This window comes from Chiloscyllium punctatum, chromosome 49, assembly GCF_047496795.1.
Source record: "Chiloscyllium punctatum isolate Juve2018m chromosome 49, sChiPun1.3, whole genome shotgun sequence".
NCBI lineage: Eukaryota > Metazoa > Chordata > Chondrichthyes > Orectolobiformes > Hemiscylliidae > Chiloscyllium > Chiloscyllium punctatum.
This window is the reverse complement of record NC_092787.1, coordinates 58,466,459-58,610,637: the sequence shown is the minus strand read 5'-3', so window position 1 is coordinate 58,610,637 and position 144,179 is coordinate 58,466,459. Positions and strand designations below refer to the sequence as shown.

Sequence of the window (144,179 nt, the reverse complement as noted above, 5' to 3'; positions counted from 1 at the left end):
CACCTGAGCCAAATTCCACTTCACCTGGAGGGTAAGGTGGACCAGGTTGGCAGGGACACCTAGTACAAAACTCTGGATGGGGGTGTGAGGAATGTACCCAGTGCCCCCCTTATCCTGATGGCCACCTTTGTTTGGGGCTGCATCAAGCTGTACAGCAAGTGTACTGAGATTTGATCTGTCCCTGGTGTAGTGAAGGATGGGACTGACCTTGTTGCCATGGAACGCTCCAAGTAATTGGACCATTCTGTATCATCTGTGCTTCATGGAGAAATTTGCAAAGAGAAACATTTTTGGACCACAAGTCAATCAGGAAGTGGTCAGCACTGTGGGAAAAGGAGAGGGTGTATCCTATTGGGTGGTTCACTGAGCAGACTGTCATAGTCATTTGGCAGAATGCCTCTTCACCAGAACTTTCTGACAAGCACTAGGACACCATTTGGCTGGTGGGAGAAGGGCTGTGTCTGGGAGATCCTTCACGTACACCCAGTCAGTCTGCACCACCCCACACTGCCCTCGTAAGCAGCTTCCCAAGGTTAGATACTGTCAGACATCTCCTGCTGGACTGTGCCTTTGCAAAGCCAGTCTGGAGAAAGATGCAATAGTTTTTGTCAAGATTCATCCCAAGCAGCTCCATGACACAGGATTCTGTGCTCTAAGGTCTGTTCCCTGGGAACCACACCAAGACAAACATTGACTGCGCCAGGAGGATCATGAACTTGGTGAAAGATGCTCTTTGGGGGTTTGCCTGAATCTTCCAGTCTTCTAGTTGAAGGAGTTGACTCTGACTGAGTGTTGCAGACTGGCACATTCCAAGGTCCAGGACTACGTGCTGAGGGACGCACTGAAGCTTGGGGCAGCTGCTTCCAAGTTGCAGTGGGTAAAGACCACTGTCTGAGGTCTTTCTGTCAAAGCATAACGTGGGCTTGTTCAGTTATTGGACCCTCCTTGTGCATGTAAATCTAATCTCATCTCAGTCAGAAATGTCTTGGGTTTGTTTGCTAGATACAATCAAACTCCAATGTGTGTTTTGTTTCTTAATATGCTGCTGAACAGAACCAAACTGTTCAGGTGATTATGCATGCATATAAACTTATTTAATGGCATTTTAAAAAAATCTCAGCATCACAGATTCAGGCAATTCCATTATCCTCAATGTGTAGCAAGGAATAGCTGCAGGCATTAGATACTGTGAAGGCAATGGCCCCTGACAATATTTTCACAATAGTACTGAAGGTGTGTGCTCAAGAACTTGCCAAGTTGTTCCAAGTACAGCTATAACATTAGCGTCTAGCCAACGCCGTGAAGGATACATGATGTGGACAAAAAGCAGGACAAATCCAACCCAGCTAATTACTAGCCTCCATCAGTGATGAACAATAAAATCTGCCATAGTGGCATTTGAATCCGAATTTCCTAATCATTATCTGGAGTGCTGGATTCCTAACTCAGTGATTAGTGTGCCTTGTCTTTAAAAGAATTAACCTTGAAGGACTCCATGTGTTCTGTGTAGACAGTGCTGTTAGGCCTCTGTGGGTCCGCAAGCTGTACACTCACAAAATGTCTGCTGTAATGTCTGCTTCATAACTTGTAACATGTTTTACTGTTTTATATAAACTACCCATGGAATTACTACCATCTAGAAGGACAAGGGCAGCAAACACACATGAATACGACCACTTGCTGGTTCCCCTCTAAACCGTTCACCATCTTGACTTGGAGCCTTCTTTCAATCTCACTGGGTCAAAATCCTGAAACTTCCTGCTAATGCCTTTCTAGGTCTACCTGAGGCAAATGGACTGCTATGGTTCAAGGAGACAACTCACTACTACCTTCGCAAGGGGCAACAATACTGTTTAGGGACCAAACTAAATGAAAAAACAGATAAATCATAAATCAGGAGAGTGGTATGAGAATGAGTGGTATGGAAAAATGATAGAAAAATGGATTAAGTAACAGGTTGTGGTCCAAAAAAGTTACCAACAATATGCAAGAGATCAGAAGAGTGGGACTAATTAGATTGCACTTGAAAAACCCAGCACATACTCAACGGGCCAAATGGCCGACTTCAATGCTGAGAATCTCCCTTGCTCTTGCTGCTGGCATCCTTGTCCTCTTCTCCCTCGACTGCCAAGTCACAAATACCCAACCAGTATATGACTTACCTGCGAATGGGTTGCTCTGTGATCCTGAGATTCATAACCTGTCCTTTACAGCCTCCTGAGTAGTACTGCTGAGTTTGACAGCCACCAGTCTCTGGCTGGATGCACACTGTCATTTTATCAGCAGGCGAGACCCTCAACAAGGTTCTGCCACTGATTCTGTAAATAAGCTCATTTCTGTGTCTCTGCTATTATCTGGTTGGGTTGCAAGAGCATTTTCAACTTAATTTGATGAGATATTTAATGTCTCTTTAAAAGCACTGTGTTAAAGTTGTTAGAAATGGGGAAAAGTGTTGTTTTTCCAGATATAGAAAAAGCACACAGAAAAGGGGTACAGCAAGAGAACTATTAACTCTGCAGGTATTTCGGGGAGAGTATCTCTACTTTTCAGTGTATAATTGTGGTTAATTAAATACTAACTTTGGTGTGTAATTATTATAGCAAATAAGTTATTTTTAAAAATTATGTTTTCAGCAAAAAGCTGAGATAACCGAAATGCTTGGACTATACAAAATGATACAAGTTAATGAAATGTCTGAGGATGGAATGTACCAGCAGAATTGATACAAAATGTTAAACCAGATCTAGATGTACTGTCAACAAAATAATGTTTGTGTCAGCACTTACAGGAAGGAAGGTTGTCAACCTGGGGAAGGGGGCAATGGGCGTGAAGCATAGATGGGCAGAGAAAAAATACTGAGAGAGATTGGGTAATGCAGGAGTCGGGAGAGGTGAACTCACGCAGCTCAAAAGTATAACTGTGTAGTAGTTTGAATAATCATCCCTTCAATTGCTCTCTGCAATTGGGGTCCTTTCTTGCAAGATCATAGAATAAATTGTCTTGTTTCCAGCTTTGATGGTCTCGTCTAAATTTGATTGAATTTTGTTTCTAACAGATTTGGGGGCTTGTCCGGGATCCCAAGCTCCGGTCGCTTGGCAATTGTTGGGAAAACGGAGAAGGTGCACCTCGCTGATTTCAGCGGTCTTTAGTTTCCCTCTTTGCCGCAGCGGCTCAGGCGAGCAAGATCCGGACTGAGAGACCCTGGAAACAGGACAGGTTGAGATGCGGCGGGTTCGGTCGGGTAACTCCTGTGCACAAGACCCGGGTAAGATAAAGGTCTTGAATAAGTATTATCCTGGCAACCGGGGTAGGCAATAGTATTTGCTGCCATCACCGCAGGGCGGAGCGCGCTGACACGCAGCGGGTTTGGTTGGGTAACTCTTTTATACACAAAACATGGGTAAGATATATATCTCTGGGCGACCGGGGCAAGCAACGGTTGTTGCTTCCACCATTGCCATGGGACAGGGCACGCTGACACGCGGCGGCTTGGTCAGATCAACTCTTGTGTATACAAGACCCGGGTATCCGGGCAGCCAGGATAGGTAGTGATAGTTGTCTAGGGCAAGCAATGGGGTGGTTGCTGCCAGGTATTGCCGCGGGACTGGGCACATTCGACCAGGTAACTCTTGTGCACAGACCAAGGAATGAAAATAGACCTTTAAGTATTGCCTTGGTGGTCGGGCACGTACGAGAAGTACGGGGAATTGGTAACACATAAATTAAGGTACTTAATTGGCTAAATTAATCTGATGAGTGAGGTGTCTACCTGATTCGACCACCCAGCCTTAGACCGGTTGTTAAGAGGGGAAATCCCCCACGTGAAGGTCAGGACCCTGAAGTGGGTGTGGAAGGAGAGGACACCGGATCTCAGTAAGATTAATTAAATTACATAAAGAAACGGCCGAGTATTAGTTGTTTAAGTGTCGAAGGAGACATGAGAGGGACGTCTGAGGACCACACCCCAATGGACAGTCCTTTAGGAAAAATGTTAAGAGATTGGAAGTACAATCCTCAGACGCAAGGAAATGATTAAAAAAAAGATAAAATGTCAATTGAAAACAGCCTTGCAGTCAGGAGGAATCAGATTATGCTTCGTGTCAGAAGGGCTAGTAGCTGAAGGGCTACAGGGGGTACACTTCGTAACTAATTTATAGCCAGACATCCAGAAAAATATTCAAAACCTAGAGGAGTCGTTGCAGGAAGCTCAAAGTGTCTGTGTGCATGTGTGTGTGAGAGAGAAAAGAGCTGTACAGCTAGTAGAAAGTTTAACCCTTTGTGATTCAGTCTGAATGCACATTTGTTTGTTGGTGATTGAATGTTCCCTGGAGCTTGAGATCTGGGACTGTTTTGAATCTGATTTCTATTATGGAAATTTTAACATGATTTCTTTTAAGGTTAAGGATTTTGCAAGATTATGAAATAAAATGTTAACTCTCTTTTTACAGGTCATGACTACCTTACTATTAGTTTCTAACTAATCTCTTTTATCCTTATATAAAAGTGATTTGTGGAGGACAGTTGAAGTCTCAGTTCAACATTAGATTGTAATAAATCAAAAAAAAAGAAAATCCTGTGGTTAAAATCAGTTACCTTGGATTTGGCCATTATTTATGCATTAGAATTTTTTGTTAATGACCTATAGCATTGTAAATTGAGCAATGACTGGTCAGGACTACTTAAGAAAACTAATTTTGGATCAAGGGACTAAAACCGGGTAATTATAGTGAATTTCAAAGTTGGATGTATGTATTTTATATTTTAAATATTAAATACTGAATAAATGAATTTCTAATATATAAATTTTTCTTTATGTACAAGTAAGATTCCTAAATGTATATTTAGGAACAGGCTTTAAAGTTAGACAAGCATAAATTGATAAATTATATTTGAGATTACAGGGAACAAGAAATATTGCAATATTTCTTTAAAAATCAAAAAACTAAAAAGAGAAGGAAACCGGAATGGTAGCAGGCAGCATGTTGAAAATAAAGGGAGGAGATGTTAAGGGGTCTGGTGGACAGGAACAAGGATCAAAGTGAAATCCCCACAGGCGGGATGTTATTACTGTGGAAAGACAGGTCACTTTAAGAGAGAGTGTCCTGATCCAAAAAAGGAAGTAAAGGCAGTGCTGTTTATGAACCTTGATGAAAAATAGGGGTGTCAGGAGTTCCTGCCCACAGGGACCCACCAGGAACCCTTGATAAATTTAAAGGTGGGACCTTACAAAGAGGACGTAGTTTTCCTAGTCGATACGGGGGCAGCAAGGTCATCCTTAAAGTTTAAGCCAAAGGGAGTGGGAACGAAAAGGTTAATTGGATTATGGCGACAGTTTCTGCAAAGGGTGCTATGGAATCTGTTGAGGTTCTTAAAAATGATTGTGCTCGAGCAAAAACAATTACAGAAACAGAGTGACAAGTTGCAAGTGACTGGTAAACAAACAGAACTGCGCGATTACAGTTTTTAAAATGTTTTAGTCACTTGTTGCGTTTCCACCCTGAATTATATAATATATATAATTAATAATTAATATTTATAATAAATCAATTGTGTTAGCCTGAATCAATATTAATTGGCAGGATTCCTTCACACATTCTCAGTGACCTGTCATATTGATTCATGGTTAATTTAAAACATGAACTGCATTAATTCATTGTTAATTAAAGAATGGAAAGCTACATTACTGGCCAGAGTGTGTGCAGGCAGTGGTAGCAACAGCCTTATTGGTGGAAGAGAGTCAGAAACTTACTTTTGGGGGAGCCTTAATAGTCAGCACCCCACATCAGGTACGGACCATACTAAATCAGAAAGCAGGACAGTGGCTCACAGACTCTCGGATCTTGAAATATGAGACAATCTTAATAGAACAGGATGACCTTGTGTTAGTCACAGACAGTTGCTTGAGTCCAGCTGCATTTCTGTGGCGGAGAGAGGGGGGTGGCCCTTGGCAATCCAGAACATGACTGCCTTGATATGACTGAATATCAGACTAAAGTGCAAATGAACTTAAGAGATGTACTGTTGCATGCGGGAGCTCGGTTGTTTATCGACGGGTCCTCCCGGATGATTGAGGGTAAAAGGCATAATGGATATACTGTAGTAGATGGGATAGAGGGAAGCATTATCGAGGCTGAAAGACTGCCTAACGGCTGGTCAGCCCAAGCTTATGAACTCTAGGCCCTAGAAAGACCTCTCAGAACCTTAGAAAACAAAAAGGAACAATATGTAGAGTCTCCAAATATGCATTTGGAGTGCACATTCCTTCGAAAAAAAGAATTTGGCAAGAAAGAGGACTGATAAATAGCAGAGGAAAAGAATGAACACATGAGGAATTGATAAAATAAGTGCTGGAATCCCTATTACTCCCCAGAGAAATAGCGATGGTTCATATAAATGGACATCAGAAGGGGAATGAACTGGAAGTAAGAGGAAATAGACTGGTCGATAAGGTAGCTAAGGAAATGACCCTGAATCCACAAGTAGCAGTGATATATTCCCAAATACCTACAATTTCAGATCTTCAGGGTGCCCCGTTGTTTACTGCAAAGGGGGAAAAGGGACTAAAAGAGTTAGGAGCTGCAAAGACAGCAGATGGAGCAGCCTTATAGTAGTTAGTACCCCCCCCCATCAGGTCAGAACTGTGTTAAACCAAAAGGCAGGGAGATGGTTGACGAGGCCATCCTGATGGAAGAAGATGACCTGGTGTTAGCAACAGACACCTGTCTAAACCCAGTTACCTTCTTATGGAAGGGAGAACCCTCGGCAAATGAGAATTAGAACATGACTGTTAAGATATCATAGAGTATCAAACCAAAATTACAGGACCTGAGAGATCTACCTCTACATGATGGGAATAGATTGTTTATAGATAGATCATCGAGAGTAGTGGAAGGAAAAAGACACAATGGATATGCAGTAGTGGACGGTAACAAAAACCAAACAGTGGAGGCAGACCGGCTGCCAAACACATGGTCAGCCCAGACCTGTGAATTGTATGCATTAAATCAAGCTTTAAAACACTTAGAGAATCGGGATGGGACAATTTACACTGATTCTAAGTATGTATAAAATAAGAAGGGAAGGGCTCAAAGAAGGAAGGAACCCAGGAGTGAGACTCTTCCAAAGTATAAAGGTGGATTACACCCAACTACCCTCAGTGGGAAAACAGAAGTACCTGTTGGTCTTAGTAGACCACTTAACCGGGTGGGTGGAAGCTTTCCCAATGTCATTAACCACTTCAAAAGGAGTGGTGAAAACCCTCCTTGAACATATCATCCCACGATATGGAATAGTGGAAAGTATAGATTCAGACCAAGGTAGCCATTTTACTTCCAAGATTCTACAAGAAGTAATGGCAAGAATTCCACACCCCCTTGGCACTCACCCTCCTCTGGGCGGGTGGAACGAATGAATCAAATCTTAAAGAAGCAATTATCTGAGCTAGTCCTAGAGACTTGATTACCATGGACAAAATGTTTACCTATCGCATTGCTACGCATTAGGACTGTTCCTAGACATGATATAGGCCTCTCTCCTTATAAGATGATGTTTGGATTACCTTTCCTGGGTCGAAGAGGGGAATTACCAACTGTAGAGTTCAATGAAAAGTTTTTAAAAGAATTATATTGTGGTACTCGGCTCTTCTTTGTCTGTCCTTAGGAAGAAAGGTCTGTTGACCCAGATACCTCCACTTGAGTTTGACAACCGGGTGATTGGATTAGTGGTGCTGGAAGAGCACAGCAGTTCAGGCAGTATCCAACGAGCAGCGAAATCGACGTTTCGGGCAAAAGCCCTTCATCCGGGTGATTGGGTCCTGATCAAGACCTGGAAAGATACCAAACTCCACCCGAGCTGGGAGGGACCATTCCTAACCTTCCTGACTACTGAGACAGCTATCCGGGCTGCTGAGAAAGGGTGGAGTCATCACACTCGCGTCAAAGGTCCTGTGAACGCCCCATTGGCGAAGTGGCACGCTCATCCTACAGACAACCCTCTGAAAGTTAAGCTGAGAAAGAGGGAATGAACTAAGATAAAAGACTCTTTTAATGTTTGATGATATATATTGTATTGATTGTAAGGGTTGCATGGATCCACCTCTCCCTGGTGCCTAAAAGATTAAGATAGAGTTATAGGCAGGGTTCAGAGATGGGTGGGTACTGGTATAGTATTATGACGTTAGTAGTACTAACTGTTCGAGGAAGCGGGAAAAATCACTTCACGACACTATGCCAAAATTATGCCAAACAAGAGGGTCTTGCCAACTGTTGGGTCTGTGCAGAGGTCCTACACCATGGCGAATCTGGGATCCCCATCTCGGTAATACCGCTCACCAAAAGAGAAATATACGATGTACAACAATTTGACTCGGGCTTAAATTATACAAAGTGGGAATCTGAAAGGAGCAAATATAACTTTGCAGGATGGTTCCCAAGGCCAGCCCTGAAAACCCAGGGTGTTATCGATAGTCTTAGAATTTCCCCACCCAAAGGAGCAGTGAATACCACCTGTTTCTATAATCGGAATGACGCCGCACCTTTCCAATTAGGAAAATAATCTTGCATCCATACCAACCAAGCCACTGCCATGAACACTCCCCAAGTATTGAATGGGACATATTGAGTATGTGGTCTGAAGGCCTATCCATTTATTCCTGAGGAAAAATACATTCGTGTGACCGAATGTGTGGAAATAAATGCATGTACTGAAACTGATGAAGCATTGCCTTAAAACAAGCAAGGCTAGAGTGGTTGCTGTTATCTTGCTTATATAGTCCCTCACCTCCGAATAGAAAAACATGAGCCAAACCTAAGAAAGGAGGGGGGGGTGGATAAGACGTAAAACCCGAGAGGTCCCTGAAGGAGACCGTCTGCTGTGGACACTACTCCCAAACTACAGCACTGCAAGGGCAGGGGTGGAAATACAGAAACTGGCGGCTGCCCTTGAAAATGTAATTAATGATACTACCGGAGCAATGGGAGAAACTCAATCCCAAATATCGGCCATAACAACCGAAATGATAGGAACAAGACTAACAGCTTTACAGAATCGAATGGCTTTAGACCATCTCTTGGCCGAAAAAGGGGGAACTTGTGCGCTGATTGGTAAGGAATGCTGCACCTTCATCCCAGACACCTCTTCCATAGTGGAAGATAAGGCAGAAATAGTAAAGAAAAAGATAAGCAATATAAGAGAAATTGCGGATGAACTCCGAAAAGATGAAAGATGGGGATGGGATGACTGGAGACTGACCGGTTGGGGAAAATGGTTAGCTAATTTAGGCAAACATGTATTACTAATAATTGTAGGTTTACTGATAGGATTCAATGTGTTAAAATGGATAATGACTAAGCTGGTAATGTCTTTGGGAGGACAACAGTATAAGCGCAAGAAAGAGAGAGTAGCAGATTACTCCTGGAGTTTGAAAAAGACAGACTTAGAAGGACAGAAATGGCAAGATTGTGAACCTCTGCACTGTAGAGTTAAAAGAGGGCAGAAAATAAAATTGCAAAAACAACAAATGGGAAAAGAAACGAAATGGGGGAGTTATTAGAAATGGGGAAAAGTGTTGTTTTTGCAGATATAGAAAAAGCATACAGAAAAGGGGTACAGCAAGAGAACAATTAACTCTGCAGGTATTTCGGGAAGAGTATCTCTACTTTTCAGTGCATAGTTGTGGTTAATTAAATACTAACTTTGGTGTGTAATTATTATAGCAAATAAGTTCTTTTTAAAAATTATGTTTTCAGCAAAAAGCTGAAATAACCGAAATGCTTGGGCTATACAAAATGATACAAGTTAATGAAATGTCTGAGGATGGAATGTACCAGCAGAATTGATACAAAATGTTAAACCAGATCTAGATGTACTGTCAACAAAATAATGTGCATCAGCACTTACAGGAAGGAAGGTTGTCAACCTGGGGAAGGGGGCAATGGGCGTGAAGCATAGATGGGCAGAGACAAAATACTAAGAGAGATTGGGTAATGCAGGAGTCGGGAGAGGTGACCTCACGCAGCTCAAAAGTACAACTGTGTAGTAGTTTGAATAATCATCCCTTCAATTGCTCTCTGCAATTGGGGTCCTTTCTTGCAAGATCATAGAATAAATTGTCTTGTTTCCAGCTTTGGTGGTCTCGTCTAAATTTTATTGAATTTTGTTTCTAACAAAGCCCTCCGAATATAATATGGATCACTGTTATTGAAGCAGGATTGCCACCATGACTTCTGATTGTACTGGCATCTGCATTTATGCGTATTTTGTGAATTTGCCAAAGTGAATCTCAGAGTAGGGTTATGATAACCTGCAGTAAAACTAATCAGTCACAGAGGGGTGCTGTGATATCAAATGCTGAAGCTGTACTAATTTCTAATAAGGGTTATTAATCTGAAATTGTAGCCATTCTGGGAAAGCATTAGTTAGCCTTAGCGAGTTTTGAGAAGATTTGTATCTCAGGCTGAGGTTCTGGATGTAGGTTTGCTCACTCAGCTGGAAGGTTATTATTAATTAGCCATTGTTAAAATATATGTGTATCAAGTTCATTGTAGAAGTCCTTAACGTGTTTCATTTAACTATAATATCAAACTATACACTTCATGCTTCCATATTTAATTCTATTCCCTGGGTAATCGTTCATCGATAGCATGTTTTCAGGGTGTGTCATATAAATCCAGCCGCAAAGATCCAAATATACAGTTTTGATTCGAATCTTTGGAATCCACTATTATCTTCTGATCCTGTGACATCATCACTAAAGTTCTGCTTCTTAATTCAGACAATGCAAATCTTGTGAACATTATTTTGTGGCTGTTTTGATCAGTTGCTTGCTAATATCTTTGTATCCACACAAAGCTTCTGATATGCATTTTAAATTATGTTGATCAAGCCTTGACCGAATTAGAGTAATTTATTGGCTGTGTGTCTGGGGTCAACATGTCAAAGGCAACCAAGAATGATCATGGTTTGATTCTGATTTACACTACCTGGCTCAAGTATTAAACAGAAAAAGGATGCAGCATAAAAGTTTCATTCAAATATATGTAGCATGAACAAGGAATTTGAAAACCACAACCCTACAGTGAATTTGAACTGAGAAGGATAGATTTAAGACAAGTTTTAACACGATGTGTTGTTGTGCCTGTTTTGTTTCACTGGAATATAACTCCATTGGATAAAAAAAGCCTAAAAGAAACAAATGGTCATGCACACTATCAGGGTGTTCAAACCTGTTTCATGACTAGTTATTAACATTTGAGGGATCATTACTGTTGTAATTGAGCAGCTACAAATGTACACAGAGAGCAATGAGATGATGATGAATCTATTTTGCTCATGTTATTGGAAAGATAAGCATTAGCCAGACACCCCAGAAGGAAAAAGCGGCAAAACTTGAAAATGATGGTTCTCATTTAAAACAGCATCCTGTATTAAGGAAAATAAACAGTTCTCTCAACAGTTCCATCATTTCCAAGTTTGACTGATTTTTTCCTCCAGTTACATGGCCATGAAATTTTTGTTGCCCACCTGAATAGGTTTTCCTTTGCAAAGGCTGCACTGAATCGGTTTGTATCATTGTGTCTTTCATAGAATCATACAGCACGGGACCAGACTATTTGGTCCAACAAGTCCATGCCGAGCTAAATTAGCCCCACCTGCCAGCTGCAGGCTCATATCCCTCCAAACCATTCCTATTTGTGTACTTACCTAAGTGTCTTTTAAATATTGTAGCTGTGCCCACATCCAACACTTCCACAGGACAATTGTTCCACATGCGAACCACCTTCTGTGTAAAAAAAAGTAATATCTCATGTCTTTTTAAATCTCTCTCCTCTCACCTTAAAAATGTACCCCCTAGTCTTGAAATTCTTCATCCTGGGGAAAGGACACCTACCATTGACCTGATCGATCCCCCTCATGATTTTATAAACTCCTATAAGGTGGATTCTGGGTAATCCAAGATAGAGGATGGGAAAAATTTCTGGCTGCTCCTTTTTTGAGGTATTTTAGGTGTTGGAGATGATTTCCTCGAATTCCAGGAGAAGCAATTACTGTTTTATATGCTGTTGCATTGTTTTGGAACTTTGGAGGGAAAAAAAGTCAAAACAACAGCCCTATTAAAAGGGAGAGGAACAGACAAAGAAAGCACATGGGAGGTCAGTGCAGGAGACAGAGAGAGAGAGAGAGAAAGAAACCCACATTGCTAATTGAGAGAGCATTGAACCTGCACAGTTACTGCCTTTGCGGTTTAATTCATGTATCGCTGGACATTGAAGTGCATCTGGGAAAATTAACAAACAGTGAAATTCACAACTGAACTTGGAGGAATCTTTTTGGGAGAGGTAACTGCACAGAAACAGATAAGTGGATATTTTAAGCGTGGCCTTACAGTAAGTCTGCAGAAGTGAGTAGAGTGGGTTCTTTCCTGATTATATGTTTTATTGTCTTGATTAAACTTAAAACTATAAGTCATAAGTATTAATTTAACCTGGAGCAGTGTTTTGTAGAGGAATAAGACAGGGCTATTTTTTGGGTCTGTAGATTGAAAGAAGCAAAAATGGCCTTTAGTAGAGTGATATGCTCTTCTTGTCGAATGTGGGAGTTTAGGGAAAGTTTACATGTTACTGAGGATTATAACTGCAATAAATGCTGTTAGTTGTGAATCCTATCAGATCGAATGGATTGGTTGGAGAGACAGTTAGAGGCAATGAGGAATTTACAAGAGCAAGAGGATATGATGGATGGCAGTTATAGGAAGTGGGTGGGGGGGAAGTTGCAGACACAGTCACATAGATGGTTTAACTCCAGGACAGGTAAGAGAGGTAGGCAGTTAGTGCAGGAGCCTTCTGTGGCTATCCCCATTTCAAACAAGTATGCTATTTTGGAAAACATAGGGGGTGATGGATTCTCAGGGGAACATAGCATGAACAGCCAGCACATTGTTATTGTGACTGGCTCGAATGCAATGAAGGGTATGTTGGGTTCCAAGAGATTGATTCTGTTAAGGGACTCTCTGGTCTGAGGTACAGACAGACGTTTCTGTGGCCAGCAGCGCAAAATCAGAAATGGTGTGTTGTCTCCCTGATGCCAGGATTAAGGATGGTCTTAGAGAGGGTACAGAAAGTTTTCAAGTGGGAGAAGGGCCAGCAGGAGGTCATTGTACACATTGGAACCAACAACATGGGAAGGGAAAAGGATGAGATTCTGAAGGGAGATTACAGAGAGTTAGGCAGGAACTTAAAAAGGAGATCCTCAAGAGTAGTTATATCTGGATTACTCCTGGTTCTATGAGCTAGTGAGGGCAGGAATTGGAGGACACAGCAAATGAATGCATGGCTGAGGAGCTGGTGTATGGGAGAATGATTTACATTTTGAATCATTGAAAGCTCTTTTAGGGTAAAAGAGACCTGCACAAGAAGGGTGGATTGCACCTAAATTGGAAGGGGACTAATGTACTGGCAGGGAGATTTGCTAGAGGTGCTCGGGAGGATATAAACTAGTAGGTGGAAATGGTGGGGGGACAGGGAAGGTGATTAGACCCAGGGAGATAGTGAGGAAAGAGATCAATCTGAGACTGGTAGAGTTGAGAACAGAACTGAGTCAAACAATCAGGGCAAAGCAGAGAACAAGGTAGGACTGATAAATTAAACTGCATTTATTTCAATGCAAGAGGCCTAACAGGGAAGGCAGATGAACTCAGGACATGGTTAAAAACATGGGACTGGGATATCATAGCAATTACAGAAACATGGCTCAGGGATGGGCAGGACTGGCAGCTTAATGTTCCAGGATAAATATGCTAGAGGAAGGACAGAAGGGAGGCAAGAGAGGAGGGGGAGTGGCATTTTTGATAAGGGATAGCATTACAGCTGTGCTGAGGGAGGATATTCCCAGAAATACATCCAGGGAAGTTATTTGGGTGGAACTGAGAAATAAGAAAGGGATGATCACCTTATTGGGATTATATTATAGACCCCCTAATGGTCAGAGGGAAATTGAGAAACAAATTTGTAAGAATATTAAGGTGGTTATAGTAGGGGATCTTAACTTTCCAAACATAGACTGGGACTGCCATAGTGTTAAGGGTTTAGATGAAGAGGAATTTGTTAAGTGTGTACAAGACAATTTTCTGATTGAGTTTCTGAGCTAGAGGGAGAGGCTGTTTTCCCTGGAGCGTCGAAGGCTGAGGGTATGGATAGGATAAATAGACAAAATCTTTTCCCTGAGATCTGGGAGTCCAGAACTGGAGGGCATAGGTTTAGGGTGAGAGGGAAAAGATATAAAAGAGACCAAAGGGGCAACTTTTTCATGCAGGGGGTGGTACGTGTATGGAATGAGCTGCCAGAGGATGTGATGGAGGCTGGTACAATTGCAACATTTAAGAGGCATTTGGATGGGTATATGAATAGGAAGGGTTTGGAGGGATATGGGCCAGGTGCTGGCAGGTGGGACTAGATTGGGTTGGGATATCTGGTCAGCGTGGACAGGTTGGACCGAAGGGTCTGTTTCCATGCTGCACATCTCTATGACTCTATGACTCTATGTGGATATACCTACTAGAGAAGGTGCAGAACTTTACTTACTCTTGGGAAATAAGGTGGGGCAGGTGACTGAGGTGTCAGTGAGGCAGCATTTTGGGCAGTGACTATAATTCCATTAGTATTAAAATAGTGATGGAAAAGGATAGACCAGATCTAAAAGTTGAAGTTATAAATTGGAGAAAGGTTAATTTTGACGATATTAGGCAAAAACTTTCAAACGCTGAATGGAAGCAGGTAAAGGGACAGCTGGAAAATGGGAAACTTTCAGAAATGGGATAACGAGAGGCCAGAGAGAGTATATTCCTGTTTGGGGAAAGGAAAAGGCTGGGTGGGTGCAAGGAATGCTGGATGACTAAAGAAATTGAGGGTTTGGTTAAGATAATGATGGAAGCATATGTCAGGTAGAGACAGGATAGATCGAGTGAATCCTTAGAAGAGTATAAAGGCAGTAGGAGTATACTTGAGAGGGAAATCAGGAGGGAAGAAAGGGGACATGAGATAGCTTTGGCAAATAGTTAAGGAGAATCTAAAGGGTTTTCACAAATACATTAAGGACGAAAGGGTAACTAGGGACAGAATAGGGCCCCTCAAAGATCAGCAAGGCGGCTTTTGTGCGGAGCCGCAGGAGATGGGGGAGATACTAAGTGAGTGTTTAGCATCAGTATTTACTGTGGAAAAGGACATGGAAGATATAGGATGTAGGGAAATAGATGGTGCAATCATGAAAAATGTCCATATTAGAGGAGGAAGTGCTGGATGTCTTGAAATGCATAAAAGTGGATAAAATCTCCAGGACCTGATCAGGTGTACCCGAGAACTCTGTGGGAAGCTAGAGAAGTGATTGCTGGGCTACTTACTGAGATATTTGTATCATCAATAGTCACAGGTGTGGTGCCGGAAGACTGGAGGTTGGCTAATGTGGTATCATTGTTTAAGAAAGGTGGTAAAGACAAGCCAGGAACTATAGACCAGTGAGCCTAATGTTGGTGGTAGGCAAGTTGTTGGAGGGAATCCTTAGGGACAGGATGTACATGTATTTGGAAAGGCAAGGACTGGTTCAGGATAGTCAACATGGCTTTGTGCATGGGAAATCATGTCTCACAAACTTGATTGAGTTTTTTAAAGAAGTAACAAAGAGGATTGATGAAGGCAGAATGGTGGACGTGATCTATATGGACTTCAGTAAGATATTCAACATGGTTCCCCATGGGAGATTGGTGAGCAAGGTTAGATCTCATGGAATACAGGGAGAACTAGCCATTTGGATACAGAACTGGCTCAAAGGTAGAAGACAGAGGGTGATGGTGGAGGGTTGTTTTTCAGACTGTGACCAGTGGAGTGCCACAAGGATCGGTGCTGGGTCCACTACTTTTCATCATTTATATAAATGATTTGGATGTGACCATAAGAGGTATAGCTAATAAGTTTGCAGATAACACCAAAATTGGAGGTGTAGTGGACAGCGAAGAAGGTTACCTCAGATTACAACAGAATCTTAATCGGATGGGCCAATAGGCTGAGAAGTGGCAAATGGAGTTTCATTTAGATAAATGTGAGATGCTGCATTTTGGGAAAGCAAATCTTAGCAGGACTTCTACACTTATTGATAAGGTCCTATGGAGTGTTGCTGGACAAAGAAACCTTGGAGTGCAGGTTCATAGCTCCTTGAAAGTAGAGTCACAGGTAGATAGGATAGTGAAGAAGGCATTTGGTATACTTTATTTATTTGCCAGAATATTGAGTACAGGAGTTGGGTGGTCATGTTGCGGCTGTACAGGACATTGGTTTGGCCACTTTTGGAATATTACATGCAATTCTGGTCTTCTTCTTATCAGAAGGACGTTGTGAAACTTGAAAGGGTTCAGAAAAGATTTACAGGGATGTTGCCAGGGTCAGAGGATTTGAGTTATAGGGAGAGGTTGAGTAGGCTAGGGCTGTTTTCCCTGGAGCATCGGAGGCTGAGGGGTTACCTTATAGAGGTTTATAAAATCATGAGGGGCATGGATAGGATAAATAGACAAAGTATTTTCCCTGGAGTGGGGGAGTCCAGAACTAGAGGGTATAGGTTAAGGGTGAGAGCTGAGGGACAACATTTACACGCAGAAGATGGTATGTGTATGGAATGAGCTGCCAGAGGACGTGGTGGAGGCTGGTACAATTGCAACAGCTAAAAGGCACCTGGATAGGTATATGAATAGGAAGGGTTTGGAGGGATAGGGGCCAGGGACTAAATTGGGTTGGGATAAATGGTTGGCATGGACAAGTTGTACCAAAGGGTCTTTTTTGATACTGTACACCTCTATGACATTATGACTCTATGACCTCTTTCTCCAAATTCATTATAAGAGTCCAAAGGGGTGTGGATAACTATTTTGTCCATCTTCCTTCTTCCCCATTGTGACATCCAATTATTCCTTAAAAGATTTCTATTCTGTTTGAAAGAAGTATTTTCTTTGAATTGATCACTCTTGTTATGAAGAACAATTTCAAGTTACCAAATCTAAAAAGATATATTGCTTGTTTCAAGGCTGCAGTGAATTCGGTAGCTGAGTGGCCCTGGTGAAACCAAGTCAAGTGTCAGGAGTAGGTTATTGCTGAACAAGTGCCACTGATAGCACAGTTGATGTCCCTATCCATGGTACGTGTATGGAATGGGCTGCCAGAGGAAGTGGTGGAGGCTAGTATAATTCAACATTTAAAAGGCATCTGCATGGGTGAATGATTAGGAAGGATTTGGAGAGATATGGGCCAGGTGCTGGCAGGTGAGACTAGATTGGGATGGGATATCTGGTCGGCATGGACGAATTGGACCGAAGGATTTGTTTCTGTGCTGTACATCTCTATGATTCTATGACTCTATATGTCCCAAATTCTACAACTACAGACAATTCAAGGTCTTGCTTTAACTTAACCTTTGACAATCTTATATAGCTCCCAGTCATTATCACGGCTGAAGAACTCAGCTTTCTCCAGTCTTTCCGCATACTGCACAGCCCAGATGCAGGTGGTCAGCCCTGTGGCTCTTTTCTGCACTGCCCCAAGTGCTTTATGTCTTTTTTTTAATTTATTTTAAGAACAGCTTGTGATTATGAACAATAGGCACAGTACCTCTAGTTTCTAAGTTTGCTCAGTGACACACATGATTTCATGCAAAATATAAAATGTAGTTGTTGATAAGTTAATGAAGTAAGAATTTCTTGAGTCTAATCTACGGTTTGGATGTCACATCTCAGAGTATCAGAACTGTCTTGGATAATGGAGCAAGTTAGTAGTTTCCAGAAACTGCAACACTAAGGGCAGCCCAAGTTAATTGCATAACAGCGATACAATAGACAATAGGTACAGGAGGAGGCCATTCTGCCCTTCAAGCCAGCACCACCATTCATTATGATCATGGCTGATCATCCTCAATCAGTATCCTGTTCCTGCCTTATCCCCATAACCCTAGATTCCACTATCCTTAAGAGTTCTATCCAACTCTTTCTTGAAAGTATCCAGAGACTTGGCCTCCACAGCCTTCTGGGGCAGAGTATTCCATACACCCACCACTCTCTGGGTGAATGCTAGCAATGAAGAGTGAGAGAACCTTGGCTGATTTTCATCATGGGTACACTGAAACTGGCTGTGACAATATTATTACCTCTGTTAACATACTTCATAAACCTGCTGTTATACCTGGAACTTTCCTGGTTGATGGTGTTGTCAAAAGTAATGGACCTGAAAGAGTTAATGTTGAAGCTGTCCTCAATGTGATTGTATGTATTTGCCTGGAGAAAAAGCTATCTAACATCAAAGTCCTCATGGAGACAAATATGTTAACTCTGCCTCCTGACCACCTTTGCAACTAGAGCTAACTAGTCAATGCAACTTGTGTCTCTTGCTATTAGGCTATAGAGTAGATCATGCTGCGTTAAACAAGTGACTCTTGCTGTTCAGAACACGACAGTGGCTATTCTCTACTACCGCTAATCAGAAGGTGCTTAGACTCAGTGTAGAAAGCTGGATTGCAGCAAGTTTGTTAGGAAAGAGGGGCTCTTGTGGTGCAATGGTAGTGTCTCTACCTCTGAGCCAGAAGGGCTCGGCTCACGTCCAACTTGCTCTAGAAATGTGTCATATTTCTGAACAGGTTAATTAAAAATATCTAATATTTCGATAGCAGGATTGGGGGCAGCCCTCAACCAGTGGTTGGTACTCCAATAGGTGATGGACGATGCTCAAATGTTCATTTACTAAACTAATTGAGCTACTGTAGGCCAGATTTATAATGTTCAAATATAAAAGATTATCTGAAGGCAGATTATCAGAAAATTTAAGACTCGGGTCGATGCGCACTTAAGCGTCTGATCTCAATTGGAGTATACTCACCACTGGAAAATTATATTCATTCAGTTATGCGAGATCCTAACAGATTAAACAGTTAAAAGGTAACCAGGAAGGAACTGAAGAATGGAATTAAGAGAGCTGGAAGTGGGTATGAAAAAGCTTTCGTATGTAGGATTAAGGAAAACCCTAAGGTGTTCTTCATTTATGTAAGGAACATGAGGATGGCCAGAGTGAGGACAGGGCCAATCAGGGATAGTGGAGGGAACTTTCTTCGGGAGTCGGAGGAAGTAAGGGAGGTCCTTACTAAACACTTTGCTTCAGTCTTCACTACTGAGAGGGACCTTGATGTTTCTGAGGACAATGTGAAACAGACTGATATGCTAGAACAGGAAGGAGGATGTGCTGAAAATTTTGAAAAACTTAAGGATAGTTAAATCCCCTGGGTCAGATAGGATATAGAGTCATAGAGTCATAGAGAAGTACAGCATGGAAACAGAACGTTTGGTCCAACTCGTCCATGCTGACCAGATATCCCAACCCAATCTAGTCCCACCTGCCAGCACCCAGCCCATATCCCTCCAAACCCTTCCTATTCATATACCCATTCAAATGCCTTTTAAATGTCGTAATTGTACCAGCCTCCACCACTTCCTCTGGCAGCTCATTCCATACACGTACCACCCTCTGCGTGAAAAAGTTGCCCCTTAGGTCTCTTTTATATCTTTCCCTTCTCACTCTAAAACTATGCCCTCTTGTTCTGGACTCCCAACCCCAGGGAAAAGACTTTGTCTATTTATTCCACCCATGCCCTTCATAATTTTATAAACCTCTATAAGGTCACCCCTCAGCCTCCGCGCTCCAGGGAAAAAAAGCCCCAGCCTGTTCAGCCTCTCCCAATAGCTCAAATCCTCCGACCCTGGCAACATCGTGAGAGTAGAGATTGCTGCACTTTTGGCAGTGATGTTTGCATCCCCACTGTCCACTGGATTGGAGGGTGGCAAATGTTATTTCCTTGTTCAAGAAAGGGAATATGGACAATCTTGGGAATTACAGACCAGTCAGTCTTATGTCTGTGGTGTGCAAAGTATTGGAGAGGATTCTGAGAGACAGGATTTATGATTACTTAGGAAATCATAGTTTGATGGGAGATAGTCAACAGGGCTTTGTGAGGGGCAGGTCATGCCTCACATACTTACTGAATTCTTTGAGGATGTAACAAAACACGTTGATGAAGGTAGAGTAGTGGATGTGGTCTTCATGGATTTTAGCAAGGCATTAGTTAAAGCTCCCCATGGTAGGCTCATTCAGAAAATAAGGAGGCATGGGAAATAGGGAAATCTGTCTGTTTGGATACAGAATTGGCTCGCCCATAGAAGGTGATGATAGATGGAAAGAATTGAGCCTGGAGCTCGGTGACCAGTGGCGTTCCACAGGGATCAGTTCTGGGACCTCTGCTTTTTGTGATTTTTATAAATGACTTGGATGAGGAAGTGGAAGGGTGGTTAGTAAGTTTGTTGATGACATGAGGTTGGTGTTGTTGTGGATAGCATGGAGGGTTGTTGTAGGTTGCAACGAGACATTGACAGGACGTAGAATTGAGCTGAGAATTGGCAGGTGGAGCTCAACCTGGAAAAGTGTGCAGTTGTTCACTTTGGAAGGTCGAATATGAATACAGAATACAGGGTTAAAGACAGAATTCTTGGTAATGTGGAGGAACAGAGGGATCTTGGGGTCCATCCATAGATCCCTTAAAGTTCCACCCAAGTTGATAGTGTTGTTAAGAAGACGTATGGTGTGTTGGCTTTCATTAGTAGGGGGATTTAATTTAAGAGCTACAAGGTTATACTGTAGCTCTTTTGAGCCCTGGTTAGATCACTCTTGGAATAATGTGTTCAGTTCTGCTCGCCTCATTATGGGAAAGATGTGGAAGCTTTAGAGAGGGTGCAGAGGAGACTTACCGGGATGCTGTCTGAATTGGAGGGCATGGCTTATGAAGAAAGGTTGAGGGAGCTAAGGCTTTTCTCATTGAAGTGAAGAAGGTTGAGTGGTGACTTGATAGAGGTCTACAAGATGATGAGGCATAGATCGAGTGGATAGCCAGAGATGTTTTCCCATGGCGGAAATGTCTATCATGAGGAGGCATAATTTTAAGGTGATGGGAGGAAGGTTTAGGGGACATGTCAGAAGTAGGTTCTTTACTCAGAGAGTGGTGGGTGCATGGAATGCACTGCCAGCAGTGGTAGCAGAGTCAGATACATTAGGGACATTTAAGCGACTCTTGAATAGGCACAGGGAAGATAGTATAATGAAGGATATGTAGGTTAGTCTGATCTTAAGAGTCGGATAAAAGGCCGGCACAACAATGAGGGCTGAAAAGTCTGTACTGTGCTATACTGTTCTATGTTCTATGTTGTATGAATGTCACAAATTAGGTTAATCTGTCCATTCCTGTGTTGTGCAATCTGGTTTTAAATCCAATCTATCCCAAACAAAACTGAAAATTGCTGACAATGTGGCTGTGGTGACATAGTTAATTCCTGTGGCTAAAACAAACAGTAGGAAACATAGTGCAGCTTGAAGAACAAAAGTGAATATACTTTGCATATGCAAATTTACTTAATAACGCTGGCCTCAATAGTAACCAAGGAAGCCAATTGTACACAATGATCAAATAGTTGTGCACACGCTGCTTTTCATCCTACTGTTTTACTGACCAATGTGCACGAAGTTTGAAGTAACAGCAGACTTGCATTTTTCCAAGTGAGTTTTGAGATCACAAGCCCAATGATTTCCATTGGTAATTTTTTCCTTACAAACCAAAACTCCATTTCACCATGTGTGGATTCCCACCAGAAACACTGACCTGGTCAAAATTATTTTAATTCATTCTTTGACTTTGTTAGATATTCAGAAAAGCTTGTCATGTAGGAAAAGTGGCTTGGATATGTTGATGTTACAGAGGATATGGAAGAGTTAACATTTTTAGTGGAGCCCTTTCAGAAGGTCTGGTTTGGTCTTGCACATTATAAAGTTCTCTGAACATGTAAATTATACTTCATTCCCATACGATGTACATTATTCTTCATAAAAAGTCGTCTCTATTCTTTATTTTCTATTTGAGATTTTATAATGGAATTTTAGAATTGACAAAATGATTTAGGTGATCACATCAAAAGTTTAATCCAAAAATAAACTGCCTCTTAAAATACATTCAGTCAGAATTGTCAGAAATGATCATTCCCACATGCTAAATTACCTTTCTACAGAAATGATTAAAGTAAACAAATGTGTTTCTGTTCACCTTTAACTTCCTGTTTAGCTCTGGCATGTTCTGCATTACCAAAGTATTAATTAAATACACTATTATAGCAATAAAGACTCTGTTGCCCAATGCTCAAACATCCAGAATTCTCATGCAATGGCATTTAAAAAGGTGCCTCCCTTCAGCACGCAGTAGCTCTCCCATGATACAATAGGCAGAAATTCAAAAGGGGAAATTGGAATGTTAATCTCCCAAAAGAAGTTATAATGTTACCAAGGCACAGTGACTGACTTATCGTGATGGAAGTAAGATTCCTCACTTTGGGAACTGATTGTTTGATTGCCACCCTCTCTCTCCTTGTGATCAAAACTTAATGAGCAGTCTTGGCCGTTTGTTTATTTAACTTGGCACATTCATCTTGTGGTAGAGCCTATTGAGTTCTCCCAGCCTTCACCAGTATTTCTCATGCAGCTGGAAGATTCAGTGAACCGGCAACTCACTGACATTCTCCCCTCCCTTCCCCCCTTCATTTGCTCTATGTGCCAGATATTCTTTTTCTTAATTTATTCATTCATTTTGTGGGATGAGGGGATCCCTGTCTGGGCTAGCATTTATTGCCCATTCCTCGTTGCCCTCCAGAAAGTGGTGGTGAGCTGTCTCCTTGAACCGCTGCAGTTCACTTGCTGTAGGTAGACCCAAAAAGCCATTAGGGATGGATGCCACAATTTTGACCCAGCGACAGGGAAGGATCTGCAATATAATTCCAAGTCAGAATGATGAGTGACTTGGATGGAAACTTGAAGTGGGTGAATCTGCTGCCCTAGTCCTTCTAGATGGAAGTGGTTGTGGGTTTGGAAGGTTCTGTCTGAGGATCTTGGTGAACTTGCGCAGTGCTTCTTGTGGATAATACACACTGCTGCTACTGTGCATTGTGGTGGAGTGGTGTGAATGCTTGTGGATGCGGTATCAATCAAGCAGGTTGCTTTGTCCTGGATGGTGTCAACATTCCTGAGTGATGTTGGGGTTGCACCCATCCAGGCAAGTGAGGAGTATTCCATCACACTCCTGACTTATGTCTAGTAGATGATGGACAGGCTTTGGGGAGACATGAGAAGTATTCCAATCTTCTGACCTGCTCTTGAAGCCACTGCATTTATGTGATGAGTTCAGTTGAATTTCTGATCAATGATAACTCCCACGATGTTGATAGTGAGGGATTCAGTGATAGTAACACCATTGGATATCAAGGGGTGATGGTTAAATGGTCTCTTGTTGGTGATGGTTATAGCCTGGCATTTGTATACTGTAGTGTGAATGTTACTTGCTGCTTGTCAGCCCAAGCCTGGATATTGTCCAGATCTTATAGCATTTGGACACAAGCTGTTTCAGTGTCTAAGGATAATGGAGAGATTACTGGATGTGGGTTTGCTCGCTGAGCTGGAAGGTTCATTTCCAGACGTTTTGTTACTCTAAGAGGTAACATCTTCAGTGGGTCTCAGGTGAAGCAATGCTGAAAATTCCTGCTTTCTATTTATATGTTTGGGTATCTTTGGGTTAGCCTGTCCCTTTTAACGAACTGATGGACATACACAACAAGTTTCCTCTGATCCTCGGTGCTTCGCAAGGTCTTACTGTTCATCATGTGTTCCCTTGCCTTGTCTTAACCTGGATTAGTGGTGCTGGAAGAGCACAGCAGTTCAGGCTGCTCGTTGGATGCTGCCTGAACTGCTGTGCTCTTCCAGCACCACTAATCCAGTATTTGGTTTTCAGCATCTGCAGTCATTGTTTTTACCTTGTCTTAACCTGCCCAAGTGCATCTGCTCACACCTATCTGGATTGAATTCCTTTCACCACTGATCAGCCCATCTCTGTCCTCTTGTCATTTAACATTATTGTTCTCCCTATTTGCCACTTCATTACCCAGCCTGGGATATATTTCATCTGACCCTGGAGATTTGTTTATTTTTAAGCCTAACAGAACACTCAGAACCTCCTATCTATATATGCTAACTTCTTTAAGTATATTACAGACCTTCTCCCTAATTTCTATACCCACATTTCCCCTCTCACTAATGACCACCAGCATAACCTATTCATTTAGAACCCGATACACAAATCACCTCTGTGGCCCTTAATGGACCATATGCTTTCCTTAGTTATCCTTTTATCCTTAATGTACTTAAAAAATAACTTTAAATTTTCCTTTATTTTACCTGCCATTATTCTTTCATGCCTACTTTTTGATGTCCAAATTTCCTTTTTAAGTTTCCCCTTGCACATTCTCATTCCACTGGTTTCCCTCCTGGACAGTGAACATAACTGAATGCTGATGGCAAATCTCTGGGATCAAGGTAGTTTATCACACTGACCTAACCTAGACCAGTTCAGGTACAAAGTTATGTTTTGTTTTATGCATTCAATGGGCCATCATCGATTACAGAGTGCACTGGGCCTGGTTGGTCCTTGGGATTGCGACATAATATCCCCCACTTGTCCGGATAAATTCAACTTTAACAATACTCAAGAGGCTTCTCATCATCACGTCAAAGCAGGCAGTTTGATTGATACCATATACACAAGTATCTACTCTCTCCTCTATTGATGCAGAATAGCAGCATTGTGTACGATCTACACGATGCCTTGCAGAAATTCACCGAAGCCCTTAGACAACATCTTCCCAATCAATGACCATTATCAGCTAGAAGGACAAGGCAGTAGATGCGTGGAAACACCGTCCCCTACAAGTTTTTGTCCCAGCTGCACACTATCCAGATTTGGAAACATTTCATCATTTCTTCAGTGTCACTGGGTCTACCTGCAGCAAACAGACTGCAGCAGTTCAAGAAGGCAGCTCACCACCACGTTCTCAAGGTGATAGGTAAATAAATGCTGATCCAGTCAGCAATACCTACATCCCATGAAAGAATAGAAAATAAACCAAAGGCTGAGTGGAATTTTGATAGGTATGTTCAAAATCATAAGGAATCTGTATGGAAGCTCTTCCCCTTCATGGAAGGATCAATTCTCAGAGGGCCTCAATTTAAGGAGTACAACAAAGGAAGCCGTGGCAACATGAGGAGGTGTTTTGCAGAAAGCAGTTAAGATCTGGAATTAGCTGCTGGCAGCCTGGTGGAGATGGTGGCATTTAAGGAAGGACTGGATCAAATTTGGGAAGAAAAAATTTGTTACAAAGGGCAGGGTGTGGCATTAAGTGAGCTACTCATACAGAGAGATCAAACAGGCAAGAAAACTCCTTCTGTGCTGTAACCTTTCTGATTCTCATCGATGATTCTATGATTCCCACTTGCTTGGTTACAAGTGTTCTGCCTTAAGGTCATCTACCTGTTCACTAGCTGCAAAGGCAAATGAAAATATTTCCATTTGGCAGGAGTAATTGAATCACAGCTGTTAGGTGCAGAATTCTTAAATCAAACTGTGGAGGCTAAAATAACATTCGCTTGAAATTGTTCAACGAAGGGTATATTACATTTAAAACAGCTTCCTTTTTCTCTAAGCAGTTTAAAGCATTCACTGTCCTGGTTTCAAGCATACAAACTTGCTTTCTTCCTCTCCTAACCACTGGGGAATTGTAGCTCAGACTGTGAACCATTGCTCAGTGGGTAACACTCTTGCTTCCAGCTCCACTCCATAGGCATTAGTCTGTAGGTTAGGTTAGCAGATTACTGAGATAGTGCTGCAACAGTTAGAGTCATCAGCTGTTGGATGAATTATTAAACAGTGGCTCTGTGTGTTCTTTCAGATGAATGTTCCAAATTGCTCAGCATTACTTGAAAGAGATAAACATTTGGTCATATCCTGGCTAATATGTATTGCTTAACCGACATCGTTAAAATCATCCTGTCATTATTACGTTGGTGCTTATGGGCTGTCGAAGTGCATAATTGGACAGCTGTGTTTTCTATTTTACAACAGTAGTAGATTTCAAAACATATTCGGTTGTAAAATGCTTTGCGATATCACAAGGGTGGTAACCACCCCACAAAATAAATGCAACTTCTTTCTTTCACTGCAGTACAGGTCTTAAGCTGTACTTTAATTCAAGCAGTTATATTCATGCTATAATAATATTATTGCAGACCATAAGATCAGAGCCAATCACAAGCTTACTAATTGTCTAATATGCATTTCCTCTATATTCAATGTACACTTGAGCAAGGCTTACCAGCAAACAGCAAAATAAAATCTGAAGATCTGAAATAAAATCAAAGTGATAGAGAATCTCAACAGCATAGTGGAGAGAGAGTTTTGTATCCAAAATGATTTTTAAACGGAATGAACAATGAATAAAGTTCTGAAGAAGTGTCATATTGAATTGGAAATATGAACTGTCTTTCTATCTATACAGATCCTGCCAAACCTATAGGTTTCCCCAGCATGTTCTGTTGCTCATTAATAGAAAGAAGTGTATTTTCTTAATGCTGACTCTTACTTCTCTAACCCAGCCTAGCAATGTTGCTGCAATGTTAGCAGACAATTTACTGATTTATTTTAGATCAGATAATCTAGTGCAGACTAGGAATCAAATTGGGATATTCCACTCTGTAAGATATGATACAATCACTGATATAACCACAAGGGAATCTGAACTACAAGGACTTTTTCTTAATTTTACAGATGCAAAACACCAAGAACAACAGAAATACAGAAAATTATCTGTTGTGAAAATGACAATCTTTATAATAAACATCACAAAGAAAAGAACAAAAGATAAAGTTCATCCAAATTTTACTCCTACTACGTCATATTAGAAATTAAGTAAAGCAACTCAGAGTATGTGTACTTGTTTGTTTTGATATTAAAAAAAAACAGTAATACTATTCAAAGAAATCAGTCAACCTTCCTGATATTCTGACAGCATTATAACAGAGTGTCTAGTCATTTGACAGTTTGTTTGGAGGATTTTGCCCCGTGTATATTCGCTATTAAGTATTCCTACATAACAACAGTGATCACAGGTCAAAAGTAATTTATTTCTTATGATGGGATGGGGATATTCTGAGACAATGACAAAGTGCAGTATTAAAGCAAAATTTTTATTTCTTGAATGGCGATTATATTATGTGATGAAGGAGCAGAATAAAGAAATGCTGTTAATGTCTTGATGAGGCAAAAAACAAGATTCAGTAACTGATATATAATCGTAAATCATAATTGTTTGTCCAAACATTATGTTTTAATGTATCTCCATTAGACATAAATCAAGTTAGTTATCTCCAGACCAAAGCAGTTTGTTGTTATACATGCATCTCAGTTCAGGTTATCCAGGTCAAAAGATGACTTCTGATTAGCCCTGTTTTGCAACCAGGTGTACAAGATAGGCAGGAAAATCCATCTGGCTGATCCCATACAGCTTGTGATTTTGATTCAGACATTCCCTACTCAGCCAGGAAATAATAAATCAAATCCAAAAGAGGCAATTCTGTCCTCTATCTATCCTATTCCTCGGTGTTCCTAAAAAAACAGTGTAACAGTGAGCAATGAGTAAGGCCTGAGTACACACAGCTCCAGATCTTCAGCTAAAACGATCCCCGCCTTCCTCACCCCTAGAATTAGCACTGAACCACCTGAGAGGACGAGAGGGGAACGCTACCATCGATCATGTAAAATACGTTGAGCTTAGAAACCTGCAAAAGTCCCCATGAAAATGGGGCAGCTTATACACTAAGTATAAGATGTGAAGCATGTCTGAAACTGGTGGTTGCTATTTTGAAACATAAAGGAAAAAATAATTTCAGGAGCATGTTAAATGAATTAAATGCACAAAGATACCCTTAACCATGATGAAAGAGTTTTAAAAACAATTAAATTCCTTGCCTTCAGCATCTGACACAAAGAGTTCACTGAATTCATTCTGGCTATGGCATCATTGGAAGGATCCCACTCTGGATCAGCTTTTTCTTTATTCATTCATGGGATGAGGGCATCACTGGCTAGGCCAACATTTATTGCCCAGAGGGCAGTTAGGAGTCAACCAAATGCCTCTAGGTCTGGAGTCACATGTAGATCAGACCAGGTAAGGATGGTAGTTTCCTTTCCTGACGGATATTAGTGAAGTAGATTGTTTTTTCCAACAATTGACAATGGATTCATGGTCATCATTAGACCCTTAATTCCAGATTTTTGTGGAATTCAAATTCTACCATCTGCCATGGCAGGATTTGAATGTGGGTCTCCAGAACATTACCTGGGTCTCTGGATTAACAATCCAGCAATAATACCACTAGGTCATTGCCTTCTCTTTAAAAATCATTTGTCAAGCACAACACATCTTCTCCATCTGAATTGGATATTCAGCATTTTTGATTGTTTCAATGACACTTCGCCCATTAATAGAATCCCACAATTTGATAAAGAAAATAGTTGAATCTCCGGCTGTACTAATTCACTGTCACTCTGAAATTTTTGCTGAACTCGGGATTTGTACATAAGAAATGCATTTTTGGTAAGAATGTAACCATTCCAATGAATTGAGGACTTTATCTGATGCATACTTTTCAAGTTCAGTGTTTGAATGCTTTCTTAATGATGCATTTGGTCTTGTTTTTTTTTAAACTAACATCAAAATCATCAACTGGGACTGTCATAATGTTAAAGGTTTAGATGGAGAAGAATTTCTTAAGTGTATACAAGACAATTTTCTGATTAAGTATGTGGATGTACCGATTAGAGAAGGTACAAAACTTGACCTACTCTTGGGAAATAAGGCAGGGCAGGTGACTGAGGTGTCAGTGGGGGAGCACTTTGGGGCCAGCGACCATAATTCTATTCATTTTAAAATAGTGATGGAAAAGGATAGACCAGATCTAAAAGTTGAAGTCCTAAATTGGAGAAAGGCCAATTTTGATGGTATTAGGCAAGAACTTTCAAAAGCTGATTGGAGGCAGATGTTTGTAGGTAAAGGGACAGCTGGAAAATGGGAAGCCTTCAGAAATGAGATAACAAGAATCCAGAGGAAGTATATTCCTGTCAGGGAGAAAGGGAAGGTTGGTAGGTATAGGGAATGCTGGATGACTAAAGAAATTGAGGGTTTGGTTAAGAAAAAGAAGGAAGCATATGTCAGGTATAGACAGGATAGATCGAGTGAATCCTTAGAAGAGTATAAAGAAAATAGGAGTATACTTAAAAGAGAAATCAGGAGGGCAAAAAGGGGACATGAGATAGCTTTAGCAAATAGAGATGAGGAGAATCCAAACAGTTTTTACAAATATATTAAGGACAAAAGGGTAACTAGAGAGAGACTAGGGCCCCTCAAAGATCAGCAAGGAGGCCTTTATGTGGAGCCACAAAAAATGGGGGAGATACTAAATGAATATTTAGCATCAGTATTTACTGTGGAAAAGGATATGGTAGATACAGACTGTAGGGAAATAGATGGTGACATCTTGCAAAATGTCCAGATTACAGAGGGAGGAAGTGCTGGATGTCTTGAAACGGTTAAAGGTGGATAAATCCCCAGGACCTGATCAGGTGTACCGAGAAATCTGTGGGAAGCTAGAGAAATGATTGCTGGGCCTCTTGCTGAGATATTTGCATCATCGACCGTCACAGGTGAGGTGCCGGAAGACTGGAGGTTGGTAAACGTGGTGCCACTGTTTAAGAAGGGCGGTAAAGACAAGTCAGGGAACTATAGACCGGTGAGCCTGACCTCAATGGTGGGCAAGCTGTTCGAGGGAATCCTGAGGGACAGGATGCACATGTATTTGGAAAAGCAAGGACTGATTCAGGATAGTTAACATGGCTTTGTGCGTGGGAAATCATGTCTCACGAAGTTGATTGAGATTTTTGAAGAAGTAACAAAGAGGATTGATGAGGGCAGAGCAGTAGATGTGATCTATATGGACTTCAGTAAGGCATTCAACAAGGTTCCCCGTGGGAGACTGATTAACAAGGTTAGATCTCATGGAATACAGGGAGAACTCGTCATTTGGATACAGAACTGGCTCAAAAGTAGAATTCAGAGGGTGGAGGTGGAGGGTTGATTTTCAGACTGGAGGCCTGTGACCAGTGGAGTGCCACAAGGATCGGTACTGGGCCTTCTACTTTTCGTCATTTACATAAATAATTTGGATGCGAGCATAAGAGGTACAGTTAGTAAGTTTGCAGATGACACCAAAATTGGAGGTGTGGTGGACAGCGAAGAGGGTTAACTCAGATTACAACAGGATCTTGACCAGATGGGCCAATGGGCTGAGAAGTGGCAGATGGAGTTTCATTCAGATAAATGCGAGGTGCTGCGTTTTGGGAAAGCAAATCTTAGCAGGACTTATACACTTAATGGTAAGGTCCTAGGGAGTGTTGCTGAACAAAGAGACCTTGGAGTGCAGGTTCATAGCTCCTTGAAAGTGGAGTCGCAGGTAGATAGGATAGTGAAGAAGGCGTTTGGTATGCTTTCCTTTATTGGTCAAGAGTATTGAGTACAGGAGTTGGGAGGTCATGTTGCGGCTGTACAGGACATTGGTTAGGCCACTGTTGGAATATTGTGTGCAATTCTGGTCTCCTTCCTATCGGAAAGATGATGTGAAACTTGAAAGAGTTGAGAAAAGATTTACAAGGATTTGGCCAGGGTTGTAGGATCTGAGCTACAGGGAGAGGCTGAACAGGCTGGGGCTGTTTTCCCTGGAGCATCAGAGGCTGAGGGGTGACCATATAGAGGTTTATAAAATTGAGGGGCATGGAAAGAATAAATAGACAAAGTCTTTTCCCTGGGGTCGGGGAGTCCAGAACTAGAGGGTGAGAGGGGAAAGATATAAAAGAGACCTAAGGGGCAACTTTTTCACGCAGAGGGTGGTACGTGTATGGAATGAGCTGCCAGAGGATGTGATGGAGGATGGTACAATTGCAGCATTTAAGAGGCATTTGGATGGGTATATGAATAGGAAGGGTTTGGAGGGATATGGGCCGGGTGCTGGCAGGTGGGACTAGATTGGGTTGGGATATCTGGTCAGCATGATCGGGGTGGACTGAATGGTCTGTTTCCATGCTGTACATCTCTATGACTCAATGACTCTAAATTCCCTCATTGCTGTTAAGGTCAGATAACAAAGGTTATGACTTGCAGCTTGAAACTAACTACATACCAGATTTGTTATTGCTAGATGACTAATTTCTGTTCATCACTCGACATGTCGCAAGAGCAGATTATTTGAAATCTCCTTGTGGGTGTGTGTCAACATTATCTTCTCAACAGAGTCCTATTGACCGCACAATCCCATACCTGAAGAAGTAGAAGCCAAGTGAAATATTGAGGGATGAAAATTTGAGGCTGACCACTAATGCATTTGTATATCTTACATTTTAATGTATAATGCTGGCATTTCACAGCTGAATAGGTATGTCAACCTATAAAATGATTATATGCAAAAGTATGATTTTTGGGCATCAAAATAATGGGGTCTTCTTATAGGCTGTGTGACATGTTGCCATGATCTACAGTACGTCCAAATGACATATTATCATTCACTTGGACATATATTGCCATTCTACCACTATTACCTGCTTGAGATCCTGGGACAGCCTACCTAAGCATTGTTGGGGCACGTCTACCGTATAAACTACAGTGGTTCAATAAGAAAGGCCACTGCCACCTTCTCAAGGGTAAAAGGGACTGTAATTTGAGAGGTTAGTCTTACCTCATATCAACTGTAGCTCCCAGCTAGCCTTGATCCCTTGAAATTTGCCTACTGATGCAACAGTTCCATGGCAGACACCATCTCCCTAGCCCTACACTTATTCCTGGAACATCTGGATAATAAGGATATTTACATCAGGTTTCTACTTATTGACTACAGCTCCACCTTCAACACTATAATCCCAACCAAACTAATCTCCAAGCTCTGAGACCTAGGTCTCTGCTCTGCCCTCAGTGAAGGGATTCTCAACCTCCTGACCCACAGATCACAATCACACCTCCTCCACCACAATCTTTAACACTGGTGCCCCACAAGGTTGTGTACTCAGTACTTTACTATACTTCCTGTACTTTCATGACTCTGTGACCAAATTTTGTCTGAACTCCATCTACAAGTTTGCTGATGACAGCACAGTTATAGGCTGGGGATCAAACAATGGTGATACAGAATACAGGAAACAGATGGAGTGATTGGTGGCTTAATGTAAAGATAACAATCTCTCTCTCTATGCCAGCAAAGCTAAAGAGCTGATTATTGACTTCACAAAGTAAGGAGGAGAGCACGCCCCTATCTACTTCAATGGAGTTGAGTTAGAGATGGTCGAGAGCACCATGGGGGTGGCATGGTGGCTCAGTGGTTAGCACTGCTGCCTCACAGCACCAGGGTCCCAGGACCGATGCAAGCCTTAGGTGACCGTGTGTGTGTGTGTGTGTGTGTGTGCGCGCATTCTCCTCGTTTGGTTTCCTCCCACAATCCAAAGACATGCAGGCGAGGTGAATTGGTCATGCTAAATTGCCCATAGTGTTCAGGGGTGTGTAAGCCAGGCGCATTAGTTAGGGGAAACATAGGGTAATAGGTGTAGGGGAATGGGTCTGGGTGAGATACTCTTCGGGGGTCAATGTGGACTTGTTGGACCAAAAGGCCTGTTTCCACACTGTAGGGATTCTAATTCATCAGTTCCTAGGTGTGATCACCAACAATCTTCCTGGACCACCCATATTGATGCGATGGTCAAGAAGGCACAACAACACCTCTCCTTCCTCAGGAGGCTGAGGAAATTCAGCATGTCCAGAAGAACTCTCACCAATGTCTATAGATGCACCATAGAAAACATTCTATCTGGATGCATCATGGCTTGGTATGGCAACTATTCTGCCCAGAACCATAAAAAACTACAGAGTTGTGAACACAGCCCAGTCCATCACACAAGCCAACTGTCCATCCATTGACTTCATCTATATTTCTTGCTGCCTTGGAAAGGCAGCCAACATCAAAGACCCCTCTCACCCTGGTTTATAATCTCTTCCAACCTCTATCGGGCAGAAGATACAAAAGGTTAAATTTACGTACCAATAGGTTCAAGAACAGCTTCTTCTCTGCTGTTATTAGACTTCTGAATGGGCCTCTCAAATTTCAAATAATGTTCATCTTGCTTTTTTGTACACCTTCTGTGCAGCTCTAACTTTGTATTCCTTGCTCCGTTCTATCATCCTTTGATCTTTGTATGGTATGATCTGTCTGTGCTGCAAGCAAAACTAAACTTATCATGCACTTCATTACATGTGACAATAATAAATCAAATCAAATCAAATCAAATCTCAAATCTATAAATATTGACTGACAAGGGAAGTAAAGCATTAAAGGTGGTGAATAATAGTGGATTTGAAAGTCTTTAAAAGCCAGCAGAGGATAACCAAAAAGTAATAATTATGGACAAGATGAAGTATGAGATGAAGCTATTTAGTAATATAAAAGTAGATTGCAAGAGTTTTTGTAGATATCTAAATGGTAAAAGAGAGGCAAGAGTGGATGTTGGACTGCTGGAAAATGAGGCTGGAGAAGTAGTAATGGGGCAACAAAGAAATGGCGGAGGAACTGAATAGGTGATTTTGATCAGTTTTCACAGTGGAAGACACCAGCAGCATACCAAAACTTCAAAAGACTCAGAGACAGAGGTGAGTGTAGTGGCCATCAATAAGGAGAAGGTACTGATGAAGCTGAAAAGTCAAAAGGTGAATAAATCACTCAGACCAGATGGACTACAACCTTGTTTCTGAAGGAGAGATGATTGTAGAGGCATTACTGATTTTTCTAGAGTCACCACAGGTATTTGCATTGGAATCAGTGGCTGTTGCATCAGTGGAGGTGATGTCAGTGAGGTCAGCCCAGCGATGGAAGATGGTACCTGAGAATCGATAACTTGGTCATTGGTTGGGTCTGGCGCTGGTGGCAGTGAAGTGATGACAGAAGGTGGAAGGGTATCAGTGCAACATCAGTGAGCTCAGCCCAATGAATAGAGACACGACACTGATGTTGGTTGGTCTGGCACAGGCAGCAGTGAGGAGAAAGAGAATTGACCCAGTGGTGAAAGATGGCTCCTGAGGATTGATGACTTCAACATTGGTTGGGTCTAGTGTAGGCAGCAGCGAGGCACAGGAGGATGGATGGCGGCACAGGCATCATTGATTGTGAGCTGGCTCAGGACTGATGGACTCTCTTTCAGCTATATAGAGTCATAGAGATGTACATCATGTAAAAACACCCATCAGTCCAACTTATCCATGCCGAACAGATATCTCAAATTACTCCCATTTGCCAGCACTTGGCCCATATTCCTCGAAACCCTTCCTATTCATATGCCCATCCAGATGCCTTTTAAATATTGTAATTGTACCAGCCTCCATCACTTCCTCCGGCAACTAATTCCATACATGCACTACCCTCTACATGAAAAAGTTACCCTGTAGGTCCCTTTTAAATTTTTCCCCTCTCACCCTAAACCTATGTCCTCTAGTTATGGACTCCCCCACCCCAAGGAAAAGACCTTGTCTATTTATCGCATCCATGCCCCTCATGATTTTATAAACTTCTATAAGGTCACCCCTCAGCCTCCGACACTCCTAGGGAAAACAGCCTCAGCCTATTCAGCCTCTCCCCATAACTCAAATTCTCCAACGCTGGCAACATTATACGTTTTTTTATTTTCCCTTATTCTTAAGTTATTCAACATGGCACCGAATCGTGGCAACAAATGAAAGCTTTTCACAGTGTTTTATTGTATTCTTGCTGTAAAATGCATGTGACAATATAAGTCATTCAATAAACTGGTTATCAACAGCGCTGATCGTTCAGGAATCTTTGGAGTGTCAGGGAGAATCCTAGAGGACTGGAAAATGGCCAATGTTTAACAAAGGAGGGAGGCAGAAGACAGGAAACTATGGACCTATTAGCCTGATCTCCATCATTGGTAAGATTTTAGAATCCATTATTAAGGGTGATTATGGAGTACCTGGAAGTGCATGGTAAAATAGGGCTGAGTAAGTGTGGCCTTGTCAAGGTGAGGTCACGCCTGACAAATCTATTAGAATTCTTTGAGGAAATAACGAGCAAGTTAGACAGAGGAGATCCAGTGGATGTGATCTATTTGGATTTCCAGAAGGCCTTTGGCAAGGTGCTGGACAGGAGGCTGTGAAATAAGATAAGAGCCCATGGTATATGGGCAAGGTATTGGCATTGATAGAGGATTGGCTGACTGGCAGAAGGCAGAGAGCAGGATGGCAAATGGTGACTCGTCGAGTTCCGTACAGATCAGTATTGGGACCACAACAATATTGACGATCTGGATGAAGGAACTGGTGGCATTGTTGCTAGGTTTGCAGATGACACAAAGATAGGTGGAGGGGCAGGTAGTTTTGAAGAAGTGGAGAGGCTGCAGAAGGACTTGGACAGGCTGGGAGAGCGGGCAAGCAAGTGGGAGGTGGAATACAATGTGGGAAAGTGTGAAGTTATGCACTTTGATAAGAAGAATAGATGCCTTGACTATATTCTAAATGGAGAAAAGGCTTTGGAAATCTGAAGCACAAAGGGACTTGGGGGTCCTGGTTTAGGATTCTCTTAAGGTTAACATGCTGGCCCAGTTGGCAGTTAGGAAGGCAAATGTAATGTTCAAGAGGGCTGGAATACTACAGTAGAGACGTACTGCTGAGTCTGTATAAGGCTGTATGAGGTTGTTAAGGCTCTGGTTATTTGGAATATTGTGAGTAGTTTGGGCCCCATATCTAAGGAAGGATGGGCTAGCATTGTAAGAGGTCCAGAGGAGGTTCGCAAGAAAGATCTTGGGAATGAAGCATTTGTCATATTAGCATTAGGTCTGTACTTAATGGATTTTAGAAGATGAGAAAGGATCTCATTGAAACATAGTGAACACTGAAAGACCTGGATAGAATGGACATGGAGAAGATGTTTCCACAAGTAGGATAGACTAGTCCCTGAAGACACTGTCTCAGAGTGAAGAGGAGACCCTTTAAAACTAAGATTAAGAGGAATTTCTTCCTGCAGTGGATAGTCAATCTGTGGAACTCATTGTCACGGGGTATGTGGAGGCAAAGTCTTCGAGTTTTATTTAAGACAGAGATTGATCGGTTCTTGATGAGTAAGGGGATCAAGGGTTACGGGGAAAAGGCAGGAGAATGGGGTTGAGAAACATATCAGCCATGATTGAGTGGTGGAGCAAACTCAATAGGCCAAAGGCCTTATTCTACTCTTACATTTTATGGTCTATATTCCCAGAAAGAGTAATAATAATAAAGGTTCAAGTCCAGGCTTTCAGTGTTTGTACACTTTCAGCGTCATGATCATGCCCAGCAGGCAGCCATGTATTTGGCGAATGTGCTGACCCCCAACATGTACCCTTTGCTCCATGGTCCTCCCATTCCCCCTCAACGCTCTCATTGGCTGGGAACATGTTGTGTAAATCAAAGGAAAATCTAAGCGTAATTGCACCAATGCCACAATGGTATGAACAGATTTGTGGTGGATGTGACTGTCAACATATTTCTATATTTACAATCAAGAGACTCCAGAACTCTGACAATTTACAGCCTCAATCTCATTAACCTGATCAAAATCAAACTACATTAGCCCTTCACTGATAAAAGGAAGATGCTGGAGTTGCTCATAGATGACATTTACATTGCACTGATCAAGGATGTTCTCCAAGCTTATATTTAAGACAAATCCTAGCTGTTCTTTTCCAATAGACAGAATGACATATATATTAGAGTCATAAAGTCAGACAGCACAGAAACAGACCCTTCAGTCCAACTTTTGAGTTTGTTTTCTTGCTAAACTAAATGAATTTGTAGCACTCATGAAGCTCCAGACTGGTAAATTCATTTTTTATCTATGCATCTGTTGTTAGGCATCATACACTGCAGTCACATTTGGAGCCCTCTCCAAACGTGTTGCTCTGCCTCAATTTGAGAAATAGAAAATTGTATGGCAACTTCATGGATAAAAGTGACATTGTACAATATTCCAGTGGTGAGATAACATGATGAAAGGATCCAACATGTAAATGGAGAAGTTTGAACCATCCATGGTTCAATACAAGTCAAGTGGACAGCTTCTGGTCTCTTTATAACCACAAAAATGCATTATAATGAACAGCAACAACAGACAGTTGAGTTTAATGCCTTCTAAGGGTTGCAATGATTTTGTAAAATCTGCAAGCATCAAGCCTTGCAGTACACTCCTAGATAATACCTGAGTTCTGAAGGAGGATCACTGGACCTGAAACACTAACCCTGCTTTCTCTCAACTAATGCTGCCAGACTTACTAAGCTGTCCTAGCAATTTCTGATTTTGTTCCTAGCCAATATATGTTTTCTATAGAATTTAGAAATTAATATTTATTATTTTGTGAGGTTGTCTGCAATTATAGCATTAAATATTTAATCGCGTGGATTATATGTCATCAGGTATCAATAGCATGCAATGCAGCAACATTTTGAGTCAGTTCTTGGCAGCTGCTATTGTCACACAATGTATGTAATTAAAAGTTCACAGTTAAGTATTATAACACAGTAGAAGATAACAGGTACCAAGGAATAGCACCTCACTAGTCTAATTTTAAGGTACAGACAAACTGTGAACTGCTCTTGTATCAACCTCATGTTTTCAGAAATCATTTGAACTGATTTATTCAATAATTTTCCCTGTCAGAGTCATTAAATTTTTGTGTATATTCCCTCTTCATACAATAATTATACTTTCGAGGAACTTAACTAGATGAAAAGTGCTCTGGTGTGTCCCAAGATTATGAAAAGTATTTAATTTAAAATTAGTATTTTCTCACTCTCCCATTTACTTTAGTTACTCAAACCCACAGATGTTCCATTCTGGTGAACCAGCATTCATGACTGTCAATTAAAAATGCTAACAAAATTCAACATGTTTAGCATCATTTGTGAAGAGAGAAACAGAATTAATGTTTATTGTCCAACTTGACTTTTCTTCAGAATGTAGTTTCCCTTTCCATAGATGCTACTGGATCTACTGAGTTTCTCCAGCACTTATTTCAGACCTCTAGCATCCACAGTGGTTTGCTTTTATCCAAACTGTCAACACTAGGCAAGAAATCAAACATGTCACATCCTTTTTATGTATTACCATTCCAAACAAAAGGAAAAAAATCAGTCCTGTGTCTTTGTAGCACAGGAATTGATTACAATATGGTCAATGATTCAAACAGTGCTGAGCTACTGTCTGTCAAAAGTAATTTCAAAAATAAATAAAGGACAAACTCCTCAAAAGGTGCCCAACCCTCCTGTTACCTTAGTTAATAAGCCCCACAGAACCAAACATATCTGTATTTAAAGGGTGAGACCATTGCAAAGGAACCAAGTGGTAACTAACTGGAACTCGGAGTCATGTTTGCAAATGACCAGATATTTTACAAAACAGCTATCTAATTTGTGCTTGGTGCTCCAATGAAAAGGCAGCCACATTGTGAATAGCGAATAGACTAAATTGAAATAAAATAAATCGCTCTGTCAACTTGGTGGGATGATGTAGTCTATCCTAAGATTCCTGCAATTTTTAAACACCAGTGGAGGGACTGGTGTTTAAAAATTGCCGGAATCTTAGGATAGATTACAACATCCCACTAAGGTGACAGAGCGATTTATTTTATTTCAATTACTTTGTGTCAGTCCTCAGGGTGGAAGACATGAACAATATCCCAAAAGTAGAAGAGAATGAGGGGGCAGAGTGAATATGATGGCCATCACCAAGGAGAAGGTGCTAGAAAAACTGAATGGCCTGAACGTGGATAAATCACCTGGACCAAAGGTGGACTATACCCCACAGTTCTAAGCAGATAGCTTAATCAATAGTGGAGGCATTAGTGGTGAACTTTCAGGAATCACTTGAACCAGGGAGGCTCCCAGAGGATGGGAATATTGCTAATATTACACCCCTGTTTAAACAGGGAGTAAGGCAAAAGGCAGAAAATTACAGACCAATTAGTCTAACCTCAGTTTTGAGTAAGTTCCTAAAATCCATTGTGAAGGATGAGATTTCTGAATACTTGGAAGTGTATAGTAAAATAGGGCAAAGTCAGCATGGTTTCATCAAGGGGAGGTCATGCCTGATGAATCTTCTAGAATTCATTGAGGAAGTAAGGAGCAGGTTGGACCAAGGAGAGCCAATAGATGTTATCTACCTGGACTTCAAGAAGGTCTTTGACAAGGTGCTGCTGAGTAAGATAAGGACCCATGGTGATAGAGGCAAGATGGAGAGAAGCTTGGCTGTCCGGCAGAAAGCAGACAGTGGAGATAAAAGTGTCCTTCTCAGGATGGCTGCCGGTGACAAGTGGCATTGCACACGGCTCAGTGTTGGGATCACAACTTTTCACTTTATAAATTAACAATGTAGATGAAGAAACAGAGAGCATTCTGGCTAAGTTTGCAGATGATACAAAGATAGGTAGAGGGACAGATAGCATTGAGGTGACAGGGAGGTTGCAGAAGGACTTGGATAGGTTAGGTGACTAAGCAAAAAAGTGGCAGATGGAGTACAACGTGGGAATGTGTGAGGTCATACACTTTGGTAAGAAGAATAGAGGCATGGACTGTTTTCTTAATGGGGAGAAAATTCTGAAGTCTGAAGTGCAAAGAGACTTGGGAGTTCTATTCCAGGATTCTCTCAAGGTAAACTTGCAGGTTGAGTCAGTAGTTAGGAAGGCAAATGTAATGATGCCATTTATTTTGCAAGGACTTGAATATAAAAACAGGGATGTACTTCTGAGGATTGATAAGGCTCTGGTCAGACTACATTTGGAGTACTGTACACAGTTTTGCGCCCCATATCTCAGAAAGGATGCATTGGCCTTGGATCATGTTCAGAGGAGGTTCATGAGAATGGTCCCAGGAAGGAAAAGCTTAACATATGAGGATTCTGGATTAGTGGTGCTGGAAGAGCACAGCAGTTCAGGCAGCATCCAAGGAGCTTCGAAATCGACGTTTCGGGCAAAAGCCCTTCATCAGGCTTTTGTCCGAAACATCGATTTCGAAGCTCCTTGGATGCTGCCTGAACTGCTGTGCTCTTCCAGCACCACTAATCCAGAATCTGGTTTCCAGCATCTGCAGTCATTGTTTTTACCTTCTTAAACTGTGAGGACTCAGGGTTTATATTTGATGGAATTTAGAAAGTTGAGGGGGGGGAATATAATTGATACATACAAAATACTGAATGCCCTGGACAGAGTAGATGTTGGGAAGATGTTCCCGTTGGTAGGAGAGACTAGGACCCGAGGGCATAGCCTTAGATTAAAGGGAATACCTTTGAAAACGGAGATAAGGAGAAACGTCTTCAGCCAGAGAGTGATGAATCTATGAAATTAATTGCCACCATAGGCTGTGGAGGCCAGGTCATTGAGTACATTTAAGACTGAGATAGATGGGTTCTTGAGTATCAAGGGGATCAAAGGTTACAGGGAGAAAGCGGGAGAATGGGGTTGAGAAACTTATCAGCCATGATTGAATGGTGAAACAGACTCAGTGGGCTGATGGCCTAATTTCTGCTTCTATGTCATCTGATCTTATGTTCTCTCTCTTTTGTAAACCCTCTGGCACTTGCTACTAGCACGGAAATGGCCTGTTGGTTCCTGCAGTCGTACACAGCCTCACCTGAGCCTACAGTTGTCAAACTGAACATTATACTTACTGATCAAACCTAGTGATTTCGTCACAGAGAAACTGGTTAATACCACAAGAGTAAGTAGCCTAGTTGTAAGGATCTTTAGTGGTGCAATGATAATATCCCTAGCTTAGAGCCTGGGTTCCAGTCCCACTTACTCCAGAGGTATGCAGTGACTTCTTTGAACAGGTTCATTTATATAAAAAAAACGACAATCTAAAACTTTAACCTACGTTTCGACTCCATTTGCCCGCATTGTTTTTCATAAAAAAAAGTTGTAGCTACACCCTGTACACGTTGTCCTAACCCCCAGCTCATTACAATCAATCACCTGTTGATCCAATTCGAATAAAACCCCACCTCCGCCACACGTCACCCAATGATTTTCACTCGACAATTGGGAGGGACGAATATTGAACTGAGACAAAAGTTCTGCACTGCTGAGTTAGTTGAAGTGGTTGTTTTTCTTGTGATCAATTTTGCCTTCTAAGGCGAGATAGGTAAGTGATGAATATCCTTGATTTTTATGAGAGCGTGTATGTCTGTAAATGACCATCACTCTGCTGCTTATGTTCTTCAGAAGTCGAGATGTCAGTGGCTGTAAGTTCCAACTTGAACAAGACAGTGAGGGAGCAGTACCTGAAACTACCTCAGGAGGGGAAGGTACAGGTTACCTACGTATGGATCGATGGCACTGGAGAAGGTCTTCGTTGTAAAACCAAAACCCTGGACTCGGAACCTGGAACCATTGAAGGTCTGGTTCCAATTTATAATTACCACCTTCATAAACTTTGTTTTTCTAATAACAGTTTAACTCTGCTGATTTGTTTGGCTTCTCCCCACTTCCCCCCCCCCCCCCCCCAAAAAAAAAATTGCAGATGTTCCCGAGTGGAATTTTGATGGATCCAGTACATATCAGGCGGAAGGTTCTAACAGCGACATGTTTCTGATTCCGGTCCGCATCTTTCGGGATCCCTTCATCCTGGATCCGAACAAACTGGTGCTTTGTGAGGTTCTGAAATACAATCGGACACCGGCAGGTGAGTTCGTGAAACCGTGTGCAGATAAAATGTAAATTCTGCAGATGCTGGCAATCCGAAATTTACAAAAGGACGCAAAATGCTGGTGAAACTCAACAGGTACGTTCGTCTCTCCATAAATGCTACCGGACCTGCTGAGTTTCTTCAACACTTTTTTTGTTTTAATAGAAACCTGTACTCCAGTTTGATTAAATCCTGTTTGAAACCTTCCTTTTTAATATCCTGAAAACTTCAAAGTACTTTTGTGTTAATTGCTTTTTAAAGTTGTTTTTTTTTGTCATGCTGTTTGCAGGACTCTTGCCGATTAATGCATGTGCTGTGCTCTCTGCAGTTCAGTGTATGGTATTATTACTTTGTTTTTTGGAAAGCTGACTTCCAAATATGTATGTTGTAGAGACCAACTTGAGGCACACCTGTAATGAAGTGATGGAGAATGTGAAGGACACTCATCCCTGGTTTGGTTTGGAGCAAGAGTATACTCTATTGGGAATCAATGGGCATCCTTATGGCTGGCCTCAAAATGGATTTCCGGGACCACAAGGTAAAGCCGGAGAGTGAATTTGTATTTAAAGGCCATTTCCAAATTTTTGTAACTGCCTTAAAGCTGTCCAAAAGTAAAGAGCTCATAACAGATGAGGTTAAATTTGTTGCAGATACTATAGCAAAAATGTAGACAGTCAATATAAGATTGGGTGAACAAAAACAAATCGCTGGATAAGCTCAGCAGGTCTGGCAGCATCTGTGGAGAGAGATCCAAGTTAGTGTTTTGGGTCCAGTGACCCCCTCCATTCAAGGTGGTGAATTTGGTGCCAATCAAGTAGAGTATATTGCTCTAACATGGGTGATATCAAGCTTCATAGGTGTAGGAATCCCATCAAGTAAGTGAAGAGTAATTCATTGCATTGCTGGCTCTATTTCATGGATAGGGAGACTGGAAGGAAGTTATTTGCTGCAGGGTTCCTAGCTGATTTTGATTGTTAAACTGTCTTCCCACAATGTCCCCCATGGTAGTTGAGTTTTCCATAATGGTAAGCCATTGAACTAAAAGTGGTGGTAGTTCCATTACCTTGTTGGAATTTGAATTTGCTTTATTATCACGTCTTCAAGTAAACACAGTGAAAACTTTTATAGGTTGCCACGTACGGCACCATCTTAGCTGTTGGACATCTAGTACCGATTAAGTACAAATTCTTGGGCGGGATGGCGTTGAAAACAAAATGTTAAATCCATTTCAGAACAACAGTCCTCTCAACCCAGCACCCAGCCTCTAGTCTGTGCCAGGTTTAGACTTCAGATCACTCCAGGCTTCCCCTCAGTTGGGAGATTGCTCTCTAATCATTTTGAGGCCTGAAGTGCATGCTAGGAGAAGGCTGAGCCAAGAGATTGCCACACCAGGTCTAGGCAGAGGCCAAGAGTCAGAGTCCATGCTGAGTTCACGATCTTGAGAAGAAAGGTGGTGGGGGCGTGGGGGGTATTTTTAAAAAAACAGATGGAGTGGTTGACCCCTGGTTTAAGAGTCCTATTCTGACATTATCTTGTATTGGCTGGAGGTGCTTATGACACTGCACAACCATCAATGTCACTTACCAATAACCTGTCTAGGTCTTGTTTTGTATTTACTGCTGCTATGTCTTTTGGAACTCCTCAAACTGCAATGTCCCCACAGACCTTTATAATGGAAGGAGGACATTGCATCTGCAGATAAAGAACTCTGGCTCAGTGTTGAGCTTTGGACTCTGCAATATATTGAGTGAGATGGGTACCTGGGTGTTGTTTTAGTTCATTCTTGATGTGGTCCATGTTGAGGGTATGACTTCAAGTGAGACAGGTATGGGGATCCAGAAGAGAACTGGAGGCACCCTCATCCTTGTCCAACAGAATGTAGAGTCACAGGGCAGCATAGTGGCTGAGTGGGCAGCACTGCTGCCTCACAGCACCAGGGACTCTGGTTCAATTCCAGCCTCAGGTGACTGTCTGTGTAGAGTTTGCGCACACATTCTCCCCATGTCTGTGTGGGTTTCCTCCGTGTGATGCAGTTTCCTCCCACAATCCAAAGATGTGCAGTTAGCTAGATTGATCATGTTAAATTGTCCATTGTGTCCAGGGATATTTAGGTTAGGTGGATTAGCCATGGGAAATGCATGGTTACAGGGAATAGGATAGGGTGCAAGTCTGGGTGGGACATTCTTTCAAGTTGGTGTGGACTTGTTGGGCCAAATGGCCTGTTTCCACTCTTTACGGGATTCTGATTCGTACAACATGGAAGCAGACCCTTCAGTTCAACTTGTCCATGCCAATCAGATATCCCAATTTGAGCTGTCCCATTTACCAGCATTTGGTGCATGTCATGCTTAATCCTTCCCATTCACATACCCATCCAAATGCCTTTTTTGAACATTATAGTTGTACCAGCTACCATTATTCCTCGGGTAGCTTATTCTTTGTACCCACCACCCTCTGTAAAAAGATTACTCCTCGATTCTTTTCTTTTTTAAAATCTTTCCCCTCAAATCTATGCCCTCTAATTTTGACTCCTTACCTGAGGAAAAAGATTTTGGCTATTCAGCCCATCCATGCCCATAGATGATTTCAAGACTGTATAAGATCATTCAGTCTCTCCTACTCCAAAGGAAATAGCCCTAGCCTATTCAGTTTCTCCTATAGCTCAAACCCTCCAATTCCAGCATTGTCCTTGTAAATCTCTTTTGTATCCTCAAGTTTAACAATATCATCCTCTTGTAGAAGGGTGAGCATGATTGTACGTGTCTTTCTAAAAGCAGCCTCAGTGTCCTGTACAACTGATATGATGTTCCAACTCCACACGTAATGTTTGACTAATGAAAGTAAACGTGCCAAATGCTGTTTTCACAACCTGTAACTCCACTTTCAAGGACCTTTGCACCTGCACCTTTGGGTCTATTTTTGTTTGAAACACTCCCCAGGACCCGACATGAAGCATGTAAGTTCTGCTCTGATTTGCATTGTTAAAATGCAGCACCTCATTCATCTAAATTTAAATTCCATCTGCCACTCATTGGCCCTTCTGATCACGGTCCCATTTCACACTGACATGATCTTCTTCACTGTCCACTAGACCATCTATTTCTTGTCACTGTGAACAAGAATTTGGGGTGGGTGGGGTGGAGAGTGTTCAGCTTGTGGGAAGTAAAAAGATTTAATAAGAGATCTTGATTGGGAAGCTACTATTGGTTACTATTCTCTGAAGTTACAAGTTGAGTACTCGATGGCTTCCTCCAAGTCTGGAAAGAGTGGTTGAGATAGGAGTCTGTTAACATCCTGACCTGTGTCGGTATAACCAACATGGTAATGACCAAGATTGTGTAGAAGGAGTACATGCTTTTTTAAAAAAAACGTTATGTAGGAAGTCCCTGGGTTAAAAACTATTCCATTCTTAAGTCTGTTCGTAAGTCAAAACAGTTGCATACGGTTCATATCTAGCATCAATTAGTCAAAAGTTTGTCTTAGGTAAAATATAAAGCTGAAAAATGTGTTGCTGGAAAAGCACAGCAGGTCAGGCAGTATCCAAGGAGCAGGCGAATCAATGTTTTGGGCATTAGCCCTTCTTCAGGAATGAGGAAGGTGTGCCAAGCAGGCTAAGATAAAAGGTAGGGAGGAAGGATATGTGGAACAGTCCATATTCTGCAGCTACACTGGCACCTCCCCCCACCTTTCCTCCGCTACATCGATGACTGACTGTATCAGCGCTACCTCGTGCTCCCATGAGGTTGAACAGTTCATCCACTTTACTAACACCTTCTATCCCGACCTCAAATTTACCTGGACTGTCTCAGACTCCTACCTCCCCTTCCCCTCCCTCCCATTTCTATCTCGGGTGACCGACTCAACACAGACATTGACTATAAACCAACCAACGCCCACAGCTACCTAGATTACACCTCCTCCCATCCTGCCCCCTGTAAAAACACCATCCCATATTCCCAATTCCTTCGCCTCCGCCGCATCTGCTCCCAGGAGGACCAATTCCAATACCGAACAACCCAGATGGCCTCCTCCTTCAAAGACCGCAACTTCCCCTCAGACGTGGTTGACGATGCTCTCCACTGCATCTCCTCCACTTCCCGCTCCTCCGCCCTTGAACCCCACCCCTCCAATCGCCACCAGGACAGAACCCCACTGGTCCTCACCTACCATCCCACCAACCTCCAGATACATTGTATCGTCCTTCGTCATTTCCGCCACCTCCAAACATACCCCACCACCAGGGATATATTTCCCTCCCCTCACCTATCAGTATTCCGGAAAGACCACTCCCTCCATGACTCCCTCGTCAGGTCCACACCCCCACCAACTCAACCTCCACTCCCGGCACCTTCCCCTGCAACCGCAAGAAATGCAAAACTTGTGCCAACACCTCCCCCCTCACTTCCCTCCAAGGCCCCAAGGGATCCTTCCATATCCATCACAAATTCACCTGCACCTCCACACACATCATTTACTGCATCAGCTGCACCCGATGTGGCCTTTTCTATATTGGGGAGACAGGCCGTCTACTTGCGGAACGTTTCAGAGAACACCTCTGGGACACCCACACCAACCAACCCAACTTCCCTGTGGCAGAACACTTTAACTCCCCCTTCCCACTCCACCAAGGACATGTCCTTTGCCGCCTCCATTGCCAGACTATGGCAACACAACGCCTGGAGGAAGAGTGCCTCATCTTGTGCCTAGGAACCCTCCAACCACAAGGGATGAATGCAGATTTCTCCAGCTTCCTCATTTCCCCTCCCCCCACCTTATCTCAGTCCCAACCCTCTGACTCAGCACCGCCTTCTTGACCTGCAATCTTCTTCCTGACCTCTCCGCCCCCACCCCCTCTCCGGCCTATCACCCTCACCTTAACCTCCTTCCACCTATCGCATTCCCAACGCCCCTCCCTACCTTTTATCTTAGCCTGCTTGGCACACCTTCCTCATTCCTGAAGAAGGGCTTATGCCCGAAACGTCGATTCTCCTGCTCCTTGGATGCTGCCTGACCTGCTGCGCTTTTCCAGCAACACATTTTCAGCTGTAAAGAGACCAGGCTGGTTGAGTACTGGACCGTTTTTATTTTTTTTAAAAAAAGCAGTGAGAAAAGGAGTTAAGGTAGCTTCCTTACTTTAATGAAGAGGACTTGCTATAGTAGGAGGAAATTGGCTTGAAGATCCGAAGACTTGGAACTGGTTTGGAGAGGAGCGAGCTAATTGTCACAAAGTAGTTTTGAATGCCTCCCAACAGTAAGTAATCTGTCAGAATATAGTTTCAAAAATGACTTGTACAAAATGTACTGTCACAATGTTTGGAAACATTTAAATTTTGTCACATTAGACACATCAAGTTGGCAAAAGTAGCCTTTATAAAGGTTCGTGGCACAGTGATATTTCCAGGATCCATTCGCTGGAAACAGGTGGGACACCTGAGCTATTTTGAGATCTGTAGTGGAAAAACAAGGTGAATAAATCTTGTAGGAGAAAGGTCATTTTGGAAAAGATTGATCACTTACTTTGCAGGATTTTACATTTTTATGTATAGACTTTTTTGAATAGCGAAAAGTGAGGACTGCAGATGCTGGAGTTTAGAGTTAAGATTAGTGGTGCAGGAAAAGCATAGCAGGTCAGGTAGCATCCAGGTGCAGGAGGAAAAAATGGCATTTCGGTCAAAAGCCCTTCGTCAGGAATGGCTCCTTCCTGATGAAGGGCTTTTGCCCGAAACGTCTTTTTTTTTCCTGCTTCTTAGATGCTGCCTGACCTGCTATGCTTTTCCAGCACCACTCTAATCTTGACTTTTTTTTGAATGTCCTGCCTTTTGTAGATGACTCCACCAACCCACCTGTCAAATTTGTCACATTAATCCCACCTATCCTACTGCCATTTGTAACTCTGGTCTTTTTGTATTTGTTAAATTCCTGCAACAACAGTATAATATTTTCATCTTTTGTCTAATTTTCTAGACCTTTGTTACTTTGACTCATTCTCTGGATGTAGAAGTGGGTCAATGATGTATTCAGTTGCCTGGGAGTTTGGAGGCAAAATGACTAATAACTGGCAAATTATTTCTGATAAAGGGGAAACAAGAATTAAAATTAAATGAGATAGGAAATCTCAAAATTGTGCTGTAGTTTCTGTAAACTTGCATTGCTGCATCCTAATCAACTTATCTATAATAGGACCGTACTATTGTGGAGTTGGAGCAGATAAAGTCAATGGTAGAGATATAGTGGAAGCCCACTATAAAGCATGCCTCTATGCTGGAGTGAAGATATCAGGCACCAACGCTGAAGTCATGCCATCACAGGTATCAAGTGTGGGAGAGGTTGCACATATGCCTAACTCTCTTTTCACTGGAAATTTTATTAAATCATGAACTTGTCTATCTCTTCCAGTGGGAATATCAAGTGGGGCCATGTGAAGGGATTGAAATGGGAGATCACTTGTGGATTTCCAGATACATTCTTCATCGCATTTGTGAAGACTTTGGGGTTGTGGCTACATTTGATCCAAAGCCAATGACTGGAAACTGGAATGGAGCTGGATGCCATGCTAACTTTAGCACAGAGGCTATGCGAAAGAAAGGAGGCCTTCAGTAAGACTATTTTAGATTATTTGTAACAGTGCTGAAAAATTTGAGAAACTAGTATTGTGGGTTCAATAATTTTAAACTGCATGACATAAAATATCCTGTCAGGAAAATGTAAGGTAATGTATTTCTTTGAAGTAGGTTAATACACTGAAAAAGCACAAAAGTTCCACCTCTGTCCTCCTTTTTCCCCTTGAAGTGCTTTTCAGTGGTTTTTTTATAATGGAACTTTAATTCCCAACTGCAAAACAAAATTATTCCAATACAGAACAAATTGTCTTGACATAGTTCCTTTTCTCCCATCAGATGTGGATTTACAAACATGCATGTAAATTGGCATCATTGGTTCAATGGCCCTTGTTTTAAAAATAAATTGACGAGACCACAATGGTTGATATAGAGTTTCAATATCTGCTGAAACTAACACTACCTCAGAACTAACCTGGAAGTCAAAGATAAACCTCAATGTTATCTTCACTATCTCCCTATCTGTTTGTTTAAATCTCTTCCCCTTTCCTCCAAACCCTTGGAGATATCTCTACTCACAATATGACTCCATTTCACATTTAGTTTTGTTTTGTTTGTGGGAATTTTGATTCTGAAACCATTAAAAACTTCAAAGGTAATTACAGAGCCATGCAGACAATAGTGGCTTAATGGTCTGGAAACTCCCTCTTAAAGGGAAAACCATAGGAGAAGCAGTGATATTTAATCATTCTTCCAATTACACTTTAAGAATAATGCACCATCTCTTGACCAGAAGTCAAGGATAGTATTTTACTGGCTAGGGAGCAAAGCTAAGTGGTAGGCCAGAAGAATGGGGAAACTTCAGAAATAGTAAAGGATAAAGCAATGAAGAGAGTGAAAATAATTGTGATTAAAACTAGAGAAATGCAAAAATAGACTGGGGGAGAAACTTCCAAAAGTATGAGAAGGAAAATGGTGATAATGTACTCCTTCAGGCTGAGATTGGAGAAGCAAGATAAAGATTCAGAACAAATTCTACTTGCTGTAGAAGACACCCCATGACCCAGACATTTCCACCCCCCTCAGTTCTAAGAATTATAGAAAAGGTAGGGAGGACCAAAAAAGTGAACTTTAATTTTATTGTCAACTGAGAAAATTGTACTAAAAACTAATAGAACAAAAAGCTGATGAGCTGCCTGGAATTGAAAGGTTCCATCTAGGATCCTCAGGAGGTGGTTGCAATGACTGTACATTGGTTGTATGCTTCCACAATTCCTTGCCTATTTTTGTAAACATCCCAACAGATGGGAAAACTGTAAATCTAATGCCCCCATTCAAAAAGGGAGATGGAGACATGACCACTGGGCCTAACATCTGTCATTGAGAGGCTGCTAAGATTCTTCCCCCCCCCCCACCAAAGGAAGTAATACCAGGATCTTTTTAGAAGATTGCAGTAAATCTGACAGTCAACATACTTATGTGAAAAGATAGTATTTAATAAATGTATTAAAATTCTTGAGGGATTTAGCATGGAGGGTAGATAAAGGGGAACCAATAAATGTATTTTTGAAAGGTCTTTTTAAGGAGATGTACTTTATCTAAGATGAAGTTTTGTTTGTGGGGTAGGGGTTTGTGGTGGGTAGAGAATTAGCATGACTTGAGTGTCAAACCATCTGGAAGAATGGACAAATTTAGTGTGCAAACTATAACTAGGGGGATCAGTGCTGGCCTCTACTTTTAATTCAAATTATTCATATGCATCTTAAAGTAATGAATCCTGTTGCAGCCAAGGTTATTGATCATAGGTTGCTTCCTTACTTACCTTTCTATGAGCAGTTTTCAAATTCTGAAAGGGGATGATTGGTTAAGTGAGTAGGCAAAAATTCTGATAACTGTATATTGGTGGGAAAACATTAGGTTCTCATCTTTTTTTTGGAAAGAAGCATTGCAGGCAGGGTATTGTTTAACTGGAGAATGCTGCAGTGCATGTTAGATCTGGGTGTCCTTGTACATTGGTGTGCAGGTTCAAGTAACTAAAAATACAAATTGAATGTTGGCCTTTTTGTAAGGAGACTGGGCTATAAAACTGCAAATCTTGCCACTGTTGTGTTGGGCACTTGTGGGATAATAGTAATGTCTCTAATTCAGGGTCAGCAGGTTTAGGTTCAAGTTCCATCTGTTCTGGTCATGTCATAAAATATCCAAACATTAATTAGAAAACTCAAGGGCATAGGTGAGACCACACTTTTGATCTTGAATTCTGTGTTTATTTTTCTAAAGTCATGAAAAATGTATAGAACAGGTCACTAGTCTGATTCCAAAGAAGCTTGTCATGTAAGAAAAGTTTTATTAGCTTGGGTCTATCTGTTCACATTTAGAATGAGAGATTATTTTAGTGAATCATGGGGGCTTGTCAAATCCTGGGATTATTTCCTTTCCTGTGCAGAAATCTAGACATAGGTGACCCATTCCTTTTAAGGATGGCATTGCCCAATTAAGCAAGCAATAAGGAGGAATACATTTTCCAGGATCATTTTAGTCCTTTGCACTGAAGGGAATTCCATGAAGATAAAGTCATGTTGGTTGAGGATATTGAGTTAGAGGACCAGCTAGAACTGAAGTGAATACCACAATCTTAGCCAAAGCTTAATGGGCTGAATGTCCTACACCCACTCATGTATGGAATGTGCACACCTTTTTTTAAAAAAGGGAGCCTATGTTGAAATAGTCAAAGACGAGCATGACTAAACAGCCTCATGTTAATTGTGTGCACAAAATATTTGCTGTAGGCATATTGAAGAAGCAATTGAAAAGCTGAGTAAGAGGCATGCATACCACATCCATGTGTATGATCCAAAAGGAGGACTGGATAATTCCAGGAGGCTAACTGGACAACATGAAACCTCCAATATCCATGACTTCTCTGCTGGAGTTGCGAACCGTGGAGCAAGCATTCGAATTCCTCGCCAAGTTGGACAAGATCGTTGTGGTTACTTTGAGGACAGAAGACCAGCTGCAAACTGTGACCCTTATGCTGTTACTGAAGCCCTTGTCAGGACTTGTGTCCTAAATGAAAATTAGCTGCCATGTTGTACTGAGATTTGGCACGAGAGCACCAGAATCTTCTGTGGTTGTAGTATTTTATCTTAACCAAAATGGTTCTTTTAACCACTGGAATGGTGATGGTCACTATTTCTATTTGAAAACTAAATTTTCTAAATTTTTACTTGTATGTATAGCACACTAAATATTCTTGGTTAATTCTTCAATGGACATAGTCTCAAAACCTGAATATCCAAATGAGAAATTTGGTGAGCTGGAATCTCATGCAACTAATTAAATCAGATTCACTTAAATTTTTAAAATTGAATTACATCCGACAAAAGTTTAAATATCTTCTGCTCAATTTAGTTTCAGTATGAATTATATGGAGGGGTCATTGTTATAACTTGTGTTGAAGCTGTTAAGTTGCAAATGACTGACTGACTGTAGTTTAAGTGGAATAATTTTTTTGTCCTGACATTGTCATTGTCTCTGTCTCTGTGTCTCTGTCTTTGTACATGAAATAACACCCAGAGCCTAGTATCTCTTCACCAATTCACCCTTTTTATTTATATAGGCATAAGCCTTGACACTAACCTAGTTAGCTAAGAGTCAGCTCCTAGGGTAAGCAGAATCCCTGACACTCCTGTTTTATATCTGGGTCAGTTTAACCTGGTCTCTTTAGAATTATCTCTCTCCTACTTAGGCTGGGGATATAGGGCTGTTCTTTTTCCTGTGGCTTCTCCTGGGATGTTTTCACATTGTCTGGTTCCCCTAAGTCTGCCTTGGATACTGGCAGCAGGTCCTGGACTCTAGCCTGCCTCTTACAAGCTGCACTAGGTGTAAGAAATTCATCATCCAGTTGTTGTGGTAGTGTAGCGGATACAACATTGGCCATGTCCATCTTTTCCTCTGAGGTTCCTACCATATTAGGATGGGGGCCTAGGCCTGTTTTGAGGTTGTAGTTTTCATGTCCATGTGCTTGTTCAAGATTGGTTCTCCTAAATGAACTTTGTATGTCAGCTAACCTGACCTCATGTAGACCATGCCCCCTTACCCATACAGAGCCCTTCCTGTGGTTTTGACATCAAACTTAGGCACCTGAAATAAACTACTGCTCCCATGTGAAGGAGTCTTATGGCTAGCATTGGCATTCCATGAGGCCATTTCATTTGTCTTCCAATGTCCTACAAGACAAGTAAATTTTCTTTTTTTTGGTCTACAGGGCAAGCCTTACAAGGCAGGGTATAAGTAACAATGTTATAAAGGCCAGACACTGTCTCCACTAGCTCAGAGCTGGCTTCTAGAGTGAGCAGAACCCCTAACAGCCCTACTGCAACCAGCAGTCGTGCAGAGATTGACCCCAATCGCCCATAGCTGTCTGTGCATATATAGTGACACTAAAAAGATCATGTGGTTAGTGCAAATTAACAAGTAAAGCCTAATTCAGGGCAATGCTTATGTCTAAAGGTGGGGAGGTGGGGGGTGGTTGGAAAAGCAGGTGCGGACTGAATGAAATTAAGTTTTAGAAGGGGAAAGAAAGATCTGTATCACCTGTGCTGCCTACCTCTTCCCTAGCGAGAGTAGTGGTGGACACAACCTTTCTGAAGTCACTTGGGCTCCAGTGTCCCCACAGAAGAGGGGCAGTCAGTCAGCAGAGATGACTCCCTCTATGGCCTGTTTATAGCCAGCCTGACCAGGCCCCATGAGGAGATCATCTGACTTACCTGTAACCCCTCTGCACCAAGTGCCCAAAGAGCAGGAGTGCAACCAAAAGCAGAACAGAAGAATTTTCAACTGATCATTAAGAGGCAGTGTAAACACCCACACCTAATATATATATATATGGTCAATGGACTCCACAAAGCTTCAAAATAAGCAGTTGGGCTGGGATTCTGTGAACCACTGCAATCTGCAGTTGTAAGGGACTGCTGTGTGCAACACTTTCCACCTCTTCCCAGAGGGAAGAGTCCTGCATAGGGAGTCCTCCACTGGGGATCCCTTTCACTCGGCAGTAAATGAGCATACCAAGACATGTCCGGGCCGTGGATGAAAGAGTGGAGGCGGATGGTATCCAGTAGTATTGTATACAGAGCCTATTATTGTGCCTCGCTGAAAAACATACAACACATATTCCAAAGCAGTTTAAGCTGTGGGGCACAGGCTTGTCACAACTACCTGCTGAAGGAGCGGTGCTCCGAAAGCTAGTGTGCTTCCAATTAAGCCCGTTGGACTATAACCTAGTGTTGTGTGATTTGTGACCCTGTAACTCATAAGCTTCACTTGCCGCATTTTCTAATGACAAAGCCAGTTGTAGTCCTTGTTTGAAGTCCAGTTGGGCTTCAGCTGGTAGACACTTCTGCATGGTCACATCATTAATCCTACTTACCAAATGGTCTCTCAGCATCTCACTCAGGGTTAAACCAAACCACATTCCTCTGCCAGTCATCTTAACCACATCAAAAATCCTGATAGATTCCCTGGTTCTGGAATTGCCAAGTAAAACAGATGGTAACTCAGAATTAGAGGAGGCTTGGGGGTTGTAATATTCCTTAACTGAATCCATCAACTCTTGAAAGGTTTTCATACTTGGTGCCTCCAGAAATGTAAGGCTCCTAATAACCAAAAGAAGCTGCAGGTCCATACACTGTCAGGAGAATTACTCATTGCTTGTTGTCTGCCCCAATGTCATTTGCCCGGAAAATGTAACACATTATTTCCACATACTGGACCCAGTCTTCGATGGCAGGGTCAAATGAGCCAAACTTGCCAAATAACAGAATGATGCCAGAAATGCTTACCCCAACTCAAAGATGACTATTGCGAGCAAATTTCTTCAGGGATGTGTTTTCCTCTCATTGCAACTGAAATAACTCCACGAAGGCTGGTATCCAGTCACTAAGTTACCCTTTATTTCCACATTACACTGACCCAGCTAGCTCAGAGCTGGCTCCTAGAGTGACTAGAACCCTTGACATTGCTGTTTATATCTATCAGCCAGGGTTCCCTGATTGGAGCAGATTAACAGCCCCAATCAGGGAACTCATATTCTATGATATCCACCTGGCTGACCTCGTTCCAATCACTTCAGTTTGGAATAAAGATCTTTTGAGCAGGAGTACTTTTCCCAAATCACTTGGTTTGTTTTATCACATCGCTATGCTCTTAACCACTTCCCTCAGCTTTTGTACTGAACTTGTCATGAGAAATCTGTTGCCACAGTGCCCCCTGCAGGGACACTGAGACCTGTATGAACATGATTTAGCAATGTGTGCAATCTCCTTAACCAATTAGTTTTTATGAAAATGTGCAGCATTAAAATTAAGAAAATGTTATAATATACAATTTGGGACTGAATTCATATTCTAATTTACAAATCTAGAGAGAATGAGATTGAGGGAAAGTGATTTTTTTAAAAATATCTTAAAAAATTCAATCTTTCAATGTAGCTCTCTTTGTAAAGAAACTTTTAAATCCAGTAATTTTGCTTCAATTAAGACTTACCATGATATTTAAAAAGCCAATTCCATTAGGATGCTAATTTTTTTCCCTAGCTGTTTTATTGGATATCACTTAGGACAAACACGTCATATCGCCCAATAACTAGCAATTGTTAATACTGTTCTCCAGGAAGCCCAGGTTCAAGTATCACCCACTCCAGAGATATCATAACATCCCTGGACATAACATAGCTGGTCTGCTTGCTTTATCCACTGCTGGGAAGTTCCACATTCTTGCTTTTATTTTCTAAGAGGTTGCTGTTGGATTTCTTGGTGACAGGATTTTGTACTGATTGGCCTCTACTTAAATTCTGCTCCATCTCTTGCACAGACAACATCCCAGCTTTAATAAAGCCACATGGATCAGTAGTAGTCAGTATCTCATGACAGTAAGGTAAATGAGATGCTGCATGACATCTTTTAATGTGGCAGCAAATTCTGGAAGTGCCAAGTAAAACAGATGGCAACTTAGAATTAGAGACGGCTTGGAGGTCATAATATTCCTTAACTGAATCCATCAACTCTTGAAAGGTTTTTATACTTAGTGCCTCCAGAAATGTAAGGCTCCTAATAACCAAAAAAGCTGCAGGTCCACACCCTCTCAGGAGAATTACACATTGCTTGTTGTCTGCCCCAGTGTCATTTGCCCAGAAAATATAACACATTCTTTCCACATACTGGGCCTAGTCTTTGATGGCAGGATTAAATGAGTCAAACTTGCCAAATAATGGTATGATGCCAGAAATGCTTACCCCAACACAATGACGACTATTGCGAGCGAATCATCACTATGCCAATGTGAACTGAGGAAATTGATGGAGAGATCTGTGGAAGCAGCTTGTCTACTGTGCCTTACTCAGCCTTCACCCCACCCCATCTTTTTTAGCAAAACAGCACTCCGTGAAGGAAATTAGGAGGGTGAGGCCTTCAAACCAAAAGGACTTCAATATTTTAGAGAGGGCAATAGTGAATGATAGTGCATTCACTCTCAACCATGCACATAGCTGTGTGTCATACAACTGTGCATCTGAATGTTTTCAATTGCAAAGGAGTGATAGATGAAAGGTACTTCGGAAACCGTAGAATTAGGCAGCAAGAATAATTATCAAAGGTTTACCATAAGTTATGTTGCTGGAAAAGCAGATTAACATCAAGGTAGGTGGTATGCAGTACCATCTTCTTTTTCTCTCATGTGTCCATCTAAAATGCCACCCATCAAAAGATAATTAACCTCAGACAGGAGATGGCAGTTGTTTGAGGGACATGGCAGAAGTATCCAACATTTCCATGCACTCCAGTGGGTTTTAGCACCACGATAGGTTGGATTCACAGCACCAGTGTGTTGGAGGAGAAGTCTGAGGCAGGAGTGGTCCTATCCCAGAGAATCCAGCTGTGCACCACGCAGGCAACTTTAAACCTAGGTGCCAGGCCAGACTGCCTGAGAATTAGCATTGATTGTATTTGTCAGGGTAGGAGTTGTAGATGGGTAAAGATCTTTTGCAGTGAAGGAGGAGGAATTCCATGTTCAGGGAATGTCAGCACATAGGGTCCCTTGGTGCTACACATGTGAATTGCAGGCTTTTACTCCCACTTCCCTGAGTCTGTCTGGATGTTAATAACCCAAGGAGGTTTTAATAATGGGATAAAACCGATGTTCTTTAATAAGGTACATTATAATAAAATGCAAAATCCTATCCCTGAAATGCTTACAATCACAAGTGTATATGTACTTGTCTGAAGATGAAAGCAGAATGGATGATCTGTCTGCTCTGTTCCAACCTCCAGCCGCTGCTCAGAAGATCCGTTTGGAGCAAGCTAACTATGCTGTGAGTCACGCTTTCTCTATACTGTTTCGTACAAAGAAGGCTGTGTACAAACCTCCACATTATCTAGTCTGCAGCAAATGGTCAGTTTGACCACTGGCAACAACCCTGGCTAGTTTGGTTAATTGCTTTTTAAGACTTGCTTGTGGAAAGAGGCTTCTTTCTTGATTTTATTAAATTTCAGGTCAACTTGTTTAGACTGTTCATATATGCTATTTCTTTGGAGCTTTTGTGACATTTAATAAACCGTATGATACCTACATAGCACAATTCTATAGCAATCACAAATTCAGCTGATAAACATTCATGTTATCATATCTGATTCAATGTGCCTGTTTTTAAACTGAACTTCAGCCAGATACTTTGTGCCAGTTTGGTTATCACTGCTGACTTTACCATGCTTGATTTAAACACACATTCTTTCAGCAAAATACAATCACATTGAAACCCATGTCTTTCCTAGTCATTAGGTCATTATCAGGCTTCATATTTTATTTTCCTTCCTCATTTTATTTCAACCCAGCAAATTTTAGCTTAATATCTACAGCAGTCAGCTAGAAACTGTGTCCAAAGGCATTGTGAAACTGAGGCAAATGCAGTCACCCTCTGTGCCTGTGCTGCAGTCTCTGTGATGAAGGAGATAAAGTGCCTGACCCTGACAGAAAGGTACCGGATGCAGCTGTGCTCTGTGGACAGTAAGATGCCACAGAAGATGTACAACTTTGGAGACAGCTGGTTGTAAGAAATTGAAGCCCATGGTTGCCTTCAAGGCCACTGGGAGTACAATGCTCTTGGTCTTTCCTTGGCCCGAGATCTTCTCACAAAATGGTGCAAAGCTCAAGCACGACCTGTCCAGCCAGACAAATCTTCCACTGATATTGCTTCTTGGTTACATAAAGGGACATTGTCCTGTTCCAGCTTGTTAGGTAGGTAGTGCCTCAGTATTATGCATGTCCTTCTCATAAGCACTGGACATTGTAATGTCTCTCTGCCTTAGAGCACTGAACATGGTGAGCTAGGCCTTTCAGGCAGCTGTCACTCTACCTGTGTCTCTATATCACCGACGGGAGGAGGCTGCTCCCATTCTGGTTTTCAGATTTTCCATGTTCTTTCCTTAATACTCAGGAAGCTCACCTCAAAGGCATGGGCCCCTGGTGTTCAGGTATACTGGGTATGACCTGCTACTCACACAACTTGCTCGCAGGTTGTTGGGCTGAGGGAACATCTTGCACTTCCACAATGGTCAGCTGTGAAAAAGCTGCAGAAGGACATTAAGGGACATTGCTGCACTTCACTCACAATCTCCTGCCATCCTAACGAATTTCTTCATAACTTGATGTGGGAAAACCTTTGCTAACCCACGATAGGCCCACAAAAGCAAAACTGGCCAAACTGTACCAAAACACTGAGAATTCCCAAGCAGCACGCAGACAGGGGAAAACACTTTAAGCTCCCACTAACAATGACAGAGCACCACAGATATCTCAAAGCAGGTCAGACAGAGAGGCACCAGCAAGGACATGCTCCCAGAACAGGACAAAGGAAGCCCCTCACCACTTCAGAGGAGACATTAACACCTACCTGTGAAGAAGATTGGAACCATCAATACTGTCAGGATGTTGCACTGTGGGAAGGAACAGGACATTCATCCGATATTTGTTTTTCACTTAGCATCCTTGCAACTAGATTACTCTATTTCCAGAATTAAAAATCACACAACACCAGGTTATAGTACAAAGTTAAAAGTACAAAATGATTTTTAACTTTGTACACCCCAGTCCAACACGGGCATCTCCAAATCCATTTCCAGATACATTGTAGTTTCCCATTTCTTAATCAGTGTCATTGTGCAGCATTATTATAAAACTGGTCTGATCCTCAGCTCTGGGAAGAGAAAGTCTGATCTACCTATACTGACTGTCAGTTCTGTGTTAGCTAGTCTATTTCTCCTCCAGTGATATCGTTTGCAATAAACTTGTCAATTTCATTTCGAGCTGTGTTTTGTGATCTCTAAACCATTGGGCAAATTTCTCCGACACTCAACAAAAGAAAGCCACATTCATTCGGTTTGTTCAATTGCAGGTTTTAGGAAATGTGATTTTCCTCCTACACTGGCAAACCCAACAAAAGCAGAGACAGATGTATGTTTCAAACAGGAAGCATTCATGACTGGTGGAATCAGTATACAAAAATGATATAGGTTCTGCATTTGGCATTTCACAACTTAAAACATGCATCCATAGCCAGATGGAAATGAAAATGTATCTGCTTGATTTCAATCCCACCGATATAAGCAAAGTCAAGTGGAGGTCATGCACTTCCACAAGGATGAGGGGAGGTGGCAGCAAAGGATATTGAACCAAAAGTTATTTTCGAATAGGACTCTATCACTTGTCTGCCTTCTTGTGAGATTCCATTGCTCACTCTAAGAAAAGTTGGGAAAGAGTGGTGTATAACACCATCTGTGCTGTGAATGAAGATGTTGACTGAGAGATCATATGCACTATCAAAGGCCAAAGGTGAAGGTGAAAGAGCAGTTGCTGAAATGAGCACAGACCTCACGGCAAGCATTAACAAGCTTTGGCATAATGAGTTATTCGGAAGCAGAAAGCACTTATTATAATCAAATTTCTAAGCTGTAGTGTATTTGTTTATCATAGAATCCCTATAGTGTGGAAGCAGGTCATTTGGCCCATTGAGTCCACACTGCCCCTCCAAAGAGCTTCCCATCCAGACCCATACCCTATTGTTGTAACCCTGCATTTTCCATGGCTAATCCACCTAGCCTGCATATCCCTGGTCACTATGGACAATTTTAGTATGACCAATCCACCTAACCTGCTCATCTTTGGACTGTGGGAGGAAACCGGCACCCAGATGAAAGCCATACAGACAGGGGGAGAATGTGCAAACTCCACAAAGTTGCCGGAGGGTGGAATGAACTTGGGTTCCTGGTACTGTGAGGGAACAGTGCTAATCACTGAGCCACCATGTTACCTCTTGCCAACCGACAGTACTAAGAGATCATAGTCTCAATATTTATGGGAAGGGAGTGAAGTAGAGATGAGGGGGAATTCCAGACAGCCTGAATACATGGATGCTGTACCAACATTACTGACGTGATCTTATTATAATTTTCTCTTTCATTTCCTGCTGAGAAGCTGGCCAGAATGGCATGCTCTCCTGTTATGTTTTTTTTAGATTAGATTACTTACAGTGTGGAAACAGGCCCTTCGGCCCAACAAGTCCACACCGCCCCGCCGAAGCGCAACCCACCCATACCCCTACATTTACCCCTTACCTAACACTACGGGCAATTTAGATTGGCCAATTCACCTGATCTGCACCTCTTTGGACTGTGGGAGGAAACCGGAGCACCCGGAGGAAACCCACGCAGACACGGGGAGAACGTGCAAACTCCACACAGTCAGTCGCCTGAGGTGGGAATTGAACGCTGGCGCTGTGAGGCAGCAGTGCTAACCACTGTGTGACAATGACGCCAATGGGGACATTTCCCAGAAATTGAAAGAGATTTTAACTCACGGGAGATGTCAGAGGTAGGTTCTTTATGCAGAGTGGTGGGAGCATGGAATGCACTGCCAGCAGTGGTAGTAGAGTCAGAGACATTAGAGACATTTAAACGACTGGATGGACAAGCACATAGATGGAGGTAATTTGAGGGATGTGTAGGTTAGGTTGATCTTAGATTAAGATAAATGCTTGGCACAACATTGTGGGCCGAAGGGCCTGTACTGTTCTATGTTCTATTAGATCTTGGTGAGGGCAGTTAGAAAGTCTTACAGTTTGCATAACACCATCCATGACGTTAGGATTCCCCAAAATATTTTACAGCCAATAAAGCACTTCTTAAATAAAAAAGACTGAATCTTGGCATAGTTCAAGTAGCATTGAGGTTTTTGGAGAGCACGTTACCACAAGGCTTAGCAAAGTCTCTCATTATAACTCACTCTGTTGATTATATAGCCTGCCCCTTTGGTGTCTCTCACATCCAGTTTCCATCCCATCTTACAACACCGCGCTCTCACGACAACTTGCCAGTCACTGTATAGCTCAGATTTCACCAATATCCCTTGCACCCGCACCATCTTTCAAAGCCTGTTGTGCACCCAGGCAAGCACGGTCAGTCTGAAAATTGGTGCTGCCCTTTGCTGGCAGGAACTTAGAGGTCGTGCTGGACTTAGTGGTGTCACCATGGGACTTCCTGCTACCCCAGGGGCAGGAACAGAGGCCACAAGACCAGAATCTGCTAGCCTGCTCTCTGATTGCCACCCAGGTTGAAACAGTCTCCAATGTCTGGGTGAATATACAGCACCGCAGGAAGGTCACTGTTTTTCTCCACTTTTCCACCACCTATTCATGATGCCTCACACTCTCTCTACCTCTGCTACTGTACCACATCTCACCAAGACCCATGCTCTAATACTCTCACCATTGCCTGCAACATCTTCCCCACTCACTCTCATCCACTTGTGATGATGCTGCTCTTTTAACAAGGTTATGTGGTCCTTTGGGTTTTTTTTCAGAGTGGCTGTAAAGACCCAGGTTCTGAGAGGTCTAGGTTTGAAGGGTTTTACCAATTTGATCATAGTTAACAGATACTGCCTTGGAAAAAGGCTGTCAATTTTTTTTTAAACTTGACAATGAAAGGGGAGTGGCCGGTTCTCCCAGCTCAGCTTTTCTCTGGTTTGGTTTGGTTTTAGCAGGCAGTCAGTTGTGAAGTTGCTGGACCCAAAGAAGCAGATCCATGTTCATCCTCCCTCTCTCTGAAATCTCTCCTGTAAGACCCTGTGTTTGATTTTACCTTTTTTGCCAAGGGATGTTTGTGGAGATTGTTGCAAGTATTTGGAACAGTATAATTAAGTTGGGATAATCCATTGTATTTTGGGATAGGTTAAGTTATTCTATATTCAGGTCCCTTTGTTTGTTTCATTCAGTAATCTTGCAAATAAATTCAGTTTTGTTTAAAACTAAGTCGTTGGGTCAGCTGCATCACTCCTGGGATATCTGCGTTACACCTGCTTAAACAAATAAGCAAAGTTAGGGTCTGGGCCATTTTCTTGAAATGTTTTGAGGGGGTCTGGCCTGGCCCATAACACACCCCAACTCTACATGCTGTCTTCTTACTTGCTTGGGGCACCTCTTCACCAGCATGAATAGTAATAGCTGTCCTACCCACTTTCATCTCCTGGTAATTCTTGGTTTGTGACTTTTGCTACTTGCGGCATTTTCAGAGGTTTCCCTGAAAAAGATGGGGCATTAATGTATTTCAGTCATTTATTTGTAACAGGCCTGTAGTTTCTTAGATGAACTTATGATGTAGCTGGAGTGTAGATCTTGTAAGAGGAAACAGTTCATGGTAGGCTGCAAGGTTTTCTGCAGTGGAGTTATCAGGAGATCGCCTCTCAGGTGAATTTGAAGTTGGAACCGGTTGGGGGAATATTTCTATTCCCACTCTCAAGATACAGCACCTTGGCAGTGTGATTGTTTTTGCAGCTGGGACAATGGCTTGTAAATAGTTTCTGATTGCAGCAGGTGATCTGTTACAGGTCTAAAATCCTTTTTGCAAAATTGGTGGTATGTTAGGCTGATACACATCCTGTGTCACAAATTTGCACTCTCTCTAGCTTAAGATTACTAAAGTCATTGTGTTCGGAATGAGGAATAATTGAGTCAATTTGATTTTCATTGAAATTTTCATTTCTTGATCATCCCTTCATTATCTCTTATGTTTCTAACAGCTTTCTGTGACAACTTGGCTTTCCCATTTCTTACTACAGTGACTGCACTTCAAACTAGACTGCAATGCCAGTATTTTGCTTTAAAACATCAAATAGCTGTGGAAAATGTCATGCAAGGTAACGGTTCTGAAAAGGCTAATATTGGAACCTGTTAAACTTTACCCAATCTCGTGATGTCATAAGGGTTTGGGTGGGGAAACGATCTTGTAAGGTGAAATCTATATCCACTGGTCTCCCAAAGTCTTAGTAACAATGCCTAACTTATTAATCATGATTTGGAGATGCCGGTGTTGGACTGGGGTGTACAAAGTTAAAAATCACACAACACCAGGTTATAGTCTAACAGGTTTAATTGGAAGCAGACTAGCTTTCGGAGCGACGCTCCTTCATCAGTTGACAATCACCTGATGAAGGAGCATCGCTCCGAAAGCTAGTGTGCTTCCAATTAAACCAGTTGGACTATAACCTGGTGTTGTGTGATTTTTAACTAACTTATTAATGGAACTTGTATCTGATAAGTATAATGCAGTAAGAGATATCTCGTTTAAGACAAGAAATGTTTCTCATTAAAAATCACTGGTGATTTTCCGTTACCACTAAAGCAATCAGGCCCTTAGATCTAGTCAAGGAAAAAAGATAGTATCAGGAAAAGACCCCAGTTACTAGCTGGTAGTGGTTAGCATTGCAACTCTTGCAAGGTAAAGGGTTATATAAATGCAACTTTTCCTGTTCCTTTAAAGTCCAACCATTCACATCTTTATGAATTCACTTATTTGCACAAAACATTATGTATAGTGTTTCCCCGTTGCAAGTCCATGTTCACTTATTCATATTTTTCAGAAAAAAACAAAAGAAAATGTCAAAAGTGAAAATACACCCAAAAAGAGTTTTAAAACTTAAAATGCAGTAAGTGTTCCTAACCTACTGTACTCTTTTTTCTGGACGAGAAGGTGTACACTGCATGTGCATCATTTACCACGGTACTCACTAAAGTGTTTGCACATTGGTGTTCATTATCATTATAGTTTTAAAAGATTCTTACAGTGTAGGAGATAGCCCTATAAGGATAAATGTGACAAATTTACTTTTTATTTTATGGAGCAATGTTTTCAGTAGGACATCTCTGTACTTATTAAAACATTGCTTTTATTGTCTATTATCTTCTACTGCACACCCTTATGTATCAAGTTTTTGAATGGTTGGAACCTATCCAATTGACTCTCTTTATAAAATATGTTTCTATTTGTAGATTCACCTTTTGAGATGTACTTGTCCAAATGTCATCCCTGTGAATGGGGGCGGGGGGCACGCGGTGGGAGGTGGTATTGGATGTAGAAGTGGTGGATTGGTACTTTAATAATTTTGAGGATAATGCTTATTTTTATGATAAATCTATTTACAGCTATACTGATGGAATTGCACCAATAGACATTTCTTAATATACTAGGCAATGTTTTCTAAGGGTTTATTTCAAAACAATTATTAAAGCATACAATACCCAATGAGGTAGGCCTTGTCTCTGTTAGACTACAATAAAAGTCTATTAGCTGCTGAGCAAATGCAGCATGGGATTAATTGGAGATATCAAGAAAGTCTGTCAGTCTTAGGTTGTAGATCACTAACTGACTTCACTTATGATCTGTTTTAATGCTGTCAATGTATCTGAAATAAAGTGTGATAGCTGCAATGTGACAAAAATGTTTCAAATTGAAGACTTTTGTATCTCTTTGTACTCTTATTTATATCTGTGAGATTTTGTTTGTAGCACAGTTGCCTCCAGGGTAAAAGATTGTAGGGTTTGACTTAATGATCCAAACAGGTTTATCAGCTTAGTAAAAATCACATGCTATATTGGGGAAGTTTTTTTTAAGACAACTTCATTTATACTCAAATAAGTAGCTTTTGAGTATTGTAATCATTGATACGCTAATGCTATCTTGCATTGTATGCACCTGAATTTAAGAATTTAATCATACAGCAAGATGCCAAGTTTTGTGCCATTATTGTGGTATATTTAACCGTTCAATTTAAAATGTGTTAATTTTTAAAAATATCATTGAAACTTCTTCTGATTTAAATCCTTTTTATTTACTCTCAGTATTTCTGTTTGCCACACTGTAAGTTCCTATATAACTTTATTTCTAAAACTTGTGCTGCATGTGTTTAACTATGGGGAACTGTATACTGATAATATTACTCATCAGTTCCTTGTTGGAAGGTTGTTATTGACGTTATGGTACCTATTTAGTGTTGCTTTTTGGTCTTTAGTTGTAATCCTGCTGAGTTGCATTTTGTTTGTAAATTAAGTGGAAGTTAATAATTCAGTGAATTAAATGGACCATTGATGAATTCACTGATGCACTGACATTTACATGATCACATGTGGCCTGAATGTGGCCAAGAACAATCTTGTTCAACCAAAGACAACGGCCTAGGTTTTGGAAAGGATGTCATGGGAGCATAAAATAATGGTTAAAATGATTTGGTTGAATTGAAATTAAGTGAGTTGAACTATTTTTTACTTTTACAAACCACCATTAAAGTGCAGTTTATCACAATCTGTCAGATACACAGAGAGTTGTGAGAGCATGGAATGCGTTGTCAGCAGCAGTTGTGGAAGCAAGGTCATTGGGGACATTTAAGAGACAGCTGGACATGCATATGGTCACAGAAATTTGAAGGTGCATACATGAGGATCAGTGGTCGGCACAACATCGTGGGCTGAAGGGCCTGTTCTGTGCTGTACTGTTCTATGTTCTATATAAATATTACAAGTGTAATGTTCCCAGCCTCTGAATGGCATGGGCAGTGGTAAGGTAGTTGGGAAAATTGAAATTGGTGGTAATGAGATTCACGATGACAAGACCAAAAAATGTGATTCTCCAACCATGTGTTGAATGGCAAGACAAGAGTCACTAGAGAGGAACGAGATGTTAATTTGAACCCATCTGCATGTTATTAGCATGTGATTAATACCAAATCTCTCCTCATTAATAAGTACTTTCCCATTCTCCCAGCTGCTGGATGATAACCAAATGATGACAATTCCTGACATAAAGGTCAGAGTGATTTCCTGACGGTTACTTGCTTTTCTGGCACAGTAGTCACCAACATCTCAGGAGACCACAGGCAGTGACAGCCTGCCCTCTGCAATCCTCAGACATTGGCATTGGACAGATATCAGCTTCGGTGCCTTGTGACACATCTCTGATTCCCTTCGAATATGGTTCTGTACTTCCATGCTGCACTTTGGAGTGGACTGGCATTCCTCTTTGGAATGCTGCTGCCAGGATACTTTGTGCATGGGGATAGGCACCTACCTCACAGATTCAAAGAGCTCAGGAACCCTCGCTTGTGCTCCAATGTAACTCACTTTGTGCCTACAAAGATGCCCACAGCTTGCATAAGGCATGGATCTAATTTCCTCTCATCTTGGATTATAAGTATTCACCAACACGCTACCTTTCTTGAGTGACGTTGGAGTCGGAGGTCAAGGAATCAGCAATCATTCAGTACTTATAACCTTCTACTGTATTTTTCCAATGAAGCCTCTGCTGCATCCATTGGATTAAGAGCCTTATGTCAAGCATCCAAGTACAGGTATTCCATGTTTTTCCTTGTTGGAATCCACCTCATCCCATTCTATAAACAACTATGATAACACATGATTTCATAGAATCATAGAGTCATACAGCATAAAAACAGACCCTTCGTTCCAATGCGTCCATGCTGACCATGTTTCCAAACTAAATTAGTCCCACTTGCCTGCATTTGGCCCATGTCCCTCTAAACCTTTATTATTCATGTACTTGTCCAAATGTCTTTTAAATGTTTTAACTGTACCTGATTCTACCACTTCCTTTGGTAGTTCATTCGAACCATCCTCTGTGTGAAAATGTTGCCCCTCAGGTCCCTTTTAAGTCTTTCTCCTCTCATCCTAAAAATATGGCCACTAGTGTTGAACTCCCCTACCCTAGGGAAAAGATTTGCTATTCACCTTATCTATGCCCCTCATGATTTTATAAATCTCTATAAGGTCACTCCTCAACCTCCTACACTCCAGTAGGAAAGGTCCCAGGATATCTAATCTCTCCTTATAACTCAAATCCTCCAGTCTCGGCAACATTCTTGCATATCTTTTCTGAACCCTCTCCAGTTTAGTAATATCCTTCCTACAGCAGGGCAACCAGAATTATACAAGACCTAACTAAAGAACTGCAGGTGCTGTAAATCAGAAACAAAAACAGAAATTGCTCAAAAAGCTCAACAGATCTGCCAGCATCTATGGAGAGAAATCAGAGTTAAATGTTTCAGGTCACGTGACCCTTCCTCAGAACTGACAAGAACTAACTGACTGATTAACTTGTTCTCTGTCCAACTGACTAGCTAACAGACTGGCTGTATAGACAGTAAGATGTGGACCTCTTACACTAGAGTGTCACATGTCGTGATGTTGTCCAGCTGTCTGAAGGTATTCTGACTGCCTTTCTGAAATCTGAGCAATAATATAACAACTCTTCATCCTGGTTAACAATTTGAGTTGTTGCTCACCATCTATGTAAATATTACTCCTTGGTATTAATTTTTGATTCAGCTACATTGGTCCATTTAGTTATGTTTACTCTACAGCTTAGATACTGTACCAGAAAAATGTTCACACCAACTTGTTGTGCCAATGGAAAGTAAATCAATAACAGAGCTAATGCAAATGTTTATTCAACTCTAAATTCAGCTATTGTCCTCTTGCAATTCCTCCTCATCAACCTGGCAGGCAAAATCTTGCTGCAAAAAAGGATTTAGCTTTCAATATGGGTAAGATTAGCTCCACTGAGCAGCTTGTTTGACAGGTAACATGCCACTTCAGAATGTACATGCTGGTGACTGAACAGCCTTCAAGACAAACTGAAAATGGGTAAATTTAGAAGACCATGTAAACTTGAAGAATTAGCATTTTGGCCGAATTTGACCATAAATTTATTAATGGTCAAATTTTGCGGACTCATCTCCATGAGCTCCAGAAATTTATCTGACTAAATCACATACTTCCCACCTCATTATGTACTTACTATGCCCCAACAGTGTCACACTCATGGAATTGAGTACTCAGCAGTGACATAAGTAATCATAGAAATCATCATAGAATTCCTACAGTGTGGAAGCAGGCCATTTGGCCCAACAAGTCCACACCAACCCTCCGAGACCCACCCAGACCAATTTCCCTACCCTATTACTCTACATTTCCCCCAACTAACACACCTAACCAACCCTGAACACTATGGGCAATTTAGCATGGCCAATTCACCTAACCTGCACATCTTTGGACTGTGGGAGGAAACCCACACAGACAAGGGGAGAACATGCAAACTCCACACAGACAGTTGCCAGAGGCTAGAATCAAACTCAAGTCCCTGTCACTGTGGGACAGCAGTGCTAATCATTGAGCCACCGTAATCACGGGACTTTCCGGGATTCTCACCACTGACACCATAATTAAGTCCAACTGTGCACCAGGTCAAACATTACAAACCTGACATTGCCATTCACAGTTCCAGTGTGAGACAAATTGCTGATTGAGGCACATTGGCACCCCGATTTGCTGACAGGGTCCATTGACTTGATGTGTGACATCTTTCGCAAGTTTGCATGAGAGAAATGATAATTATGATGCAATGTACGTCTTTACGAAATGGTTTGTAGAAATCCTGACAAAGCCCAGAAATGGAAAACATGTATTTCTTAGTGTGCCCCTGGGTTCACCTATACCCATGCTTCCTGAATTAATAGGATCAAGTATCTAAAGTATCAAGTCTCAAATTATATCCTGTGGACAGCAAAGCTCAACAGGAAACAGGGTATTTGGCAGAGTCTCAGATTGTTCCACATTTATCTGGCTGGGTTTTTCCCTTCCAAACAATGAGTGGCAAACTCAATAACATCCATTTCACTCCATTGTCTGAAGATAAAATTATTCCCAGTCAATCCAAAATTTGAGAATGATATAAATGATAAACAAACAAAGCATAGTTGAAATTAATAAGTATCACATTGGAGGCATTTTAGATTTTAATGCTATTTGACAGCAATTAATTTTTCACGTGTATATTATTCAGATAAAACATGAGGCAATAATAATGGACAGAAGATAAGTTATGGTATTTGTTCAGGCAATTATCCTTTAGAAATGTATAAAATTACTGTAACAGTGGTACAACTGAAATTCTCGAGTAAATGCTTCATGTAAACTTTAAATAAAAGAGCAAGTAAAGGAGAAGGGGATTTAAACAAAATGAGTCTGAGAAAATAAACAGAAACAAAGGGAGGTTTAGATTGTGTTGAGAAGAGGTGAGTGAGCAAATTATAGAAGACAGTAAAATACATGGTCAACATGCAGAATGAATATAACAGCTCAAGAAAGAGCAATTTGCTTTCCTCTATTAATATTACTATGGATGATCAATTGCGGAACTGTATTTTACATTGTGCAATTCTCCTGTATTTATCATAGGATCCTTACAGTGTGGAAGCAGGCCATTAGGCCCATCGAGTCCATACTGACTTTCCGAAGAGCATCCCATCCAGACCCAGCCCCTACCTATCCCTGTGACCCTGCATTTCCCAGGGCTAATCCACCCTGCCTGCACATCCCTGGACACTGTGCACAATTTAGCATGGCCAATCCACCTCACCTGCACATCTTTGGAATGGATTGGTCAAACATGACCTCCTTTTTACAATACTATATTGACTCTGCCTTATTATTTTGAACTTGTTGCAACGCCCTGTTGCACTTTGTTTTATAACAGCTTCAAACATTTTCCCTAAGACAGATTTTAAGCTAACTTGTCTTTCCGCTTTTCTGTCTCTCTCTCTCATTTTGAATAAAACAGTTATCTTCCAATCTCATAGTATCATCCCCAAATCAAAGGAGGTTTGGAAAATAAAATCAATACATCAACAATCTTGTTGCCACTTTTAAGACTCTAGGATGAAGTCCATCATCAACCGAGTGGTCATTATTTAGCTACTTCTTGAGATTGTCTGGAATATTTAAAATTCATTCACAGGATGTGGGTTGGCATTTATTGCGCATCCCTAATTTTGCCCAGAGGACAATTAATAGTCAACCTCATTGGGCAGGCCTGGAGTGATATATAGGCCTGATAATTTATAAAGCAGTGTTTTCTCCAATCTATCTTAGGATCCTCCAATTTACTAGCAGCATTGGAGGTTTGTTCTATTAAATAGAACTTAGATTTATACAGTACCTTTGCATTTTGAAACATCCAAAACACTACATAATAAATCACTGATATTTAAGTTGCCCAATTCAGGCACTGAAACAACACCAGCAGGAATACATATTTAATGTTGATTAGAAATTCTTTGCTTTGCTATTTTAATACAAATATTGATTGATTAATATTAAACAGGCTCCGATCTTGGATAAAATTACAGAAGAAGGATTGTCAAGCTGATGTGTTAAGTATTTCTCACAATGTATTAATTTCAGGTCCATATCTCTATAATGGAGTTGATATTGATCCTGATTTTTGGAAATTTTAGTAAGCAGCTCTCTCCTGCAGTGATCTCCCCATTGCTGAATTAAGCAATGTCAGAAGCAGTAACCTTGTAATTTTATACTCATGATCAGACCTTGTAATCTTTGACTCCTGCAAACCTCTGCAGGACTTGCTACATTTTCTTTCTCTCTGAAATGTTCCAGAATTTAGTTGTACAATGATCCAAAGTTAATTTTGGTTCACATTCCATATTAACTAATGATGCTAGTTTACTGAAATGAAGCAAATACAACATCCACAAAACAGCAGAAACCTATATACAGTTAAATGCAATAAAACTAAAGCACACTCTTGATAGCAATTACTGAGTGATATTTTAACCAACTGGCTTTCTCATTTTGCAGCATTTACTTTAGGTTCCATCTCTCAAACAACCACACTTATTCCCTTGCTTTTGTAATTGAGTCAAATGGAAAGTCTGATTAATTGATGGCTGTGTTTTGATCAATATTCATTTGTTACAAGTTAATGATTGAATATTTTTAATAAATTGAAAATCCTTTCTGAATACGTGTGACAAATTTTAAATATTTGTGTCCATTTTTATAGATCTTTCCTTGTATTGTATTATGTAACATTAAATAGAGATTATTTGATTAGATTAGATTCCCTACAGTATGGAAACAGGCCCTTCGGCACAACAAATCCACACGGACCCTTCGAAGAGCAACTCACCCAGACCCATTCCCCTACACCTAACACTACGGGCAATTTAGCATGGCCAATTCACCTGACCTGCACATCTTTGGATTGTGGGAGGAAACCGGAGCAAACCCACACAGACACGGGGAGAATGTGCAAACTCCACACAGATAGTTGCCCGAGGTGGGAATTGAACCCGGGTCCCTGGTGCTGTGAGGCAACAGTGCTAACCACTGAGCCACTATGCTGCCATTGAGAACTAGCTTCAGAAATGGATGCTGAAAAATGGCCTTCAGGTTCTGTTTGGCCTATATCAGTAAGAATCCAGCTAAGCTATTGATGACTAATAAAACATGATTATATATTCTTCAGTTCAAAATTGCACACCCAGTTCCTCAGGGTTCACAAATTACTTCCTGCAATGTCTAGGGATCTGGCATTGCTACCATATTTCAACTACTGGCTGTAAGACATGCCATCGAACACTTTTCATTGACTTTGAAAAATGGTAGAATAAATACTGCTCTGGGCTGTAGCTATAAACCATCAAACAGATAGTTTATCAGGGACTGAAAATGATAAAATGCATCCAAATACTGTACGGGGAACATACTTTCACTTCTGATACTGAGACTCATTGTGCTAAGTAAGAGTTTTAGGACTTTGCGATCATGTTATGGAGCTGCATTCACTGAATATAAATGTCACAGTAAGGGCAGAGGTAGAACTCTTTAGAATAAACTATACCTGACTGCACTAGAAATCTAGAGTCTGGAAGTAGACTTATAGGGGCACATGGACATGAACATACAAAGTAGATACATAAGTACTTAACTGATGTATCTAAAATTCAGAGCCAGGAATATCTATAATGATTATGTATAATAAATATTGCCACTTTGAAGTTTAAGCCTGAAGACAATAATTGACTTTGCCTTCGCCTCAATCACATAGTGTGGCATGAAAACACACAATACAAGATGGTGACAGCTATGGAATTCTCTGCTTAAATAATTGTGGCATGAGGGATGATCAAAAAACAGAGCTAAGATCATTTAAAGAAGAGAAGAGTAAAATAAAGTCTTCAAAAAGTGGTCATTACAACTTCAAAACCAGCTGGCAACCAGAAAAGCCAAAGAGATGAGCTGCAGCTGTAAAGGAAATATCTTTGAACAAAAACTTCAAGAGCAATCACCAAAACATTGTAAATCTTACAAAGCATTTAAAAGGCAGTTAAAAGGGACTCAAGCCATTAAAGTAAAATCAATGAGAGCCTTAAAAGTACAAAAGCAGTGAAGGGAAGAAATCCAAAACATGTACCTGAGGTGAGTAAAGATGCCGATTACCAGACACCAAAATTCAATTCAATCCCTTAAGGCAAATGACATAAAAGATTTTCTGTCATCTGAAAAATTATACAGAGGAGTGCAGCTAAGAATTATAATAGTGAGTTAATAAATTTCAAAACTATTTAGTCAATGAAAGAAATAACAACCGTGTTAAGACAATTCTTCAGATGCAAGCTTAAAGAAAATTAATTGGAAAAAAAACATTGGGAATAAAATCATTATTACAATTAAAAGTATCAAATTCTTAACAGTGAAATACTTATTATTTTGATAGATTGTACAGCAATAAACCAAGCTTTATTCAACAAATAAGAACTTTCTATGATTTTATTAGTTAAAGCATTAAATAAAGAGGGCAAATCTGATCATGTTGTGTCAAATTCAATCCAAAACCACCTCAGACACAGAAAAGAATCAGTACCGATGATGCCATGGCAGACATCTTTGATGCAGTCAAAGCATCATTGAAGTGAAACCATTTTGAGAAAGTTTCTAAATCCACATCTTTGGAAATTCTTCAGTCATCTTGGAAAAAGAAGATCTATAATTCATCTCTATGGAAAAGCCGTAATGATAAATGAACAACAAAGTTTATATTTAAAACAACATTTATAACAGCACAACCTTTCACAGCTTTGTGTTTGGTGCTACAACAACAATCTTTACAACAAAAATTTGACATGAACTTTAATAAATGAAAAATACTACATGACAATGCTGAACAAAGAGATCAAAATCCTAATAATCATTACACAGATTTAGGAGATAATCAACAGTTTGCATGTGCCCATCAACAATCACACAATGCAACATAATTTACTTATATCAGTCTTTCCACGTGAACATCTGAAGCTCTCAAATTCATTTGACCAATAAGCAAATTGGCAGACATGGAAAGCATAATTCCTAACATTTGAAATAGCTTCTCCATTAGATACTAAATCAAATGCAGAATTAGTTAGTACCCTTCTCTTCTGCATGGGAACAACATCAAGTCACGTGCTGCACAGACAGCAGGTAAAAGTGAAGCAAATCATATTTGACAACCTCATAAGAAGTTTAGGTTAATATTTTACTTCAAATACAAGTAAAACACAGACAAAATTATCTTTCAACAGTGGATATCAATTTACAGGAAAGACTTTAGATAACCTCAGACCTGTATGTATTGTCTGAACTATGCAGATATGAAACATCACATTTGTGACAGAATTGTCATTGGCCTCTTAATTAATTCAGTCACTGAACTTCTTCTATAAAAAGAGGAGCTAAGTATGGTATAAGCATTCCAAATAACATTGGATATAGAGTCGAGAAAAATGTTCAAGAAATATTAAACAGAAAAAGTTCCATTTGATTCAGAGTATTCTTCAGAGCATGTTGACTACTTAAACCACAATAAGCTGTCCAGAAGAGGTAGACTTCGCATTTGAACAATATACCACATGTGACAACATCAGCACAAGATCCTAAGCGATCTAATGTTACAGTATCTTGCCACAGTTGTTATTCCAAAACTGCACATCAGCAAAGACAAAACTGCGCAGCCTTCCGCCAACAATGTATTCACTATAGCAAAAGACATCATCACTTGAACATGTGCTGCAGTCTGAAGAACATACCAAGCACTAAATCAAATTATTTTCAATCCAATACATACATTCATGCCTTTGAACAGAACCTTGAAGAACAGGTTAATACTGCAATGGAAGAGACCTCTCACAAAGAACAATATATGCATGGACTACTTCATTTCTTCCGAGGGAAACTAACAATAGTATTGGCAGGAAATTAATGTTTCATGATCAGTTTAGTTTAACTCAGTGTATATTAATTAATTAATTAATCTATTCTGCTATAATGTGATGGCTAATTGTCACTTAACAGAGGAGTGCGCTACACAGGTTTAAACAGGCTAAAAGTGGCAAACTCAGTTAAGGCTGAATGGACAGGCTACATTCTTTCACATTGTTGAGTCATTATCATTGTCAGCAGAGGAAAAGAAAGATTACAGCTGTTTTGGGGTAAAAAAATTTGTGATGTTTCACTTGGAAACATAATCACAATTTTACTAAATGTATTTCTTGTTAACTTTTGTAACGGTGTGTAATTAGTTTTGTGAGCACTGTAGTTCTTCTAGAGCTTTATCACTGAAATTATGTACTGTTCGAATGTATAAAGATATATCACCTTTAAGATATTGTTGATTTTGCTGTATTTTGTATACACTTTGTATACCTTTTTAAGTATTATCTATTTTGTGATTTTATGCATTAGCATATAACTAATGAATAATTATTGGCAAAAATGTTTCTGTTTTTGTTTTATGTCATAGAGTAAAATATTCTTAACTTTAAGGTAGCTCATTCCAAACACTCACAGATAGAGACATGAAAAACACATCAAAAGTGGGTTTCCAAAACAAACACATATTTTCGGTATTTTAGGTAGTTGATTTCATGAGGCATTTGTATCAATGAAGCAAAGTCTGAGTGAGTGGCCTCAAGGTATCATTCTTGAAGAAATGACAGCATGAAAAGAAATTATTTTCCCTGTTTTGAAACAAATGGGCAAAGACGATATGACAACATGTTTTTGTTATTTTAGTGGTAAGTTTTAAAATGAAGTGATAGGTTAAGCTATAAGGAATAGGGACAATCTTACGAGGGGATGACATCTGAACAAGCAATCAGTAGATAATAGAAACTTATGCAGTAGGCAAGTGTTACTTTTAAAGAAACCATTACGAAATTGGGCATATACTACCTAGCTCATCCAAGATTGACCATAAACTGTGCATCCATCACCTAGATAACTAGGCAAATTGATGTTCATAGACACCCTGCTCATGCCATGGGTTATGGTTCGGAAGTTAATAAGTCCAATATTTCAGTATTTGTGTGCAGAAAGACAAAAGTTATAAAGGCAATACCCCAGATGATTGAAAATCGGTATTCCATCGTGGAGAGACTAAGTTCACTGTCAGGTTAAGTGTAAATTGCAGGAGAGACTTAGCAGGTCTGGCAGCATCTGTGGACTGAAAACAGAGTTAACATTTGAGTCCAGTGATCCTTTGTCTGAACTGCAGAACACCACTATAACCTTTAATAAATGAGGTTAAGTTGGTAACCAAAACAGAAATTCAGTTCTGAGGAAGGGTCACTGATCCTGAAACATTAACTCTGATTTCTCTCCACAGACTTGCCGAGCCTTCCCAGCAATCTTTGTTTCTGATTTCCAGCAGCTGCAGTTCTTTCGGTTTGTATTTATGTTGTTGTTGAATTCACTCAACACCCAATCCTATTCACTCAGAGTTGGTGTTCACTCGATACCAGTAGTAATTTGATTAAGTTGTTCACTGAGTGTCTTGGCTTGGTTTTCTAGAAATGTGACAATACATTTGTTTGGTTGTCTTAGAATTTGATTTGTTTAAAAGACTGGTTTGCAGAATCCTTTTCTTCGGCAGAATTAACAAGTTAGTACAAACACCGCATCCAGTAATGATCAGGTTACCATTCACAAATTGGGATACATTAGGACTGAACCGACTGGTTTGTCCGCTGAACTTTTCTTGGCCAAAAGTTGAATTATATTCAGCAACAGGCAATTTAAATGTTAACCATCAATAAAGCTGTTACAAAAAAGTGTGGTTGGTTTTAATCTTTCTCATACGTAATGTGGGTGCCTGGCAGGAATTATACCGCACATACAAATCCAGAAACAATAAATCGCTTCCATTGTTCACTTGGGTGTGTTATCTCAGATTACTCACTGCTCGAGGTCATGTTTCAGTTCAGAGGGAGTGGGAATTTATTTGTTGCAGAACCAAGTTTTGCATCAGGCAAAGGCAAAGTACTGACTAGTAAATTATAAACTACAGCGTGACATTTAATTGATGGGGACTGGGCTACATTTCCTTGATACAATATTGCTCTTGATGAACAGTTGCAGAGTTAACCACGGAAAACTGGTGTAGGTCTGACGCAATTAGCCTCATGCGGTATTGCAAGTGATTAAGGAAATAAAGACTGTGAAAAACAACTCAACAGCCCAACCACGCCAGTACGTGTAGAGAGGATCTAAAGCATTGCATGAAATGAACTCTTCAAGGGAATTCAAAATGATTTTGTTCCTTCTCAGAAATGAAAAGAAAGAGTGCGGGAGAAACTCTGCTCATCTAGCAGCATCTATGAAGAAAAGAAACAATGTTGATGTTTCCTTTTCAATACGACTCTTGTTCTTAACTGAAGGAACTAGAAAATAGAGGTTTTTATCCAGTTCACAAAGGGAAGTTGCGGGGGATGGTCAGTGGTGAATGGATCACATGTTGATGGTGCCCAGAGCAAAAAAGATGTGAAGAAGAGTTATACTCGACTTAAGAGTTATATGGAATCATGGAGTTTACAGTGTGGAAACAGACCCTTCAGTCCAACTCATCCATGCTGACCAGATATCCTAAATTAATCTAGCCCCATTTGCCAACATTTGGCCCATATCCCTCTAAACCTTTCCTATTAAAAACCACAATCCTCTGGGTGAAAAAAAACTTTTCCTCAATCCCCATTAAAGTATCTGCTCTTTACATTAATACTGTGCCCCCTGGGTATTGAGCCTTATACTGAGAGGAACCTTTTCTTCCTAAGTACCCTGTCTATGCCCGATATAACTTTGCACACCTCAAACAATTACTTTGCGTTAGCCTTCTCAGCTCTAAAGAAAACAACCCCAGTGCATCTTGATTCTTTCAATCACTAAATCACCTCAGCTTATGCAATATACTGGTGAATCTCCTCTTTACCCTTTCTAGGCTCTGAAATTGTCAAGCTCAATATTATGTCCTGAAGGTTAGACAATAAGAGATAAGAACAGGAGTAGGCCATTTGGCCCCTTCAACCTACTCCGCTATTCTGTAGGATCACGGCTCTTCTGAAAATCCTCACTTAGAGATATATGGCAGGGAAACATACTTTTCCGTCCAACTCGTCCATGCCGACCAGATAGCTTTAATACATTGAGTCCCATTTGCTGGCATTTGGCTCATATCCCTCAAAACCTTTCTTTTTCATAAACCCATCCAGGTGCCTTGTAAATATCATAATTGTACCAGCCTCCACCACTTCCCCTGGCAGCCCGTTCCAAACATGCACCACCTTCTGTGTGAAAAGGTTGTCCCCTTTTAAATCTTTCCTCTCTTATCTTAAACCTATGCCCTCTCGTTTTGGACTCCCCTACCCTGGGAAAAGACTTGATTATTCAATCTAACCATATACCTCATGATTTTATAAACCTCTATAAAGTCGCCTCTCAGACTCCAACACTCCAAGGAAAATAGCCCCACTCTACTCAGCCTCTCCCTATAACTCAAATCCTCCAACCCTGGCAACAACCTTGTAAATCTTTTCTGAACTCTTTTAAGTTTCACAACAGCCTTCATATAGCAGGGAGACAAGAGCGGCATGCGGTATTCCAATAGTAGCCTAAACAATCTCCTGTACAGCCACAACATGACCTCACATCTCCTATACTCAATGCACTGATCAATAAAGGCAAATGCCTTCTTCATGATCCTATCTACCTGAGACTCTACTTTCAAGGAAGTATGAACCTGCAGTCCAAGGTCTCTTTGTTCAGCAACACTCCTCAGGAGCTTACCTTACATTAAGTGTACAGGGGCTGCCCTGATTTGCTTTTCCAAAATGCAGAATCTCACATTCATCTAAATTAAACTCCATCTGCCATCCTCGGCCCACTGGCCCACCTGATCAAGATCCCGTTGTAGTCTGAGTTATCTGCCTTCACTGTCTACTACACCTCCAATTTTGGTGTCATGTGCAAACTTACTAACTCTATCTGCTGTGTTCACATCGAAATCATTTATACAGATGACTAAAAACAATGGACCCAGCACTGATCCTTGTGGCACACAGCTGGTTACAGGCCTCCAATCTGGAAAGGAACCCTTCACCACCCTATCTTCTACCTTTGAGCCAGTTCTGTATCCAATTAGTTAGTTCTGCCTTTATTCCATGTGAGCTAACTTTGCTAACCAGTCTATCATGAGGCTTGTCGAATGCCTTACTGAAGTCCACATAGATCATATCCATTGTTCTGTCCTCATCAATCCGATTGTTCCGTCTTCAACAAACTCAATCAAGTTTGTGAGACATGATTTCCCCCCGCACAAAGCCATGTTGACTATCCCTAATCAGTCCTTTCCTTTCCAAATCTCTCAGGATTCCCTCCAACAACTTGCCCACCACCAATGTCAGGCTCACTGGTCTATAGTTCCCTGGTTTTTCCTTATCACCTTCCTTAAATAGTGACACCATGTTAGTCACCTTACCTGTTATATCGGCAATACAATTATCTCAGCAAGGGGCCTCACTCATCCTTTCCCAGTTACCCTTTATTCCATTACAGAGCAAGAATCTATCTTAGCCTTAAAACATATACATAGATTCTGGTCCCACTACCCTGTGTGGCACGGAGTTCCAAAGACTCTCAACTCTCGAAGAGATGAAATTCCTCCTTATCTCCATCTTAAATTGGAGCCCATTTAGTCTGAGACTATGCCCTCTGATGTTGGACTCTCCCATGAGGAAAAACGTCCTGTCAGCAGTTACGCTGTTGCACCTGTTAAAATCCTACATGTTTCAATTAGAACACCTCTCATTCTTCTTAACTCCAATGAGTAGAGTAGGTGAATAAAATAAAGAAATGAGGATGTTGGAAATCTGAAACAAGAACAGAAATTGCTGGAGAATCTCAGCAGGTCTGGCAGCATCTGTATAGAGAGAAAGCACCATTTAGAAATAGAAATCACTGGACGATCTCAGCAGGTCTTGCAGTATCTGTTAACAAGCCTGTACTTTCAAATAAACCTGTTGGACTATAATCTGGTGTTGTGTGATTTTTAAAAAAACAGAAAACAGATTAACGTTTCGAGTGCAGTGACCCTTCCTGAGAACAGCAGAATACCGTACGATCGAGCCTTATCTGTTATTCATAGGTTTGTTACGATTTGATACATCACTTTGATACACGTCAGGCACATGGGCGGAGGGGGTGGGGTTGACATCGCGCGTGCGCGGTGCGGTCGATGGGCGGCCTTTCCTGGCAGGCGGCGAGGGGGTGGGGTTTGTTGACGTCGTGGGGCGGGGCGGGAGCCGTGACGTTGTGGGTGTCGCGCGGCCGGTCGCGCGCTGGGTTTCCGGTTGAGTCCGGCGGCGGCTCGAGCTTCGCCTCTCGGAGAGTATGGGGAAAGTTCAGGAGTTGAGCGTCGCCTTGAAGGACAACAAAGTGGTCTACAGCCCCGGCGAGTTCGTCACCGGCGAAGTGAGGGTCAAGCTGTCCGCGCATCTCAACTTCAAAGGTCGGTCGGTCGGTCGGTCCGCCCGCCCCGGTGGCGAGTCGAGGAGTGAGCAGGGCTTTGGGGGGGGGCGGGGGTTGCAACTTTCAGTTGAGCCCGAGACGCGACGGTTGGGTCCGCGCGCTGAGCCGCCGCTGCCGCCGCCGCCGCCGCCGCCGGGTCAGGCAGGTTCCCTCCAGGGAAGTTGGAGGGACAGGAGTCAGTCCTCTGTGACAGTGAGGGCTTTACAGGTGGAAAGTGGGAGAGAGAGAGAGAGAGAGAACAGAAACTGCAGCACTTAATCCGCCAGGGAGTTAAAAGGCACAAAGCTTTTAAAACGTTCATGTCCGAGGAGGAAATACAGAAACCCGAACCTGGAGAGGTGCCTTGAGGGTTGTTTTCTATTTGTCGGGGTAAGGTAAGGTTGAAGAGAAACTGTCAGGATTCATTTGCGGTGGTTTAAAGCTTTTGGAAGTATTAAGAGGGATTAGTTATGTACTTCTCAGAGCCAGCTTTTACATCGTTTCAAATAAGATAATCACTGCGAGTCTTCCACTTGGTAATGTTTGTTATATGGTTGTTCTTAAACTCTAACGGAGGACTGACCACATCGAAGCTGTACATTTAATATGCCTAAATCATAGAATTCCTACAGTGCGGAAGCAGGCCATTTGACCCATCGAGCCCACACCAATCATCCAAAGAGCATTCCACCCAAACCCACCCCCTCTACCAAATGCTATTCCACCCAGCCTGCACATCCCTGGACACTACTGATAATTTAGCACAGCCAATCTATCTTTGGACTGTGGGAGGAAACTGGATGAAACCCGGAGAAACCCCTGCGGACACATGGAGAATGTGCAAACTTCACACAGACTATTGCTGGAGGGTGGAATTGAACCCAGGTCCTTGCCTAAACCCGAATGTAACTTTGTTTTTGACGTGGGACTATTGGTATCCAAAATAGGCTTGTCTAATAGCAGTTACTTATTGGAAAATAATCGCTTACTGACTGGAAATAACAGATGATGCAGTGTGTAGAGTTGGTGATAATGGGTTATGAGTAATCCAGTGCAGGGCTTTTATCAGATAAACAGCAAGAGAAAAGTTTGATATGTTTGATACTTGAGTACCAAGATTCAACTGTTAACATGTCAAAATATATTAATGTAGTTGAAATGTATATCTGATTGAGTTAAAGTGGACATGTAGGATTTCAAATGTTTTTTAAAATAATGCAAGGATTATTGGATTTTGTATTTAATTATGTTGTGACGAGTTAGACATGGTAATTTGGGCACAGCTTAACACTTCACATGTTATGTGATTTCAATGGTTTGGTGAAGTCATACTTGCCCTGTGCATTGAATAATTTTTGTTTAGTGACTCTTATGTAAGAAGCACCTGCAGAAGCAAATACGAAAGGAAAATGGTCACTCGCCATAAAGTAAAAAGTTAGGCAATGAGAGTTAAGGGTAGTCAATGCAGTGTTTTTTATGGCATTTGGAGATTTCGGAAGGGAGTTTAAAATGACGTTCTTATTTTGTCTTGCTGAGGTGGAGCTGGTGGGATTCTGAAAGCCCTGGTAAGTTTGGAACACTTGGTTACAGGCTGAGGGCTGCAGGAAATAGGCTCTGAATTAGGATGTGTAACCTGATTAGAGACCAAGCTTTTTTTCCTTCACAGTCACTGTAGCAAACTGTTATAAGTGAATTTGGGGATTAAAATAAATTGCTGTGATTTGGTTTGTGCAAATGATTGCTTAAACACTCATAGGGTGCCCACTTATTTAATTAGTGAGCTTTTTTATTTGTTGTTTATAGTCTTTACACTGTGAGGGAATAACCTTATCTGTCTTGTGTAGTTCCTAAGTCAATATTCACCCTGTTGAATGATAACGACCTCAGTTAATTCTTAGTAAATCTGTAGTTTAACTACGTCTTGTCTCTGAGACTACAATATCTTTACCTAACAAAATCTATCCGCTTTCGTTTTAAAAATTTCAGTTGAGCTATTCTCAGGCATTTTGGGGTTGGAAAGGGTAGGTTTCCTTTGTGTGAAGAAGTACATCTTGCATCAGCCTGATTGTTATGCCCCTACGTTCCCTAACCCTATCACATCTCCACGTCATCTGAAAGTCTTTGGTCAGATCCCCCTTGTTAGCTTTGGAGAGCACAGGCATAATTTATATAACTTGTCTTCTAATTTGCATTCTTTATTTCTATGTATCCTTTGAGCTGTCTTGAATGTGGAACTCCAAATGGGGTTTAACAACTTGACATAAATTCCACGCCCTTTGGAACAAAAGTCAGCATTCCATTCATCTTTAAGGCTTTTTTGGGCTTGTCCACAAACTTTGTGATTACTGCACTGGACTTCCTTAATTTCTGCACTTATTCACAGTTTCTAGCTTCTTTCCATTGAGACAATACTTTGATTTCTATTTTTTAGGTCCTTTCCCACATAAAACTCCATCTGGCTGAGGCACTTGGGGCTGTTCTCATTGGAGAAAAAAAGGTTTAGGCGAGATTTGATAGAGGTGTACAAGATGATTAGGGGTTTAGATAGGGTTAACAGTGAGAACCTTTTTCCGCGTATGGAGTCAGATGTTACTAGGGGACACAGCTTTAAATTAAGGGGAGGTTGGTATCGGACAGATGTTAGGGGTAGATTTTTTACTCAGTGGGTTGAGAGTTCATCGAATGCCCTGCCAGTATCAGTTATGGACTCTCCCTCTTTATGGTCATTCAAGCGGGCATTGGATAAGCATATGGAGGTTATTGGGCTAGTGTAGGTTAGGTAGGCTTCGGTCGGTGCAACATCGAGGGCCGAAGGGCCTGTACTGCGCTGTATTTTTTAATGTTCTGGCGCAGTTATGCTCATTCTTTAATGGGGTTGTTGGTCAGAATTACCTGTACCGTTCAGCCTGAGGGCAATGGTACCCAAGCACAACTTGGTTCAATATCTCATCCCCTATGTAAAATAAAGTTCCATGGTGTAGGAGAAAGATGATTGTTGAGCTGTCAAAGGAGATTATAGAAAATGTGACCAGTAGTTTGTGGATGAAAGTTTCAATGTGGGGACGGAGACAATAAATGGAGTCTCAATGAGGAAATTCATGAGTGAGTGTCTTAGTGTCTGAAAGTGTTACGGTACAGATTTGAGACGGCCCAGGGAATCCCTTGTGGACTCAGACCTGTAAAGCCTCTCTCGGTTCGTCCTGGAGATCGTACTCTTTGGAAGTATGGAATAAAAACCTCTTGCAGATAGTTTAGTTTAATTTTAGTCATCCCCTTTATTCACTAATAGCATCAATGTTACAACATAATACTGATACCTATAAGCTAAACTAAGTTCTAATAACCTAGTACAGTAGAGTACCAGCTCTTCAAGTGCCCCAGCAGGCAACTCCAATGTAAGACAATAATTCGTAAAGAAGAAAAGTTAATTGACAGGTTTGTGTGCGCTTGACTGATCATTCGTACAGGCCTTGAGCTATCCATTAGGTGGGAAGAAAAATCCAGCCAGGTTAGGTGTCTGCTAGTGAGATAAGTTCCTATAAAGAAGTACCAGTGGGAGATGTCATAAGGTAACCTTGCACAGCTCGCATATCTGATAATATTGTTTTACGGAATGGCTTCTTAGCAAGGAGGGCCAACCTTTGACCATAAAATGGTTTCCTGACAGATTGTCAGAATCTCTTCAATAATAGGTTTAGAATAATTTTAAGCTTGGAGCAGATTCCTGCTTTTTACCTTAAGCACAGAACCATTCTATACCTGAGGCTGAAATGTCACTGCAAGGTAGTATTTAAAATGATTAATTAGTCTCAAATTAAACATGTCATCTTTTCAAGTTTGATTCAAATTCAAATAAGTCATAAGATCTGATTAGTTCGCATTGACAGTGGGGCAGTCTGTAGAGTGGTCTGCAAGAACAGCAAGTAAGTTAAGGCTTCATCAGTATTACCTTTTACAGTGTTTGTATTTAATAACCTGGTAATTGCTATTCAATATCATCAAAATCCCAAAATGCAATTAAATTCAATCCATAGCAGATAAGCATTGAGTGTTAATTTTCTACTGGCTTCAACTGCCTCAGCACTAAAATCCACCCCCCAGCCCCTGGAATTCTCAGGTCAGGGTTGTGTAACAGCAAAGATTTTTTTTCTCTGTCTGCCCCACTTGCCAAGGCTAATAAGAATCCATTATAATTGGCAGCATCTGACCGTTAATTATAAAGTTTTTGATAGTACTGAGTTTCGTTTCCGGGTCAGAATCAAACACTCATTAATTTCACAAGTGAATGTTATCACTTGGTGTCCCGTTCACTAGGACAAGTGTTCACTAGGACAAGTGTTCACTAGGACAAGTGTTCACTAGGACAAGTGTTCACTAGGACAAGTGTTCACTAGGACAAGTGTTCACTAGGACAAGTGTTCACTAGGACAAGTGTTCACTAGGACAAGTGTTCACTAGGACAAGTGTTCACTAGGACAAGTGTTCACTAGGACAAGTGTTCACTAGGACAAGTGTTCACTAGGACAAGTGTTCACTAGGACAAGTGTTCACTAGGACAAGTGTTCACTAGGACAAGTGTTCACTAGGACAAGTGTTCACTAGGACAGCCCAGGTGTCCCTATCTTTTGCATTCTTTAAGTGCCCTCCTTTTTCTGAACCTTCCTGCCTGTCTATTTTCTAGTGCAGTAAATGTGTTCTACAATTCAGCATTACATTTTAATTTAAATGTTTAAAGACAAGTTTTAAGGTTATAGACTTTTTCAAAAGCACCACTTCCAAGGGCCATGTACATAGAGTTAAGATGCCAAAGTCATAAATAAAACTTTATAGGGTTGTAATTTGGTGAGGCAGTGTGTAATTCTCTCTTCGGGAAGATGAACTATTAAACGCGTTTAAAACATGCATTAAGCTTTAAACTGGTGGCATTGAATATGCTTGCAAAAGAAGGAAATGGATGATTGTAATTTGGTGTAGACAGGATCAATATCAGAGTTTCTGGTGATCTGAAGGTTATGGAGAACAGTCAGCAGACTTTGCAGTAGTTGAGTCTTACACTCAAAAAGGCATGTTTGAGTTGCACCTTGGCTATGTCAGAGATGGAGATGGACAGTGTAGTGCTGAGAGTCACCTGTTTGTAGTGTACACATCTAAAAGTGGATAGAGTTAGAGTTTTAAGAGGTAGTAGAAAGACCGAACTATTGACTCTATATATCAATGCATTTGACATTTATAACCGATGAGTTGACAGCGCAAATAGAAATAAATGTGTATGACCTGATTACTATTACAGAAACATACTATAAGAATGCAAAAACAGAGATTTGGATCTCAAGGCTACCTTGAAATAAAGATGGGCAGAAAAGAAATTTTTTTGTGACAGGATTTTAGTCATACAGGACGGAAACAGACCCTTTGGTCCAACTTGTCCACACTGACCAGACATCCCAATTTGACCCAGTCCCATTTGCTAGCATTTGGCTCTTATCTGTCTAAATCCTTATTAATGCACCTATCCAGATGCCTTTTAAATTTGTAACTGTACCCTGCCTTCACTACAACTTCTGGCATCTCATTCCATACATTCATCACCCTCTGCATGAAAAGGTTACCCTTGTCCTTTCTAAATCTTTTTCCTCTCAACTTAAACCTATACCCTCTAGTTTTGGACTTTTCCCACCCTAGGAAAAAGACCTTGGCTCTCCACCCTACCATTCACTCAATGCCTCTCATGATTGTATACACCTCTGTAAGGTAACCCCTGAGCCCCAGATGCTCTAGGGAAACAAACCTTCCCCAGCATATTCAGCCTCTCCCTATAACTCTCATCCTCCATCCGGCAACAGCATTGTCAATGTTTTCTGTACCAGATCAAGTTTAATAACGTCCTTTCTAAAGAAGGGTGACCAGAATTGTAGGCTGTATTCTAAAAGTAGACTCACCAATGTCCTATACAGCTGCAACATGATGTCCCAACTCCTATACTCAGTGTTCTGACCAATGAAGGCAAGTGTAAAAAATTCTGCCTACTCCACGCTATCTACCTGTGACTCCAATTTCAAGGAACTATGCACCTGCACTTCTAGGTCTCTTTGTTCAGAAATGCTCCCCAATGCCTGACCAATAGTGTAAAGGTCCTGCCCTGATTTGGCCTTCCCAAAGTACAACACCTCACATTTATCTAAATTAACCTCCATCTGCCACTGCTTGGCCCATTGACCCATCTGATCAAGATTCCATTGTACTTTGAGCTAAATTTTTTTACTGTCCACTACACCAATTTTGGTGTCATCTGCAAACTTATTAACCATATTTTGTATATTTATATCCAAATCATTTATATAAATGACAAAGCAGTGGACCCAGCACTGATCCTTGGCACGCCATTCGTCACAGGCTTCCAGTCCAAAGAGCAGCCCTCTGCCACCACCCTCTGTCTCTACCTTCAAGCTAATTTTATATCCAATTGGCTAACTCCTCCAATTCCATGTGATGTAACCTTAGTACTCAGTTGACCATGCAAAACTTTGTCTACGTGTGTTTCAGCAAAGTGTTTGATAATATCTACTCATGTGCCTTTATTAATCTTTGTCACCTCTTCAAATAATTCAGTTACGTTAGTGCGATACCAAAAGAGAAAATGCTGGAAAATCTCAGCAGATCTGGCAGCAGCTGTAAGGAGAGAAAAGAGCTGACAGTTTGAGTCTAACTGACCCTTTGTCAATATCATTTCCCCCACACAAAGCCACGTTGACAATCCCTAATCAGTCCTTGCTATTTCAAATGCATGAGCTGAAAATGTGTTGCTAGAAAAGCGCAGCAGGTCAGGCAGCATCCAAGGAGCAGGAGTATCGGCGTTTCAGGCATGAGCCCTTCTTCAGGAATTTCAAATGCATGTAAATCCTGTCCCTCAGAATCCCCTCAACAACTGACATAAGGCTCACCAGTCTATGGTTCCCTGGCTTTTCCTTACAGCCTTTCTTGAGTAATGGCATTACATTAGCCAACCTCCAGTCTTGACAAGACATTGCTATTTCCCCAAATTCCCTAGCTTCCATGTTCCTCTTTACGGTAAATATTGATGCAAAATATTCAAATACTATCTCACCCATCTTCAGTGGTTTCCCACACTGACAGGGATGTTGATCTTTCAGAGGCCTTATTCTCTCCCTAGTTACTCTTTTTTATTTGCTCTTAACGTACTTATAGGTTCTCTTTAGATTCTCCTTAACTCTATTTACTAAAGCTATCTCATGTCCCTTTTGCCCTCTTTATTTTTCTTTTAAGTGTACTCCTATTCCCCTTATACTTATCAAAGGATTCACTGGATCCCAGCTGTTGACACCTGACACATGCCTCCTTTATATGTGAAAAATAATCAGGAACTGAGAAAGGTACAGTGATAATCATTGGTCATTTTAATCTACATATGTTGGGTGAATCAGATTGGGAAGAACATCCTTGAGGAGTGAGGTTTGGGGATAGTTTCCTAGAGGTGTGTTCAAAAACTGGCAAAACTCGACATAGTATTTGTGTGGTGAGACAGGATTAATTAATGAGCTCAAAGTAAATGCACCTCAGGTAGCAATGTTTATAATATAAATTTGCATTTAGCTTGAAACAGAGAAGAGTGGTTCTAAAACTAGCATTTTGGACTTAAGAGCAACTAAGACATGAAGACAGACAAGGCTAAAGTGATTTGGGACATTATGGTAAGGTATAAGTCGTGATATTGTGGCAGACATTTTAAGTTATTTCAAAATACTTGGTGTATTTAAGTGTGAAATAAATACTCTAAATACTTTAGGTAAATTGAGCAAATACCTGGATGACAAAATGGCATCCTAACAATATTTATGAATCAGAATATGAAAGGGGGGTGAGGAATTTGAAACAATTTCATAAAGGGCACTGAGAAAATTCAGAACTGATGGGCATTTTTCTCAGGTTTGTAGACGCAATGGTTGACTTTTCCAAAATTGCCTTGATTCTACAAAAGGTCCAATCAGCTTAGAAAATAGTAAATATAAAAGAACTCTGGAAACTGGAGTCTAAGTCAATTAGCTTAACATTTAACCATTATTATAATATTTTTAATACAGTTTAAGTATGGGTGTTTGGTTTCTGAATTAGTGTAGGCTTTCTGTGTACTGTATCTGAAATTGGTAAATGACTTGTAAGTATTTCTATAGTCAAGGTGTTATCTTTTAAAACATTTTTAAGGTCTAACTTTAGAATGAAAAGGCTTTTGTGCATCACTAATAGATTTGTTTATTTTGGGTTGGGTAATAAAAAGGCCTCAATGTTTTAGAGATTTCTAGAAGTTGTTATTTTTAAGCTTGAGAGAAATAACGAAAGCTTTGAGGAGGATTTTTAAAAGTTTTAACATTTTGAGCAGTACAGTGAAATCTTTGGATGCAGATACTGTTTGTGTAGTGTTCCTTAGAAGGGAAGGATTTTTAAGTGAACTGTTAGATTCTAGTAAAGCATTAGTGTTCTTCCTCGCCCAGAGATGTTGGATTAAAACCCTGCAGAGATTACTTAAAGCTGTGCACAATAGCACCAGAAAGAAGCTGTCTGCACTTCCACTCTATACGTTAGTCACAAGTGACTTCAACCTGCTGACGTCTTGGGGGCAGGGACCTTAGTGTGAGTACTGTATCAGATATGTTTTGGGGTACTGTATAAAAGCTCCTTTTCTTGTCAATTTATGAAGGAATGTTTGGCATTAATAAGACTATACCTTTTGTGTGCTTAAGGAATGCATTTGTGTTATTAGAACAATTTGCTTTATTTTATCCTTTTTAATGAACTATTTTAGTGTTAAAACAAAATCTGCAGCATTGTATAATTATGTTTCAATGCAAGACTACTTTGTTACAGCAGGGTGTTAGAAAATCCTAGTGCAAACAGGCAAAGTTAACATGGTTTAGAGTCAGATGTGTACAGCATGGAAACAGACCCTTCGGACCAACCCATCCATGCCGACCAGATATCCGAACCCAATCTAGTCCCACCTGCCAGCACTTGGCCCATATCCCTCCAAACCCTTCCTATTCATATACCCATCCAAATGCCTCTTTAAATGTTGCAGTTGTACCAGCCTCTGGCAGCTCATTCCATACCCGTACCACCCTCTGCGTGAAAAAGTTGCGCCTTAGGTCTCTTTTATATCTTTCTCCTCTTGTTCTAAACCTATGCCCTCTAGCTCCGGACTCCCCGATCCCAGCGAAAATACTTTGTCTATTTATCCTATCCATTCCCCTCATTTTATAAACCTCTAAGGTCACCCCTCAGCCTCCGCTCTAGGGAAAACAGACCCAGCCTGGTCAGCCTCTCCCTATAGCTCAAATCCTCCAACTCTGGCAACTTCCTTGTAAATCTTTTCTGAACCCTTTCAAGTTTCACAACATCTTTCTGATAGGAAGGCGACCAGAATTGCACGCAATATTCCAACGGTGGGCTAACCAATGACCAATGTCCTGTACAGCCGCAACATGACCTTCCCAACTCCTGTACTCAATACTCTGACCAATAAAGGAAAGCATACCAAACGCATCCTTCACTATCCTATCTACCTGCGACTCCACTTTCAAGGAGCTATGAACCTGCACTCCAAGGTCTCTTTGTCCAGCAACACTCCCTAGGATCTTACCATGAAGTGTACAAGTCCTGCTAAGAGTTGCTTTCCCAAAATGCAGCATCTTGCATTTATCTGAATTAAACTCCATCTGCCACTTCTCAGTATTGGCCCATCTGGTCCAGATGCTGTTGTAATCTGAGGTAACCTTCTTCGCTGTCCACTGCACCTCCAATTTTGGTGTCATCTACAAACTTACTAACTGTAGCTCTTATGCTCATATCCAAATCATTTATGTAAATGATAAAAAGTAGAGGACCCAGCATCGATCCTTGTGGCACTCCACTGGTCACAGGCCTCCAGTCTGAAAAACAACCCTCCACTACCACCACCACCACCCTCTGTCTTCTACCTTTGAGCCAATTCTACATCCAAATGGCTAGTTCTCCCTGTATTCTGAGATCTAACCTTGCTAATCAGTCTCCCATGGGAAACCTTGTCCATATAGATCACATCTACCGCTCTGCCCTCATCAATCCTTTTTGTAACTTCAAAAAACTCAATCAAGTTCGTGAGACATGATTTCCCATGCACAAAGCCATATTGACTATCACTAATCAGTCCTTGCCTTTCCAAATACATGTACAATTTGTCTCTCAGGATTCCCTCCAACAACGTGCCCACCACCAGAAATCTCTTTTGACTAATTTGTTAAAGTTATTTCAGGAAATGGACATTATAGATCGAGGCACCACCAGTGTACTGCACTTAGATTTCTAGAAGCTGTTGACAAAGTGTCATGTCAGAGTGTATGAAGGTAATGCAGTAACATGGATAATGGATTGACTAATATGAAACAAAGGATAAATGGGTTATTTTCAACTAGCATGATGTAACAAGTCATGTGCCACATGGTAGCTCATTTATGTACAATATTTTTGTGACTGCTAAACTTGATGAGAATAGAGATAAAGGAGAATGCGTTTTGAAGAGAACATATGCCTGCAAAGAGTCATGGGTTAAAAAAGGCCCAAGATTAGGCTGATGTATAATGTGGGAAATATGAACTCTTCCTTTTTAGGCAGGAAGAACCTAAGAGCGTATTATTTAAGTGGAGAACTGAGGTACAGGGTAATTTTGATTCATGTAACCATCTACAGAATGGAAGTATGCAGGTACAACAAATTAAAGGCAAGCGGAATGATAGTTTCAAGGGAAATTTAAGATAAAAGCAGGGATGTTATAGTTATATACAAGGTTAGTACAGCTTTATGTGGAATACTGTTTTACTGTCCTTAATTAAGAAAGGATTAAATAAATCAAACTAATCAGAAAAGTTTCACTTGACTGATAGCTGGGATGGAAATTTGTCTTAAGGAAAGGTGCACAGGGAATTTAGAAGAGTAGAAAAAGGATCCTGAGGGGACTTGACAGGGTGGTGCTGCAAGAATATTTCCCCTTGTGGGACAGAGTAAAACCAGGAGGCAGAGTTTTAGGATAAGGGGGTTCTCAGTTAAGATGGAAATAAGAAGACTTTTTTTTCTTTTGAGAGTTGTGAATCCTTGATACTCTGCTCTGAGAAAAGAGGAGACTGTTATTGAATATACTTATGGTAGAGGTGGGTAGGTTTTTAACTAGCAAGGGAATTAAGGGTTATGAGGTATACAGGAACGTGGACTTGAGGCCAAAATCATATAAGCCATGATCTTTCTTAAATAACAGAGCAGGCTATAAGGGCCAGATGGCCTACTTCTGCCCTGATTCATATTTACTTAAAGTACACCATTTCCAAATGAAGTGTTTCACCTTATCCATTATAGAAAGTTTTATGCAGTTAATTCTTAAAATGTTTTCATTCTGATGGGAATTACTGGTAGCAACTTTGTAGACTGTGCAGTTGTCTTTTGCTTAAGAGTTTGAATAAGGTAATTAAAATTAAATTATTCTGTTAATAGCTTTCCAAAATACTCTGTTTACTCTTTTAATAATATCCAAGCGCATGGTGTTTCCTTCAATAGGAAAAGTTGTTGAAACTCATGGAACAATTTCCTCTGCTGACCCTTTACTTTTTCATTCAAACATAATGGAACAAATGATCAGCCCACTCAGTTTGTGTATCAAATAAACTACTCCTACTTAGGATTAAGAGAAGTACTATGTAACTTATCAGAGCAAGTTTGGAGAGTTACTTTTTAAACTTTCTTTATTAGTAGTTGTTTGCTTTTCAATTGCTGTCTTTTTGCATTGCCACCTAAAGTAGCTAACAAATAATGATGTAAGTCTGTTCAAACTGAAAATCCTAAAATGCTCATTGAATGCTTGTCCATTTGCCTATAATTGACAGAAGGTCATTACTTAAGAAGGTTAATTGGTGTGAATGTGCGATTTTTATGGTGCTGACTATTATATGAATTATATTGCTTTCCGTGTGATATGCAGCACGACTGTTTTGAACCGAAACAGATACAATGGAGTTTTGTTCACAACAGAACAATAGGCATGTTGAAAAGAGACCTCTGCTCAAACTCTTCAATCCAAAACGAAGTTCCCTACCTTAAAATGTAACCAGCAAATTCTTTGAACCAATCTACCTATTCAATTTCCCTAACCTTGCAACCAATGAGTTATTTGCCTCTGACATTATACTTCTCTCTTCCCAGCCTCTTCTCTTCCTCCTCTTTTCCCTTATTGCCCACTTGATCTTCCCATTTCCTCCCGCCCTATTATATGTAGTTTTGTATATGAAATAGCCAGGTACTAAACTGAAACTGAAGTACACCAGATGCTCATTTAATCATTCATTTACTATATTTTGAAAAGTGACCTCTACTCAAACTGTTCCACCATAACCTAAATTCTCTATCTTAAAATGAAACCAGCAAATTCTTTGACCCCACTCTACGTATTTAACCTTCCCTAACCTTGCACCCATTCTATGTTATTTGACTCTTGCCTTGCACTGTTCTCACCGTCCTCCCCAAAACACCCTCTCACTGCACGCATTTTGAATTTTGCAGATACACTAGTTTTTTACCATACAGATTTTGGCAAATTCCACTTGGAGACGAGGTGCTTTTCCATGTTCAACAACTGGGAATGGAGCAGGAACATAGACTTGATTGTTAGGTTTTGATGTCTTAAACCAGAACTTCATTCAGGTGGCATGATTCATTAATAATAAATGTCTGGTGCTTTGAATATATCAGTTCAGGCAAAACATAGTAAATGAGTGGCTAATTAAGCATCTGGTGTTTTAAATTCTAATTTAGTATCTTGCTTTTACAAAATTACAGCTACTCACCAATTTTCAGTGTGTCAATACATTCAGGGAGCAACTGAGACAACCCAATGGTGAACAGTGGTACATTTAAAAACTTTCCATGACCAATGGGTGCAGAGATCCCACATTCTCAATTGTTTGTTACACAGAAGGTTTATGAGCATGCTACTTTTGAATGTTTGTACTTATGCTGACCGATACAGGGGTGTATCAATATTCATTTAAAAGATGATGTACAAACATTTTCTTGTACTAATAGCTGTTTTACTTGGCCCTACATTGTACACCAACATGTGTGCAAATTGACTTGCGAGCATACTGAAGAATGGAATTAGTTTTCAGCCCAGAGTTTGCCTGTATAAAACTATTAGAACAAATGTAGACCATGCTGCCCCTTGAACCTCCTCTGCTATTCTGGGCGATCATGACTGATCTTTGACCACAGTGTCTGTGATCTGTAGACCTGGATATGCTGCGTGTCTGTTTCAGCCTTAAAAATATTCAAAAGTAACACTTCGTTAATTATCTGGGATCAAGCATTCCAAAGATTCACTATCTTTTAATTGAATCCCTGGTGTGGAAGCAGGCCATTTACCGATCGAATCCATATGGACCATCTGAAAAGCATCCCACCTAAACCCTGCATTTCCCATGGCTTATACACCTGACCTATACACCACAGGACAATTTCACCTAACCTGGCCAATCCACCTAACCTGCACATCTTTGGGCTGTGGGAGGAAACTGGAGCACCCAGAGGAAACCAACGCCGGCATGTGTGCAAACTCCACGCAGACAGTTGCCTGAGAGTATCATCGAACCCAGGCCCTTGGCACTAAGGCAGCAGAGCTAACCACTGAGCCACACTGGGTGAAGAAATTTCTGCACATCTTGTTCCTAACCGATCAGCTTTTTGTCTTGAGACCCTGCCCTGTGTAAGCTGGAGGGACCAACCTCTGCCTACATTTATTTCTAGTATTTCAATATTTGCTTTTCCTTCCTTGTCAAGGAACTGTGGTAAAAATTAAACACTCCATTCCTCTGTTCCATAAAGTGCAAAAATGTACCAAGTGTAAACTAGAAATTACTTTGGGAAAGAAATTGAAGGAAGTCACAGTGCAGCTACTCTTGACTTGAGTCCTTGCAGAGCCATCTGTAGCCTGATTTAAATCAAGGGGATTGTTATGGTCAATGACCAGGGATACATAATTTCTTCCCCTTGTGACTTGACAAACTCTAGCTAAGTTGTTGTTTCATGATTCTTTCATCACATTAGAATGACTCAAATGTTTGGCTGCTTGATTTTACTAGATATGAAAGATTTGGTAGACCAAAAAAGACCGCAGCCTCTCATGTTTGCCTTTTAACTTCCTGCTGCTTGAACTAAGTTGATGAATCACAAAAGTCAATTAGAATTCCTACAGTGTGGGAATAGGCCCTTTGGCCCAACAAGTCCGCACTGCTCCTCCAAAGCGTATCCCACCCAGACCTATTACCCTACATTTCCCCTGACTAATGCACTTAATCTATACATCCCTGAGCACTGTGGACAATTTAACATGGCCAGTTCACCTAACCTGACATCTTTGGATTGTGAAAGGGAACCAGAGCACCCGGAGGAAACCCATGCAGACTGAGAATGTGCAAATTCCACACAGTCGCCCAAGGCCGGAATCTAACCCGGGTACCTAGTGGTGAGGCAGCAATGCTAACCACTAAGCCACTGTGCCATAAGTGATTCCTATTCCCCTATACGTACAAGTCAAAATTCATGATACTAAAAAGCATATGTAACAGTACTTGCTGTAAAAATATTGTCCTGAGATTTTGAATCCTCTTACTATCAAAACAGTATCTTAATTTTGGAACTTCAGCAAAATGATTTCTTGAACTGACCAAAACATAAGGGTGCACTGAGTCTTCTGAGAGATCCAAAGTCCATTTGACAGGTAAACAAGCAGAAAATCAAAACCTCAAATAGTCAATAACGGGCTCAGATGTGATACAAGAAAAACTCCAATGATAGATGGAGAGCTTTGGGAACCTGAGGTCAAAGTTACTGTCTCTATCAAGCATGAGACCCCTATACATGTCTCACATCTCAAATTACTCATTCATTGAGTACCAAAATACTACTATGTGACAAAAATCCATTCCATTTGCATATAGCCAATTCAATGCTTATTCCACCATCTCTTGTCTCTCTAGATTAACCTATCCACACGTTGAAATGTTGTATCTGCAGATTGAAGTGAACTGAAAACCAAGATCGCTGTCATTTTAAGCAGAGACTTTGTACTCTGGTACATTGTTCTGGACTATGTGAAATAGCTTGTCATAGTCAACATTATCTAGTCCCTTCAGGTTGCGAAGCATAGCAGTTAAATTATCTCTGTGATAACTTGTGTAAGAGATAAGTGAAAATCTTGATTTCTGACATGACCTGCACATTTATTATCTTTGCAGTGCAGTGAAGTTTTTTTTTCTGCTTTAGTTATTGCTAGTCATTGCTTTAACAGACCATTTAAAGGAAAATTGCTGGCATTACAGCTGCCCAAAGCTGAGGTTTACATTAAGTTGAATTTGCATTATTTTCAAACCATTCTCTGATCTTCGTGGCAAACAAGAGTCATTTAATAAAAATTCCCAATTTTTGTATCAATACAACAAATCATTTTGCTGACCTAGTGTAGTTGCTGGAATGAAAATGCACTTCAATTAAATTGTGAATTAATACTTTCTTTTCATGTCATAGGTGTCTGTTATTTACCCCAGTTTGCATGTTAGGTTTTAACTGTAAATTTTGTTATCTAATATTGTATGTTGTATTCCGAATTCAAAAGTTACAAACGTCTAGGACAGTTTGCTAAGTCTGTTTCAAATGAAATAACCAGACATTATAGAAGATTGATAGAAATACTGTAATCTTTTTTAAAAACTGACAGTTTAAATTGCTTTAGAGCGATATTAACAATGCAGGTAAGTAGAGATTTTTTTTAGATTAGATTACTTAGTGTGGAAACAGGCTCTTCTGCCCAATAAGTCCACACCGACCCTCCGAAGAGCAACCCACCCAGACCCATTCCCCTACAACTAATGCTACGGGCAATTTTAGCATGGCCAATTCACCTAACCTGTACATCTTTGTGACTGTGGGAGGAAACCGGAGCACCCAGAGGAAACCCAAGCAGACACGGGGAGAATGTGCAAACTCCACACACAGTTGCCCGAGGTGGGAATTGAACCTGGGTCTCTGGTGCTGTGAGGCAGCAGTCCACCAAGCTGCCTGAGTTTTACTCCAACAAAAAAACTAGCAACATTTTTTTTTCAAATTTAAATAGACCTGTGAATATTTTATATCTTTGTATTTCTATTTGAGTTTTTGATTTTCTGCTTGTTTACCTGTTAAGGGACTTTGAGTCTTCTGAGAGATCCAATGTACCCTTATGTTTTGGTCTGTAGCGTTCAGTTCAAGAAACCAAATTGCCGAAGTTCCAAAATTAAGATATTATTTTGATAGTGAGGGGATCCAAAATTGCAGGACAATATTTGTACAGCAAGCTTTGTCACGTATGCTTTTTAGTATTCTAAATTTAGTTTTGTACTTAAAGGGGAATAAGAACCACTGTACTTCAAAAGAAGAAATGGAAATTAAGCATAGTGCTACATCTTTAATAAACAATGTACTATCCATGTGCCAGTTTTTAGCATGTTTATTCAATAACTATCCATTGAGTTTGTGACTTCTGTTTTTCTCTCACTAGTTAGTCTGGTGGTCTTTCAAATTGTTGCTCATAAATTATGTACAAAACCCACAAAAATGGAGTCAGAGTTGTCCAAACTCCTTTCACTTGCAGCACTGGGAGGAGGAGAAATTGTTTCCTACCATAGCAGTCTGAGGTGGATTTGAACCCAGGCTTGAGTTGAAAGGACACCCGCGACTCGGGACTAATTCCAAAATTCTGCAGTGTCGTTGTAAGCCACGACTTTGGGAGGTTGTGAAGCCTGAGATCTCCTTCATTTCTCCCACCTATTCATTTAAACAGGTTCTTATCCTGTTCATAATAACACTTACCATGTCGTGGAAATTGGCAACTTTGGTATCATAAATATGCCCTTGTAGTTCTCCCTGGCGCTGCTGCAAAGCGGAGACCTTAATGTATTTAAGGTGAATTAAGACCCTACTTGGTAAAAATTTGGAAGCAGTTTGGTTTAAAAAAAAGTTGAAAGCTCGTCAGTGTTTCAAGATAGTTCTTGTTAAGAGTTGCTTGTTTATTGTGTACAGCCAGTAAATGGGAAAACAAATGCATATTCAAAACAAAGATTTATTTTGCACAAATGAGTTATTTCTGATGGGCAATTTGAACATTTGTAATTGGTGGATTTCTTTACCCTTCTAAAAAGCAATAATTTAAATCCAGACATCCATGATTTATTTTCCCTGCAGTTTGGTTAGGGTGAGGTGGAAACCCTGCGTAACTTTTACAGGGCATCCAAGGAAACCGGGAAATCACATACTTAATCCAGGAGGTGCTCTGTGCAGAGCAGAAGAGGCCAACAGTACGTCATCTTGTTTACAGGAAGGATTGCCATCTCTTCAATACATGGCTTTGTCACAGCTACACATTGCAACAGTTAAAGTATTTCCAGAATCTGCAAGTATTAATTATTTAGGCCATCTCTTCTATTGCCAATAATACAATTGCTTCAGTTTTTTGAATCATGAGAAAGGAATGCAAGGAACATTAGTGAGACTGTATGATTTAATACTTATTTTGAAAACTAGTAATTTGATGTTGAAATATCTAAAATAATCTTAGTGTATATTTTCTGCAATTCATATAATTTCTATTACCCAATTCAGTTTAGATGCATTTCTTCAGTACACCTGTGTTCTCTGCATATCGCAAAAGCCATGGGAATTATAATTGAACTAATTAGTGGTTAATGGTTACATCAATAGAAGTTTTTGCAGACAAATTGACATTTGTGCTCCCTTAATAAGGATCACTACTACTGATTTTACTCAGTATTACAGTTTTATTAAGCAGTTATCTCAGGCTGTCTGTCTTCCAGACTGGTCACGTGATGGTGAGGCAGTGAACTTGCATCCTAATTTGCAAATTTGTCCCTAAGTATGTCCTGCAGAATCTCTGCAATTTAGACTTCAGAAAAAAATCTATTGAAGGTGTGTAAGCTGCTGATTAAGTTTGTTGTCTTTCATTCTTACTTGGTCTCATTTGGAGTACTGCATCCATCTCTGGAGAAGGCAAGATAAGGGTTTATCTATGAGATTAGAGAGTAGCAGAGTTGATCAATGATTTCAAGGGATGGTAAAGCAAGAGACTTGGACTGGCTTGCTCATAAGAGAATTCGCAAGGACTCTGTGGTCAAAATGCTGCCTCCTGTGCTGTTAAAATTGAGTAAACCAGCCACCCTTCCTGCTGATGTCATGTTAAAACTATAATATAAAGGCAAGTCCAGGCAACCAGTTTGAGACAAAGTTTGTTGTACGAGAATTGGAGGATAAAGGAGTCAAGAAGTCTTTTGTATTTGTCCAAGAAAAATTGGCAGCATGCAGCAAGGTTTTAGTTTTTTTTGATTGTGTGAATGCTCCTGGAGTTGGAGTTCTGAAGTGCACATGCTTTAACACTTTTGGGTCAGTAGCTGACAGTAGCAAATCTAACACCAGCAATATGATTTTATTTTTCAATGAGGTTACTTTCTCCTGTTTAATTCAGTTTGTATTGTCATTCCCTAGGTCTAGCTACTACTTTGACTTACCAATTCTCGTGTTTTTTTTCTCCTTGCTAGCTTTAAAAGTGAATTGCATTGGATCATGTGGTGTTACCAACAAAGCAAATGACACAGCTTGGCAGATGGAGGAGCAGTATTTCAGCAGCACACTTGTTGTTGCAGAGAAAGGTAAGCAGTACCTGCTTAGTTTGCAGTAAAACATTTGAAATTGTATTTTCAGCATTTACAGTGACATACAGCATGTTTATGCTATTGATTTGTGTATGATTGAACATCTAACAATACTAGTTCATATTGTTCTGATACTATGGGATCTCTGCATAACCTGACATAATTGTTTTATTCATTGCTGAAAACTTAATGGGGAGTTGATTTATACCAAAATTTCAATCATCTTTGGCTTTTTAATATTCCAAATTGTTTGAGCAGTGTTAAGTGAAGCCGCATATTAACCCAGTGCAATTAATATTTTTCAGTTACTTAAGAATGTTAAGTATGTATTTACTTTAACGTCCACCTTAATTAAGAATTGGGATGAAAATAAAATTAGATATTATGAGATGCAAACTTGAATGCCAGTATTTCAAAATATTTGGGATACATAATTGCAAGAATTAAAATCTGTTTTCAAGATTAAGTGTATATACCGAATTTAGAATGCTACACAATCATCTTCTCTAGAATTGACAGGTGCATTGTTTGTATATCTTTCAGTTCTTTAAAGTTTTCATATGTTACAAGGGAAGGTTATATTCATTCATGGGATGTGAGTGATACTTGCTGGGTCAACGTTTGTTGCCCGTCCACGGTTACCTTTTGGAAGATAGGGATGACTTACTTGCTTGACCTGCTGCAGTACATTTGGTGTAGGTACGCTCACAAAGGCAGTGGCCTAAATGGAAAACAGGACAAAGCTAGTTCGGTGCTTGATGACTGGTGTGGACATGATGGGGTGAAGGGCTTGTATAAAAGTCTGAATCTATGACAACAATGTTCACTGAAGAGTTTGAAGATCTTGAACTAGTGACACTGAAGAACTAGCCTGTGATGCATCTCTCCCAATTTTGGCACTAGCCTAAAGGAGGATATGTTCTTAATGTTAATTGATTCAGTCATCATTAGACTTTTAATTGCAGACTTTTCAATTTAATTCAAATTCCATGGAATTCAAGCTTGAGATTTGATGTTCTAGTCCAGCAAATTACCCTGGTCCTTTGCTTCCTGAAGATACAACTTGAATCTCATTAAGAAATATACTTATAAGACTGCACATTTTCTGTTTATGAAAATGAAAAATTTTGTAGAACTGGAATATGGACAAAATGCCACAAATACCCAGTAGATCAGGCAACATTGTGGATAAAAAAAGTTGTCAATATTTCAGGTTAATGTTTTGATGGGGAATTAGTGGTTTGAAGCACTAACTCTGTTCCTGTTTACTGCAGCTTTACCTGATGAGTGCTACCAGCATTTTTTGTTTGCATCTTTTACCTATTTTGTTTTGAATATCTATCCGATAACTTGCATTTGCTTATGTCATAATGTTCATCTGAGTCTTTAAGAACCCTGTATTGGTAAGATGTGCGTCATAATTGACATGTACCAACTGATTTTGTAAATGAAGGAACATATGCTTAATTATAGAGTTCATATTGCCATTTCCTGTACACAACTGGCAGCTTCTCTTAAAATAACTCTAATTATTGACTCATCAGTTTTTCAAGTTACTGGATTGTGTACTGTTTGAGATAAGAGTAATTTTATTGTAGACCAAGAAGCATGAAATCATTGTTACCTATTTGGAGTAGCCCCTGTTTTTTGTTGGGAGAACTGCAATTGTCAGCAGCTGGAAAGAAACACTTTGAAAACTCCTCAGAAAAAGATGTAATTATAAGATGCCTTGGTTATACTTGTTCAGAAATGATCTTGACACATGCACATATCATGTATAGTCTAAATTTAGAATGGTGGGTTTTCTGCATTTTGAATAGCTTCATTTTTTTTTACAAGAATAAATCTAACTACATCATCCCACTGGTAAGCTGAAAGACATAGCTGAGAATTTTGCTGCTGATTCAAAGTAGCTGTTTCTCTTTGTGTAAATTCAGAGAACTAGGTCACAGATGCCTTTGTGTAAAAATGTAAGCTAAACAAGTGCTGGCAAAAAAATAGGTTGCCACTTCATTCTTTTTCTTCCATCCAAACATTTTGCTGATAACAGATTTTTCTACAAAACAATGTATGATGTATTTGACTGGTGTGGGCATGAGCTGCTTAAAGATGAATAGAAGTGTTCTGTCTTTATTCTTTCTTCTACCAATGGCATAAAAAAGCCTGCCAGACATGTGTTCATTGTTGATCTTAGTGAGTCCCTGACTCAAATAACTTTCTTTGTACTTCAGAGCTATTCATTGTATCTAAAGCAGTTTGCCATGTTTGAAAAATGTGTTTTTAAATGCAAGTCATTTTCTTTCTATTTGCAGCTGTAAATTGAATGTATTTCAATCACAGAATAGTCCTTTACAATTATATCTGGGTCTTCAAACACTTGCGTGCCCCTGAAGGGTAACAGCAATCAATTTGATCATGTGACCATTACAGCTGGCCTCGAGAACATTTACAAATATAAGGTTACTACTCTTTTTGAGAACTGTTGTTCCCATAGTCAGTTCATTACTTAGCCTCTCTGCTCTGCTTTTCCTCAGCAGAGCAACAGACACTAAAAACAATGAGTGTATAATATGGAAATTAATTATTTTAAACTATTAAGGCTATGACATTCTATTTGCTGTATTTTTTCCTAATACTGAATTCAGCAATCAATTTGAGCAGATTGAAGTCTTGAATGCAGTTTAAGACAGCGTTCCACTCTTAGATTCGAAGTTTTTTGTGGATTGAGTTGTTATTGTGATTTAACATGCTACTATGACAGTTAATTACACATAATAAATTCTTCACCTGATTGTGTCTCGAAAAATATCATGAATATCGAGAGTAATGTGGGGAAGTTTGGCAATCTGTTGTGCTTAATTTTCTTGTGTTGCTATGGTAGTAATATTCCACATCACCATTTGTTTCTTTGACCTTATCCAAATTGACACTTTTTTTGGATAATCTGAAATTTTGTGCTTGATATTGCACATTATATGTAATAAAATATGCTACAAGTTTTTGACCTCAGTGCTGATCTTTTTTTTTTAAAAACATCAGGCAATATTTTATATTTGAGTTTGGGTGTGCAGGGCAAAAACCTTGAAAATCATTTTCCAAATCCACTAGAATTGCCCTTCCTGAGGTCAGTTGGCTAAATAAGAAGCCTTACTGGGATCAGAGGTAATGATAACCATTATGATATCATACGTATAAAGTAATATTTCGATAATCTGGTAACCAATCCTTTAGACAATGTCATCCTAAAATAGTTATTATTCAGGGGCCTTTAGATCATTCCCAATAGTGGAGACTTTTCTCTACTTTCTTGATGTCCTTCAAATTGCTTCTGCAGTCTAATCTCTTGAGCCAAGTTAATCTTACATTAGAAAATCTTCCATTTTGGTTCTGATCAAGTTGCATAACTCCTTGCATTCTTGAATATCCAAATACATGGTTTATTTGAAAATGATAAATCCTTAAAGCTCATTTGAACACTTGCTATTTGAATATTTTATGACCTTTTTAAATGGGCAACTGTTTCTATAATGAGGCTCATAACCATTTAATATTTGGCAAAAATTATTCACATTTGATGGTAAATAAAAGCAAGCTCTGTTTGAATTTTGGATCCATTTAACATTGATAAGAGAAATTTTTCAACATGTTCTGAAATTGCAATCACAACGCATTACCGAAGGGTCTTTTAACTGGGCTAGTGGACACATTTAATGAGCAACTCCCTAGTCTCCTCCCAAATTATGTTTCCCATAAGTAGATGTGTTTCAGCGGATTTCACTTTGCTTCTCTTCCGACTGTGTTTACGTTGTTTGCATTTGGAGATTGAAGCTTTTCTTCCTTTATTCCAGTTGTTGGTAATATTCTAAAGTGTAGGGTCATTCTCTTGCTGAAATTAAGGTGAATAATTCTGATGCAAAAATATATGTATGTTTGAAAGCTTTATTTGCTTCAGGTGTTCATGTTTAAATTACTGAAAAATAAATTCTAGAAGACCTTTCTTATGGTAAGGAATATTGTGAATAACCTAGGTAGTGTATTAGAAGCAAAAAGTAAGATGCAGTATGAGAAATATTAGGTAGTTCAAGATACAGTGAAATGTTTGGCTGGGTGGTTTAGCAGGATGAGGGAGATGGAATTAATTATACCTCATCTAGTTCCTTTTCAACTGTACCATTGTTCATGTTGGCCTAGTTAATGATTTAACCAACTCTGCTGGGTCAACCACATGCTTGGGATCCTTGAGTTCTGACTACAAAAGGGAATCTTCTCCACCCAGCACAAGGAAGGTACTCAAATGAGCGGAGGATAAAGGAAGCATTTCAAAGATTCCCTGAAAGCTTTCATAAGAAATGCAACATAGATGTCAACACGTGGGAGACCTCGTTCAGAAGAAACTAACTTGGAGGAAACTCCTGTGTGAAGGGACACAATGTTTGAGAATGCCCAACAGAAGTATGGGAAATGAATGCTAACAATCTCAAGGCCAAAGACCAATTCCACCTCCCAGAAACACCTGCCAAATGTGTGATCAGAGATATGGCTCTTGCATTGAATTCTTAGACGCACAAGAACCTTTTTAAAAAAAACTCGTGACTAGTAACGTGGAATTTTCTGGGTGAAATGTTGTTGCCATTGGCAATCAATTGCCAATGGCAACAAATTAATGATTTCCTGTCGTGGTTTTCCAGATAAGAACACATGAACACCTTCGCAGAAGTAGGCTATTCAGGCTCTCAAGCTGCACTACTGTTCAATAACATTGTAGTTGATCTGTTCTTATTACAAATTCCATATTCCTACCAATCTAGTTAAGACAAACAAAACTAACTTACTTTCTCTGCCATTTCTTTTACCTGTTACCTTTTCACACTCGCTCTAGAGGACCAACCCTCACTTGCACGTTTTTTTTAAAAACTGGTACAAATTTTTGTTATCTGTTTTAACAATTCTGGCTAGCTTCCTCTGTGTTCTAATTTATTTATCCATAATAACCTCTTAGTTATTCTCTGCCATTGTTTATATTCTGACCAGTTGTATGACTGTATATTTTTCCTACACCATTGTTATTATTCAGGGGCCTTTAGATCATTCCCAAAAGTGGCGACTTTTCCCTACTTTCTTGATGTCCTTCAAATTGGTTCTGCAGTCTGATCTCCTGAACCAAGTTAATCTTACATATGTCCTGATGAATGAAGCACAAAAAGCTTCAAGATATTTTTCAGTGATATTCATTCTGGAAGATGCAAACCATGAATAAATGGGCCAAACTTAGTGTCTCATACGGTGTTGTTTTAATTATGCTAATGCTTAATGAGTCATGATTTTCCAGACTCTGACCATTTTTCTGTAACTCATATTGGCAGTCAAATTAGGAGGAGGTAGGAATCCTTTCCTGGAAACCGATTTTGATATCAAACAATTGATTTAATTCTTGATGGTGGTTGCTTACCTTCACTCTCAGATCTTGAGACAAAAATTATCTGAAATGTTCTGGTAATAAAGAAATTTGTTTGCATGAGAAAGTTAATTAGTCTGTTTATCCTGAAACTAGAGTCAGTCCTTTGTTATTATTTGTTACCGTGAATAATTTGAGAATCTTTGCTGTCAATCAGAAGAGTTCATTTAATGGTTATGCTTTATCCTTTTTTTTTGTGACACTCATTTGAAAAAACTATTAAGTTAATAGCAGTGTCCATTTATGAAATTATAAGCTGAAGGCACATTTTGAAGGTTATGCGAAATCTAATTGTGAATTTTGTGTCAAAATAATTGATAAAATAAGGCACTAAGAAAGATGAAAAATGTGCTGTGAAAACATAAGGAAAATCAGAGTGCTCATTTGCTCTGACATCTCTATTCAATCCTCTTTTATTGTGATATTACTGAAGTGTTTTGAATCTTCTGAGGGGCTGTGTTCATAAGTGAGTTCTGATTCCTAAAGATAAAATGGCCAATCATTAACCCCTTCCGCTTCCAAATTAAAATCTAGCTGTTTGTTTTCCTTGGATTGCATTTTAATGATATGGGAGCTCATTGTGTCTTTTGCCGCTAATAATAATAAGCGGCCTTCTCATTGTTTACGTATATCCTGCTACAGCATGTAGAGCCTTCCCTTTGTCATCTTTTAAAATCATTTTCCTCTCCAGTCTGGTTTCTTAATTAGTGCAGATACTTTTGCATATAGACACTTTCCTCGTACTTGGGCACTTCATGGAAAACAGCTGCAAGTATTTCTATCACAGAATCTAAAAGTAGTGTGCAGAGCAGACCTGAATTCTTCAAAGAATGACCTTATCATTTATCAACTGATAGTTGTCACTTTCCCATTCTTTTTAATCTACTTGTCTGATGTGATGTTGCTCATTCCTAACTTTCATTCCAAAGGTGACTGTGAACTGTCATCTTGAGCCATTGCTGTCCTAGTGTTGGTGCATCCACAGTAATGTTTTGTTGAATTTTCAGGATCTTGATCCAGCGTCAGTAAAGGAATTGCAATATGATTCCAAATCAAGGTGTTATGTAATGTGGAAGGGAATATATAGTTGGTGACCCATCAATGAGTCCTTTCTCCAGGTGACTGTACGCTGGTTGGAATTCCAATTGGATATTTGATAATTATTATCTACTCACCATTATATGCCTCAGTCAAACTTTGTTCAATGTCTTTTGAAAGCTTTTCAGTGCTTTTACCAAATTATTCAGTATTTTTGCGAGAACTATTTCAGCAGGCTTTTGACATGACGGTTAATACATTTGGTGACACTGTTAACATTCTTCTGAAAAGGTCTTGCAGGTTTACTCACGTACAGTCCTTCAGATAATTGATCTGTAGCTTGGATCTTTAAAAATGGTTTTGGGGACAGTATTTCATTTTCTTCAATGCTTCAGGGCATCTCCAAGATCTCAAACTGCAGACTCAACATAGTCTATGTATGGTCTGATGTAGGAGAGAAATGAAGACATTTATGTTCATAATTTGTAGCAAGTGGTAGATTATTTTAACTTTACTGTTGTTCCTTTTCCTCCCTGGGCACGAATGGTCCACTGATGCCTTTCACCCTACCTGAAAAATAATTTATTCTAAAGTTTTCACTTACTTGGAATTTATTGGATGAATAATTATCAACTGTTCTGTGCAGAGAAGCTCCTGATAACAATATGTATTTAACAGTTTCAGCTAAATCTTTGTTTTAATCTTAACTTCATTTGGAGTAATTTTCTAGATTTATCTTTCTACATATTGTAATCTACTATGCCTCATAGCTCTTTGAAATTACCTCACAGATGCCTTCAAACACTGAAAAGCTTAAATCATTCAAGTTTTATAAATCTATTCACTAATACCAGGAATTATTCCTGTGGCTTTTCCCTGCATTGGTCAAGATGATGCTCAAATTTGGCCTGGCCAAAAACTTATCTTCCTGCTTTCATTTTATTCATCATTGTGCTCAACAAAAGGAAATAATCTAAATCTTGGATATCTATTGCAGTTGCAGATGAACTGTCTTTTTTTCCCATGTCACAGAGATGTTCAGCATGGAAACAGACCCTTTGGTCCGACCTGTCCATGCTGACCAGCCATCAATGAACAAAGTGAAAATTACATCCCTTGTCCATCAAAGCCCTTCATGAACTGATGCTATGAAGTGTGGGAATAGTGTCCAAGCAGGTGATTCATGTTGCTTTTTTTTTACTGGACTGCACTGACCACAAGAAACTCTTCTGAGGATGTGAAATGGCAAGGGTTGTTGCAGTTCTTAATGTTTGATTTGAATGTATGAACTGGTCTTTAAAAAAAAAATAAGGTAAACAATGCTACTCCATCAGTGATATTTTGGAAAGTATGGCTTGAGAGAGGTGTTGGGAAAGAAGTTGCAACAGGGCTGCAGTTTGAAAGTATACTTTTTTCGCAAGTTTTAAATGGAAGCAACTAAACACAATTTTTGTTTATCGAGTTCTAGTTCAAAAAATTGGAGTTGTTTTAAAGACATTAAAGATGTTTTTTCTGTATTTTTGATTGAAGTGGGGCAAATTTTGTATAAAACTAAGAATTGCTGCAGCATTAAAGCATATTTTTAAAAGCATGTAATTTGACATTTATAGTAAGTACTGTTTATGCAGCTGTTGGTTCAAACAGTAGTAACAAAAGATACAGATGAACTGGAACCAAGGGTGTGTACAATTAGAAGGTCAGTAAGTAGCTGATTGGTCTGTGAACTAGTGACCTGTTATCGATGGCCAAAGTTTTCTGACTGTCAACATGTATGATTGGTTCCCAGGTAGCTGAACAGTCTGAAGCTATGAACAAGATGGGGTAGCATGCTGGCATCGTGGTTAGTACTGCTGTCTCCACTCCAAGGGACCTTGGTTCAATTCCAGCCTCAGGCAATTGACTTTGTGGAGTTTACACATCCTTGTCTGCGAGCGTTTCCCTGGGTCTTCTAGTCTCCTCCCACGGTACAAAGATGTGCGTGATAGGTGGATTAACTATTGCTAAATAGCCCATAGTGTCTACAGATGTGCAGGCTAGGTAGGTTAGTCATGGGAAATGCTGGGTTACAGGGATAAGGTAGGGGAGTGGGACTGCGTGGGATGCATTTTAGAGGGTCAGTGGTAACTTGATGGGCTGAATGGCTGGCTTCCACACTGGTTTCTATGATTCTTAAGATTCTATGATTAAGATTCTATGATTCTTAAGCCATCAGATCTGTGCCAGCTCAGGAGCTGTATCTATTCTTTGCAGAAGGACATTCTTTAAGTCTGAAGAGAAACGATTTATTATTTCAGCAGATGATGTAAACGATTTGTAACTAATAAATTTTACACATGTGGACCACTTTCTTCTGCAAAGTATTGAAGGAAGACAGAAGTGTTCCGATCAGCGCACAAACGTGTTGGATGGGGTTGGGGGCCGTGTGCTGCTGCAGTCTCCTGAACAGGGAGCAGACATTAAAAACTCCGAGCCCCAAAGGAAAGGTATTTAATCGAATAATCGATTATCTGAACAAAATAGTGCCCGCCCATCACGTTCAGATAATAGAGGTTCCCCTGTATCCTATCCATGCCCCTCATGATTTTGTAAACCTCTATAAAGTCACCTCTCAGCCTCTGACGCTCCAGGGAAAACAGCTCCAGTGTGTTCAGCCTCTCCCTGTAGCTCAAATCCTCCAACTCTGGCAACATCCTTGTCAATCTTTTCTGATCCCTTTCAAGCTTCGTAACATCTTTCCAATAGGAACGAAACCACAATTGCACGCAATATTCCAACAGTGGCCTAATCAGTGTCCTGTACAGCTGCAACCTGACTTCCCAATCCCTCTAATCAATACTCTGACCAATAAAGGAAAACATACCAAACACCTTCACTATTTTTCTACCTGCGACACTACTTTCAAGGAGCTATGAACCTGCACTCCAAGGTGTGTCTGTTCAGCAACACTCTAGGACCTTACCATTAAGTGTATAAGTCCTGCTAAGATTTGCTTTCCCAAAATGCAGCACCTCTCATTTATCTAAATTAAACTCCATCTGCCACTTCTCAGCCCATCTGATCAAGATCCTGTTGTAATCTGAGGTAACTGCCTTCACTGTCCAATTTTGGTGTCATCTGCAAACTTACTAACTGTACCTCTTATGCGCACATCCAAATCATTTATATAAATGACGAAAAGAAGTAGACCCAGCACCATTCTACCTTTTGAGCCAGTTCTGTATCCAGGTAGCTAGTTCTCCCTGTATTCTGTGAGATCAAACCTTGCTAACCAGTCTCCCATGGGGAACTTTGTCGAATGCCTTACTGAAGTCTATATAGATCACATCTACCACTCTGCCCTCATCAGTCCTCTTTGTTACTTCAAAAATCTCAATCAAGTTTGTGAGACATGATTTCCCACGCACAAAGCCATGTTGACTATCCCAAATCAGTCCTTGCCTTCCAAATACATGTACATCCTGTCCCTCTGGATTCCCTCCAACAACTTGCCCGTCACCGACGTCAGGCTCACTGGTCTATAGTTCCCTGGCTTGTCCTTACCAACTTTCTTAAACAATGGCACCACGTTAGCCAACCTCCAGTCTACCTTACCTGTGACTATCGATGATACAAATATTTCAGTAAGAGGCCCAGCAATCACTTCTCTAGCTTCCCACAGAGTTCGAGGGTACGCCTGATCAGGTCCTGGTTTTATGCATTTCAGACATCCAGCAGTTGCTTCTCTGTAATATGGACATTTTTCAAGATGTCACCATCCATTTCCCTACATTCTTTAAGTACCATGTCCTTTTCCACAGTAAATACTGATGCAAAATACTAGTTTAGTATCTTCCTCATCTCCTGTGGCTCCACACACAGGTCACCTTGCTACTCTTTGAGAGGCCCTATTCTCTCTCTAGTTACCCTTTTATCCTTAATGTATTTGTAAAAACGTTTTGGATTCTCTTCAACTCTATTTGCCAAAGCTATCTCATGTTCGCTTTTCGCCCTCCTGATTTCTCTCAAGTATGCTCCTACTGCCTTTATACTCTTCCAAGGATTCACTCAATCTCTCCTGTCTGTACCTGACGTATGCTTCCATCTTTTTCTTAACCAAACCCTCAATTTCGTTAGTCATCCAGCATTCCATAAACCTACCAGCCTTTCCTTTCACCCTGACAGGAATGTACTTTTTCTGGAATCTCGTTTCTGAAGGCTTCCCCACTTTTCCAGCTGTCCCTTTACCTGCGTACATCTGCCCCCAATCAGCTTTTGAAAGTTCTTGCCTAATACCGTCAAAATTGGCCTTTCTCAATTTAGAACTTCAACTTTTAGATCTGATCTGTCCTTTTCCATCACTATTTTAAAACTAATAGAATTATGGTTGCTTGCTCCAAAGTGCTCCCCCACTAAAAACCTCAGTCACCTGCCCTGCCTTATTTCCCAAGAGTAGATCAAGTTTTGCATCTTCTCTAGTTGGTACATCCACATACTGAATCAGAAAATTTTCTTGTAAACACTTAACAAATTCTGCTCCATCTAAATCCTTTACACCATGGCAGTCTGAATCTATGTTTGGAAAGTTAACATCCCCTATCATAACACCTTATTATTCTTGCAGATAACTTAAATCTCCCTACAAATTTGTTTCTCAATTTTTCCACTGACTAGGGGGTCTATAATACCATCCCAAATAGGGTGATCATCCTTATTTCTCAGTTCCACCCAAATGATTTCCCTGGATGTATTTCTGTGAATATCCTCCCTCAGTACAGCTGTAATGCTATCCCTTATCAAAAACACCACTCCCTCTCCTCTCTTGTCTCCCCTTTTGTCCTTCCTGTAGCATTTGTATCCTGGAACATTAAGCTGCCAGTCCTGTCCATCCCTGAGCCATGTTTCTGTAATTGCTATGATATCCCAGTCCCATGTGCCTAACCATGCCCTGAGTTCATCCGCTTTCCCTGTTAGGCCTCTTGCATCAAAAGTTAAACTGCATTTATTATCCGTTCTACCTTGTTCTCTGCTTTGTCCCTGCCTGCCCTGACTGTTTGACTCACTTCTGTTCTCAACTGTACCAGTCTCAGATTGAAATCTTTCCTCACTATCTCCCTGGATCCCCTCTCTGACTAGTTTAAATCCTCCCGAGCAGTTCTTGCAAATCTCCCTGCCCGTATATTAGTCCCCTTCCAATTTGGGTGCAATCCATCCTCCTTGTACAGGTCACTTCTACTCCAGAAGAGGTTCCAGTGATCCAAAAATGTGAATCCTTCTCCCATACACCAGCTCCTCAGCTATGCGTTCATCTGCTCTATCCTCCTATTCCTGCTCTCACTAGCTCGTAGCACTGGGAGTAATTACTATTCTTGAGGATCTCCTTTTTAAATTCCTGCCTAACTCTGTAATCTCCCTTCAGAATCTCAACCTTTTCCCTTTCTATATCGTTGGTTCCAATGTGTGCAATGACCTGCGGTGCCCTTTCCCCCTTGAGAGCATTTTGCACCCTCTTAATTAATCCTGGCACCAGGAAAGAGAAAACCATTTTTTTTTCTCTCTGCTGGCCACAGAAATGTCTGTCTGTGCCTCTGACTCAAGAGTCCCCTAACACAATTAATCTCTTGGAACCCGATTTACCCCTCATTGCATTAGAGCCAGTCTCAATACCAGAAACTTGGCTGTTTGATTCTCAGGGGAATGTAGCACAGTCACCCCCTACATTTTCCAAAACAGCATACTTGTTTGAAATGGGGATAGCCACAGAGGACTCCTGCGCTAACTTTCCTTTCCTGGAGTTAACCCATCTATGTGACTGTATCTGTGACTTCTCCCCCTTCCTATAACTGCCATCCATCATATCCCCTTGCTCTTGTAAATTCCTCATTGCCTCTAACCGTCTCTCTGACTGATTCATTCGATCTGATTGGATTAACAACCAACAGCATTTATTGCAGATATAATCTGCAGTAACCCGTAAACTCTCCCTAAACTCCCACATCCGACGAACATATCACTCTCTAAAGGCCATTTTTGCTCCTTCGCAATCGACAGACCCAGAAATAGCACCATCTTATTCCTGTATAAAACACTGCTCCAGGTAAAATTAATATGTATAGCTTGTATTTTAAGTTTAATCAAGAGCCATATCTCACAAAAACATATCACGAAAGAACCCACTCTACCTGCTACTGCAGACTTAATGTAAGGCCACGCTTAACTATTCACTTCGGTTTGTGTTCTGACCTCTCCCAAACAGGTTCCTCCCAGATTAATTGTGAATTTCACTGATAATTTTCCCAGATGCACTCCGAAGTCTAGTGATACATGAATTCAAACAGCAAAGGCAGTGACTGTGCAGGTTCATTGCTCTGTCAGTTTCTTTTATCTCTCTCTCCCTCCTGCACAGACTCACCATGTGCTTCTGTTGTCTGTTGCTCACCCTTTTAAAACTGTTGTTTTGACTTTTTTTTCCCTCCAAAGTTCCAAAACAATGCAGCAGCATATAAAACGGTAATTGCTGCTCCTGGAATTTGAGGAAATCGCCTCCAACACCTAAAATACCTCAAAAAAAAGAGCAGCTGTTGCAGCCAGATATTTTTCCTGTCCTCCATCTTACATTACCCAGAATCTATAAATAGATTGGGTTCTGCCTCAACAAGAATTACCATGGTTTCTCTTGGCCATCGTCTGAAGATCAGGTAAATTGAAGAATTTTGCATAATTGTATAAAATCTTTGTTTTGATTATTCTGGGAATAGTATGGTTTAATTTCCAGATTGCTAATCCAGTGAGGTTTGTTTTTAGTTTGGCAGATTTCGTCAACTTACTGATTGCAGTTATAGCAATTATAAAAATATGCATTTTCATTGTGTCAGGTTAAGTATGTACCATTTGTGCAGCAACAGCTGAAAAACAAAGCACCACATTGAGAAAGTCAATTAGTCCAAAAATGGCTGTCTATAAGCAGAATGTGGAAGTCAAATGACTTAGTAAACCTTTACTTCTGTAGTAGTGAGTTCCTGCTAGTCCTCTGTTCTATTGAAAAACAAGTAAAAGTACTACTGATTGTATGTTGGGGATGGGGAGGAGGGTGCAGTGGGAAATGTGGTCAAAGTGTTGCATTGTTTTGATGTAGGCTTTGCTAGTTAGCAAATTGCTCCCAGTGCTTTTTGCAGTTATTCCCATTCAAAATTTAAACAATGGAGTTATTTTCTTGAGAAACCCTAACATAAGTATTTAGGTGACATCCATCTATGATTAAAAATGTCACCTGGGGGTCATCTGGAAATTAATTATGTACACTTTGTGTCAAGCAATGCCTTGTATAGTGGACTAAGTGGATGGTTATATTTCAGTGATCTCAATCCATTCTATATAATCTCTCAAACATACCTTTAATTCTCCTCAGAGCAGTTATCCCCTTTTCTATATGAAAAAAGATATTTCATATGCTGAAAAATTTGCAAGTTCCATGATCCTATGAAGACTTTATTAAAGTTTGGACAGTTCTTTGAGATGCTAATGCTACTGTTTGCTAATTTTTTAATAGTTTAATGTGCTAGATCAAAATCGTGTATTGTTGCTAAAATTGCAAATCCTATATTCAATGTTTATGTTGCCCTCTGCTATTGTGGAAATGTCACTATTGTAGCCTCTTGTGCCAAATCAAATTATTCTACTATCCCACCAATTTTGCCAGTGATTTTCCCTTCCCGCTCTAGTATGACAAAACCTTGTTTTGCTCCTCCTGAGAAAGGTATCCGTCGACCCATTCAACAAATCAATAAGTTCAATGAAGAAGCACACTTCCTAGAAGTTCTAGGAATTTCATGTTGGGAATCACACATGAGAGGTTCTCGAAGCAAATTGCTGAAGAAACTCAGGTTGGTAGCATCTGTGGAGGGATGTTTTGAGTATAGTGACCCTTCTCCAGAATTTGAGCCAGTCCTGAGCTCCAGCCGACACTACGCCTCAATAGCAGCAGAAGAGGAAATCTATGTTTAATTCGAAAATTTGAAGAATCTCTGGGCAGGATGTGAGGATGGGGGTTTTCCCAGCATTCTTGGGACAGCTCTGCATATAGTTCTCTGACCTGCAGTTTTGGAAACCACCTGCTAAGATCTGAGTATAAGAGCCAAATTACAGCTGCCTGTATAATGGTGTTTCATGTGTATCTTGAAAGTAAATTGTTTGAAAAATTTGTGCTCTATATTATCAATTAGTAGAAATCAGATTGGAGTTTCTAATTGCATGATCTAAGGAGGAACTGATTACATTCTGTTTATATTGCTTATGTGAAAGTATTTATTTTGGTGCTTAGCTTAGATTTGGGGTGAGCCTTAATTTGGCTGGTTGTGGGGAAAGATAAATCAGAAACCTTAGATACTGCTCTCCCATGGTCAAGTCAATATGACAGTGGACTTGCGTTGCACAGTGGTATGATTTTACAGCTGATCATGTGTTAGTGTTGAATTCTGTTTTGAGGACAGGAAAAAATACAATAGTTCGGAAATGTTTTGTAAGTTAGGAGGAAACAATGACTTTGGTTTTGGAAAAGTATTTAGTTCACTCAGGATCGGGGAAAAGGTGGTGTGGAAGAACCTGGGCAAAGACTTGAGCAAGGGAGGAAGGGAATTCAGTGTATCTGACTGTGTCTTAGGAATGTTAGGTGCAAAATATGTTAATGAAACTGCATAACAGAAGAAATTAAGATTGAGTGATTTTAAACAACTATTACAAAAAGGAATGTTGAGACAAAATTCAGAGGAGTCTTTGGGAACATTGACTACCTTTGCTAGTTCAGCATTGACTACCTTTGCTGATATTGTTCCAACTGATTAATTCCGATCTCTCTCTGTAAAGAAGTGGAATGTATGCGTATGTATGGCATCACTAATTGTATAGATATCAAAATAATTTTGAATAAAGTATATTTTTGAAGTAAAGATATTGTTCCAACCATTTTGTTTTGTTTGTGAATGCGTAAGGAAAAAAAGCCTTGCATTGCAATAGTTTACTGAACCAGAGCAAAACACTAGTTTGTGAATAATATTCCCAATAATTAATTTAAACATTTCCACCCCCCCCCCCCCCCCCAGCAGAACACAGCCTACTGCACACCTAGTAATTAGCTGGGGGATTGTGTTGATCTCATTCCAAGCGGAGGCCTCATCCATGCTTATCCAAGAGAGATAATTCCTTTTTGAATAATTTGAAGTTATCCTTTGCTTGATAAAGCATAAGTAAGGCTTGCGTATCATTTTAAGGGTAGGCTCTAAAATCTACACTGCTTTCAAAATACACAGGATTCAAGTCAGGCAGGTTATCTTAATTTTAGCTCCAAATGAAGCCAGATTTCTTAGATGAAAATGGATTGTTTTTTTAAAAATTTAGTGATACACTGTACCTTTCAGTGATTCAAACTCTACTGAAGGATTGGAAATTTGGGGCTTCAAATGGATCTTTTATTCTGACAAAGTAAAAAGCAATGCTTAATCTAGTTAAAAATAAAAACATGCATGATATAATATGAACTGTTACAATAAATAATCTTTGTAGACCTATCGTACTGCAATAATTTCTGACTGAAATCCATAGAAGTTTATTCTAACTTGGCATGACCTTTTGAAGTCTTTTAAGATTTTGTATTGATTTAAAATTGGAATACATGTTAAGTTCACCTATATTTAGGCCCTGTCTGGCAAACTGGCAAAATTGCCTTCATTTAATTGCGTGCAAATTAGGATTGTTTGAAGTGTACAAACTGTTTTAGGAACATGGAAACAAATTCATGCTGAGCAAGTTCCTACAGATAGCACTGTGGTCATGATGAGATGTGTTTCAGTACTGAGGTTGTGGATTAATATTGACAAGGACAATGGGGTGAATGCTGTTGCTGTTCATTCTAATATTGGCATGGGATCTTTTAGGTCCACCATGGCTCAATATCTTGTTGCGGTAGAAGGCATTTCTGATAGTTTTGATTAAATGCTGTCAGCAAAAGTCACTAACTTTCTCAGCTGTGATAATTTGACATTGCCGGATTAAAAGAAAATCTCCTACTGAAGAAATTTATGATAACAATAGAAAGTTTGTGGCAGAACTGCAAAGTAAATTCGGTATTACATGGATGTTGTCGTCCATTGGTTCTGATTGCAGTTCTCTGCTTAATGCTAGAAGATTCTGTTCAGCATAAGTCCTTATGTGCAGTTATATGTTCCAGCAATGAATTTGTTTTCATTTTCTCTGAATGGACTGTGTGAAAGCACTAACTGAGTTTAGGGTTAGCATTGCACCTCTTAGTAGCATTCATACTCTCTGCTATGCTAAGTCTGGAAGTAAGAACATTTTTCCCATATTCCTGCATAAGTATTATTAATCTTTACATGTTCCCATGATTGAATTTTATAGAAATGTTAGTTAAAATAGTGGGTTGCCTTGTTTGGTGAAGCATGTGCATATGATAAAATTAAATGGTTAACAAAACTAATATGCAACAGCATACTCTTGAATTTGATCACAAGCTACTAATTCAGTCATGCCTCAGTGTGTGCTGATGAAATAACTTTTCCTTGCTTTTAGTTTTCATTTTCTTGTTTACATTTTTTCCAGTTTAAGAGAATAAGTAACTTGATTGTAGGTTTGACTAATGCAACCTATTAGTTGAACTCCAAAAGCATGGATAGTGCAGCATAACACTTAAATTCCCTGCATAGCCCAACCCATTGTGCATTCCTCATTGGATGAGGATTAGGACCATGTCCCATGCAGGTCCATTGGACCTGGAGCATCAACCCAATGTGCTGCCAAACCTGCTGAACTTTATCCAAGAATTTGTTTTTGTTCGGAATCATCTTTCTTTGTGCTGGGTATAGCTGCTACCAGTTGAAAGTCTCCCTCACCATTTCCCATCTACTCCAGTTTTGCTAGAGTTCCTGATGCCATACTTAGTCAAATTAGATGGCTGATATTATGGTCATGAAAGCAGGCATTCTTGGTAATTGGGTTCAGAACTGAAACTGAGGTTGTATGCACTTCGTCCACTGAACATGTAGGTAGGTGAATGACTTGTAGCAAGAGCTGCAGGTGTTGGCTTTATTCTTCCTAATACTTAATTGGAGGAAATGGTAGAACATTTTGTAAGTAGTTTTAAGAGAGCTGACAGCTGTGGTCAGAAGTGGAATGTATAATCGGATATCCTGCAGTAATGCTGAGTGCTGATAATTCCCATATATGCTGCCTGAAAATAAATGGATCAGCTCATGGATTGCTAATATTTAAAACACTTACAAACTTCAAGTATTGAGGAGAAGTGCAAGTTGTCGCCATAATGAGCAGATATCTGAGAAATGACAAAAATTCTAATTTTTCCAAAGTTATACCTCCAACTTTATTTGCTAGTGGAGGATGTCGCATAATATACACAGTCGCACAGTGTAACCATCCTAGTTACCACAAATGCAGAAACCAAAATTTTAAAGCACATGGCGTTTCACATATTGAAGCTCTTTTGTGAGGTGGTTGAATTGTTCACTGACTACTGGATATTATCTCTTTCTTTAATCTCAACCTTTTAACACCTCCTTCTACGATTGTTAACCACACTGACCTTTCTTCTATGCTCCACAACCACCTGATGAAGGAGCAGCGCTCAAAAAGCTAGTGCTTCCAAATAAACCTGTTAGACTATAACCTGGTGTTGTGATTTTTAACCTTATATGCCCTAGTCCAACACCGATTCTTCCATTATCCCACTTATTTATTTGGGTGGAAATGCCTTTCCTGATTGTATAACTATTCTGATGCAGCCATTACCAGAGAATGTCTTGCAAAGGACTTGCTTTTCAATTTAGATTGTCTTTAATATTCTCTTTCCTCCTTACCACTGTCTGTTTCTCATCTACGTACTGCCACCTGGCATAGTTCAAAACATTCTGATTCTGTGCTTTCCACACTTAATATATTTTAATCAATCTATTAAGACATAGGTAGGGACACTCACTATTTCCACAAAAACACTAAGTTCTGTGTATGCTGACAACACCCAGCTTTGCCATGCTTTTATCTCCCTTGACATTCTCCACAATCACCTGTCCGAAAGCTAGGGTTTCCAAATAAGCCTGTTGGACTATAACCTGGTGTTGTGATTTTTTTTAAACTTTGTTCACCCTGGTCCAACACTGACACCTTCAAATCATGATATTCTCTGAGGCCTCCAATTTGGCATATTATGAAATAAGCAATAACATCTTCTAGTTAAATAAGTCAAAGTTTTTGGTCCCTGTCATGAATTGCCTTCCCAAGTAATTGACTCAATGTTTATCCCATGCCATTGTTTAAGGCAGAACCAGATGGCATGCAACTTCTGCATTCTGAACTGAAGTTTCAAATGCATACCGTCTCCGATCATGTCTATAATATCATTGGTCATTGTTCTGTCTCTGCCCATCTGCTTGAAATTTTCAATCATCCTTCTGTTACCTTTAGTCTCAATTGGCGAATGCTTGCCTGGTCAGCCTTTTACCCTTGCCCACTGTGAACTTGAGCTTAGTCAAGATATGGGGACTGGAAGTCAGTTGAGACATAAGTATTCTCTCATAAGCCTTGCAATCACTGACTACATTAGTTCCTAATTTGACAGGCATCTTTCTTTTAATTTCTTATGCTTGTGTTGATCTTCTCCATTCTCTGTTCTCTCCCTCAGTCTGTAACCCCCTCAAGATATATGCACCAAAACTCATCAATTCTGACCTCTTGGATATTCCTGATTTTCATTGTCCTATCGTTGGCATCAATGCATTTGGTACCTAGGCCCTAAACTCTGGCATTTTCTCCTTTAAATATAGTCAGAGATGTAAAGCATAGAAACAGACCTTTCGGTCCAACTCGTCCATGCCAACCAGATATCCTTCCAAAAGGAATGAGACCAGAATTGCACACAATATTCCAAAAGTAGCCTAACTATCTGTCTCTATCCTTCCCTCCTTTGAAAACACTTGTTAAAACATACTTCTGAGTTTTTGGTCAACTCTCCTCATATCTCAATTTTGTTGTTAAATGTTGTCTGATAATATCCCTGAGAAACACTTTGCAACATTTTGGATTTTGAAGGTATTATGGAGCACATGATATTTAATCTTTAATTTTTTGAATTAAGAGTCTTGTTACATTCAGGTGTTGATATTGTTAAGATTATTGCTGTAACAAGATAGCTACATGTCTTCAGTTAAGATTTTAAAACTCTTTCCTATATTTCTACAGGATCCCTTGCAGCTGGAGAGTATACATACCCCTTTCAATTTCTTCTTCCTGGTAAGCATAAAATTTTGTATTTGAAGATGTTTAAATCTTTTGCAATTAAATGACTAAATGGTGAAAACCTTATTGTGAGGTGTCAGTAGTAAAGGACGTTTGGTTCTTCAAATGTACGTGCTGTTGCTGCTTTGGAACTACCAAAATTCATCTATCTTTTATATGCTGCCTTTAATGTTTGTATTCTTCAATTCCTTTTTTATGGTTGATTTTTAATTTGGTAAATATTAAGTATCTAAACTCAGCTGTTTTTCGGGATACTGAGCTATATCTGTACTTCCTATGACTAAATAGAATTCTCACATTGTGCAAATTTGTTTTGAAGTGGGACTGTTCCTGCAAAGTGTTCACTAATTTCCATTGATTTTTATAAAATTTGTTGTGAAATGAGACAAATTGTTCGTACCACAATGATAGACATACCTCATCATCCGATCTTCATTCAACAGCGTGTATTTCCTTGTTAAGGACTAATCCTGTGTTTTTAAAATTTATTCATGTGATGTATTAGCCTTCCCAGCTTTGTGGACAGTGTATGTTGCCCAAGACTATCAATTGCTACTCTGACGTATTGTAATTGCTCCCTTTTATACTCTTTAATCCTTCTAGTTGAATTGACATTGCACATATATGCACTAAACACAATAGATTTTAGAATTGCAGTTCTTGAATGTTTTTTTTGGAAAGCTTTTATTAATGGTTGGAACTACATATATTTATTATTTCATTTAATTTCTCTCAATTTCCCCTTCACCCTAAACTAGGAAAGATTGTATCATAATTCATAACGAGTTAATGCAGAAGAAACTGGTGTGGATAATGCATGTTTTAGTGGGGGATATTGCATTGCTGCTCCTATTGGCTGCAAACACCACTTGTGTTGCTCCTTTATAGTAACAGTCTGAAACAGCCAGCTTTATCTGTTCTCACATTTGAGATACCTTACCCTTCCAGGGTTGTCAACTCGGGACCAAAACTGATGACATTAGGCTGTTCATGATTTTATGCGATATGCAGTAAGAGATCTATTCAAGGTAGCCATCATCCTGCAGGGTGACTTTGCATGCTGTTATAGCATTAAACACTTGAATAGATAGGACTGGAGCTATTTACAAGGCTGTCAACAAGATCTTGCGAGTGGAGCTGTAGGAAATCCAACTTGTATATTGAACAGGGAAGGCCAGTTTGCAGTTCAATGGTGGTAGAGAATTGCCTACGTGCCGTGGTGATCTAATTCTACTGCCATTGTGAGAATCAGTATTCACGTAACTTGTGAATTTAGCAGTTCTCTCCGTAGTGTTCAGTTTTAATGACTCCATGTTTGTCCAAATTGATAGAGCTGCTAATGGATCTTTGGTAAGGTCAGCTCTGGTATGTTTTTGCTGCGTTCTACAAAAGGGTGAGGCGAACTGTTTCATGCTTCTCCTAAGCAGCAGCCCAAATGGTGTTCATCACCAGTAGAGAGCTGCCAAAAAGATGGACAAGGTAAGGACTGCAGGTGCAGGAAGCCAGAGTCAATAGATGTGAAGATGGAAAAGCACGGCAGGTCAGACAGCGTCTGAGCAGCGGGAAAGGTCCTGACGACAGGTTTTGGCTAGAAGTATCGACTTTCCTGCTTGGATGCTGTCTGATCTGTGGTTTTGCAACTTCATATCTGTTGGCGCTGCCAAAATGATACTCTAGCTAGCTATCAAACAGACAAGACTATAGTTGATTATATTCTAACTCTATTTTGGGTTTGTAGAACTCAACACTCAGTCCATCAATTATGCAAATGAACAACATTTGTTAAATCATTTGCAGAGAATTGTGGTTCTCAACCAATTTAGGATTATTAATCAGGCACTTAGGTGCACCACAGGCTGCGTATATGACTATACAGGCCTCTGTTCCTTGCAGGCAGAGCATGTATGCACATTGCACCTGTTTCAGTGCAGCAGGATAGGTGGTATCTGTTTTTGTTCGTTTCTCTAGAGCAATGCCTTTACCAAACTGAGTCAATCAGGCTTGTACAAAATTTAAACAAAACTTGTTAATTAATTGATAGCGATTACTAAGTAGTGCATTCTCTATGACAATGCCTTTGCCAATTAGTTTATTTGCCACCTTGCCCTCATACAGAATGACTTATTTTTCTTTCACTTTGGTATTGTGATTTGTCCTGCTGATTGCAAGATGAAAAGTTTTGATAGTCTTTTTTCAGAAATACTCAAGTTCTACCAAATAACAATCTGTAAGTGTGTAATTATATGTAATGATTTGGAGGTGCCAAAGTTAAAAATCGCAACACTGGGTTATAGTCGAACAGATTTATTTAGAAGCACTAGATTTTGAAGTGCTGCTCCTTCAGGTGTTTGCCGAGTATAAGACACAGAATTTATAGCAAAAGTTTAGTGTTATGCAACTGAAATGATAAATTGAAGATCTGGATTGTTTAAGTCTCTCATCTTTCAGAATGATCATGTTGGTTTCAGGTCTTTTTATGTAAATCCCAAAACTATCTTTAGAGTTACGTTCTCAAGTGAACTTTTACAATGTGTGCCGTGTCAGCTCAGATAATGCATTGGAGGTGTGAGGTTAAAGTCTGTCTGTCTCTCCCAATGTTCAGACTGGTTCTATTTCTAAGAAAGGAGTTTACAAAATCTTAGATGGATTCATGCAGTTCTTGTGCAAAATAAAATATAATTCTGCAAGTACAAATTCACCCCACAAACTTTTATGTGGGTGAGTTTGTGGGGGGTGAGTGTCTGAGAGAATGTGTATATATGTGTGAATGTAAACGGCAATGGCTGTGCGGATGTAGGTGTGTGTGTGTATTGGGGGTGTATGTGTGAGCTTATGAGAGAGTCTGCGTGAGTGTGCGTGCAGTGTAGTGCAGTGGGGTCATCTGTAGTGTGACATGAACCCAAGGTGCCAGTTGAGGCCATCCCCATGAGTATCGAACTTGGCTATCAGCCTCTGCTGAGCCACTTTGCATTGTTGTCTGTCCCGAAGTCCGCTTTGGAGGATGGTCACCCAAGGTCCGACGCTGAATGTCCCAAACGATTGAAGTGGTCCCCGACTGGGAGGGAGCACTCCTGGCCGATGATTGTTGTGCAGTGTCTATTCGTCAGTTACCGTAGCCTCTGCTCTGTCTTGCCAATGTACTATGGCTCAGGGCATCCTTGCCTGCAGCATATGAGATAGACAATGTTGGTCGATAGACAACATGAGTATTTGCCACATACGTGGTGGGTGGTGTCCCTGTGTGGCATGGAGAGTTGTATGGTGTTGCCCTGAAAGCTGGGCAGTTTGCTGCAAACAGTGATCTGTTTGAGGTTTGGTGGTTGAAAGGAAAGAGGTGGAGATTTGGGGAAGTCTCTTGGTGAGGTGCTCATCTTCATTGATAATGTGTTGCAGGCTGCGAAGAACATGGTGTAGTCTTTCAGCTCCTGGGAAGTACTGGAGAACGAAGGGTACCCTGTCAGATGCAGCTCATCTCTGTCTCCTGAGGAGGTCATTACGGTTTCTTGCTGTGGAACTGTATGTCAATGAGTTAAGCGTTGTATCCCATTCTTGTGAGGGCATCCTTGAGTTCCAAGTAGCTGTTTTAACATGTTTTGGGTGGAAGCTGGAGAAGTTGAGAAGTTATGGCAAATTCAGGAGCATAAGTGAAGTTATCTGTGGGTTTGCAGTAGAGTGAGGTGCCTGTCCTTGATGGAGATGTATGTGTCCAAGAATGAGACATTTACTGAAGAGTAGTCCATAGTGTATTTAATGCTAGGATGAAACATGTTGATATCACTGTGTAGTTGTTTTGGTGACTCCTTGCCATGGGTCCAGAGGAAGAAAATGTCATCAATTATACCTGGTGTATAGTGTTGGTTGGAGATCTTGTGTAGATAAGTCTTGTTCAAACCTGTGCATGAAAATGTTGGCATATTGGGGTGCAAATTTGGTCCCCGTGGCTGTCCGTGTGCCTGGATGAAGAAGTGCTTGTCAAAGGTGAAAATGTTGTGGTCGAGGATAAAGTGGATGAGTTCTAAGCTGGTGCTCAGAGATTGGCAGTTGTTGATATTGAGTACTGAGGCTGTTGCCGTCATCATGGGAGGTGTTGGTGTAGAGTTCTAAGACATCTATTGTAAAGAGGAATGTTCCCGGTTTGACTAGTCCATGGGTGCTGACTTTCTGTAAGAAATCTGTAGTGTCATGACAGACCCTGGGGGTCCTCTGTACATTGGGTTTCAAGATGCCTTCAACATAGTCAGAAAGGTTCTCTCACAGGGTCCTGTTGCCTGATAAGTCATTGTGTGTTGACCTTTTGTACCTTCGGATGGCAGTAGAAATTGCCTACTCGAGAAGCATGTGGGATGAGGGTGCATATGGAACTCTGAAGGACTGGATCCAAGATCCTGATGAATGTGTTTAGTTCACTGGTGTGCTCTTTGGTCGGATCAGCCGATAGTTGCCTGCAGTCTTCCTGATTGTTCAGTTGTCGGTACGCTTGCAGTCATCTGTTCTATTCTGAATGACGACGGTTCGTCCTTTATCTGCTGGTTTGATGACGATGCTGTGATCAGTTTTGAGAGATTGGGTGACTTTGTGTTGTGATTGGGTGATGTTTTGCTCAACCTTGTAATTGTGACTAATGAATCTGGCATTTATATATTTCCTGACGGTTTGCGCATACATGTCAAGCCCTGGGCAGAGGCCCTCTTGTCGGGTCTAAGTTGACTCCTCCTTTGCTTGCCCCTCTGTGGATCCCTGTGATGACTGTTCTGGTTCGTTGGTGGGCTCATTGGGATCACTGCTGGCATCTTGAAAGAATTCTTGGAGTCTCATTTGTCTTCTGATTTCCTCAGTGTCGCTGCAAGACCCATGGAGTCTATTTTGATAGTGGGGCAGAAATTGAGACCCCTGCTAAGAACTTCATTTTCTTCTGGTTGAATTATGTGATCTGATAAGTTGGCAATTGACTCCCCAGTGGTGGTGATGTTTTTCACTGTGGTTCCAGGGCAGGCTTGGCTTCTCCTGGTGGTGATGTCACCACCTGACATGGCACCTGTTAAATTCACTTGAGAATCTAACTTTTAAAAAAAATTCTGGATCAAAGTATGAAAGAACTGAAACCAAATCGTCATTCTAAAAGACGAGACACTTCAGAAACAATCCAGGTCTTTTTCAATATATCATTTCAATTGCACCACACTGTAAAGTTTTGCTATAAATTCTATGTCTTACAACCACCTGATGAAGGCGCAGTGCTCTGAAAGCTAGTGCTTCCACATAAACCTGTTGGACTATAACCTGTTGTATGATTTTTAACTAATTATATGTAAGGCATTGTAGTTATTCTGTAAACCTTGATAGCTGTAGAAGGCCTCTCAACATGGTGGTGTAAAGCCAGCCACCAGCAAGTGACTTGTTTTATTTCAGGCTGAAGAATTCGCATCAACCTTCAGCCAGAAATCATGAGTGTGTGATCCATCACTGCCTTCTCTAGAGTCTCCCAGCATCACAGATGCCAGTCTTCAGTCAATTTGTTTCACTCCATGTGATATCAATAAACTGGAGACACGAGATACTGCAAAAGATTTAGGCCCTGACAATATTCTAGCAATTGTATTGAAGGTTAATTCTCGAACTTGCCGCACCCCAAACCAAGTTGTTCGACTGCAGCTTACAATACTGGCATCGACCTGACCATGTGGAAAATTACCCAGGTACATCCCACAAATAACAAGTAGGACAGATCCAAATCAGCATGTTCGTGTACTAACAGTCTACTCTTGATCATCAGGAAGTGATGAATTGTGTCATCGGTAATGCTATCAAAGAACATTTCCTTTGCAATGACCTGCACACTGATGTTTAATTTTTTCTATTCATTAATGTGACATGGGCATTGCTAGCTGGCCAACATTTATTGACTGTCACTATTTCTCTTTGAGAAGATAGTGTTGAGCTGCTGCCTTGAACTGTTGCAGTCCACATGCTGTAGGTTGACCTACAATGCCCTTAGGAGGGGATTTCCACGATTTTGGGCCAACAACAGTGAATGTGCAGTGATATGTTTCTGAGTCAGGATAATGGGTGGCTTGGACGGGACCTTTGGTGATGGTGCTTCCACATTTTTGCTGCCCTTGTTTTTCTGATGGAAGTGATCATGGATTTGAAGGTGCTGTCTAAGGATCTTGGGAGAACTTCTGCAGTGCATCTCAGATCGTATACACTACCACAACTATAATGAGCATCATTGGTGGAGGGAATAGATGTTTGTAAATGTGGTTCCAGTCAAGTGGCTGTTTTGTCCTGGATGGTGTCAAGCTTCTTGTGTTGTTGGAGCTGCACTCAGCCTGGGAAGGGGGGAGTATTCCAAATCACTCGTAACTTGTGCCTTTTAGATGTTTGTTTGACAGACTGCAAGCAAGCAAGAGGTAAGATTCTTAATGCAGTACTCCTGCCTTCTAACTTGCTGTTGCAGCCACTGTTTATGTGGTGAGTCATAGAATCATAGAGATGTACAGCATGGTAACAGACCCTTTTGGTCCAACTCATCCATGCTGAACAGATATCCTAACCTAATCTACTCCCTTTTGCCAGCACTTGGCCCATGTACCTCTAAACCTTTCCTATTCATATACTCCTCCAGATGCCTTTTAAATGCTGTAATTGTACCAGCCTCCTCTTCCTCTGGTTGCTCATTCCATACATGTACCACCCTCTGCGTGAAAAGGTTGCCCCTTAGGTGTCTTTTATGTCTTTGATCTCTCACCTAGACTCCCTCTATTTATCCTATCCATGCCCCTCATGACCTTATAAACCTTCATAAGGTCACCCTAAGCCTCTGACACTCCAGGGAAAACAGCCCTAGCATATTCATCCTCTTCCTGTAGCTCGCATCCTCCAACCCTGCCAGCATTCTTGTAAATCTTCTCTGAACCCTTCCAAGTTTCATAACATCTTTCTAATAGGAAGGAGACCAGACTTTCATGCAATATTCTAAAAGTGGCCTCGCCAATGTCCTGTACAGCCACAACATGACCTTCCACTCCTCTACTCAATGCTCTGACCACTAAAGGAAAGCATACCAAGCGCTGCCTTCACTATCCTGTCTACCTTCGATTCTACTTTCGAGGAACTATGAACCCGCACTCCAAGGTCTCTTAGTTCAGCAACAGTCCCTAGGACCTTGCCATCCTGCTCTGATTTGCTTTTCCAAAATGCAGCACCTCATATTTATCTAAATTAAACTCCATCTGCCACCACTCGGCCCATTGGCTCATCTGATCAAGATCCCATTGTAGTCTGGCGTAACCTCCTTCGCTGTTCACGACACCTACAATTTTGGTGTCATCTGCAAACTTACTATCTATACCTTCTACGTTCACGTCAAAATCATTTATATAAATGAAGAAAAGCAATGATCCTTATGGCGCCCCACTGGTCACAGGCCTCCAGTCTGAAAAGCAACCATTCACCACCACCCTCTGTCTTTCTACCTTTGAGCCAGTTGTGTATCCAAATGGCTAGTTCTCCCTATATTCCATGTGATCTAACCTTGCAAACCAGTCTCCCGTGAGGAACCGTGTCGAACACCTGATGAAGGACTTTTGCCCGAAACGTCGATTTCGCTGCTCCTCAGATGCTGCCTGAACTGCTGTGCTCTTCCAGCACCACTAATCCAGAATCTGGTTTCCAGCATATGCAGTCATTGTTTTTACCACCTTGAAGTCTATATAGATCGTATCATCTACTTTGCCCTAATCAATCCTGTTATTTCTTCAAAAAACTCAATCAAGTTCATGAGACACGATTTCCCATGCACAAAGTCACATTGACCAAACCTAATCAGTCTTGCCTTTTCCAATATCATCATTCAGGATTCCCTCCAACAATTTTCCCACCACTGAAGGCTCACAGGTCTGTAGTTCCCTGGCTTTTCCCTACCACATTTCTTGAATAGTGGCACCATGTTAATCAACCTCCCGGTCTTCTGGCATCTCACCCGTGACTATCAATAATACAAATATCTTAGCAAGAGTTCTAGAGTAACCTGATTAGGTTCTGGGGATTCATCCACTTTTATGCATTTCAAGACATCCAGCACCATCACTTCTGTAATATGGATATTTTTCAAGATGTCACCATCTATTTCTATATCTTCTATTTCTATATCTTCCACATTCTGTATCTTCCATGTGCTTCTCCGCATTAAACACTGATGCAAAATACTTGTTTGGTATGTCCCCCATCTCCTGTGGCTCCACACATAAGCTGCCTTGCTGATCTTTGAGGGTACCTATTCTCTCCCTAGTTACCCTTTTGTCCTTAATATGTTTATAATTCTCCTTAACCCTGTTTACCAAAGCTATCTCTTGACCCCTTTTTCTTTGCCCTCCCTCTTAATGCCTTTATACTCTAAGAATTCATTCCATCTATCCTGTTTATACTTGACACATGCTACCTATTTCATAACCAACACCTCAGTTTCTTTCGTCATCCAGCATTCCCTATACTCACCAGCCTTTCCTTTTCCCCCAACAGGAATATGCAGTCTCTGGATTCTTATTATCTCATTTCTAAAGGCTTCTCATTTTCAGGACATTCCTTTACCTGCAAACATCTGCCCCTGGTTAGCTTTTGAAAGTTAGCCTTCCTCTCCAATTTAGAACTTCAACTTTTTAGATCTGGTTGATCCTTTTCCATCAGTATTTTAAAACTAATAGCATTATGGTGGCTGGTCCTAATGTGCTCCAGCAGTGACACCTCAGTCACCTGCCCTGTCTTATTTCTGAAGAATAGTGTAAGAGTTTTGCACTTTCTCGCGTAGTTACATCCACATACTGAATCAAAGTTTTCTTGTACACTTAACAAACTCCTCTCCATCTAAACCCTTAAACTACGGCAGTCCCAGTCTATGCTTGGAAAGTTAAAATCCCCTACCGTAACCAGTTATTCTTGCAGCTAACTGAAATCTCCCTATAAATTTGTTTCTCAATTTCCCATAAGGTGACCATCCCTGTCTTATTTCTCAGTTCTACCCAAATAACTTCCCTGGATGTATTCCCAGGATGATCCTCCCTAAGCACAAGAGTAATGCTACCTCTTATCAAAAACAGCACTCCCCCCTCCTTTCTTGTCCCCATTTTCTATTTTGTCTATAGTATGTGTATCCTGGAACATTAAACTGCCAGTCCAGTCAGTCTCTGAGTCACATTTCAGTAATTGCTATGATATCCCAATCCCATGTTCCTAACCATGCCCCGAGTTCATCAGCCTTCCCTGTTAGGCCTCTTGCATTGAAGTAAATGCAGTTTAATTTATCAGTCCTACCTTGTTCTTTGTTCCTGACTGCTTGACTCACTCCTTTTCCCAATTGTGCCAGTCTCCGATCTCTTTACTCACTCTGTCCCTGGGTCCCACTCCCACACCTTTCTAGTTTAAATCTCCCCAAGCAGCTCTAGCAAATCTCCCTGCCAGTACATTAGTCCCCTTCCAATTCAGGTGCAAACTGTCCTCCTTGTACAAGTCACTTCTCCCCTTCTCCTATGCACCAGCTCCTCAGCCATGCATTCATCTGCTATATTCTCCTATTCCTACCCTCACTAGCTCGTAGCACCGGGACTAATCCAGATATTGCTATCCTCGAGGACCTCATTTTTAAATTCCTGCCCAATCTTCTATATTGTCTCTTCAGAATCTCATCCTTTTCCCTTTCTATGTTGTTAGTTCCAATGTGTTTCACAATCTACTAATCCCTCTCCCCTTTTGAGAACATTCCGTACCCTCTGTGAGAGATACTTGATCCTGGGAGGCAACACACCATTCTGATTTTTCGCTGCTGGCTGCAGAAACTTCTGTCTATACCTCTGACTAGAGTCACCTATCTCAATCGATTGCTTGGAACTCAATGTACCTCTTATTGCTTTGGAGCCAGTCTCGATACCAGAAACTTAGCTGTTCGTGCTACATTCCCCTGAGAATCTATCGCCCTCCCCACCCCTACGTTTTCCAAAGCAGCATACTTGTTTGAAATGGGGATAGCCATAAAGACTCCTGCACTACCTACCTAGCCCTTCTACCTTTCCTGGAGTTAACCCATCTATCTGACTCTTTCTGCAGCTTTTCTCCCTTCCTATAACTGCCATCCATTACTGCCCCTAGCTCTTGTAAATTCCTTATTGCCTGTAACTGCTCCTGCATCTGATCCATGAGATATGATAGGATTCGCAGCAACGAAGCTTCCTGCAGACATAATCGTCAGTAATATGGAAACTCTCATTAAACTCCCACGTTCAACAAGAAGAACATATCACTATACTAAAGGCCATCTTTGCTCCTTCACAATCTACAGACATAAAATAACACCATTGTTTTGCTCTCAAGAACAGTGCTCCAGGCTAACTTATGGTTTATATTTTTAAAACTTAATCAAGAAGCAGATCTCAATAACACATAATCGAGAAAGAGCCCACTCTACCTACTACTGTAGACAGACAGCAAGTTTGCACTTAAAAATGCTCTGCTCCCACACAGGTTCCTCCAAGGTCAGCTGTGAATTTCGCTGTTTGTTATTTTTTCCTAGATGCACACCGATGTCCAGAGATAAATGAACTCAAACAGCAAAGGCAGTAACTATAGATTCACTGCTAAGTCAGTTAGCAATGTACATTTTTTTTCTCTCTCCCTCACTGGCCATGTCTTTGCTACCTTTCGTCTGTCTTCCTTCTTTTAAAAGTGCCTTTGTTTTGATCTTTTACTCTTTTGAGGCCTTTTTCCATGTTGGGATTCTATGAATGCCTTTACATTGTTGTATTTGAGCAGCTGTGACTTCAAGGAGCTCTAGCAAAACAACAGTCAATGGGAATTGCAGTAAAACTCTTCGAGTTGCAGTCATACCTGGCACAAAGATTGTAGTGTTTGGAGGTCAGCTATCTCAGCTCTAAGATATCTCTGCAGGAGTTCCTCAGGGTAGTGGCCTAAGCCCAAACATCTTCAACTGAATCACAAATGGCACCATTTGGTCATAAGTGGATTTGTCTGTTGCCCGCACAATAGTCACCATTTGTGACCCCTCAGATACTGAAAGATCTGGACTATATCCAGATTTTGGCTCAAAAGTCACAAATAACATTTGTGCCACCTAAGTGCCAGGCAGAGACCACCTCCAACAGGGTACAATCTACTGTTTGCCCCTTGACATTCAATAACTTAACAGTAACTGAATCCATCCAGTATCAACAATCTGTGGGTTACCATTGATCAGAAACGAAACTGGATTAGTCATATAAGTATCATCTATAGTACATCCTAGGTTAGGAAGCTTAGAACAAGTAACTTGCCTCCTGACTCTCCAAAGCCTATCCACTATCTGTAAAGCACAAGCCAGAATTGTGATGGAATACTTCCCATTTCCTTAGATGAATGCAGCTCCAAAGATTCTATCAGTCCACTTGATTGACGCTATCCACAAACGTTCGCTCCCTCCACCACCAATGCTTAGTAGCGGCATTGTGTACCATTTGCAAGATGCATCACAAATTTACCAAGGCTCTTCAGACAACAGCTTGACCACAACCATCTAGATGAACATGGTGGCAGGTATATGGAAATACTACCACTTGCAAGTTTCCTTCCAAGCCACTCACCAGCTAGATTTAGAAATATATCACTGTTCCTTCAGTGTTGCAGAATCAAAATTTTGGCACTCCCTAACAGCGTTGTGGATGCAGCTACACAAAATGGACTTACGGCAGTTTGAGAAGGCAGTTCACCACCACCACATCTAGAGCATTGAGGGATGGGTGATAAATGCTGTCCAGCCAATGATTGCCTGCATCCCATGACATCATGATAGGTTACAAACAGCCATGATCTCATGGATTGGGTTAAACTAAAAAGAAACTGAATTGACTTCTCCGATTCCAGTGTGTCATTTTCTCTTCTGTATCCAAGAGGTCAGCTGTTTAGGTTGTTCCTTGACTTTTGGCAGATTTCCTCCAGAATTTTAACTAAAAGGTGTAGCAGAATTTGCTCTCTGCTTCTCTCCCTTGGGTAAGCAAATTTCTCAGCAACATATGGAGAATTGAAGGTAGCCATCCAGGAAATTCCTGGGGAGGATATGAATGCTGCTGTTCCATTTGTGTGTCAATGGGTGCACCAGTGTTTAAAAACATCTCTGGAATTTCATATTGCAGTTACTTTGGAAAGGAATGCAAAGCATATGATTATTTAACTTGCGTAAAATTTTTCTCTTTCAAAGCAACTGCTCCCACCTCATTTGAAGGCCTTTTTGGGAAGATAAGCTATCGTGTCAAAGCTACATTAGAAACTGCACGATTCTCAAAAGACTATAAAACTGAAAAGGTGTTTTACATTCTTAATCTGCTGAACCTGAATGATATCAGTGATATTGAGGTAAGTTGATTGCTTTGACATAAATTGCAACACTGAATTGCGTTTATTGCGTATGATAACATATGCTGACCTGAAAAACAATGTTTGCTTGCAATGAGTGGTTCAAATCTGGAATCCGTTAACCTGCATGTGTTGAAGGCAGATTCAATCGTAACTCTTTGATGACTTGATGAGTTACTTTCACAGAGAGCCAGCATGGACATGATGGGACAAGTGGTCAGATCTTTTACTGTCCTGTAAGACTGCTCTTGCAACCAATTTAAAGTAGATTTGCTTTCGTAATTAATTTTTGCACAGTTCTAAGCTTCCGTATGAGCAGAGCTTGTTAATATGGTTATAAAATGTAAATTGTTTGAATGAACTATTGGAGTAAATTGAAATTGTTGCCTTTTAACACAAAGTACGCTAAAGTCTAGCTGATTACAATGCTGGAGCTCATGTCAATAAAAACTCATTACACATTGATTCTTCTGTGGTCAACTTCTGCCAGACCTGCTGAGTATTTCCAGCAGTATTTGTTTGTATTCTCAATGCTACGCTGATTCTATTTACATAACAACATTTTTATTTTTAAGTTGAAGCTAGCTACACCAGCTTCACTGGGGCGTTTTTACCTGGAAGCATTTGGAGAACAAACAATTAAGGAATGGTCAAATTTGATCTCCAAATTGTGAAATGACTCACTGTACCACATAGTTCTCATTCACTTTGATAGCCAGGATATTTTCTGCCATCTAGTAAATTCCACGATGTAAGTAATCTAATCTAAAAAAACAAGCAAAGATTATATAAGCGCATCTTGATAAAGGCAGTCAAATGATCCCTTGGCTGTGAAATGCTTTGCGATTTCTTTTAACGATTGGTTTTCAAAATAATTTTTGGCCTTCATTGTCTTTGCAGCAGCCAAATGTGGTATCCATGACTAAGAAGTTTAGCTACCTGATTGTCAAGAGTGGAGTCGTGGCTTTAACTGTGAGCACTAATCTTAAAGGATACACTTCAGGGCAGATCATACAGCTTACGACAGCAATCCAGAACAAGTCTGGGAAGGATATGGGTACTGTTGTTGCCAGTCTCATTCAGGTAATGTTTAGATATATACATGCAGCATGAGCTTCTCCAAAGTTGAATTTTCACTCATGATAAGCTGAAGCAACACTACTGAAAATAACGCAACTACTCCATGCATTTGAGATTGCTTGCATTAATGAAAAATGGCTCTGTGCAAAAGCCTAATATTTGGAATTTAATGTCAGAAACTATATTGTTTATTATTCATGAATATAATTGTTTTATAACTGTTTGTCATGTGTCAACGCTATATTGAAGAAGACCTGGATTGTTTATTAAGTGTCTCATCTTTTAGAATGACCTTGTTAGTTTCAGTTCTTTCATATGTAAATCCCAGAACTTTTTATGAAAGAACTGAAGTCAACATGGTCATTTCAAAAGATGAGAGGCTTAACAAATAATCTTTTTCAATATATAATTTCAGTTGTATCACACTGAACTTTTGCTATAAATTCTGTGTCTTACGATCTTATACTCCCAAACCACCTGATGAAGGAGCAGCGCTCTGAAAGTTAGTAGTTCCAAATAAACCTGTTGGAATATAACCTGGTGGTGTGATTTTTAACTTTGTACACTTAATCAAAATATTCATTCTTTCCTGCTCCTCTGCCCCAACCATAATTGAGTTTTGCTTTATTTCTATTGGTCCTGTTCTGATATTTGTCTGCCAACAGGTCTGGTTAAGAGGCAGTTCAAGTTTGAAGGAAGGCCTTGGAAAAAGTTGTAAAATATTCACACTTGGAGGCAATGACCCTTATTCTCTAGAGTTTCAGGAAAATATTGAGAATGACAGGTTGTAAGCATTTACTCTGTCCATTTCATTCCAAGATAGAATCGAAATGTGATCTAAAGAATAGTTAAATAATTTCAATCTGAATACGAAGCCCATGTGATTTGTTGCCTTAGAGATTATCCTTGGAGGGGAAGTGTTTCTGAGATGCCCTGAAACTTCAGGCACAGTCTACCTATAATTAGGGAGCAGTTAGAAGTAAATATTCCACAGTTGATGGGGCAAGAATATTTGCGGGAGCTTAAAAAGGCAACATTTGTGAGGATTTCAGTTGAGATGGAGGATGCATTGAACTTGTGCTAAAGGGAGAATAGCCAGGAAAGTCCTCAACGAATCACCATTTTGCAGTTGAAAGTTAACAGGCTGTGAAACAAAAGGGATGAAATAAACCTTCTGGAGTTTGAGTGGGTCCAGGAAAATTTTGAGACTGTATGAAGGACATTACTGTAGAAGTGAGTTTCCTTCTGTTAAAAGTTAAAGAAAAATTTCTGATCTTTTAGTTGGGAGTACAGATTACCTACAAAATAACATATAACTACTTTGGCCTGGTGGTTACATTTAAAGGCAAAAAAATGTGAAAATCTGTCACCTTTCAGCTGTCAATTGGAAATTCAACTTTTTTTTTAGAAGTTGATCAGTCTCTCAGGGGTTTGTAACATTGTTTTGACATTTTATTACAGAAAGTTACCTATAAATCGAAGCGTTTAATCTATGACTTGCGGACAATTGCAGAGGTTGAAGGGTCAGGGGTAAAATCATGGAAACATGCGGAGTGGAAGGAGCAGATCATCGTACCAGCCTTGCCTCAGTCATCTCTACATGGTTGCAACTTAATACAAATAGATTATTTCATTCAGGTGAGAATGATAGTTAAGTATCTATAAATTAGAAAAGGATATAGGACGGAAAAATTTGTCTACCTAATAGCTTTTCCTTTGTGCCTGCAAACAAAATATTGCAATCTTCAAATGTTTTTCTGTCGTCTTTGGCAATAGCTGCTGAAACACAATATTCTAACTTGTGGTGGGTTCAAGCTTTGGCATGCTACAAAAATTGACGTTTACATGACATCTTTAATGTAGTAAAACATCTCATTGCACTTCATGAAAATGAAGCAGGCTAAATTGCCATCACGCCAGTGGGGGAAGCAATTGGACAGATACTTGATCAAAGAGTAAGGCTTTAAACTGTGACTTGGGCCAGGTAAGTAAAGAAGCAGTGAGTTTTGGGGAGGAAGTTGAAGCTTATAGTCGCGATAATGTTATGAACTAGGCCAAACCCCCTCAAAACATTTTAAGAAGGTAGCCCTGTCCTAACTTTTCAAGTTGATTTAAGCAGATGTAAGGTGCATTATCCAGGAGTGTTACAGCTGGTCAAACCACTCTGTTTTAAACAAAACAATTTATTTACACACGAACAAAAGAAAATTGAATGTAGAATAACATAACTATTTGAAAACTCAACAGGTATGAAATCACAATTTAACCAAGAGCTGTTCAGATTTCCTGCAACATCCTATTACAAACCCCTTGGCAAAAAGGTAAATTCAAACACAGGTTCTTACAATAGATTGCAGAGAGAGAATCGGCCAGAAAACCTCTGTTGAATCAGGGACCTTCTCCCCCAGCAGCTTGCTAAAACCACACCAGAAAAGAACCCTGAACTGGGAGGACTGGCCACTTCCCTTTCATTGTATGAGTGTTTTAAACAAAAATTTAAAAGCCTTTTCAAGTAGAAATTTTCAGACTTATCAGAACCTCTGCCTTTACAATCCCTCTTAGGGGGAAAAAAAAACTAAGGACACCATAACCTTGCTAAAGGTGCAGCACTGTCACAACAGCTGAAGACAAGGCCAGCTTGTCTGAAGTGAAGGAGGTGAGGGCTACAATAGAAATCAATTAGAGGAGGACTGCATCTTATAGGCTTATAGGGATCAAGAGAAGAACTTCTAAATTATGACTTTGAACTGTGCAATGCGTGTTCTTTTTTCCAAGTATTACTTTCTCCCCAATTAAGTGTTACTCATTCTGAGCATTGACCAGCTGTTCCCCAAGTGCTGACATTTGTCCTGTCAGCAGCTATTACCTATCCTTCTGTTCTCCTGTACTCAAGCTAGTCAGTTGTCTCTGTCTGAACTAGTACCATTCAGTCTCCTAGATTAATATAAATTTGATTCTTCCACCCCTAAACAGCATATCCTCCAGTTTTGTATCACTGGTACCATAAAACGTCCAATAGAGTGTTATGAAAACCAGCAATTACTTATGATGAATGATGGGGTACCTTTACAGAAGGGAAACCTGACTTGTCTAACCTCATTGTTGAGTGAGGCAGCATTGTTTAGTATGCACCTTCACAATAGATTATATCAGTCTCGAATGCCACTCCTTTCAAAACCATAAGCTCCATAGTTCTCGTTTTTCCTTTCCTTCTGATGCACTGAGATGCAGTTTTGCAGACATTCGCAACTTTTTGTTAAGTTCAACACTTCTAAAATATGCAGTGACTATTGGACTTGGTCGTGATGGGCCCTGAGTCTCATTTGACTGCCTGTTCAACACAAACCAGGAAATAAATGTAGTATTTTATTGCCTCAAACTTAGTTTTACATCAGGAAGTAGTATGTTGCCGACTCGGGGACTTTTAGATGCTTAACTACTTTTAGAATTCTAATATCATACAATGAGACTTTCAACTTTGCAATGATTGTGGAAAATCTGAAATAAAGTGAGAGCACTTTTTTTGTGATTAACAGGTTTCTATCCGATCGCCAGAGATTTTAGTCAGCTTACCGATTTATATTGGAAATATTGCTGTGAACAGTCCACCGCTGACTCCATCCAGGCAATCTCAAGCTGTTCAACCCACAGTAATCCCCACAGCTCCTCCAGCTGAAGATATTGGGGCTACTGGTTATCAGCCCATGGATAGTATAATTCTTCCAACCAAAAGCCACTCTCAGCAACAGACGTTATCACCTCATACTTACAGCCAAGCATCTGGCTTTGAAAGCAATACTCGTGAGCAGCTTCCTGGTCCCATGCTTTGTATTTCAACTGGTGCTACAGTCCCTTACTATGCAGATGGGCCTATTGTTGCAGATCTTAGTGAAAATCCTCTGATTTTACCTCCTGAATATAGTTCATGGGCATATCCATATGGTAGGTTTTCTGCTTTTATTAATAGTTCTAAAATGTAGAGCTCTTTCAAGATTTATCTTTTCCTTTATATTTAAACTAGTAGCAATGCCTTAGTAGTAAAAGCAACTCTGACTACAGATGTCCTGCATTCCTATTTTATTTTCAAGGTTTCTAATGACTTGGGGGAGAAAAAACAAATAAATGAGTTTTGCTAAGCAAAGACATGGCAACTGTTTGCACATTGTGATTGTTGTTTTGTCTTTTAATAGATCCTCCCCCAACATATGAAGAGAGTTGCAGCAGTGCTAACTCCAGCATGAGTGCGGGACAGTAATGTGCTACAAAAGAGTTAGTGCTGTTGATGTGCTGAAATGCCTTTTAGTTACGTTTTACTGGAAAACAACTTTACAATGCAGCACTGCAAATGTGTTCTGAGATTGAAGAAGCTGCAAAGTCATTATCGAAATGCATTATCAAGGACCACAGATACTTCTACAGCTTGGAATGCTCTGCACAAACTACCTATTTACTGCGCCCATGCTGGACTGTTAATCTGTGTTTACTCTTTTTATTGATCCCTGCTTTTGGGACACCGAATACTGAAGGACATAGATGTAAATGTTAATGCCTCCAGCTGTGTGCATATAAATAATGCAGATCTACTCTTGTTAAACAGCTTCACCTTAAACTGTGAATTGAAAGACTTTCTGCAATCTCATTTCTGTGGAGCAAGCTGCAAGCTTTAAAGTACTTTTGAGCCTTAAGAACCAAGGTGTCGTGATAACATTCCTTAATGGTTGCTCAGATAGGGGTCCCATTTGAAGTGGTCTTTTTGCAGTAGAAAGTCAATCTCAATTGTAATCAAGTTGAGGCTACTTCAGTACATTTTGTACTTAGCTGTGTATTCGCTACATGGATCACAGGTCAGATTTGAGTATGCTGACCTTTTTAAAGAATTGATGCTAACCAGAATGGTTTAGGGATCCTTTCACTTTGATTTGCACACCTTTCTTATAATTTGTTTCATGAGAGAGATGTCTATATATACAGTATTTATAAATGTTAGTATGTTTTGGAAAGTTGTGGCATGCTCTTTGAGCTAGCACATGAAAATGGCAAGTTTGAAATCCTGTATGATTTCGCATTTACAACTTGAGCCTTATTAAAATCAGGTCAAAGTAAACTACTCACTAAACATAATGCAATTTTCTACTACTGTATTCAATAACATTCAGGATTAAAGTTTTATGTGCAGAGTTTAGAGGTGCTGAATAACTTTGCCTAACCTCTGTAAGCACAGGTTTAGTATGGGAGGATATTTGAATGACAGGCTAATTGGGTTTTACAATGAAGGTAGATGGTTTCTCGGGAACTGCAGTGGTGTAAAGTATTAAATACTGAAAAAATTGAAAGGACATATAGCTGAGAATCCTACTAACAAATGTTTCATGTTAAGGTATGAAGTCTGGTTTTGCATGTTAACTCTAAATTGATGCAACTCTTATCAAAATTCTTGATGAGCCTATGTGCTGCAATGCTGCCAGAAGTGCTGGCTGCAGGCTGTTTTTCTTGCTGTGAGCAAGAACTTCCACCTGTACTCGGGATAACTTGTTTACAAAAGTATTTTGATTTATAAGGGAATAGATGTGGCATACACAAGGGATGAAGCTTAACTGATAAGCCTTTTAGAAGTTCTGAACACACTCTTATTTTGCAGGAAAGGTGGATAGAAGTAGGTAATGAACTGAATCTGAAATATTTAATTGTCCACCACCTTGTTGCCCTTTTAGCTTAAATCAAGTTTAACTACATCTCTAGGTCCTTTTTTTTTAAAAAAAGAGGCAAAATTCATCAAGACTGTGCTTTTTATTAATGTCCAATTGACTCTTGATGCTAGTGGTCAAGCTAGCTGTTATACTGCTGCTATTCATGTGGAATTTTAGTTTTATTATGGGAATAGTTTTATTCAAATAGGTTTATTCATTGAAGTATATTTTCATTTGGAAAGGTAAAGTGAGACTGGAACAAATTAATTTGCTTACATTTTGTACTAACCGTATAGGAATGAAGGGAATAGTCATTTTTGAGTTTTTATTGTGCTGCCCATAAATTCCAACCCTTGACCATGTTATTTCAAATATTTTGTTCCATTATATGTATAAGTAATAATTTATATGGGAAAATAGTCTAACACGGAGTGCCAGCTGACTAAAGACATTTTTCCATGGGTCATTTGGAAGTTTGCATAGCATTTTGAATTCCATGGAAATTACTGAAATCTGTAGAACAATTTTACCTACCAATTCTGCATCTCCACAGTGATTAGCTAATATATATAGTGAAAGCCTTTAATATACTAACAATGGTCTCAACGTTTAATGAAATCAATTAATGTTTTAAAGATCAGCTTTTTAAAATACTTTAGGACTTTGACAGTATTTCACAAGATACATCGACTGCTATTTTGTGAATTATTAAGCACATCTTGTATATTGCACTAAGAAGGGCATCACAGCTTGATTTAAAACAACAAGCATTCTTTTGGGCATTATCCAAATGAATATACAGGTGCTCCAGTGCACCATGTCATGGATATAAATTCTGCATTTGAGCTCTCAAGTGATTTAGAGCAATAGCTCACGAGCATATGTTCCATAAGAAAGGAAAACGTATTGTCTGTGGATTATGCAGCAAAGTTTAATGTACTTTCTGCCATCGAGATATCAAGCAACAGTGGCTGATGCTTGAATGAACATCAACTTGGCTGAATCTGATTAGGGATAGTGCACACAGTGAGAGACCTATGAGGAAATAAAGGGAGGGTTTTTTCTCCTCTGTATTGGTATGAATCTAATGAACTAATGTCGTTGGCCATTTAACGGATGCAGTTGGTTTTATTTTTGTGTTGGAGCAATAGTTGTCTGGTAACTTTCTGCTCTGCTGATCTAATAGAATTGCAAAACAGTAGGTTTAGTTTTTTTTTAATGCATATTTTATTAGAAAATCTCAGGGCTTGAATATCTAAGTGTAAACTATAGCAAATGAAATATGCAGAATTCCTCTTGCCCTGCTCTTATCTAGCTGAAGGAACTAAATGCTTTCTATGACTAAACTATTCTAGGCATATGTTTGAGTACGTGGTTTGAAGGCTCGAGGAAAAATAAATGTCACATTACTAAACAAAGCTAACTTTGAAAGCTTTGTCATTTTAAATTGAAATATTAATGCATTTATCTCTGAAGACCAAAGTTACTCAAATGTTAGTGCTTAGACTTTTTCTCATCAATCTAGTCGTTATTGAACATGGAGACAAAATGTGAAGTACCATGTTTTTTTGAAATATCTTCAAAGTAATGAAGTATGCTCAATTGGATTTAAAATAATTGTCCAAAATACATTGAGTATTTATTATATATTGCAGCAAAGAGTGAGAGAAGTTGAGATGATTCTGCAGCGTGAAAGAATAGATTCTTTTCAGGGTCCGAATAAGATCTTAGCAAGGTTGGGATGTTTCTCAATTGGAGAATGGCTAATCATCCTCTTTCATCCATTGAAAGTAATTCTGTGTGCCTGTTTTGCAATTTGGTGTTCTGCCCTGGAAAGCTATTGTGCGCTCATACTGAAGTGGAAAATAGTCCTTAACTGTATAAATACTGTTTTCCTCTTTTGGCATGATCTTCAGCTACAGGATGGTGTGTGCATTCAATCCATTGCCTTCAGCTTGCCAGCTCCCTCAATATTTTAAATTGAAAATAATATCCTACATGAAAGATGGGAATGAAGTAACAGGATGATGAATTTCACAGCTAGAAAGACGGAGACACTTTGTCGTGCTAAAAGATTGTTGAAATTTGCACCAGCCATTTAAAAGGGAGAAAGTTGAATTCTGTAACTCCAATGTTTTACTGCTCTCCAGTATCTGAGAATATTGTTTAAAGTTGTAACTTATTACTGATGTTGTGCCTTTTTGTATAACTTGGGACGTTAAAAGTTAATATTACAATTAAACAGGAGCATTCCCCTCGTGCTCATGCTGCTTAATTAACAACTACAAATCAGTAAGAATTCTAATGTACAACTTGTAAAAATATCATCTTATTCTGTGTTTTTGACATTGTTAGAACTAGAGAGAATTTCTGCTTTTCCAATATCTTCACTCCTGTTACAATATTAACTTTGAGGACCCTCAATCATGAATTTTAAACTTATTTAATTAAGTCTTATTACTTGTTGTCTTATGCACTGGAGGAAGTTTCCTTGCCTTACCAATATAATGTAGTCTGATTCTACTTACACATTTCTTAAATCATGCAATTGTTTTATTTCCCTACTCAATTTAAAGCAAGTAGTTACTAACCAACCCTATGATATATATCTAACTGAAATAAGCAAGCATTTGCGTTTTCTGAAGTTAGTACTGAATTTAGGTTTTGAAATAGACATTTGCTTGGAAAAGTGCATTTCCTTGGAAATAGAAGAAACAAAATATTATGCCAAAAATGTTTGTGCCTCCATTAACAGAACCAGTATTTTGATTGACGATTATTCTGATAGTCATTTGAGACAGAAAATTGCTTCGAAGTATTGGTGTGAATCAAATTACCAAAAATTATATTTTTAAAACTGTTTAACATGCTATGGTTTGTATAGAATTGCATTTCCTATGTTTTTCTGTGCTTTGTGATTTGGTGCTCTTTAAGGTCCTTAAGAGCATCCTATGCTGAGGATTTTGGATTTTAGTACCAAATTTCATATCAAAAAGCATCTTGATTACTTCACTAATCTTGGTATATAAGAACCTTTTCATTGCCTGTCATTTTAATGTAAAAACACTTTGCATAAGCATAGGTATCGAAACCTGAATTGGATTGTTATTTGTATCTCTTTTTCAGCTTGCTGCCAAAGCGTTGTATTTTTCCATTAGTTATCCAATAAATTTTTATTGAATTTTTCTCCACTTCCGTTCTATCCTACGATAACCAGGCATTTCATTTTTCACAATTCATGAATCACTGTATTAAGAGGTAGGGCAGCATCTGGCTAGGCTTAACTTGTTTGGAAAATGTGATAAATCCCTCAGTACTCTTAAGTGCTTAGTACTATTTGTTCTGAAAACAAATATTGAAAATTAATCTTTTCAACTGTGGATTTTAATAGTTCAGTTGTATTAAACATGTATAACAGTTATGCTGTATTTAGACTGAAAATTGTTTTAAACAGATGCAGACTATTGGTTTGTAGCTTTATGACTACTTTCACATTTTTCATAAAGAAATTACTCTTCATTCTGAATATTTCATAGAATACATTGAAGTTAATTTCCCAAATATTTTTGTAATAAACTTTGATTTATTGTTGCACCTTATTGTTTCACATTTTAATGTAATTATTTGAAAATGTAAATCGAGTAGTCAAGAAACATATTAATAAAACTTTCTTTGAAAGAAATGTTGCTGTTTTTGTGAAATTTTGCATAGAGTATGTAATGTTAACACTTAGATAAAAGCACGAGAATGTTCAGAAGTCAAAACTAACATTTTGGTTCATCATGCCAGCCTCTGGTTTATTTCCCTTTGATCATACTGAAAGATGGTATGTATTTCAGTATTCTAAAGAATGTTAATGTTGTAGAAACTTGTTCTAGAAACTCTTCCTTGAAGTTTAACTAACTAAATTTAACACTAGAAGCAAAACTGAACAGAATTACTTGTCAAAAGTTTCATTTGGTTCTGTTCACTCAAACTTTTAATTTGTTGATGGCAAACTATTACCAGGCAAAGATCAGCACTAATATTCAAATCCAAATAGAATAATTGCTGGCTTTGCAGAATGATGAAACTAAACAGTCCTGTAACACAAGCTCAGGATTCAGTTATCCTTTGACAGCAAACTTTGTTTTAACTGGTGCTGTCAATAAATCGGCATAATTATATATCTCAAATGCGTTGAACTCTATTGTTAGTTTGTCCAATCATTATAGTTTTTCAATTTATTTACCTTGACATAAACATGCTTAAATTGAATGGCCACGCTAAATATCAACAGTTCATTCAATTTCACATTAATTTCTTGTCAACCATAGTGATTTCCATAATTTCGGTTTAGTCAGTTGACTCTGCTGTTGTGTTTTTTTTATTTGAGGTGAAGTTACCTTATTATTTGAGATGTATGCTGTGAATAAAGTATAACAATGATGTGTGTACTCCTGTGTTTCTATTATTCATGTTTTTACATTATGTGGACTTCTTGATTATCCAGAATATTTAAACAACTGGCACACTTCTGGTCCCATAGATAAGTAATAAAAAGTTTGTTAAACATGCAAATAAATCATTTGGAGCCTGAGCTTTTGTTATAGCTTTATTATGTAGTACTGTAATTGTAATTTCCCCCTACACAAGTACACAATCTTTGGCCACAGTAACAACAGCCCAGGCAGATGCCTTGCATTAATTTTCAGTTTACCTCAGTATTTGAAATAAGCATGGTGTTTGCTAGGTTCTCAAGCAATTAGGTTAGAGCTTCCTGCTCTCATTAAACTCAGGAGTACAGATCCCAACAGTAGAGAATTTATAAATTTGGTATTTGCAGTTTTTAAGTACATTTTTAAATATTTATAATTTACAAATGGCAGATGGTACATGAAACCTTGCATGTTGATATTCCTACCAATATTTTTTCTACATTTGACTAATGTTTGCAAATGTTTCCTTTTGTGTTCTTTCACAGAGAAGCACCACTAAGTTCCATTTTGTGTCAGAACCTTTGATATCTTTTGGCGATTAACTCTTATTTTCATTTCATCTAATTTTTAAGATTTCTATTGTTTTAAAATGTAATAAGAATCTTGAATTCCTGAAATAGCGCACAGTTCAGTTTCTTTTTGGAGCATTATTCTAGAGTTTGGGTATAAAATTTGATCATCTGCTTCCTAAGATCTATTTATTAATTTTGCTAAAAATTTCAATTTTGTTCCTTGAATGTGTGGTTGTACTAAAGTAACTTGAAGCAATGAAATGAAAAGACTTACAATGCTAATACTTTGTATGGTGCTCAGACATCCACAGTCTGAAAGTGGGTGGAATTTTCGGAAAGTACTGTTTTCTATCCTGGAGATGAACTGCTTTGTATATTTGGAAAGCACCTCTCAGGCTTCCATTCTGGGTATAGGCAAGGGAGAAACCAAGAGCCTGTATGGACAAACTTTGAGCATCATTTCAACGTTTGCTTGGCTGTTGAAAATGGAGCTGTCTTTTGTTTAATCACATCCTTGCCCTGATAGTTTGGGTGTATGCATTTGTAACTATAATGTCTCATTATTTCTAATATTGCTTTAATTTCTTTTTAAGGTTCTTTGTTTTCTAGGAAACATTTTTAATTGATTCATGTTTGGGAAGGCAATGCAATAGAGAATTGAGAGACTGCAACTGCATGATTGAAGAACTTTGACTGTAAAGATATTGGGCTCTGCAATTTTTCAAAGTAGTGACTTGTGGATAGTTGCAATAAGCAAGCCAGCTAGAAGAACGATGGAGAAATTGTCACCTCATAGTAGTGAAGTGTCTAAAATACGATAAACTTTGCAGAGTGCAACAAAACAGTAATGGTAAAAGAGCAGGTGTTGGAGACAAAACTGAATAAAAGTTCAGTATCTCCCAACTGCATTGGCAGTCAGGGAGTTTTAAAGCATCAAGGCTAATTGATTTTTAACACTAAGCTGCAGCAAAGTTAGGTTCAATCAATTTTCAATTAATGTAGTTTACTTTCTGTAGATTGAAGGCAAGAATAGAGCTAACTTGTGTGGAAGTTGGTTTTGATTCCAAATTGTATCACAGAGTTGGAAAGAGAAGGCCAGGGTTGAATCCCTGAACAATGCCAGGGGTGGCCATGTAGGCACAGGCTATGCTCTAAGAGGAACCAGGAGAGAAAATTGCAGAAGAGTTACCTCAGGAGCATGGAATAGTCAACAATGTTGAAAGTATTGGAGAGATGAGGACTGGCTTTTTCATGTGGGTTAATACTTGTGATTTTTGACTAGTGCACCTCCATAATTTATGTGACCAAAGCAAGTTGTGGAAGCAAGAACTGACAGGATTGTTGCGAAGCACCAAGGAATGATTTTGTCGTTGGCAATGAACAAATAGTATTAAATATTTATTATGTTTGTACTTGACCATAGACAATTTGTGGATCTGTGGAGGAACAAAACGCAGTAATTGGACCAGTCATTTCAGCACAATGCCCTTCGAAGGTAATCTAGAACCTGTGTGAATAGGCTAACAGCAGCATGTGTTCATTACCTTGACAAATCCTAACAAGATGTGCAAAATTTAAACCAAGAAATATAAGTTTGAATATTTAATTCAATGTAAAGTTGTCAAAGAACATGAAAACCAGTTGAAAGAAAGGAAAAAATAGAATTTAGATAAAATGGAAACAAAATCTTAAGTCAGACAGTGGATAAATTAGGTGGTTGCCCTTCAAATTGGTTCAAGTTTGTGTCTTCCAAACAGGAAGGATCTTCATAAAATGGTTTGTATAAATATGCTTCCTTTTCATCAAATACTGGAGTAATGAAAATTTTGAAGTTAAATCACTGCATTGCTTTCACGTATTTTCTGTCATGGTTCCCCTTTACTCACTAGCAATTTTTCCATTATTTAGCTCCTCACATTTTGAAAGCCAGATTGCAGTTAACATCTTTGTTGATTTGGTTAAATTTCTTAGAATCTTGCCAGCAAGACAAGGGAAGAACTGTCCAGCTATTCTGTAAGTTGAACATCTTTCTATACAAGATTCT

The 144,179-nt window shown here is 40.0% G+C and overlaps 2 protein-coding genes across 3 annotated transcripts; both read left to right on the top strand.

Moving 5' to 3' along the window:
* The first annotated feature begins 41,133 nt into the window (after positions 1–41,133).
* On the top strand, positions 41,134–51,868 carry LOC140469216 (glutamine synthetase-like). 2 transcript variants are annotated; one of them, XM_072565538.1, is made up of 7 exons: positions 41,134–41,248; positions 41,329–41,502; positions 41,627–41,788; positions 42,183–42,329; positions 47,972–48,099; positions 48,188–48,387; positions 51,138–51,868. In XM_072565538.1, the coding sequence occupies exons 2-7, from the start codon at positions 41,337–41,339 to the stop codon at positions 51,427–51,429; spliced, it is 1,095 nt and encodes a 364-aa protein (XP_072421639.1). In that variant the 5' UTR covers positions 41,134–41,248; positions 41,329–41,336; the 3' UTR covers positions 51,430–51,868. The 2 variants fall into 2 exon arrangements, with proteins under 2 accessions (XP_072421639.1, XP_072421640.1); XM_072565539.1 differs by having other exon boundaries at positions 41,170–41,192.
* Positions 51,869–79,229: 27,361 nt separating this feature from the next.
* Positions 79,230–141,465, top strand: arrdc1b (arrestin domain containing 1b). The gene is made up of 8 exons (XM_072565537.1): positions 79,230–79,415; positions 98,086–98,196; positions 117,929–117,979; positions 130,224–130,378; positions 131,279–131,461; positions 132,920–133,096; positions 134,995–135,400; positions 135,649–141,465. The coding sequence occupies exons 1-8, from the start codon at positions 79,298–79,300 to the stop codon at positions 135,711–135,713; spliced, it is 1,266 nt and encodes a 421-aa protein (XP_072421638.1). The 5' UTR covers positions 79,230–79,297; the 3' UTR covers positions 135,714–141,465.
* The last annotated feature ends 2,714 nt before the right edge of the window (positions 141,466–144,179 follow it).

Excerpts from the sequence above, each read along its gene's own strand:
- arrdc1b (XM_072565537.1), top strand. The coding sequence starts at position 79,298 with ATGGGGAAAGTTCAGGAGTTGAGCGTCGCCTTGAAGGACAACAAAGTG. Across the intron at positions 79,416-98,085 it reads CGCGCATCTCAACTTCAAAG|CTTTAAAAGTGAATTGCATT; the intron begins GTCGGTCGGTCG and ends TCTCCTTGCTAG. Across the intron at positions 131,462-132,919 it reads TTGTTGCCAGTCTCATTCAG|AAAGTTACCTATAAATCGAA; the intron begins GTAATGTTTAGA and ends ATTTTATTACAG.
- LOC140469216 (XM_072565538.1), top strand. The coding sequence starts at position 41,337 with ATGTCAGTGGCTGTAAGTTCCAACTTGAACAAGACAGTGAGGGAGCAG. Across the intron at positions 42,330-47,971 it reads TGGATTTCCGGGACCACAAG|GACCGTACTATTGTGGAGTT; the intron begins GTAAAGCCGGAG and ends TATCTATAATAG. Across the intron at positions 48,100-48,187 it reads CTGAAGTCATGCCATCACAG|TGGGAATATCAAGTGGGGCC; the intron begins GTATCAAGTGTG and ends TATCTCTTCCAG.